Source organism: Polypterus senegalus, chromosome 17 (assembly GCF_016835505.1).
Source record: "Polypterus senegalus isolate Bchr_013 chromosome 17, ASM1683550v1, whole genome shotgun sequence".
NCBI lineage: Eukaryota > Metazoa > Chordata > Cladistia > Polypteriformes > Polypteridae > Polypterus > Polypterus senegalus.
The window spans coordinates 82,847,675-82,967,151 of NC_053170.1; the positions used below are offsets into that span (position 1 = coordinate 82,847,675).

Genomic DNA, 119,477 nt, shown 5'->3' on the forward strand with positions numbered 1-119,477 from the left:
TTCATACAGCCCACACATATATTTTCAGTTGGGCATTGTGGGGCACCATCTTGGGTGCAGTGGGCTTAGAAAAATTTGATAAAGAATTGAACATGTGCCTTACTGATACAAGGCCCAAACCCTCCCTGGGTGGGGTGCCTATCCATCACAGGGCACCCATACTGGGCCACACTATCACGTCTTTGAATGACTGGCCATGGGGGGAAAAAAAAAAAAAAAGAATAAAAACACAAAAAACAGGAAGAACGTGCGAACTCCACACAGGATTCCAACCCACCCATGCAAACTTAAATCAACACTGGCCTACTCACACAACCCCTCCCCTTCCACCCCCAAAAGCAACCAAATTCATTAAGAGTGAAGAAATGAATTTCCTCAATTTTTATTTTGAAATGGCAGCAGGCGAATTTCAGTTCCCCACAGAGAAAGAGTTCATCGCAGTGTTTTAGTGTGGCTCGCCGCGCCGCACCAGGATAAAGCGCACATGCACATCATTGGTGTGGTGGAGTCTTGCAGCGAGAAAAGGGAACCCGCAAGGTCTCAATATATTACATTTCCTTTTTAACAAAATAAAGAATAATTTATGGTACAAACAAGACTCTTGCACACTTTTGCACAGAAACTTCCTTTTTAATCTCTTCTTGCGTTTGCAGAAAACAGCAGGTCGCAAGTGACGAAGGGGGGCTGACACTTGCTGGTCAGTTACCTGGTGTGTTCCAGCTGGCAGCAAAGTGTTCTAAACAGCAGCAGGATGGGCCACAAACCCTCAACCCTTGGCCACCTACATTTATAAACCAGCACTAGAACCCACCTGCCTGGGGTTCAGACATCCTGGTGCAAATCAGTAGAATCTAGAAGTCCAGGAGGTTCTCTAGAGATCTACTGTACTCTTTTTCTGCCCAGGCCACATGATTACAGGCTCCCAAAGGATCAGTATGAATGTCTGGGTATCATAAGGGTCCACAGAAGACTAAATCCGGAAAAAAGCAGCTCTAAATTAGAAGTACTGGCCAGCTTTGCAGGCCGGGTCTGGAGAGGGTGAGGGTTTAGCATTCATTAAAACTGGCAACTTAAATTTGGCACAGTAATTCTTTAAGTCAAGCAATAATCTTGGTCCCTGGTCAAAGACATCAGAACACAAACAGATGTGAGCGGCTAACGCAGAAACAAAAAACACAAAATCAGAGAGGGACCATCCAATCAGACAAGCAGGCAGGCCTCCAAAGTGGTGCGCACAAAGCCCGTCATGGGGAGCACGTGAGCAGACTTGAAGTACGCAGAGATCCTAACGGTTCACTGGTCGGTGTAATGGGTGCTTCTGCAGCATGCGGCCACAGTTTTAGTAAGGGATTTTCAAACACCACACAGCACTTGGAAATGAAAAGCTAAAAGACGGAAGGTGAGAGCTTGGCAAATGAAAAGCGAACACTGGCGGTAGTCTGCCCATGGAGTGCAAACAAGCCAACATGGTGAACATGTCCACAACATGAAGAAATGACACCACAGTACACAAAAGACACCCCATTTCACTTCACCAAGGCCTGACTTCTGATTTCACGAAGCAGGTCAGCAGGTTTTGGGCACTCCCATGTAAGTGGCAGACCAGAATATTTCCATTTCAAGTCCCCATTGGATTCTAAACAAAGCTGCTCTGTCTAAAACTAAGAGTTCAAGGGGACAAGCTACTCATTATTATGTCCAATAGCATGGGCACTGCAACCCGCAAGGGGTGTGTGTACCAGAGTCTAAAATGGCTTCCTTGTTGATTCTGGACATAAGGAAAACAGTGAGGCCATGGATGGCAGATAGCAGCGGGAACATTTTCTTTCCCCCTAAATTCCAGCAGGCCTCCCCAGGAATGGTCATCCTGTGACACTGAGATCCTGTGTGTGGTCAGGCATGTGGGAAAAAATGTCCTGCCTGCAAGGAACGTGGCACATGTGGTTCAAGGACTCTTCCACAAAACGAGGACGATGCCCTCTGGAATACTGACAAGCAGCAGTCTTCACAGTTTACCGGGGTCCAGCAGCATCCAACCCAACATCTTTTGCACAGTCCTGCAGTGCTGCTGACCGTGGGTCCATAGCCGAGTGCATTATTGGAATGTACACATCATCCATGTTCGGCATCACAAATATTTTCTGTTGAGAGACAGGGGGTGGAGGGGAGGCAACAAGGGGTTAATATGCAGCAGCCACGGAGATGAACATAAAACCCTAAGAAATGTGACAACGAGAGGAAACCATTCAGTCCATCTGACTCTTTTGTTTAGCTAATACAACGGAGTTCAGAAAATTCCATACACTTAAGGTGAATTCTTTAAATCTCACCTTATAACCCCACCACCCATTTTATACTAACAAACAATAAATTTAGTATATCTTTTAAGACCTCTACTTTGTGCAGGACTAAACCCATTTTTTTGGATAGCCTATCACAAGATTCTTACAGCAAGTTGCTGAAATTGTGGCCCATTCCTCCAGATAGAACTGGTGTAACTGGGACAGGTTTGTAGGCCTCCTCGCTCACACATGCTTTATGATTGCCCCTCCCATACCTTGACCTTGCTGTACTTAAGCCAGCTTTGTAGGTCTGCTTGGAGTCATTGCCCATTAGGAAGATCAATTTGTGACTGAGATTCAACTTCCTTCCTGAGCTCTTGAGATGTTGCTGCAGTGTATCTCCATTATGTTCCTTCCCCAGGATGCCATCTATTTTGTGACGTGCACCAGTCTCCCTCCTGCAACCCACAACATGATGCTCCCACCCCCATGCTTGACAGTTGGGCTGGTGTTCCTTGGCTTTCAAGCCTCACCATTTTTCCTCCAAACATAACAATGGTTATTATGGACAAACAATTTGATCTTGGATTCATCAGGCCAGAGGACATTTCTCCAGAAGGGAAGATCTTTGTCCCCATGTGCCAATGCAAACTGTAGTCTGTCTTTATGGCGGCTTTGGAGCAGTGGCTTCTTCATTGCTGACCAGCCTTTCAGGTTATGTTGATACAGGACTTGTTTTACTGTGGATAGCGATACTTGTCTACCTGTTTCATCCAGCATCTTCACAAGGTCCTTTACTGTTGTTCCGGGATTGATTGCACTTTTCATGCCAAAGTCCATTCTTCTACAGGAGACACAATGAGTGTCCTTTTTGAGCAGTATGATGCATGTGTGGTCCCATGGTGTTTATACTTGCGTATTATTGTTTGTACAGATGAATGTGGAACTTTCAGGCGTTTGGAAATTGTTCCCAAGGATGAACCAGAGTTATGGAGGTCCACAATTTCTTCTTGGTTCTTAGGAGATTTTCTTTTGATTTTCCACATTATGTCAAGCCAAGAGGCAGCGAGTTTGATGGTAGGCCTTAATATACATCCACATGTTGACTCGTCGTCTTCTTTTAGATGCTCCCATTAGGGCTTGCCACAGCGGATCACCTTTTTCCATCTCTTCCTATCCTCTACATCTTGTTCTGTTTCACCCATCACCTGCATGTCCTCTCTCACCACATCCATAAATCTCCTATTTGGCCTTCCTGTTTCTCTTGCCTGGCGGCTCCATCCTTAACATCCTTCTCCCAATATACCCAGCATCTCTCCTCTGCACATGTCCAAACCAACGCAATCTCGCCTCTCTGACTTTGTTCTCCCAACTGTCCAACTTTAGCAGATCCTCTAATGTCCTCATTTCTAATCCTGTCCATCCTTGTCACACCCGTTGCAAATCTTAGCATCTTTAACTCTGCCACCTCCAGCTGTGTCTCCTGCTTTCTGGTCAGTGCCACCATCTCCAACCCATATAACATAGCTGGTCTCACTACCGTCCTGTAGACCTTCCCTTTCACTCTTGCTGATACCTGTCTGTCACAAATCACTCCTGACACTCTTCTCCACCCATTCCACTCTGCATGCACTCTCTTTTTCACCTCTCTTCCACAATCCCCGTTACTCTGTACTGTTGATCCCAAGTATTTAAACTCATCCAACTTCACCAACTCTACTCCTTACATCCTCACCATTCAACTGACCACCCTCTCATTTACACACATGTATTCTGTCTTGTTCCTACTGACCTTCATTCCTCTCCTTTCTAGAGCATATCTCCACCTCTCCAGGGTCTCCTCAACCTGCTCCCTACGCTCACTACAGATCACAATGTCATCAGCAAACATCATAGTCCACGGGGACTCTTGTCTAATCTCATCTGTCAGCCTGTCCATCACCATTGCAAATAAGAAAGGGCTCAGAGCCGATCCCTGATGACTCCAATTAGCCTAATTGGCTACAAGAAGCTAATTGTCTAATTGCCTAAATGCTCAACATCATTTTCTGGAATTTTCCAAGCTGTTTAAAAGGCACAGTAAACAAAGTGTATGTAAACTTGTGACCCACTGCAAATGTGATATAGTCAAGAAAGTGAATTACTTTTGCCCTGCACAAAGTAGATGCCTTAAATGATATGCAAAATTTATAGTTTATTACCATAAAATCTGTGGGGGGCTTACAAAATAAGTTTTAAAGAATTCACCCTAAGTGTATCGAAACTTCTGACCGCAACTGTAGCTAAGATGTCTCAACATCTTATCCAGATTCTTCTTAAAGGTAGTCAAGGTTTCTGCTTCATCTCCAGGTCTGGGTAGTTTGTTCTAGATTCCCTAGATTTCTCTTTGCATAAACAAGTGCTTCTTGGCTTCATTTCTAAACACACTCCCTTAATTTTGATTAGTGTCCTTGAGTACAAAATTCACATCAAGTATGTGATGGACAGCAGGTCAAGATATTGAAGCAAAAATGAAAGTAATGGCCCGCACACGCACCTGGAACTCCTGCTCCAGTTTCTTCTCAATCCAGTCGGTCACATGTGCCAGAGTTACTTCTCTCTCACCCAATTTGGGGCGCGCCTTCAGTTCTAAATGTGGCGGACTGCGAAAACCGTACCTGAAAGCCAATGCAAGGGTGGATCATTGCTCCTGAAACGTAGCCAGGAAAGCCTACATAATGTGTAAATTGTAAATCCACACATACTTACCAGATACGGTCAGTTGGCGGCGGAGGGATGTTAACCGCCAACGTGCCCTGACACTCCTGCACTTCGACAGTTAGCAGCAACGGCGTGTTTGACACTTCCTCCATTTTCTTTTTGATAAATTCAGTCTCAGTTGCCTTTTGAAAGTATTTTGATTTTGTAATTTTATCGACAAACCTCATAATTTTGCTGGCACGGTGACCCCCAATGTAGCTGAAACAAAAGAAAAAATTGAGATAAAACAATGCAGGTTGCCATAGAGTAGTTCATTCATGAGAAATAATCGAAAAGGCCAAGGCACTCACTCACCTTTCCGCTCCGAGGGCTAATGGCTTATCTCCTGCAGTTGCTTCTGGGGGATCCTCCTCATCTGAAGATCCAGCACTTGATGACTCTTCATCGCTGTCTGCAAGGCAGTAAGTCCTTGGACGGCCTCTGGAAAGATGTGCAACAGCTGGTTAGATTAAACCTGGATACGTAAATTTCCAATCGTTGGTGTGAAATTAAAGTGTCACAAATACAGTAGTGCATTCAATTAAAGGTTTCGGACCCTTTCACAGTTTTCACATTTTTTTGTTGCAGCCTTGTGCTATTATTTTCTCCATTTTTTTCGCTCATCAGCAACCCTGAATGACAAAGCAAGAACTGGATTTTTGAAATTTCTGAAAATGTATTAAAAATAAAAGAATGAAATATCACATTGACAAGTACTCAGACCCTTTACTCGGTACTTCATTGAAACCCCTTTGGCCTTTATTACAGCCACGAGTCTTCTTAAGCATGGCATGTTAAGCTTTTCAACATGATATTCTGCCATCTTTCTCTGTCGGGCTGGATGAAGACCAACAGTGGACAGCTATTTTCAGTTCTCTCTGGAGATGTTCAAGTCTGGGCTTGGGTTAGGCCACTTAAGGAAATCAGAGAGTTGTCCATAAGCCACTCCTGTGTTATCTTTGCTTTCTGTCCTATTGGAAGCTGAATGTCATGCCCAGTCTGAGGTCCACAGTGATCTGGATCAGATTTTTGATAAGGGGATCGATGTATTTAGCTCTGTTCAGTGTTAACTAGTCTCCCAGACCCCAACCCAAAAGCACGATGTTGCCACCACCATGCTTCAGCTTTGAAATGGCATTGCACAGGTGACAAGCAGTGCCTGGTTTCCTCCAGATATAACGCTTGCAATGGAGACCAAACAGTAACATCTTAGTTTCAGTAAACCAGAGAATCTTGCTCCTCATAGTCTGCCAGTCCTTTAGGCATCTTTCTGCATACATCAAGCGGGCTTTCGTGTGCCTTTTATGGAGACAAGTTTTCCGTCTGGCCACTCTACCATAAAGGCCCAGACCAGTGAGGTACTGCAGTGGTGATTGGCCCTCTGCATGTTACTCCCATCTCCACACAGGTTGTTTTTTCTTTCAACCAGAGTGACCGTCAGGTTCTTGGGGACGTCTCTTACCATGGCCCTTGCCCCAAGACTGCTCAGTTTGGCGAGGTAGCCAGCTCTAGGAAAAGTTGTGGTTGTTCCAAACACCTTCCATTTAAAAATTATGGAAGCCACTGTACTCTTCAATGCTGCAAAAACTGTTTCCTTACCAAGATCTGAGCCTCGATCCAATCCTGTCTCTAAGCTCTTCCGGAAATTCCTTTGACCTCATGGCTGGGTTTTTACTCAACTGTGAGACCTTCTATATACAGATTTGTGCCTTTGCTCATCAGTCCACTCAATTGTGACCACAAGCAACCATCTCAGTGATGAGTAACAGAATGGGATGCAATTGACCCAAATTTTAATTGTGATAGTGAAGGGTCGGAATACTTGTGACAATGAGATATACAATTTTTTTATTTTCAATTAATTTGAACAAATTGCTAAAATCCTATTTAGAGTATTGAGTGCTGCTTGATGAGGGAAAAATTAAACAATTTTAGCATAGGGCTGCAACATAATAAAATATGAAAAATGAGTGAAGGGGTCTGAATACTCTTTGAATTCACTGTACACAGATATGGCAAATGCCAGATTAAGCAAATTCAGAAGATATTGATTACTTCAGCATGGGGAAAAAATACAATCAATTACCTTTTGTTAATTTTGTAAAACAATATTGCAGCAGCTGGAGAAGTGACAGTATGTTGTAAATATCAGCAATCCCTGAGCTGACGGACTCTTGGCCTATCTCTGGACAAATGTGTGTGATGGGTTTTCTGATAAAGTGACTCTTGAATGAATAGCTGTGTGACAAGGTAGCTGCAGGTTACAATTATTAGTAAGTTGTGTATGTCTGGTTATTACAAAATGGCTTCCTCATGGGTGTACTTTAAAGAGATGTTCAGACTTGAACTGCATGTCTTTGGTAGATCATTTCAAGTATGCAAGGTGCTAAACATGTAGTCTTATTAAGCAAGGAGTAATTAAAAATGTGTTCAGCTGGGTCTCCAACTCCAGTCCTGAAGTGCTACATTCGCTGTAGGTTTTTATTTTAACCCTTTTCTTAATTAGTGACCAGCTTTTGTTGCTAATTACTTTCTTTTCCCTTCATTTTAAATTGGCTTGTTTAAACTCAGACCTCTGAATTGCTTCATTTTTTCCTGAAACAGCACATAAGAGGTAAAGTGAGCAAACAGATGATCAGCGAAGATGGGTTCTTGCACTTGTTTCTTAATTAGAAGCCAATTCTTAATTGTTCATTAAAACCTGTTATTTAATTCCATGACTTGTTGCTGCTCTCACTGTACCACAGCAGACATTTGCAAAATTGTTTTTTTTTTTTTTTTGGAAGAGCACCATCAGAATGCTTTGGCGACCTTAAAAGATCACCATTTTTGAGACCTTCATTCTTTCTTTGTTGTCAGATATCGTATGATGCACACAAGTTAGCTGGTCAGGTGTATGCTCTTTTTGTATCTCATTATTTAGCTGCTAATTGGGGAAAATATAAATAATTAAGGGGTCAGACTCTTAAATAGCAACTCAATTAAAAGGAATGCATAGGATGTTAATTAGCAGCACAAACTCATCCTGAACTAAAATAAGGTTGAAAATGAGAACCTCCAACCACTGTAGCACTCTAGGACCAGCGCGGGAGACCCCCGGCATACAGTATATACATTTAACCATGTTCTAAGATCGTTTAGGTCAGGAAGACAGACATTTCAAGGTATGGTAGTCATACTTGCTAATCATGCTGCAAGCTGATTAATGAAAATTTTATTGTACTCTATTCTATGAGTGATAATAATCGATATAAGTAAAATCTTAATACTCTCCTTTCTCATTTTTTGACACCAATATTATTTATCTATATATTTTTTACACTATAATCTCATTTCAATTCTCAGACTGCATCATGTCTGGCAATCCCACAAAAATGTTTGAACAAATTTTCATGCAGCTTGGTATGTAAGTTGCCGTAGGTCCAACATAAAATACTGGCTACACGGCATTTTAAATCTTTCATCTAGAAGGGGGGCAACCCAAAGACATTACTCGTTTTCGTAATGAAATTTTGTATGTATAAATTAAGCTGATCCAACTCAAAGCCCTGGGCTACATGGCACCTCAAAAATGTCACCGGGGAGGGTGGCGGTCATGAGGAGTGGAAAAAAAAAAATTACAGTTGAAGTTCACAAACATTTGCATACAAATTACTGTTAAAAGACTTTTAAGCCTTTTTATAAAGGGGATTAAAATTTGAAAATTCTTAGTCATTAAAATTTGAGTTGCAATATTTCAATTAAGTGTATTTAGATAAGAGGTTGCTTTGTGAATAAAATGTGTGACCACGACTATCGCTACGTTGTAGAAAATGACTGATTTAACGAAGAGTTTAGCTCATACCATTTAGCTGACAGACAGGCAATGACCTCATACAGTCAGAAGACAATGATGGCAGGGAGCAGAAGCTGAATGAAGACAAATATTTGTATGGCTAGCGAGGAAGGTAAACGTTTTAGAGGACACATTGTGGACCAAGTTTGAGACCACCTTTCCAAAGGGGTCCATTAGATCTGTTCTTCTTTCAAACCATTGGCTAAGCAAACTGAAGGAAATGCATGATGTATTTTAACAAAGTGTTGAATTATGGGATCCAAATAAAACATAATGCATAGAATTATGTGAAATATGTAAATGTTAACCAAAAGTTAAGAAGTATGTATGTTTTAGCTCAGGTAAACTAACCAGTGTGTATGTGATCATAAGATGATATAAAATAGGGACTTTTCAGGACTCTTATTTACCAAGGTTAAATTCACATTCATAACATTTTTTGACAAATGTCACTTATTAAAAGTAGGCATCAAGCCACAGCATAGAAGATATTACAGCTATTTAGAGATAGCAGACGTCATACAGGATTGAAGAGAGGTAGACGGGATGGCAATGCAGTGTTACTATGAAAGAAAGAAAGAGAGGGTGTAGGCAGTTCTGAATTCACACCAAACCATCAGGCTACGAAAGTGCAGTGTCACTGAAAATGTGCCCCACCGAATTAGAGGACAAAGTCAAGGCAGTGCATACTTTAAAACAAATGTCTCAGTTGGATTAAGAGGAATGAACTCCTTAAGTTGTTACATGGACATCCCTCTCCTGGTTATACTAAACCCAAGCTCGCTTTCACAGACACTGATTTGAATTATTCAGGTTGCATTTTTTCCATCTGCTTTTGACTTCCAGCATTTAAATGCCTGGTGTCTCTGCCAATAAACATAAGTAATGATTAATATTTCCACACTGAAACTAGCCTTGTGCATTGATGTCTTTTGCCCCAGTCTGCTTGTTTGAGTTTATTTGTTTAGCTTTTTTAAAAAGTAGTAGTCTGGCATGTTTGGAGTACATCTTTTTCATGTTTGTTAAGTGTGAACCATGTCCGCTCTGTAAGAACTGTGCAGCCCTTTTAGGGGTAATGGTGATGTGCCAAGTGGCCTGTTGCTCTGACGTCACATCTGATTAAGACCATGGAGCGGCTGCTGCTTCACCACCTGAGGCCACAGGTCCGCCACGCCCTCGACCCTCTGCAGTTCGGATACCAGGAGAAGGTGGGAGCGGAGGATGCCATCATCTATATGCTACACTGATCCCTCTCCCACTTGGACAGAGGCAGTGGTGCTGTAAGAATTATGTTTTTGGACTTCTCTAGCACCTTCAACATCATCCAACCTCTGCTCCTCAGGGACAAGCTGACAGAGATGGGAGCAGATTCATACCTGGTGGCATGGATCGTGGACTATCTTACAGACAGACCTCAATATGTGCGTCTTGGGAACTGCAGGTCTGACATTGTGGTCAGCAACTCAGGGGCGCCGCAGGGGACTGCACTTTCTCCGGTCCTGTTCAGCCTATATACATCAGACTTCCAATACAACTCGGAGTCCTGCCACGTGCAAAAGTTCGCTGATGACACCGCTATTGTGGGCTGCATCAGGAGTAGGCAGGAGGAGGAGTACAGGAAGCTAAACAAAGACTTTGTTAAATGGTGCGACTCAAACCACTTACATCTTAACACCAGCAAAACCAAGGAGCTGGTGGTGGATTTTAGGCAGACCAGGCCCCTCATGGACCCTGTGATCAGAGGTGACTGTGTGCAAAGGGTGCAGACCTATAAATATCTGGGAGTGCAGCTAGATGACAAATTGGACTGGACTGCCAATACTGATGCTCTATGTAAGAAAGGTCAGAGCAGACTATACTTTCTGAGAAGGTTGGCGTCCTTCAACATCTGATGCTGCAGATGTTCTACCAGACGGTTGTTGCAAGTGCCCTCTTCTATGCGGTGGTGTGCTGGGGAGGCAGCATAAAGATGAAAGACACCTCACGCCTGGACAAACTTATTAAGAAGGCAGGCTCAATTGTAGGAGTAAAAAGTTGGACAGTTTAACATCTGTAGTAGAGCGACGGGCATTAAGCAAACTCCTGTCAATCATGAAGAATCCACTGCATCCACTGAACAGGATCATCTCCAGGCAGAGGAGCAGCTTCAGTGACAGACTTTTGTCACTGTCCTGCTCCACTGACAGACTGAGCAGATCGTTCCTCTCCCACACTATGCGACTCTTCAATTCCATCCGGGGGAGTAAATGCTAACATTACTCAAAGTTATTGTCTGTTTTGACATGCATTTTTATTACTATTTAATTTAATATTGTTTTTTGTATCAGTATACTGCTGCTGGATTATGTGAATTTCCCCTTGGGATTAATAAACTATCTATCTTCTGGCCCCTGCTAAGGTTTGAAGCGGAGGTCGCCAGCCTTGTCCATGTTGCTGTTTGAGTTGTGCAGCACTTTCAGATGTAGTTTAAGTCCCAACAGGTGCGCAGCTCAAGAAGCAACACTGGCCATTACTTAGGTACTCTGAAGGGTAGCCCCGTCAGAAGGAATGCCCAGGGGCTGCTGCAGAAGTATTCTGAAGTTGTTTTGTATTTAATGTGTAAGCCGACAGGGATATTGGCCACTATTGTGTTTGATATATGTTTAGATGATGACTGAAAGTAACATATGTAAGCAACGTGTCAAGGTTAATAATTTAGGCATTTCTAGTATTAGTTTGCTGCGGTGGGCTGGCGCCGTCTTGGGTTTGTTTCCTGCCATTTGCCCTGTGTTGGCTGGGATTGGCTCCAGCAGACCCCCCGTGACCCTGTGTTAGGATAAAATGGGTTGGATAATGGATGGATGGATAGTATTAGTTTGTCCTGCAATATAAAAGGAACCTTAGAGATTAGAGTTTTTTGAAACACTTTTGCACCACAAGACACCTTTCAAAATGTTCCATTGAGAAATGTCAAAACCAAAAAATATGTTGTCACTGCAAAAATGGTTTGGCCAATACAAATGAATATGACATGTTTTTAGGTTTTGACCTACTTACTGAGAGGGCTTCATTCCACGGCAAGGATTCAACAGAAACAACGGCACATCACTCAAAGACAGTTATGTCTACTTCTACAAATATTATTCATGACTAGCAGTTTTGCCCAGCTTACATGCCATATCAATGATTCACTTATTCCTCCATTACAGTAACCATGAGATTAATGAATAGATCTTCTGAAGCAGCTTATCCACCTCAAGGAGCCGCAGCTGACCACAGGAGGAACTGACAAGATGCCAGTATATCAGGGGCCATACCCACGCCCACTCCTGAAGGCATTTTAGAGACAGTACCCTGGATGTCTGTTAAGATGTGGGGGAAGGCCAGGGCAGCCCAGGCAGACGCCACCAGACCGACATTCTATGAATAAGGTGGCATGAATTTTAGTGGATTAGACATGTATTAATAGAAAGACAGAAAACCAGGAAATACAAAAACATACTCTTCATGGTTGGAGCCCAGCAAGGAGTTTCCAAAATTATGAAATTCAATACATACACAAAAAGAACAAATTCTCATCACATGAGAGTAGACAAATTGATAGGTAGTGTCGGCAATGGCAGACCTACAGTTTTTGGACCAGTGATGAGGTCTGTGTAACCACTGTTATCTTTTTCTATGAGTTTATTCCACAACAGGTTGCCACAATTAAAAAAAAAATAAAATAAATAATAACTACATGTAGGGAGGTTTAAAAAACCCAAAATTTTAAGCAATGTGGACGAAAGTTGTTTCTGGGGCCACTCCTGGATTCAAGGGCCTGAAGCATAAGCTGCATTAGATTCATAGTAGATCCACTCTTGAGTGTAGATGACAGATGGGACAGCCATCAAAGAAAAAATGGTCAACATTTAAAAAAAAAACACATAATGTGCTTTCTTATCTGAACGCTTTATACATGTATACTCAGGCAATGTCAAGTACTTCATCTGGAAAGCCTATTCATATTAAAACGGCAAAGGGCTAACCCATTGTGTTGACTGAGCAGAGATAGTTGGTCTATCCTGCTAGTCAGATGTGAATGGGAAAGACTATATACCCAGCTGTGGTGCCCAATCCCCCAGCTAACAACAAATAGAGTCTAGCAGCACAACAAAATGCATAGGAGAAAACAAGGAAAATATAGGCAACATAAAACATCAAGTACACCACCGCATAAAACAAAAGTGCGCTTAACTATGATGTCAACAGGCCCCAAAAAATAGAACTTTCATTGCTGAAAGTGAAGTGGGCCAACTCTGAGTAGATTCTAAGGATGCTCCATTATTTCAAGAGGTAGTTTCAAAAGAATTAAGATTATCAAGCACATCTGTCTCATTTAAAATTGTCCAAAATGTTTCCAGGGGCAAGATCCAACCCGTGAATGTTGCAGTCAAGCTCCAGCCTCACTGGGTTAAATGTTTTGGGCCTGCACCAAATTATCATTCAGGACCAAAACCTTTAAATTCCTTTCAGACAGCCTTGGTGTCACAATCCCTCCTAACCCATTAACAGCCGTGTTTGGTGGGCTCACAGAGGGGCTTAAAGTGGAGAAGGACAGACAACCTGTAATTGCCTTTACTTCCCTTCCCTATTGGCACGTAAACTTATCTTGCTCAACTGGAAGCATCCTAACCCACCTCTTTAAAGTCTGTGGGCAACTGATAATCTATACCAGGGGTCTCCAACTTCCCCCCACCCTCTGGACACATTGGCTGTTTGCTTAGAAGATACGGACGCTCCTGTAAAAAATGCTGAAAGACTACCTTGATCCCTTCATTGCGGCCGCTTTATCGCGGTGCTTCGCATACATAAAAGCCCAACAGCCCTATTGATTTTTGATTGTTTGCTTTTCTCTCTCTTGTCTGACATTCTCTGCTCCTGACGCACACTTCTTTGAAGAGGAAGATATGTTTGCATTCTTTTAATTGTGGGATGGAACTGTCATCTGTCTTGTCATGGAGCACAGATTAAACTTTTGACTAAAGGGTGTTATTTCATGTGTAGAGGGCTCTAATAATGTTAAAAAAACGTATTTAGAAGGTCGTAAACAGGTTTTCAATGCTCTAACTTTTTAAATAAAGAATCCTACTTTGTGGAAATTCATTTATCTGTCTGGAGCAGATTAACCATGATAAACAAGGGTTTATTGCATAACTGTGCGGAGAATATTTATAAACAGTTTGGGAGAGTTTCTAAGGGTTTAAAATATATAAAAATAACCATACAAACATATGGTTTCTACTTCGCGGATTATCACCTATCGCGGGGGGTTCTGGAACGCAACCCCCGTGATCGAGGAGGGATTACTGTATATATAAAATCCAATGTCTGTCTGTCTGCTTTTCACAAGAGAACTACTTAATGGATTTAGATCTGTTTTTTTTTATAGAATTTGTTTGAACATTCCAGTTGATTTTGTGACTTCTCTCATTTCGATATGTATCATAGTTCGCTTGCTGTACCGATTTATTTGTGTGAATACGAGAAACACGCAGCTTGGATCTCCTCACTCACCCACCAACTTCAGGGCGTGTTCCTTAACTCCACTTAGCTATCGAATGAGAGAACAATTGAATTCAACTTTGTTTGATATTTAAAATAAAGTGTTACTTAGGTCTTGATGAGTCCGAGTCCGGATATTCTCTTAAGTGTATGACACATTGAAAAGATCGATTGCAATTCAGATTGTGGATCGTGATTTTGTGTTAAAAGGATCATGATGATTTTTTGGAAAGATCACCCACCTTTAATTTTACTAATCAGGTTTTCAAATTTATGTAGGATTCATTAACCCTTTGGCGAGCTACTTGGAAAGGGGTTGTGAGCTACCGGTAGCTCGTGAGCGACGTGTTGGAGACCCCTGTTCTATACTATTTGAAATTGGGGGAAAAAAATTAAATTCTCACTTAGAGGATTCTGTTCAAAACTTTTAAAACCTAGCAGGGCAGGATCTAATCAATAACTATTTAGAACAAGTATTTATTTACATTGGAGAAAAGGATTTTCTCCCACTCTTTTTTTCCTACTCTTAAAGTTATACTCTGGCTGTTGGCCTAGTTCTTTTTTCATGGTTGGGGGTTGATTTGAACTTAGTTTTGTCAAGTTTGACTTGCTTGTATGGAATGTTACTTGCTTTTAATAAATTCAATAAAATGTTGAAAAAAAATGGATTAAAAAAATGGAAGATCAACAGTTGTCAAGAGAAAAAAGCTCAGGAGATCTGCATTGAGAGGCAAGAAGTAATTTATCTGTTGCAGTGCTAAGATAGAGAAGTTCACACTGGTGAGAGGAAGCAATGGTCCAGCAGAAGTAGAGTTTGAGGAATACATCTATTGTTTACAGACAGAAACAAGGAGATGAACGGTTTTATCTGTAACCAGAAAGAGAAGACTGAAGGGCAGTGCCAAAATATATGGGGATGCCCCGCAGTTTCCATCTTCAGCCACACTTTGCATACCTACCCTTCCCTTCCGGAGTCACCAGGCCGTGGTCCCTCTCCGGGGAGGTCCTTCCCCAGACGAGTCAGGTTCATTTTGGTTTCCAGAGTCATCAAGAAGGAGCCAGTATAGGACACTTCCAGATCACACCAGAGGCCTGAAAACACAAGGACAATAGTCAGCACTCACCGAGTAACACTAAGGTACGGTACAAAATGGCACATAAATTCCACGCCATTCCTGGAGGTCCACAGTGGCAGCAAGTTTTTGCTTTAACCAATTTTTAAATTATAAATCATTTATTTATTCCTAAAGCAATAGGCGTTTTTTTGGGGGGGGTTATTAGGAACACTTGGTTAACTCTCTGGTTACAATTCAGAATCCTTAATTGTCAATGTCAATTTTAGTTTTAAGCTGCTTTATTTAGGTTTTAATTGTTGCCTGTTGTCTTATCTAATGATCAGTTAATAATGAAGTGCAAGGAACTGCCAGCTAATCATCTCTCCAGATAACATGCTTCCATTTAAAACTGTGTCCATGCATCATGAAGTATCTGGGTTAATGCAATGTTTTGAAATAAACGCGAGAGAAGGAAAAGACCAAGACCAAATCTGTTCCGGACCACAAAACATATGAAGAATGTTCTCAGAAACCAAAAAAAAAAACCTGTACAGTGGGATAAAGATTTGCATGGAGGAATGAAGACACCAACAAGCCATATAAATAAATATCAAGTTTCAATATCTGCCAGGCCTGGCTTCTAATTACAAAACTACAGGGTGGTCCAGATCTAATCATTCAACTTTTTTTTTTTTTTTTTATTAATTTTATTACAATCCATACATAGCAATCAAGTTTTTACAAAAAAAAAAAAAAAGAATCATGCTAAGAACAGATCGATCCCCACCCCTGAGAGAGAGAGCAAGCCAAACGGCGTAAAATTTAAGGCTTGTAAACATACCTACATTAATAAATTCTCTGTGCTTTATAAACTTATTTTAAAATATTACTGATCAGATCCTGCCATGTTTTGAAAAAAGTCTGTACGGATCCTCTGAGTATTTGATTTTTTCCAATTTCAAATAGTATAACACATCGGTTTCCCACTGACTTAAAAGAGGAGAGTTTGGGTTCTTCCAGTTTATCAGAATAAGTCTGCGTGCCAACAGTGTAGTGAATGCAATCACAATTTGTTTGTCTTTCTCCACTTTAAGCCCCTCTGGAAGAACCCCAAACACAGCTGTTAATGGGTTAGGAGGGATTGCGAGTCCAAGGCTGTCTGAGAGGTAATTAAAAATTTTTGTCCAGAATAATGCTAATTTGGTGCAGGCCCAGAACATGTGACCCAGTGAGGCTGGGGCTTGGTTGCAACGTTCGCAGGTTGGATCATGCCCTGGAAACATTTGAGAGTTTTAGTTGAGACAGATGTGCTCGATATATAATTCTGAGTTGTATAATTGTATGCTTTGCGCATATGGAGCTCGGCTGAATTCTCTGCATTGCTACTTTCCACTCCTTTTCTGATATATTAATTGAGAGATCTTTTTCCCAGTGTCCTCTTGGATCTTTGAAAGGAAGGGATTGTAAAATGATTTTATATATTGTAGAGATGGAGTCTAAATCCTTGAGATTGAGCAATATTTCTTCCAGCGTGGATGAGGGTGTAAGAGGAGGAAAATCTGGAAGGTTCTGTTTAACAAAGTTCCTGATTTGAAGATAGTGAAAGAAATGTGTAGCTGGAATGTTAAATTTGGAATGTAATTGTTCATAGGATGCAAATGCGTTGTCTATATAAAGATCTCTAAGCAAGTTAATTCCAATTTTTTTCCAGATATTAAAAACTGCATATGTTTGTGAAGGGTGAAAGAGGTGGTTCTCTTGCAGGGGTGCCACAGATAGAAGCTTCTCCGTCTTAAAATGCTTTCTACATTGGTTCCAGATTCTAAATGAGTGGAGCACAATTGGATTATTAGTGTATTGCCGATTCAATGCAGGAAAACAATACAATTTTCGGGTGATTGGCGCTACCAGTCCGGTCAAACATTTTGTTGATTTGGGAGATTGTGTTCCTATGCACTGCAGGCGGTCCAAATTCCTCCAACATCCTGCGTTGCACGTTGTTATAGCATAATTAGATCTGGACCACCCTATACTTAGAATGAAAATCTGTACCCATTGTGGACTTCCAAGAGTGGGATAGAGTTCCCCTGAACTTGAAACTCATGGCTAATAGTGTTTAGGTTCTTGAGGTATGCCCTAAATCAGACCTTTCAGTATCTAGGAGAGTTCCAAAGCTTGGCCTTGCAGGTAGTGGCAAGTGAGATACAACTTCATGACTAGAATTCAGGGTCAGACAGGGGCCCCAGAGTAGTGGTAACTTTTGGTAGAAATATAAAAAAACAATATTGGTATCCTGCCACCCTTGCTTAGATAAGCAGACATAAAAAGGAGACAGATCATTACTGGAGCTTTTAGCAAGCCATACTCTTAATACTCTTTGCAACACTGCCTACAGTAAATTACACACTTCATTTACCTAAACCAAGCGAATATGGACAAGGCAAGTCAAGTCAAGTCAGATTCACTACAAATGAAATCTCCTCATATCCATGTGGGCATGTTGTGGAATCGACAAGTTATGAAAGCAGAAACCCTGTAACTGGCACAAAGACTGACCTTCTGAATGTCATTCAAGAACAGGATTGGCATGGTTATGCCACTATCCTGATTTCGCACAGTGCCTTGGGGAAAGGTATTTAAAAAAAAATTTCTGAACCACTCTCAACAGTGAAGAAAGCATCGACGGTGACAATAGGTAGCACCATAGCTGCTCAGTGTTATTACAAAAAAGTCTGGTATTGTTTTCTAGAGCTTTAGTTTTTATTGCCTTTCAGTTTTGGGTTTCCTTTGTTTATTTTCTGCTTAGTGCTTTGACACTAGTTTATATAGCGCGCTACTGATCAAGATTTTTCTGTGCTTCTCTTCCTATTGTACCTTGTGGAATCTCTGTAAAGCATCTGAATCCTGACCCCAATCCCCTCATTCAAAATTTGTGAAGGAGTAAAGTACTTTTATCCATCCATTATCCAACCTGCTATATCCTAACACAGGGTCACGGGGGTCTGCTGGAGCCAATCCCAGCCAACAAAGGGCACAAGGCAGGAACAAACCCCGGGGCAGGGCGCCAGCCCACCGCAGAGTTGAGTACTTAAATCTGCAAATTAAAAATATTTTTGTTATGATACAATGTGTAAGTTCCATGAAGGACAGACAGATGTACTGGCTGGACAGGAAAATTACTTCTTGCCTGGCCAGAGGTATATAAAGGATGGACCAGCAGAAATCAGAGACCAAGCAAGAACTCATTTTCCCATCCTGTCGCAGTGTGCCATAGTGAGTCCTCTTGGAAGAATTTCCAGGTCATGTGGAAACCAGGGAGGTCCTCCTCCAACACGGCCTGCTAACGTCACTCAAGGACTCCAACAGGGCTGCACTTCACCACTCCAACTCCTATGTACCCTTGTAGGTGTCCAAACTGGGACGGTCCGAGAGGACCACTGCCACTTATTGTATGTGGGATGGAACTGCTTCTGGCATATAGCTTCTACTGGTCCATCCTTATACCTCCAGCCAGGCAAGAAGTATTTTCCCCATCCAGCTGGAATACCAGTCTGCCCTTTATGGCACAAATGTAATACAGTCTGTTAAAGCTCAGAAAACTGCAACTGAAACAGTAAGGTCTGCATTCTATAGACAAATGCAAGTTAACAAAAGTGGGAATCAAATTTGATGGGCTTTCTGAGGCGGACATTCTTCTATAATGTTATACATGAAATCTCCAAGGTTCACCTTGCAGTACAAGGCGGATGGGTATATTCTTTAAAATGAGGTCATGTAGACACCACCAGGCAATTGGTAATCTAATTTCTTCACCACACAATATTATAAATCTGAAGAATTCATACTCAAGTTATACACTCACCTAAAGGATTATTAGGAACACTATACTAATATGGTGTTTGACCCCCTTTTGCCTTCAGAACTGCCTTAATTCTACGTGGCATTGATTCAACAAGGTGCTGAAAGCATTCTTTAGAAATGTTGGCCCATATTGATAGGATAGCATCTTGCAGTTGATGGAGATTTGTGGGATGCACATCCAGGGCACGAAGCTCCCGTTCCACCACATCCCAAAGATGCTCTATTGGGTTGAGATCTGGTGACTGTGGGGGCCATTTTAGTACAGTGAACTCATTGTCATGTTCAAGAAACCAATTTGAAATGATTCGAGCTTTGTGACATGGTGCATTATCCTGCTGGAAGTAGCCATCAGAGGATGGGTACATGGTGGTCATGAAGGGATGGACATGGTCAGAAACAATGCTCAGGTAGCCCGTGGCATTTAAACGATGCCCAATTGGCACTAAGGGGCCTAAAGTGTGCCAAGAAAACATCCCCCACACCATTACACCACCACCACCAGCCTGCACAGTGGTAACAAGGCATGATGGATCCATGTTCTCATTCTGTTTACGCCAAATTCTGACTCTACCATTTGAATGTCTCAACAGAAATCGAGACTCATCAGGCAACATTTTTCCAGTCTTCAACTGTCCAATTCTGGTGAGCTCGTGCAAATTGTATCCTTTTTTTCCTATTTGTAGTGGAGATGAGTGGTACCCGGTGGGGTCTTCTGCTGTTGTAGCCCATCTGCCTCAAGGTTGTGCGTGTTGTGGCTTCACAAATGCTGTGCTGCATACCTCGGTTGTAACGAGTGGTTATTTCAGTCAAAGCTGCTCTTCTATCAGCTTAAATCAGTCGGCCCATTCTCCTCTGACCTCTAGCATCAACAAGGCGTTTTTGCCCACAGGACTGCCGCATACTGGATGTTTTTCCCTTTTCACACCATTCTTTGTAAACCCTAGAAATGGTTGTGCGTGAAAATCCCAGTAACTGAGCAGATTGTGAAATACTCAGACCGGCCCGTCTGGCACCAACAACCATGCCACGCTCACAATTGCTTAAATCACCTTTCTTTCCCATTCTGACATTCAGTTTGGAGTTCAGGAGATTGTCTTGACTAGGACCACACCCCTAAATGCATTGAAGCAACTGCCATGTGATTGTTTGATTAGATAATTGCATTAATGAGAAATTGAACAGGTGTTCCAAATAATCCTTTGAGTGAGTGTATGCTGGACCAACAAAATATCATGTATGGTCAATGTTCTAAAAGAAAACAACAAAATTCAGGTCCAAATGAAGCCTATCTCCAGTTCGCTGAGAAAATGAAATCTATTTAGCTTTTTGCAGTGAAGATTACACTGGATCTTACTAAATTTGTAAACAATTTGAAAGAATCTACTACAGTATATAGTAAAATGCTACTCTGTGTGTGTGGCCTCTCCAAGCAATCTGATTGGCCAGTGTGGTTTTGATGATGTATCAGCAGAGGAAATGCCAGGCAAGAGAGATTCAAGCACTCGAGGAGCAGTCAAGGCATAGGAGAGTCGCCTTCAAAAATGAGAAGTAGCTGCAAGAATACAAATTATGGATGGCACAGTGGGTAAAATGTGCCATTCTACCATTGGTGGTACTCAACAACAAAAAAAAAAAAAATACGATGCAAGCAAGGCACCTGGAAATTACATGATTTTGTGAGACAGGCTTTATGAGAATACACTCAAGAGAGGGAGTGCCAGGCAAGATAGGTGCAGACACCAGAGGAATATGGAGGAAAGGGGTTTGAGGAATGCTGAAGGTACATGTAGAGTGGGTATAGAAAAGAATCCCCCCTTTGAAATATTCCCATTTTTTTGCTTCACAGCCTTAAATGAAAACACACAAACTAATATTTTTCCTAGTTTTACTTACTCAATGCAATCTTTAACATCCAAGTTAAAGATATCACAGCTACAGTTCAGAAGAATTTTAAAAAATAAAATACAAGAAATCCTGAAATGAATAAAGGATCACCCCCCTCCTAAACAATATTTGTAAACTCAATCAGGTGTAAGTGCCCACCATTTCCATTGCAGACCATGGTTACTGGCTTCCTTCCACCTGTGATCAGTTGTAATCCATGTGATTAGTGAAGCTGTTCCTGGAGCATTCACTCCCTTGCTTGGTAGTGCAACTGACAGCAAACAACTGGCTCTGGGTGGCAAGCCACTTTCAAAAGATCTCAGGGATAGAGTTGGACAGGCATAAGGCAGGAGACGATGCAAAAAAATCTCAAAGGCTTTATCAATGCCACGGAGCCCAGTAAAGGCCATAATAAAGAAGTGGCAAGTGTCTGGTACTACTAGGACCCTCCCTGGATCCTCCAAACTGGATGGAACAGCGAGGAGGAAACTGGTAAGAGAGGCTATCAAGAGGCCAATGGCCACTTTGAAGAAATTAAGGATTTAATGACAAAGAGTGGTCATTGTGTGCATGTGACAACAATTTCACAGGTGCTCCACAATTGTGGCTTGTTCAGGAGGGTCGCAAGGAAAAAGCCACTTCTCAAGAAAGGCCACATTAAGGCTCGTTTGAGCTTTGCCAGAATGCACCTTCAAGATTCTGATGCCAAGTGGAAAAAGGTCTTCTGGTCAGATGAGACCAAAATCAAACTATTTGTCTTCAACACCAAATGGTACACCTGGCAGAAATCCAATGCAGCTCACCATCCACAACACACCATATTGACAGTAAAGCATGGAGGTGGCAGCATCCTGTTGTGGAGGGCCTGGGGCTCTTGTTAGGGTAGAAGGAAAAATGGATGGGGCAAAATACCGTCACGTTCTTGAGGAAAACCTGCTACCCTCTTCCAGAAAGTTGAAGATGGGCAGAATGTTCGCCTTTCAACAGGACAACGACCCAAAGAACCCAGCAAAACCCACAGTGGCTGAAGGAGAAAAAAGTGAATGTCCTCGTATGGCACAGTCCGTACCCAGACCTAAATCCAATTGAAAATAGCAGCCCACCAACGCTCACCATCCAATTTGACCGAACTCGAACAATTCTGTAAAGAAGAGTGGGGGGCAAATATTGAGTGGGCTCAATCTAGATGTGCAAAGTTGATAGAGAAGAATCCCAAAAGACTCGAGGCTGTCCTTTAGGCAAAATATTAACATGGGGGGCTGATCCTTTATTAATCTCAGCATGTCTTGTTTTTGATTTTTTATAAGTTTTCTGAACTGTATCTGTGATATTTAACTTGGATGTTATTGGTTGCATTGAGTAAGTAAAGCTGGGAAGAAATATTTGTGGGTGTGTCTTCATTTAAGGCTGTAAAGCAAAAAAAAAGGGAATATTTCGAAGGGGGTGATTTTTTTTCTATACCCACTGTAAGGCAAGACATAAATATTTTAAAATATATTCTGTTACCTGTCATGTGGCTTGTTTTACAATAATACTCACATTGTCCCAGATCGGTGAAGTGTTGTAAAAATGTAAGTCTAAAGAGGTTTTTGGTCGCCCAAGCACTCTATCCCACTAAGCAATCTGGTCATATGAGAGTTGACAGAGACAGATGTTTTCAAGCTAAGCTTGTCATTCTGCTTTGAACTGAAGGCCTTTTCCTTTTTAAAGTACCCTCCTTCACACTCTCTTTTTGCAGCATTTAGAAAACTTCTCAAAAGACATACAGCTAAATAGTTTTGACATTATCTTCAAAGGAAGGGTTGCATCTTTTCTCACCTCCCAATCTTAATACATGTATATGTTCTATTTGCTTGATTCTGCATTTCCACACTTTACACAAAATCCAACTGCCACTCAGATGAAGAAACAGCATTCACTGCCACCATAAAAAAAAAAATAAACTGTTCAACTACTGGGTACAATACGTCAAGGACTGAAGAAACAGACAGGAGCACATGACAGGGCCATGTCCTTGACACGCCCACAGCACACATGCTCAAAGTTTTCAACCTGACCTCCTATTCCCACATCCAGACATTGTTTAAATAACTAACCTTGCAAAACAAACTTTAAATACCATTCATTTTTTCATAAATCTCCAGCTTGCCACAACCTTCCATCACCCAAGCCTCACATGACAACTTGAGCTTAATGTTTTCAGAGCCTGACAATGTAACTTTATCGGTTTCGTCACAGAAAAGCTGAGGACACTGGACAAATTTGTTGGTAGCCTTACCGTTAATTGAAAAAGTGCTGTATGCCTCCTGAAAAGTGATTCAATGAAAAACAGTTACCCCCTCTGTACTTGAATGCCTTCGATATGTCATCAAGTAAAGCAAAGCGAGTGTGAAAAGAGATCAAGTATTACCTATTTTACAAAGATCTTCTAAAATAGCCTGGGCACATTTATGGGTACCCCTTGAAAAGATCATAAATAATTGGATTTGAGTGATTTTTCACAGTAGCGATTTTCTTTAATCAGTATCACACATATCCAATTATGTAATCAGTCATTCAGTCCGTTTAAATCAGTGAAAGGCAACCTTTTTCGAGTTGCGGCGCACTAAGTCCAAAAATTTTCTTTCGCGGCGCACCTGAGGGACTGCCCATAAATAAAGTCGTGACGACACAATCTATGGACAATCGCCTATAAAAACAGTTAATTTTACAAGTTTGAAAGACATTTTATTAATAAAGGAATCATAGGATAAATCTTAATTTTAATTAATGTGAACGTTGAGATTGTTTTTCAGCACATATGAGATTGATGCGTGGATCAATTTTCGAAAGTCAGACGCGCATTTCCTTGACGATCATTTGAAGTCTCTTGCGCTTCTTAGACTTCATTTCCATAAGTGTTCTGCTATCTGTTTTCCCAACATAAAATATACATTTTTAAACATTATCTTTTTAACCAAACAAAAGTTCAAAAACACTAGCAATTTTAAATATTTTACAAAAGTTTTTGCAAAAAAACGGCGCCCCTAGAAAATTACCGGTTGCCCGACAATGGTTTAATTGGAGACCAGTAATCACTCTGCTGTTTGGTATCATTATGTGTCCCACACTGAATATGGACCAGAGAAAGCAAAGGAGGGACAGGTTTGAGGAGATCAGAAAGAACATTATATAGATAGCATGTGAAAGGCAAGACCATCTCCAAGCATCTTGATGTTCCTGTGACAACAGTTGCAAATATTATGAAGAGGTTTAAGGTTCAATAGGATTGTATGCAACTTCCCTGGATGCAATTGACCTCAGAATAGGCAGAAAGATAGTGTGAAGGGAGACAAACAACTTCCAAAGAGATACAAGCTGAACTCCAAGCTCGAGGTCCATTAGTGTCTGATTGCACCATCTGTCACGTTTTGAATGACAGTGAGCTCAATGGAAGAAGGCCCAGGAGGACTCCACATAAAAAGCCAGACTGGAATTTACTAAAATATACACGGACAAGCCACAATGTTTTGGCAAGAATGTCCGTTTAGTAGATGAGACAAAACTGGAGCTTTTTGGCAAGTCATATCATCTCCATGTCCACAGACGAAAAAAAATGAAGCTCTCAAAGAAAAGAATGCCATACCTACTATGAAACATGGCTTGGTTATATTTTGGGCCTGCTTTGCTACAACTGGCACAGTATAACTTGAGTCTGTGCAGGGAACAATGAAATCTCAAGACTATCAAGGCATTCTGGGCTGAAATTTAGTGAGCAGTGTAAGAATCATGTGAAAGGTCATGGATACTCCCAACAGGAGAATGAACCATGTGCTAAAAGCACCCAAGAATGGCTAAGAACAAAACATTAGACTTTTCTGAGGTGGCCTTCTAGGAGCCTTGATTTGAATCATACTGAACATCTATGGGAAGAACTTAAGCATTCAGTCTGGAGAAGGAAGGCCACCACCTTCAAAGCTGACAAAGGTGGAGCAGTTGGCTCAGGAAGAGTGGGCCAAACTACCAGTGGACAAGTGCCTCATGAGAGAAGTCCAGGAATGAGTTGTTTGCATCGATTGCCTCCAAAAGGTGTGCAACAAAATATTAGGTAAAGGATCCCATGATATTTGTCCATGCCGTTTTCACTTGTGTCATTAGAAATGTTTCCTAGAATCAAAACTCTAAAGCAAAGTCTGATTTTTGTTAAATATAGAACACACAATGATGGGTTTCCTACTATTTTTGTAAGTTTCAAGTTATATCAGAGACAATTGGGGGTTCTTTATCCATGGAAACATACCAACAAATTGTCCATGTCTGGTGACAAAGGTTAGGACAATCAGTAGGTCAAGGTTCAAGATGTTGCGGGCATGTGCTCAGTTGTGACCTTGGGAATTTACTTGGGACATCCCAGGGAAAGGCGACATATTTTGAATGGACAAAAAATGCAAACAACGTAGCTAGAGTTAGAGAGGAGGCTTGTTTTCAGTAATGACAGCTTAAACAGCAAGGATGAGGTTTAATTTACTAGTAATATCACATGCTTTATATGCTACTCAATCGCCATACTTGAGTAAAAGTAGAGATTTCCGAAAACTTACTCAAGTAAAAGCAAAATTTGCCTGTTTCCAAACTACTCCTCGAGTAGAATTTAAACATATCTAATATTAATGATAATTAAGTACAAGTAAAAGTAAGAACTCTGTTTTATATCCGTCTGTCCATTTTTGAGTCCCACTCATTTAGAGCACTGCCACATAGAAGCTGGAGATCTCAGCAAGCATCAAGTGCAAGAAAGAAACAGCCCTGGACAGGGTGGCAGCTCATCACAAGATGAAAACACACACACCCCAGGGGCCAATTTAGCATTACCAATCTACCTATCCTGCATGTCTTTGGACTGTGGGAGCACCTGGTGGAATTCCATAGATTACTGTACATGCCACACAGGGAGCATCTGGGTGAAGATCTGCCCCCTATTTTATACACTGTACAGTCAAAAAAAATAGTCCTTACAAATTTAAAATACTTCAGGTATCCTTCATTTTGTGTGTGATTTGTATTAAATTTAAAGTACAAGCCAAGTAACTGCAAACTGTAGCTTTGGCGTTCATCTCAAGCAGACATCTTCATTACTGCATACTAATTCAGTGGGGTAGGCTTCATCTGCTTTATGAATTCACATTGCTTAGGCTTCCTAACTGGACAGACTGATGTCAATGACTTGGTGTTAGACTGTGATGATGAAGTGTTCCATTAATTTTTTTTGAGCAGTGTTTGTCAGAGTTAAAGTAGTACCATGGGCTGGAGAATGTAGTAGTAGTAGACAGAAAACTGTATACTTGGGTAGAAATATTAGAACATTAGAACCATCTAGACGAGAACAGGCCATTCAGCCCAACAAAGCTCGCCAGTCCTATCCACTTATTTCTTCCAAGAAAACATCAAGTTGAGTTTTGAAAGTCCCTAACGTCTTACTGTCTAACACACTACTTGGTAGCTTATTACAAGTGTCAATCATTCTTTCTGTAAAGAAAAACTTCCTAATGTTTGTGCGAAATTTACTCTTAACAAGTTTCCAACTGTGTCCCCGTGTTCTTGATGAACTCATTTTAAAAATCACAGTCTCGATCCACTGTACTAATTCCCTTCATAATTTTAAACACCTCAATCATGTCACCTCTTAATCTTCTTTTGCTTAGACTGTAAAGGCTCAGCTCTTTTAATCTTTCCTCATAATTCAACCCCTGTAGCCCTGAAGTCAGCCTAGTCGCTCTTCTCCGGACCTTTTCTAGCGCTACAATGTCCTTTTTGTAAGCCTAAACTGCACACAGGACTCCAGATGAGGCCTCGCCAGTGCATTATAAAGGTTGAGCAGAACCTCCTGTGACTTGTACTCCACACATCAAGGTGCTATATAACCGGACATTCTGTTAGCCTTCTTAATGGCTTCTGAACACGGTCTAGAAGTCGATAGCTTAGAGTTCACTATGACTCCTAATCCTACTCATAAGGTGTACTCTCGATTTTCCAACTGCTCATTGTGTATTCAAACCTAACATTTTTACTTCCTATGTGCAATACTCTACATTTACTGACATTAAATTTCATCTGCCACAAATCTGCCCAATTCTGTATGGTATCCAAGTCCTTCTGTAATGATATAACGGATTCCAAATTATCTGCTAATCCACCTATCTTGGTATCATCTGCAAACTTAACCAGCTTGTTACTTATATTCCTATCTAAATCATTTATATATATTAAAAATAGCAGCAGCCCTAGCACTGACCCCTGCTGGTCACCACTCTTAACATCGGCCAGTTCTGATGAGGTTCCTCGCACCGTCACCCTCTGCTTCCTGTGTCTGAGCCAATTCTGCACCCATCTAAAAACATCATCCTGAACTGCCACTTCTTTTAACTTGATGCCCAACCTCTCATGTGGCACCTTATCAAATGATTTCTGAAAGTCCAGCCCAGTTCTCAAAGAATACTCAAGTACAATAGTGAAGTATTTCTACTTTATTACTATACAACCCTGGCAATGTCACATGCAAGTAAGAATTTTACTGTACAAGTCTGGCTAACATGCAACATGTCACCACTTTCCACCGGCATGACAAACAAGAATGTATTAAAACAAAGAGCTCCATTTTATGTTTATCAGGTTGCTGGGAAACTGTGACATGTTGCATGTTAGGTGGACGTGCAAGTATGAATTTCACTGTACTTTGGACATGACAATACTACCACTACATATTAAAGTACTTTACTACCACATTGTTATTAAATATCACAAGCAATGAGAAATCAAGAAAACTTTCTAAGATGACATAGTTTTCTGAATGCCTGCCAGTTTGTTACATTCCTTTTGGTTAAACCAAAACTGAAATCTAAAGAAACACTGTAAGCATAATTAACACTTAACTGTCATAGTGGAGTTCAAATGTTTTAATATGATGTTGGCACACTGTTTCTAAAAGAAATAGGAGTAGAAAGTGGCACCTCTACCAGTCTTCCTTTTGAAAGACCCTAACTTGGTGAGCTAACTTTTCCAAGAAGTATAATCTCCTTACATTTCAGCATTTTTTGCTTTTCTGCAAAGACAAGTGGCAGATATGAACCAAAATTACCTTGATGATTGATAGATGGCTTGTAGGCCTTGCAGATCTTTGGAACGGCCACTCCCATGTCCAGCTCAGTCAGGGTCAGCTCATTCATGAAGTAGGGTAACTGTAGGATAATAAACACCAGGTCATGTGGTACAGGGACTTCTCTCAGTGACCACTTATCTATTAAAATGTACAGTAGGACCAGTCAGATATACCTCTTTCTCCTTCCCCATGTTGCTTCTATGACAGCAACTTAGCTGGCTATAGTTTGTGATGTGAACGAAGAACAGTGAGAACAGCCACCGAAATCCACCACTTTTCCTACACTTACCCTTATTTTGCTGAGCTTCATCTGGATCTTCTTGGACACCACATCAGACCAATACTTCTCACAAAGAAAGTCCCAGAATATTCGTCCAACCAAAGCATTGACCCATGCCTCCGAGTCATCCTTGCCTGTCTGACTTGCTGGCAGCTGGGATGCACAAACACACAGGAAACCCACCCATTACTCTTATGACAGGTGCAAACTTTTCCTTCTGCCACCACACTAGCTAGGGTCAGGGTGACCAAACACTTTCCTGCAGGGCCATATTGGATGCAGATTTTATTAAAGACAATCTGATCATCTAAACTTAAATTGCACTTTTGGTTTTTGATATGGTTTTTAATCAAATGTCCAGTTTCTTTGTCTAAGCAGTTCACTATGAATCGTGTCACTTATTTGAAAAAGGGAACCTTATAAATCATTAAACTCCTGAGCAGCACCAATTAGTAGGAGTAATCTAATCTTAATAAGATCCTCCCATTCACCCAGTACCCAGTGTCCATTCCCTTAGAGTCATCAGTCTTCCTCCAAGAAAATAAGTGATATGGTTGGAAGTGGACAGAATAAATGTGGTTGTTTAATCTCCAAGGTGACAGAAAAATGCTTTTATATAATGAAAACCAAAATGCAACAACCTAAATGGTATTAATAAGCAATCAAGAAGCAGCTGAAAATGCTGCCGCCACTGCTGTCCTCCAGGGTCAGTCTGTCTATCAACAGTTTGGGGGAAGTCTTACTCTTTTAGATCTGGTGGTGCTGGGTAATCAGAAGTGAAATCTTCTGGACCTTACCTTACTAGGGGAAGCAGGACTGCTATCAGAGCTGTGCACGGGGCTGAGGACTGCGGGGCTAAGGCCAGACGGGCTGCCGGACACAGGAGTGTACTTGGCCATGTAGACGCTGTAGTCAAGCAACGTCTTTTGCCGGACGCCAGACACCAGTTCCTTCTGTTTGGGTTGTGACATCACCTCATCCAGACTACCCTTGCTGCTGTTACGGCTGTGAGTCAGAACACCAGAATGGCTGTTGCTCCTGCTGTGGGTTGGCACCAGACCTGCACAAGAGAGAATAGCACACTATACTACCTTGTCCATCTGTGTACAATGCTATAAAAATGTATTTGTCCCTTTCCTGATACCCTCTACTTTTGAATATGTGTCACAACGGCTGGCTTCAGATTTTTAGACAAAATGTAATACAAGATAAAACACATTTTTAAATTGTTGCTTAATATACAGTATTTAAGTAATACAGCTATCCAACACCTGTACTGACCGCGTAAAGAGGTAATTAATCACTCACTCAAACAGCTGACCAAAGTTAACTGATAATCCGAATTTTATCTTTTATCCAAATTGTGTTTTACACCAGCCATCCAGTTTTTTAGATCTTCTGGTCAGTTGTCTCTTGTTGTCCCTCGTACTAAGTGTAAAACCAAGGGGGACAGACAGGGCTTTTGCAGCTGCTGCTGCTCCTCGCCTGTGGAGCTCTTTACCTCATTTATTTATAAAGCACTTTAAAAACAACATCAAGGCTGACCAAAGTGCTGTACAATAAAAACCCAAACTCATCATATAAAAGGAGTCGTCTACAATTGAACTGTTCAAAACGAGATTAAAGTCTCATTTCTATTCACTTGCATTTCATGACCTTCAGTAATACTGATGGTTTTCTCTTTGTGATAATACAACACTAGCCGAAGCCCGCCGTAGCATACAGCAGTGTAAGAATAGGAATGGAAAACGGTGAGAAAGGAATTCAGTATAACGAAGGCTTAGGAAACCACTGTTGCAATAGAACGAAAATAGCAAGGTGCAAAACCAATGCCAATGGTCAAGAGACTACGTTCCTGTAGCATGCTACGGAAAACAGACATATATAGATAGACGCCGCATTCACTGTGTTGCCAAGTCGACACGATACGTCAGCGCATCCGCCCTGTTGTGAGTGGTAAAAGTGCCATTTAAAACTAATACAGGTAGACGTGGAAACCAGGTTTTCTGATGAAAAAATAATAACGTTTAAAACTATCGTTTACATACAACAGATTTTGGCGATTCGTTTACATGCAATTATTTATATCCATTTATACACAAATTGCAATTATTATATATTAATAATACATTATTATTATTAAATAATTCCTCCCGTATAAGTTACATTTCTCAGACTGCTTTCTTCCATCTCCGAAACATTTCTGGACTCCGTCCTGTTCTTACGCAACACAGTACTGAAGTATTGCTTAATGCCCGAGTCACCTCACGTATAGATTACTGTAATGCTATTCTGTCATCCAACAAAAATGTATCCATCACTTACAATTTATTCAAAATTCTACTGCCAGGATAATAACCTGCTGTTCTAAATCCACTGAACATTATCACACCTATTCTCTCTCAGTTTCACTGGCTCACTGTTAACTACAGAATACAATACTAAATACCGCTCTTAACATTTAAAGCTCTCCACAACCTCACTGATCTCCTACAGACTTGCACTCCTCTCGCTCACTCAGATCCTCATCTGCAGCTCTACTTTCTGTACCGCACATCAGACTCTGTGCTATGGGAGCTCGAGCGTCTCTCATAGTGTTCCTCAACTCGGGAAATCTCTTCCCTCTCATATACGTCAGCTCGATTTAATAATACATTTTAAAATAACCCTCAAAACTTATCTTTTCAAACTGGCATGACAACTGTGAATTTTGCATGGTTACTGCCAGTTATCTTTGTTTGCTAATTATTGCTGTTTGATCGAGAGCGACAGTGGACGCGGAAGTAGGATTAGAGATGGCGGGCGGGGCTTTGTCATGCGTATCCCATGGTCTTAGAGTTGGTGGGTGGGGCTCTGTGAGTTGGTGGGCGTGGCTCTCTGTCTTGCTTGTCCTTAGTTAGAGTTGGCGGGCATGGCTCTCTGTTTTGCTTGCCCTTAGTTAGTGTTGGTGGGTGGGGCTCTGTCGAGTGTATCTCTTGGTCTGTGAGTTGGCGGGCGGGGCTCTGTGAGTTGGTGGGCAGGGCTCGGAGTTGCTTGCGCTCACTGTCTTGCGTGCCCTTAGTGAATTATATATATATATAGATTACTTCTATGTATTATTTATTTATGTTCATATATTTTATTTCTTTGTTATTTGTTTTTCTTTTATTCTATTATTGTAAAGCACTTTGGCCTCAGCATTCCTATATGTTTTAAATGTGCTATATAAATATACATTTGATAAATCAGACTGAGCTAAATGAACACTGCCAGACTTGATTGCAGTCAGCCCTGTTAAACCTAAGCTTCATCACCCTTAGTAGGAGACTGAATTGTCACTACAAGGTTTCTAAAAGAACACCACGACTCAGTCCAACGACATTACATTAGATAAATTTTATTAATCCCAAGGGGGAAAAATTCAAATGCGTACCTCCGCAGAAAACATAAAAAAAAAGAAGACAGACTCACAGGATGGATTATACATCCATATATGGATGTAACAAGTACATTGAATTGCCTGATAGCAGCAGACAGAAAAGTCCCCTAGAGGTGCATCTTAGCCCACCAGAGATGAGGAAAACGTTTTTGAAACTTACCAATCAGGAAAGGGTTACAAAAACCATCAGTAAGCACCTGGGACTCCACTACAACATGAAGAAAGTCATTATCTCCAAACGGAGAAAGTTTGGAATAGTGATTAATCTTCTAATAAATGGCACAGTAACGACTCATTCAAGTTGTCCCAGGAGATCTCAGAAGAATATCAAAAGAACTGCTAGCCTTTCTAGCCTCATCTAGGGAGAGTGTTCACAATGACAGGTAGTCGCCGATTTACGACCACGTTCAGTTCCGACGGACCAGTTGGAAGTCAATCTGGACTCGAGACGAGTCGGAATATGTATCCAAGACTGACCATATATATAGTACTGTATAAGAAGTCTCAAGTCATATTGATTTATATCCTTTTTATCATCATTCTTAGTACACTGTGTAGATTTTCTTTTTTTTTTTGATTATTTTATTTTGTTAATACTGTTGCTCACATGGGCTGAGCGAGCCTTGAACAGCTTCACGAATCCTTTCTTTGTCTGTTATGTCATCAGCATCTTGCGGTGCTCATTGTGTTTTCTGTTTCAACGTTTCAGCCTGTTAATAAGAAACGTTAACGGGTAAAGGAGTTCAGTATGATTTCTTCATCCCTTTGTGGTGTGAGTCACAATGCAGAAGCCTCTGAGGTTAAACGGGATTCAAATGAATTGTGCAGAAGTACAGCATGTGCCTTGAACTCTGGTTACAATGGGATAATTTAAAAGTCACGTGTGATCACATTTTGTTTCTTTCTTTCCTCCTATTGTTTGATCACCTTCATTTTTGCATGGAGATCAATTGCTTTCTTTCTTGTAAGAAACTTATGTGAACATAGTCAAAACTGCTGCATGTAATAAACTGAGACTGAGATGAATGAGTCACGGCATACAGAACTGGGGTGGCGAAAATGGTGAGACGAGGTAGTGGTCTTAAGTCGAATGAACATAAGATGCATAGGTCATAAGTTGACGACTACCAGTATAAGAAAGGGACCCAGTAAAAATTGGATTAATGTGACAGCAAGGCAGAATCTACTGCTATCCAAGATGAACATCAGCGCACCAAACTCATTTGTAAAGAAACACCTGGAAGATTTTCCATTATTAACCCCTAATGGGAAGCGCACTTTAGACACGCTCCGAAGACCGCACTGAATCAGCGAATGAGTCTATGGACACGCTTAATAAAAAGATTGTTTCCTCCTCCCGCCTTTGGATCTGTGCTCTGCATGCTTCTGCCGTCTAGTGCGATATTTTTAACTTGGTGATCATAGTGGCAGAGGTACAGACGTCCTTTACTTGGATGAAAGTTTTATGGTAGTTTCGAGACCAAAGAACCCCTAACAGTACATTTTCTTTCACTTGCCCTCAGTCACAGTTCTAAGGGAAAAGGATTTAATTTTGGCATTTACTTTTAGTGGCCAAATGTCTGTCTGTCTTTCATTCAGCAGCGTACCTTCACAGTTTATCATGCGCAAAGTTACTAGTGTGTTTTGAACATTTGAAATTTCTTTGATTACCACTCTGAATTTTGCGAGTGGTAATTCAGTTAGTAGTTTTGCCTGTGTTTTGGAGCTTTACAAGTTTCTTTTTTGAGATGTGTTCCTTCTGTGTTACCCATTATTTGATAATGAAGCTTATAGTGATGCCGGACAAATTTCTCCAAAGATGTATATAAAATCAAGCCTTTCTTTGACCACTGCATTCGAAAATTTTCTGGAAGTTACATTCCAGCAGGAGATCTTTCGATAGATGAAAGTTTACTACTATGGAAAGGCCATCTATGGTGGAAGGTATACATTCCAGAAAAAAAGATCACATTTTGCACTGGAATCCTCTATAAGCTTTGTGAGGCAAAAAAGTGGATGTGTGTGGAATATGATGATGTACACGGGAAAAGATACATGATGTAGGAGGGGTTGATGTGCATAATTTTACAAAAACGTCGCAGAGTGTGCTAATACTTGCAGAGAAGGTACTGAATCAGGGTTATCTGATAGGATTAGACAATTACTACAGAAGTCCCGAGCTGTACAATTTTTTGAATTTCATGGAAACTGAGGTAGTAGGAACACTAACATCAAACAGGAAGGACCTGCCAAAAATCAGATGACAAACAAATTGCAATAGGGGTAAGTTGCCACTGCATTCAGATATAAGTTGATGGCTTTGAAGTGGGATGATGAGAGATGTTCGAATGCTGAGCAGACATCTCATAAGAGATGTGTCATGTGTTTGTCATACAGGCAGAGGAGGGAAACAATATACTGCTCCAGAGACTGCAATGCTTCCGCATGTACCACACGCAATTGGAGTACTAAGTACAAAATTTTCCATTTTTCAAATATTGTAAATAAATCTACAAAAAAAAATAAGCATGAAATTAGCTCATTGTTGCTAACAAAAACTGTTTAAATTTTGTTTCTAGTTTAAAAAATTTTTCTTCCAACAATTTAACTTGCATGTCAATTAGATAATATCCATTCATCTGTTATCCAACCCACTATATCTTAACTACAGGGTCACGGGGGTCTGCTGGAGCCAATCCCAGCCAACACACGGCACGAAACAAACCCTGGGCAGGGCGCCAGCCCACCGCAGGGCACGCACACCCACCAAACACAAAGCACACACTTACGGACAATTTAGAATCGCCAATGCACCTAACCTGCACGTCTGTGGACTGTGGGAGGAAACACGCGCAGACATGGGGAGAACATGCAAACTCCACGCAGGTAGGACCCGGGAAGTGAACCCGGGTCTCCTAACTGAGGCAGCAGCGCTACCCCCTGCGCCACCCAGTTTGATAATATTCTAGCAAAATTCAACCATTTCTATCGAATGATAAAAAAACGCCACCATTGAAGTGACTACTGAAAAAAGAGCCCCCATTCAAGGGGTTGAAGGAACCATGAATTCTATATTTTCATGAATATTCTTAAGAGATAATGTTGAGCCTGTCCGGGATTTGAAGTTGAGGTGTAATTAGGTTATGCAGCAGGACTGAGCCAAACACAAAAGAAAGCCTGTATCTCAGGGGCTCAGAGGAAATAAAATTGAAGTTTTGTAGTGAGCTAGTCAAGGTTCTGACTTGAACCAACAGAGATGTTGTGGCAGGACCTGAAACAAGCAGTTAATACTCAAAAACTTACCAATCTGTCTAAATTAAAGCAGGGCTGTAAAGAAGACTGATGTGAAAGAGTGACATCAAATTACTGGAATTTTTACTTGCAATCATTGGTGCTAAAAGTTGCTCCAAACAAGCATTAAAATGTTTTTTTTCCCCCCATGGCAGATAGAAGTATTAAAAAATTGTTCCTTACGATTTAAAAAGTAATGTTTTCACTCATGTTCACATATCCAACACTGCATTTTCTCTAAAGGTTTGAGGCCATTCACTGTGTATAATATGGAAGAATAGAAGGTAGGCTACTAGGAAGGGGGCAAACACTTTTTCACAACACTGAGGGCGGAGATGACAGGTAGGTTCTATTAAAGAGATGGGTCAAGCAATGGAGATTTCCAGGACTGAAAGACGACAGAGGTAAGGTGACAGCAGCACACTAACAGTGACCCCAGTAAAGGTAAACAGAGGCACCTCTATGGTGGCAGGTAATCTGTTCTCACCTGACTTGGCTCCTGGCAAGCTAGAGGGTTTCTTAGACTTGGGTTTGAGTGTTGATGCCAGCAGAATCCTGCGGAACCACTCCTCCTTCTCACGTCCAGTCCTTCCGAACAGATAGAGTGTTTGGTCCTTATGGCTAGAAGGGCGGCTCTTGTCGTGTGCCAACAAGGACTTCTTCTCCTCATCTGCGCTCACCTCATTCTTCCCTTCTTCTGCCCCATCTCTGTCTGCCTGTGCCTTTGACATGAAGTCGTCCTGTTTGCCCAGCTCAATGCAGATTGGGTACTTCTTGTTCCATACCCGCTTTCTAGCAAGGTTTTGAGGCAACAGGTAAATCTGAAATAAAAAATGGTATGTGCAAATCTGGTAAAAAGTGGCTGAAACTTCAGAAGGTGGCTGATGTCAACTCTGCTGCCCATTATGTCCTGTACTTAAAAACAGGAAATGGGCAAGGCCAAAATTAAGACAAACCTGCATGGAAAAAACATGGCACAGGCAACTCACCTTGCTATCGGTCACATCATATATTTTCTGGCTCACATAGGTGACATCTGGCCTGGATTCGTTGAAGGATGCCCTTCTTGAGATGTTTTTGTTGGGTTTGGAAAGCCTGAGGGTGTTTCCTTCTAGCCTCACAAACACAGAGTGCGTCAGAGTTGCGTGGTATGTCTCCGGGTTGTAGCTGTGGATCTCGTTCATCCATCCCTATGGGAGAAGCAGCTGCTTAGAATGTGAAGTCATTGAGGTGCTACACAGAAACCACTGGGTGGCATGGCCAACAGCAGCCTCCAGCCCCCCCAACTATCAAGTCAACTTGCAGTGGCCTTTGTTTTCTACCATCTTTATAACAGTGATCGACCTTACATACCATCAGGGGGTTGGGAGAGAAAGGTAAACAAAAGAATAAAACAAAAACATGATGGGCCTGTATGACAACTCTTGGTAATGTGCAAAAGGGTAAAAAATGGACAGTCTTTCAAACAGTACCCATTGTCCAACCTGCCTTGCTAGAGTGTCACCTTGGTATGTTCTCAATTAATACTGCATACAGCTAAACACATGCTTGGACTGACACAACCAAAAACATTAGAGAACAATAGAAGAATCACCTTAGGGACTTGCTCCACTCCTGTAGTTCAAACAGTTCCTTCTCAAACCCTGCTGTTGACGCATAAGGTGGCAGCAGCAGAGTCCTAATATAAACCTGGAGATTGGTCTTCATCTGCCTCCTAATAAAGCCTGTGGCTTAAGAGTCCATGTAGAATTGTCCCACTCTAGTATGCACCCTGCAATCACACCATTCCATGGTGAAACACAAGTACTGTGGGCAGCAGCACCTTTAGCTAGAGGAACGATGGATGCCCCCCACTTCACAAATGAAGATGAGGGCTCATTATTGCAGACCATATGTAATACCTTATTGTTTATTAGATACTCCATAGGTCTAATTCATTTATCATTATCTTCAGTGCTTGTAAAAAGTGTTAACCCCCTTGGACATTTTCACATTTTATTATTGTACAATATTAAATCAGAGTGGATTTAATTTGGCCCTTTTGATGCTGATCAGCAGAACAAGACTTGACTGGTAGAGTAAAAACAGATCTCTGCAAAAGGATCTAAAATTAATTATAAATATAAAATACAAAACAATTGATTGCTCGAGTATTCACGTCCTTGAGGTCAGCGTTAGTAAATGCACCTTTCACAGACAGGGCTGTCCGAGTCTGTGTGCACAGGTCTCTATCAGCTTTGCACATATGAATACTGCCATTGTTCCTCATTCTTCATTACAAAACTGCTCAATCGCTGTCAGGTTGCATGGGATGGGGAGATTTTGAGTCCATTTGCAACTTCTTAATTGGATTTAGATCTGGACTCGGACACAAGCTCTCCAGGACATTAACGTTGTTGAGTTTAAAGCCAGTGCCACTTTACAGGACTTCTGATCAATGGATATGACTTACCAAGTGGGGTTGCCGATCTCCTTGCGAAGCCATGTCAATTTACAAAATAAAAAAAATCACTGGGCATGTCAAATTTAGCAACTGCATAACATCTTACAAGCATAGTTCAGGTCTCCCCTTTTCCTAATATTGTGCTGCCTGACAGAGCCTAACGGGTATGGGAAGTGCAGCCGCAATCTCGGTCATTTGGTTTCCATACTGTCGGGGTTCGTAAAACACAAGACATCACACTGAGGATTTTCTTTTCTGTTTGTGAGGTCCAAAACACCTGCATTCCTAATTTCTTGTACTTTCTGATGAGCTTTCATTGGTTGTCAACTCAAAGAACCCGCCCGCTCCAACTAAAGACAAACCAAGTATGATTTTGTCAGAGCGAATCACGTACTTGTTTGGCAGCGAGTCACTAGGCTTATCAGATTAGGCAAGTGACCTTCACGGGAGTGTGCCGCCAGCTACCTCTAACTCAAAGATTATGTAAATGAAGGCCACGACTTAAAAAATCACTAAAATAAAATCATCTAATGTGATGTGGACTTAAGAAATCCCAGTGAGGCTTTAGCTTAATTTTTGGGGTCGTTGTCTTGCTGAAAAAAATAATTCCTGCACACTACATCAGGTTTTCCTTACAGGACTTCCTTGTACAGTGGAACCTCGGGCCACAAATGTCTCGGACCACATACAAATCGGGTTACGACCAAAAAGTTCGCCAAACTTTTGCATCTGTTCACGACCACACACTCGGGCAATGAACAAGCCAGTTTCCCTTCCGGTTCGTACGCGCTGATGATTTCCGCACGTGTTCAGTCGCTCCCTGTACATTGTTGTCGGTCAGACGTACGTGCATGCAAGATTAGTTTTCTTGGTTGTTTATGGTTAGTTTTTGTATAAATTAAGGATTTTTCACAATTTCAATTTTTCCCGTGCTTAAAACTCATTAAAAAAAAAAAAAAGTGTTTACAGGGAGCGGTTCGTAAGGCTACAATGTGAACTCTTGCAATGTTAGTTTTCTCTGTTCAAGGTTTTCTCAGTGTTATTCAATGTTTTTACATTTAGTTTACTATTACGCTGTGCATTCTATGGTTTCACTAACTATTGTTGTGCTTAAAAATCTTTAAAAAAATATATATTTACATACAGTTTGTACAATCCAGAACAGATTAATTGTATTTACATACAATACTATGGGGGAAATGACTTCGGGTCATGACCAAATCGGGTTGCGACCAGAGGTTCCACTCTATGGGCCCAACTCCAAAAAAGGCAAATTAGGCTGCAGTTAATGAGCTTGTGGACTTGACTAATTGAAAGGAAACAAGGGGGCTGGCAAATCGAAACAGTGGAATTCCTTCAACAAGGAAATCCAATACCGAGTAAGCTAACTAAGCATGTTCAGGCCCAGCCAGTACTTGAAAAGGAGACCATCTAAGAAAAGCTTGGGTTGTTGCTGAAAGAGATGTTGGTGAGGCCAGCAGGGACCGCTTAAACCCAGTGCGGTGACGGGGACACGGTGCTGGAAAAATGTCGCTGTCCTTTAGATGAGATGCAAAACCAAAGTTCCTGACTCTTTGTGGTCATAAAGGATCCTTGGATATCCTTCAAAAAGAGCAGGATATATTCTGATGTCCTGGATACATTGTCCACCTAACACGGCCTAGTCATTCTGACCCCCCTAATCATTCCCTGTCCCTTATTGGTTAGGTAATCTGTCTCACCACCTAACAGGTAATGTGTGCTGAGCATATTAGCACAAAAATGGATACTGTTGCTTCATCCAGGTGGATGCTACACATTTTTGTGCTTAAAAATCTTTAAAAAAAATATATTTACATACAGTTCATACAGTCTGGAATGAATTAATTGTATTTACATACAATCCTATGGGGGAAATTAGTTCGGGTCCCACTGTAATTTTACTGGATTCATTTTACCCTTACAAACCTTTCAGGCCCTGTTGCAGGGGAGCATTCCCCACAACATGATGTTGCCACCTTGGCGGGAATGTTGTGTTTCTGATAATGCACAGAGTAACATGGCATTCAGTCTGATGGCTAAAAGACCCAAGTGTGGTCTCATTAGACCACAGAAACATCTTTCAGTTGACTTCACAGTCACCCATGTGCCTTCTGGCGAACACTAGCAGAGAAGAGAAACAAAAAAGCTGCAACTAGTGAAACACCCAGATAACGGTTGCTATCTGCACAACCACTCCAAGCTTTTCCACTGTAGCCTGTCACTCCTTTAAATGGTCTCTTGGTGCCCTCCTTTCCTTACTAGTCTGTATCTGTTTTGTGGATGTTTAGGCAAATTTACAGCTCTGCCATACTCTTTCTATTTCTTAATGAGCAATTTAAAAGGCCTCCAACAGATATTCATTGATTCTGATAGTTTACTGTCTCCATCCCCTGACTTTTCAATCCTCTTTTAACAGGGTGCTTTTTTGTCTTCATTGTGTAGGTTAGACATATTCAGGTGCATTTGGAAGTGAAACCCCAGACAGGTGGTCTCCATTGAACTAATTCTCCGACTTTTAAAACTAATTGGGTGCACCACTGATGATTTAGGGGTGTTATATTACTGGGGGTGAACTCTTATGTAATCAAGTACATGGTGAGTCAAAATTATGTTAACAATTTAATGGCAGGAACAATTTATTCACAAAACATACTTCATATGTGCAAGATGGTTTTACAGGAATGTCTCAACCGGTTTGCCATCATGTTCAACACATGTACCATATGGGACATAAATTGTCCAAAAAAGTTGTATACAAGTATATACATAGTGTGGCGGATGCCTGGCCAGAACGCCCAAAGTGTGGAAGGACTGGGGGAAAGCGGATTGTCGGGACAGTTTCTTCCCCGGGCCGATAGAGGGCATCCCCCTTGGTTTCCAGTGGGGCTACGGGTTATGGCCACTGCCAGGGGGCGCGTGGACCTTTCCAGGGCCTTATTTGGTCACGCTTCCGCCACACCCGGAAGTGTGGCCAGATGAAGCTCATTAGGCATGGACTCCAGGTGCCCTATAAAACGGAGCCGCCTCACTCCATAAGTGGCCAAAGTCGGGAGGAGAGGACAAAGTCTGAAGAGGAGTGGAGGGATTGGCGGCAAGAAGGGACTGAATGGTGTTGGTGTGTTGAGCTGCGTTTACTGGTATTGTGGACTGGCGAAACTGCAAATAAACGTGTGGAGTGTGGCAAAACCTGTGTCTGGGTTAGGGTGGTGCTACGCCCCCTAGTGGCTCACAATAGCAGTGCCATTAGTGATAACATAATTTTGACTCACCCTGTACTTTGTGTTTTATATTTGCAATTAATTTAGACCACTTTGCAGAAATCTGTTTTCACTTTGACATTGAAAGAGTCTCTGTTGAACAGTGTCAAAAGCCAAATGAAACCCCCTGGGATTCAGTGTTGTAGGATAATAAAATGTACAAAACTTCCAAAGGGTGAGCACTTTTTTTATATACAGGCAGTCCCTGGGTTACATACGAGATAGGGACTGTAGGTTTGTACTTAAGTTGAATTAATTCAGGTTTAAACAACAGCAGGCAGCACGACAGATAAACGTAACACACAACGCATCAAAACAAAACAAACTTTTCTCTACTTGCCCCCTGCCCTCCTTTTAACCTCCTTTGACCCCAGCAGCCCGTGCAAGTACTGCTGGGAGATAAATTTCTTACTTAGTAGCACTGCTACACATTATTTTAATAAATGCTATTGTTGACCGACTGTAAGCAAGTGCTCTGCCAATGAATGATGGAGTTTCACCTCTCTCTGACCTTTTTATTATTTCTACTTTATTTTCAATGGTGATGGTTTTTCTCTTCTTTACTTTGTCACCAGCACTTGCATCAGATTTGTGTTTCAGGGACATTCTTGAAGGGTGAAAACAAAAGGTTAAGATGAGCTCTTCTGCACAGCACTGTACACGCTATCACAGCAGGAAGGCACCCGTCGTCAACACGTCTGATGTACTGACAGGAGACAACTTCCTGCTATGTACAGTACATAACAGTACAAGCAGGCTTGCTATTGAGAATGAATGGGGGTGGCGAGGGGGGGTTCATCACCAGCCCACCTCACAGTCACCACCACTACAGTACACTGCCTGCAGCGTCCATCCACCGAGAACGAACATGGTGCGGCCAAAGGTGGGTAGTGAATCGCCCAACCCCAATTCAACAGGCAGCCATCTGATGCACACTACAATGCTACCCCCCACCGCCCCGTTCACCCTCAGTGGCCTCCATTCAGCCACAACCGGGTCACCGCTTGCAGCATTACCAGCCGTGTGTGCTGGGCAGGCAGTGAAAAGCCCCCCTCCGCTCCATCCAGCCTGCGTTCAGTCAGGAGCAGTAGCTGCAGCGGCGTAGTGGGCGGGCAACGAACCATCGTCCTGCACACGAGCGATAGCTGTGGCCCCAGTGACTATGGACCACGGGTCACCGTTTACCGTCGGGAGCCGCCCGAGGGACACTACACTGCGCGAGCAGCGAAATCACCCCTCTCCAGCCACCGCTTGCAACATCCCCAGGCCGAAGATGACGGAGCGGCAGTTACTGAGGCGCATGCATCGCAGCTGCGTCCTCATTTGGATGTCCGTAACCTGGAGACTACCTATATGTGTGTGTTATATTATATATATATCTTGGAGTTTGCTAAAAGACACCTAAGGGACTCTGAGATGGTGAGAAATAAGATTCTCTGGTCTGATTCTCTGGTCTGTGGCAGCATCATGCTGTGGGGGTGTTTTTCAGCTGCAGGGTCAGGACGACTGGTTGCAATCAAGGGAAAGATGAATGCGGCCAAGTACAGGGATATCCTGGACAAAAACCTTCTCCAGAGTGCTAAGGACCTCAAACTGGGCCGAAGGTTTACCTTCCAACAAGACAATGACCCTAAGCACACAGCTAAAATAACGAAGGAGTGGCTTCACAACAACTCTGTGACTGTTCTTGAATGGCCCAGCCAGAGCCCTGACTTAAACACAATTGAGCATCTCTGGAGAGACCTAAAAATGGCTGTCCACCAATGTTTACCATCCAACCTGACAGAACTGGAGAGGATCTGCAAGGAGGAATGGCAGAGGATCCCCAAATCCAGGTGTGAAAAACTTGTTGCATCTTTCCCAAGAAGACTCATGGCTGTATGAGCTCAAAAGGGTGCTTCTACTAAATACTGAGCAAAGGGTCTGAATACTTAGGACCATGTGATATTTCAGTTTTTCTTTTTTAATAAATCTGCAACAATTTCAAAATTTATTTTTTTTGTCTGTCAATATGGGGTTCTATGGGTACATTAATGAGGAAAAAAATTTATTTAAATGATTTTAGCAAATGGCTGCAATATAACAAAGAGTGAAAAATTGAAGGGGGTCTGAATACTTTCCGTACCCACTGTATAACAATAATGTGTATTGGGTCTAACTGTTTTAAGTTTAGTCTGATGGGCACTGCAATCCCAAGACCAAGTAGATTATTTGGATTCCATAGATGGACCAGCTATGTCACATCAAGTCAGCACCACCTTTCTCTTCCCTTGCCTAGACTGATCTTAATCTATTTGTTAAGAGGTCATCTGGCGCAGACCTAACAGACATTTTAGTGTAGATCACCAGGAGTTGTTTTCTTTCAGTTCTGTGTTCAGCCTTTGCATAGCATTACATAAATCACGTATGATTTCTGAAGTTCCCTTAACTCAATGCAGGTTCATGTGAGCCGAAGTCCGTCCCAGTATGTACTGGATGGACGCTGGAGGGGAAACCACCTAAACAGAGCACCAGTTGATCGCAGGTCCCACTCACGCACACACTCACATACTGCCAATTCAGAATCTTCAATTAATCTCTGGGATGTGAGAGGAAAAAATCAACGCAGACACTGGAAGAATGTGCAAACCCTGATAGACCAGGAAAGCGGCCCTGGAAGTGGAATCCATGAGACTAGACACTTTTTCTTTTTTGGATGACAGTTGTCATTTGCTATGCACTGAGCTAATCGTCAGCACCATATAAAGACAGACTGTTGTGGTTTTACTCCACAAGAATGGGCGATGCTGCAGAGAGCATAGCAAGAAACACAACCACCGAGCTTGTTGCAATAACTGAACACTTAGGCTGCTCAGTTCGCAGAGAACACAACTTGGTGACATGATGCTGGCCATTCATTACATTAGACACCATAACGGTGGGGGGACGGGAGGCAAAAAAAAAAAGTCCTGCAGCCTGTCAACTGTGATAGAGTGCCATGCCATGAATCAAAAAATGTCCTGAGATTCTGAATCTGGGTCAGTGCACCCTTGTCATGAACTAAAAAATGTCCAGCAGCCCATCAACTGGGACACAGCACTGTGACGAGCATTAAAGATGTCCTTCATCTGAGGCAGAACGCCCTGTCATGAACTAAAAATGTCTTGCAGCCTTGTCATCAACTGGGACAGAGCACCAGGTCAAGAACTATGAAATGTCCTACAACCCATCAACAGGGAAAAAGTGCCATGCCATGCATTAAAGATGTCCAGCGCACCATCAACTATGACAGAGCAGCATGTCATGAATGAAAGTCGTCCAACACACCGTCAACTGGGACATAGCAGCATGCCATGAAATAAAGATGACCTTTACCTCTTCATCTGGGAAGAAAGCATTCGGTCATGAACTAAAAATGTCCAGCAACCCATCAATGCCATGAATAAAAGATGTCCACTGCACCATCAACTGGGGCAGAGCACCATGCCATAAATTAAAGATGCCCTTCACGTCTTTATCTGGGATGCAGGGCCCTGCACTGTCAACAGGGACAGAGCACTGTGCCAAGCATTAAAGATGACCTTCACCTCTTCATCCGAGACAGAGTGCATTGTCATGAACTAAGAATGTCCAGCAACTTGTCAACTGGGATAGAACCCTACCCTGTGAACTAAAAATGCCTCACACACCGTCAACTGGGACAGAGTCCCATGCCATGAATTAAAGTGGTCCGTCACAACATCAACTGCGACAGAGCACCCTGTCACAGACTAAAAAATATCTTGCTGCTTGCCAACTGGGAAATAGCATCTTACTAGGAGTTAAAGATGTCCTACATCCAGTCAACTAGGATAGAGCACCATCCCATGATTTTAAGATGTCCTCTACACCATTAACTGGGAAATGGCTAGCATTGCTGCCTCTTTTCAGTTAAATGACCAAACTTAAGGTTTCAAGTATAATGTAACCCACCCAGCTTGATGATGAGGAAAGTATTTTGCTTATGCCCAATGAGATTCCATCAAAAATAAATAAACCAAAAAAGGTCAGTCCCAGAGAGGAGAAATGGTCAACCAGATCCAGTGTCCACATGTACAAGTACTGTGACAGAATTCAAAAAGTACTGGGGTAACTAGTGGAATAAATGGCCACCTGCCAAGATAGCAAATGGGAGATGTCCACTCAAACATTAACTCCTGTGACTGTATTAAGTGGGTTTTGAGATAACTGGACTGGATAACTGGAGATAACTGGACTGGACTAAGAGCTCACCGACAGTGAGGTTCAGAGATGGGACACAGGATTACAGGAAGCCATTGTTTTTATTGTGGGGGGAAAGGGGCATGGAGATTATTAAAGGAATGTGCAATACCCCATAATAAGGCACAGACAGACAAAGATTAAAAAAAAAAACGTAAACATTCTGACCTTAAATATCCCAGGCTCCTTGATGTCCAGTTGGGCAGTATTCCAGGGATGCTTCCTGCGCTTGGCCAATCTCTGATGACCTGTGCCCTTCAGTGTTGCTACCCACACAACCCCGACGGCCGTCATGAAGCCCAGTGCGACTCCCAGAAAAAGACCGCGCAGGTAGGTGGGCAGAGGCAGCACGAGGTAGGCGTACACCAGCATGATGAGGAAAAACAAGGTCCTGCATGGCACATTGGGCTGAATTGGGGCCTCGTCTTCCTCGTCCTCGCTGCCCACATCTAGACTCTCCCTGGGTGACACAGTCTTTCCCTCTGGCAGCTCCTCAAGCCTATCGGCCTCAGGCTCCAGTTCAAAGTCCTCACTATACAACTCGCAGAACTCTTCGTCCTCTTTGCTCGCCAGGGCTGACAGCGAGCACTTTTCCAGCACTGAGGAGGCATTATTCCGGTCATCTTTTGTGGCACTTGCTGCCAGGATTTTACTTTCTCCTAGTGGCTCCTCCTGAAGCAGGTCTGGAGGGATTTCTCTTGCTGCTGGCTCCATGTCAACCTGCAGACACTCCCCTTCAGAATCACATTCTTCCTCCTTGATACTGTAGTTGTTATTGCTCTCCAGGTGCCCGTTCAGACTGGCCAGGCTGGTCAGCTCACTCGCACTGGATGACAAAGCTTTGGGCTTGTGGCTGGCACTGCTACCCTCGTCCCCCATGATTTTGCTGAGCAGCTGCAGGGGCTCGTAGATGACCTCTGAGAGACGACGCTTGGTGTCCTCAATGCGCGCTTCCACCTCTGGCACTTTGAAGAAGGAGCGGCTATCTGATGGGGAGGTCAGGGGTGAGGATGGTGCGGTCTTCGAGTCACTGCTGGTCACCCGTGGTTGGGTGAACTGCTTGAAGAGGTGCAGGTTGAGCCGCGAGTCTGGCTGCCGATAAGAGACAGATTCCGTCTCCTGCTTCGAGGTGTCTGTGGACAGGGACTTGACAAGAGTCTTCATCAAATGACGGTGCCTTGGTGATGGAGATGCCTCTTTTGGCTCAACTTCAGTGGACAAGGATTTCACAAGGCTCACCAGCGGCTTGCTGCCCTGGGCAACGGATGCTGAAAGGCCAGAGGAGAGTACTACTGGCCTTGTATGTCCCGAGGAAGAGAGTAGTGCGACTGCCTTATGTTCTGAAGGCCAGGAAGTGCTAGCTAACTTGGTTGTGGCTACGGGCATGCCCGAAATGGCTGAGCTGGACACTTGGGGTTCACTGGCTTCCAAGGACTGGCTTGAAGTTGAGGAGAAGGAGCTTGCCGGCAGAGCTGCCACGCTGTGTGAGGTAGAGGAATCCACAGGAAACTGCCCGCTGGTTTCAAAGAGGAGGTCCTCCTTGGCTTCCAGTGCAGTCACAATTCTTTGGTCTTCCAGCTCCTCTGGCGAAGAGGAGGAGCCACCATACAGCTCCTCTTCTTCCTCCTCTTCCTCCTTCCCGAAGGCAGAAAAATGGATGGTGATAGTCTCTCTTGACAGAGATCGCTGTACCTGCAGCTTGGGCATGGCAGGCGGCTTCGAAGACATTGCACCCGGGTTTTCTGCATGACTGCTGCTCGGACTTGTCATTGCAGCCCCACAGATGTGCTACAGCCTGGCAGAGAAAGACCGAGAGAGAGAGAGAAAAAAATAAATAAATATGGCAACAGGACCCACAGACATTAGATTTGCCCAACACAGAAGCAAAACTAGAGACATCCTGTGATCTGCCTGCAAGCTCTCTCTTTGATCCAAGATCTGGGGCTGTCAATTTGTGTCCTACGCTGCACGGTGGCACAGTTGTTAGCACTGCTACCTCACAATCCTAAGATTCTAAATCAAGTGTGTGGGGAGATTGGATGTTGTTCTCATGTTCCTCCCATATCCCAATTTGTGTTAGGTCAAGTGGTAACTTTAAACCGATGACCTCTGGGCCCTCACCACCTCCATTTCACAGTTGCACATGGAGGCTGGCTGTGAACACTGGGCCTCTAGGTCACAGCTGAACTGAAGGAGAACTCCTTCAGCCCAAATGGGTAATCGAACTTTAGACTTCTAAACTATACTTGTGAGGCTCGCATATTACACAGCAGCCGGCAGTCAACCCGGAGACGCTGGTTCAGAAAGCAGCCGCTTATCCAACTAAAGAAGAATTCCTATTGCATAAATGAGAAATCAGGCTTCAGACTTTTAAGCAAAACTCTCTCCTTCAGCTTCTCCGACACACTCGCCCCTTCGATGTGCAATCCTGGACGAGCATACAAATACATTAATACAGTGGTACCTTGAGCTACGAGTGCCCCAACATATGAGTTTTTTGAGAAACGAGCCGTCACTAGGTCGATTTTTTGCCTTGAGTTATGAGCCAAAATTTGAGATATGAGCCATCAAAGAGCTTGTCGCCGCACATTCCGAGGAACGGACGACGGAGGAGTTGACGGAACTACAGACGCAGCAACATACAGAGGTTCTGCAGGTGATTGGTATCACAGAGGAGCCAGAGGTGGAGGAGGTGTTGGCAATGTGGGAAAAAGTTTCGGACTTTATTGAAAAGAAACACCCTGAAAAAGTTGCAACTGGTTGTGCAGCGGCGCTATTTAATGACACTCGCCGAACTCATTTCAGAAACATTCAAGAAACAAAAGCTCCTTGGACAGGTTTCTATTGAAACGCCCTGTGAATGAAAGTGACTAAAGTGTGGCAAAAAAGAAAAAAAAAAACTAGTGAAGAAGAAAATGAAGTTAAGCAAAAATGAAGTGAAAGTAAAAATACATACGCTAATCGGCTCTACCAACATCTATTTCTTTAGATTCTCTTTTATGCATTAGGTTTTATTTTGTTTGTATACAGTATTTGTTCATTATAAATACATTTTTCTTATGTTGAAAACATTTAACAAAAAATTGGGGTGGTTTTTTGGGAGCTGGCACGAATTAATCTCATTTCAATTAATTTCAATGGGGAAAATTGATTTGAGATACAAACATTTTGATTTACGAGCTCGGTCACGGAGTGAATTAAACTTGTATCTCAAGGTACCACTGTATATGAACGGTTAGAAATCTCTCCTGAATTATGGCCTGTTAGTTTGACGTGTTTGTCAAACTGCCTGCAAACTTGGGGTCTCTGGGTCACTTAGCAGCTCAGCCAGCTGAACTGAAGGAGAACTTCCTTCTGGTTATATTAATGCATTGCTGTATTCATATCAGGGCGGCACAGTGGAACAGTGGTAGCGCTGCTGCCTTGCAGTTAGGAGACCTGGGTTCACTTCCATGGTCCTCCCTGCATAGAGCTGGCATGTTCTCCCCGTGTCTGTGTGGGTTTCCTCCGGGCGCTCCGGTTTCCTCACACAGTCCAAAGACATGCAGGTTAGGTGAATTGGCAATTCTAAATTGTCCCTAGTGTGTGCTTGGGGTGTGTGTGTGTGCGCGCCCGGCAGTGGGCTGGTGCCCTGCCCGGGGTTTGTTTCCTGCTTTGCACCCTGTGTTGGCTGGGATTGGCTCCAGCAGACCCCCCGTGACCCTGTAGTTAGGATATGGATGGATGGACATTATATAATACGCTACCGTGGCTGTCCGTTTGTCTGTCCAGGATTTTAAATCACCTGTAGCCAGCAAACCGTTTGACCTATTGACCTGAAATTTGGTACACACCTACTACGTGACGTCTACTATCCGCTTTCGTGGTGATGATTGACCTCCAAGGTTATTCCTCTTTTTATTTTATTTTAGAATCAACTCTCGGCAGCAGCCAGCAGTGCGGCGCATGTGTACGGACGCCGTTCTCATTCTCTACTTCCATCGCCATCACTTCCCCTACACCTCTTCACATCTTAAGTGTTCAATCTGCCTCAAGAATGATTTAAGTGCCAGCTTAAGTGAAAAATTAAGGAAAATGTACAAAGTAATTGCAATGCAAACACTGAAGCAGTTTTTAACGCAAAAAGATGCCGACGGAAGAAGAGAAGCAGCGGGCCACTAGAGTGGAGAAAAAGAAGAGCTGCTCAGGAAACAGCAAGCATGTCAACCTCTGAGCAAACGAATGCTAAACGTACAGAGAAAGAGTCAAGTGTATTCACGGCACGTTATTGTGCAGTGCGCAGTTACTGGTTTTTGTATATTTTATTTTTTCACCCAAGGATTTAATTTTTGTGGTTTATTTTTTAACAGCTTATTTTATGCTCACATCTTGTTGTTTTCTTATTCATGCAGTACCTTGTGGAAGCACCATGGAACCACAACCATTGATGATGTCACATGACTGTCACACTATACATTATCCTTCAATGAAGGAACAAAGAACCCATATTTCTCTTTACTCATAATTCAGTTTCAATTTCACGTAGGCCCTAGTGCTAGGCTTGTGCTTCTGGTTACGGCTCGTCTTGCCCCCCACACGACTTCTGACTCGCATCTTACCCCTTGGTTTCCATTTCAAGTTTTTGATTGCACATTTTTGATCCCTTTCATTGTTTCAACTATGTCTCAATGTTTCCGAACACCTCCTGGTCATGTTTTCATCCCCAGCTACCTCTTGTGTTCTGCCACTACAATCCAATGAGTAATCAGGCTTCTGACTTCTAAACTGCAATTGCAAGGCGCGCTCTCTCACTCAGATTCGCTAAGATTCATGCCCTTACACAAAGATGACCGTGAATCGGGGATCTCCAGGTCAATAAGCAACAGTTTATCCAGTCAGGCTCCTTTGGCCAAATGTCTGACTTTTAAACGATAATTGTGAGGCTCTCTGTTTGTCAGCCTCGCTGCTCTCTACTATATTCCTCCAGGCATTGAGTGTTCCCAGATAAGCTGACAAAAGTTACTGGCGAGAGCTCTGTCACTTTCAGGGTTACCTATTTGAATATTTTTTTACATCTCTCCTGAGGGTTCTTTGCATGAACTTTTTTTCCCCTCAAAAGCTTCATTTATTTTTTGCCATTACTTCTCTTTCTGGCTTTCGATTTGGGCAGTTGTATTGCTGCCATTTTGTCCTTTCCGACAGCACCATTTTGATTCCTGTTGCCAGGACCGTCCCCGAGAGGTCATCATTCACGATGCAACAGGATAAAAGATCATTGAAGAGAATAATTTCTCCTCTGACTACACAGATTCTCAAAAATCTTCTTTCACCATTTTTGTTTCTCTGGTTTTGAACTCTTAGCAATTCTTTGTGTATTTGAATCTACCTTTTGGCTTTGGTTACCATTAGGGAATCCATTCCCGGACATTTTTCATTCCCGCATTCCTGGGAATGAAACTGCTCTAATTTCTGGGAAACTGTGAACGGCCAAGCTTGCATATATAGCGTATAAATATCGATCAAGAAATAACAGAGTTATAGTTGAAAATAATTAAGTGGCATGGTTTTTTGGCCCACGGTGTAGCATTTTGCAGATTAATTCAGTCAACCAGCTGCAGTCGTCAGTCTCCCGGCTCTGACTAAGACGGAGTATAGTGGACTGGGAGGAGTCTGCACTCTGCAGCTCACGAATGCCGGGACAGGGCAGACTTCATTGACGTCTCAGACGATAGCTTTGAACTGCAACTTGAAATTGCAATGCGTCAGTCTATTGCATCCGCATTATCTGTGCCAAGAAACTTGCCATCACAGAATCATGACAAGAAACTGGATGCATCAGTAAAAGCTGAAATGGCGGGGTTTCAGAGCAACGGCAAGCGTGGGCATTGTTTAGAACAAGTGTATCAGTAACTGATCAGGTAGATCGCGTTGAATTAAAAAAAAAAAAAAAATTTTAAACGTTAGTCTATTATATATCCTCCCTATCACATTTGCCACTTGATTGACATACAGGGTGGCCATTCCGAGATCTCTTTTCTTCTCGGCCAGTCTGAAATCTCTTTTCTTCTAACACACTGGTCGTCCCACATGCACCCATACAATCAGGATTGTGATTCAGACTACGAATGTCACGAATGTAATTACACCGATCTACATGCTGTCAAATAAACGAACCACACGCCATGGCTTCGCCTCTGACGTCCGAGGTTCGATTCTCGAGAGGGCGTGCAGTGAATGTGTACGCCTGATGAGCCCAGAATCAGAGTGAAACATGTGTCATGTACTCTTTGCATTATTTGACAGTAAAACTTTGCAACATTCTATGATCTGCTTCTCGCAACTGAAGAGGGCACTGTGGCAGATGTTTGCCAACACAAGCGTTACCTGGTAGGTAACCACCCATGCAATCAGATTATGATTCAAACTACGAATACCATGAATGTAATTACCCCGATCTACATGCTGTCAAATAAACGAACCACACGCTGTGGCGCAACGTAAAGTGCAAAACACGTGTCGCATACGCTTTGCATTATTTGACAGTAAAACTATGCTATATCTATCTCTCTCTCTCTCTATATTATATATATATATATATATATATATATATATATATATATATATATATATATATATATTATTAATGTAGGTAGATCATTTCAACCTGGTCATTTTAAAAAAAAAGTGTGGGCACCCCTGAACTAGATACATGTACTTATATGACAGCATGTAGATAAGGTTAGTTTTTTATTGGTGTCAACATATTGCAGTAGTTTTATTAAAAATAAGTGTTGGTCGTTCTAAAACCATTCACATGAGATGCCCATGCACTTTGTCATCCCCAGGAGCCCGGGAATAACATGTGGGATTCCCAAATTCCTGGGAATGGATAAACTCATCCAGGAATGGATTCCCTAGTTACCATACTGTTCTCCTGATTTTGACCCTTACTTCATTTTGACTACATCCTTTATTTTGAGGCACCGTTTGAAATCGCCCGTTCTTAGAGTAGAACACACACTCTCCGTTTTGCAATCAAAGAGGGAGCGGCCGGCTATGAACCTGGGGTTTCCAGGTAGGTAAATAGAAGCTTATCCAGTTGATCTAAGCAAGAAGTCTTTTGGTCCAAATGAGTAATCTGGCTTCTGTAATTGTAAGGTTCTCATATCCCACAACCCAAGGCTCGCCCTTCCAGGCTCACTGCACTTCGCTACGCTCTTCATCACGTGATCCAAGTAGAGTTCATAAAATGCTACTGGTGAGAAATCACTCAAGCCCACATCCTTCTCCATTTTAGAATCATACGCAGAAAGCCTGATTGCAAGCTTGTGGCCTCTGGGTCAGTAAGCAGGAGTTCATCCAGGTGAACTAAAGGTGAGCTCCTTCAGCTCAAATGAGTAGCCAATCCTCGGACTTCTAACCGGTGATTGCGAAGCTTTGTTAACCTCACTGCTCATCGCTACAATCTCCCCACTTCAACAAGTGATCCTGGATGGGCCTACTTTTGCTATTGATGAGGAATCACTCAGGGTTCCATCTCCTTCATTTGCTGGTCCCACAAGCAGAGGCTGGCTACGAACCTGGAGCCTCTGGGTGAGTAAACAGCAGTTTATCCAGCTGAGAAACTCTCTCAGCTCAAATGAATAATCAGGCTTGTGCAAGTAGAATCTTTTTGCATTACACAGAAGCAGCAGGCTCACTCTTTCAACTTCACTGCTATCTGCTACACTTTCCTCTTCAATTAGTGATCACTGATGAGCCTAAAAATGCAACTGGCAATGCTTCTAGACTAATTGCAAACCTGGTGCCTGTGAGTTAGAACTCCTTTAGTACAACAGCAGGGAGGATTGTTCAATAATCTGAAGAACCTGGAGTTTGTCTCACTCCGCTGATGCTGTCTCTGGAAGGATGAACAGCTGAGCAGGCAGAAGTCATCCAGAACAAATTCCTGGACAAGAGATAAAAGGTGCCATGACCTAGCTTCGCTCTAGGAAAGGGGCAAGTGCAGGGACCCTGAAACAGAGAGCTTCCATAGTTAGGGACCCAATTAGCCGAAAGGGGATTCTCCTTTAGTGCAAGTGGATCAGCTGCTGCTGCTTAGACAACCTGAAAGCCTTAGATTTGTGGCTAGTCACTCTGTGCGAGAACAAACGTGAAATGAAGAGGGTGGGCCCCTGAACCATTTCACTCTGGTGACAGTCTCTCTGCTCCCATAATCCTAAATGTAATTACAGTAGAACCTCGGTTCAAGACCATAATCCGTTCCAAAACTCTGGTCGTAAACCGATTTGGTCGTGAACCCAAGCAATTTCCCCCATAGGAATGTATGTAAATACAATTAATCTGTTCCAGACCATACGAACTGTATGTAAATATATATTTTTTTAAGCTTTTAAGCACAAATATAGTTAATTAAACCACAGAATGCACAGCGTAATAGTAAACTAAATGAATAACACTGAGAAAACCTTGAACAACAGAGAAAACTAACACTACAATAGTTTGCGCTATAGCGCTACCAAACGCTGGCTAAAAGCACTTTTTTTAATGAGTTTTAAGCACAGGGAAAAAACGAACATTTGAAAAATCCGTAATTTAATAAACTACCAAGAAAAATAATAGTGCAACAATGCACGCTATGAACCAATCGCTGGAAACAGCAAGCCCAGTGCATTCTTTAACTACCTTCCTACCTTAATGCGTCCAGCTCTCTCTCGCACTGCCGGTGTGTCTGGCGCTCTCTCCTGCGCGGCCTGTGTGTGTGTGTGTGTGTGCGCGCACGCACCTCTCTCACGCTGCCTGTGTGTGTGCGCGTGTTTGTGCGCTCTCTCTCTCTCTGCAAAGGAAATGCACAGGGAGAGACTGAACATGTACAAACCGAAAGGGAAACTGGCTTGTTCGTATACAGAGTGTGCGGTCGTGAACCGAGGCAAAAGTTTGGCAAACTTCTTGGTCGTAAACCGAGTTGTACGTGTACCGAGGTTCCACTGTATATTGATTACCATAATTGATGAACTGTGTGCTTTCCCAAGCTGATTGGATGGATGTCATCTTTAAGGTGTTGGCTAAAGTTTTTCAGCTGGATGCCCTTCCTGACACTAACCCGATCTACTTCTCAGGGCTTGTGAATAGCACCAAGTTGGGCTGGTTTGCATTTGGAAGAAGGGCAAAGTGTTTTGGATGTTAGAGAATTGATGATCAGGATTCTGATGTGATCCTGCTACTTGAGAACTACTCAAAAGAGGAATATCTTGGAAAAGTAGTAGCCAAAGACGGAGAACTCAAAGGGTGCAGTGTGGATTTAAGAAGTGGACGAAGGTATCAGGAGTATTGTGTGGTCAAAGAGTTAAGGTGAAGGATAAAGGTAAAGCTTTTAGGATAATGGTAAGACCGTCAATGATGTGTGGAGCAGAGATATGGACAGTAAAGAGAAGGCAGGAAAAAAACAAAAAAGTTGGATGTGGCAGAAATGAGAATGTTGAGATAAAAAGTATAGATTTATAAAAAATAAAAAAAAATAATGACAGAATAAGAAATGAGACAATCAGGGGTACAACAAAAGTGGGAGAGAAATTTAAGTACAGGAATGTTGATTGAAGTGGTATGGACATGTGATGGGGACAGACAAGGAACATGTCAGTGCATGAGAGATGGAAATGGAAGTACAAAGGAAGAGATAGTGAATGAAGCCAAAGGGGAGGTGAGGGGGACTGATAAAGGAAAAGGGTCTGACTGGAGAGGAGGTGCAGGACCAAGCTATATGGAGAACGTTCATCTCGTACATCGACCCCACATAGAAATGGGAAAAGACAAAAAGAGGAAGAAGGAATGCACATCTACCTTAATTTCCAGGACGTAGATTTATTACTCTCATTTCTTTAAAGGATCATTATTTTCACATGTACAGTCTAAAGTAAAATGACATGCTTGTACTAACCAATATATGTGTTGCCACCCTCCAGCACCACCATTAGTGAGTAATACTACCTTACCTCAATGTAGATGTAAATAAACTTGCACCCATTCATCAGTCAATTTGTTTTCTAACTTGCTTATCCACTTCAGGGTCACACAGATGCAATGTCTACCCTGGCAACATAAGCTGGAAGGCTAGAACCAGGCTGGAGCTGGGCACTGTTCCATGAGAGGGCATAATCACGCACACACTCTTATACCAGACCAGATTCTGAGTTGACAATTATTCCAGCTTTAAGGACGGGCAGTTCCTGTTAGCAATCTGAGAATTAGTGAGCCTGATTTTATTTTTTTTTTTAAAAACACCCTTGTTTCAGTCATATGGTATTAGCAAGCAAATATGACCTAACATGATAGCCCTTGATATGCCTTCAAGACCCTGCTATTACTTTTGGATATTCATTTCTCCATGGCACAAAGAGACAGAAATAGGTTAACAATGGACCATATAGCTCTCCACTAGGGACAAGCCAAGTCCTACCTGTAAGCTGCCCATTTGCTTAGAGGTCCAGTGCTTCTCCACTGGGTTTCTTGTTGCTGTCCCTTTGCTCAAACAACCCAGTAGTTACATCAGGATCTCCATATCTATCTGGGAAAATGAGACACCAGCCAAAACCGCTCACAACTCTGCTGCCCCATCACACAGACCCGTGTCTTTATTCTGCCTTCTGTATGCCATTCCCTCCTTTTCTTTTTAATTTGACATCTTTCCTTCTGCTCCTCTGCTTACACTGACAAATGTCAATTACGGCCTTATTTTAATCCCAAAACTCTTACTGCTGCCCACCATCCTTAATTTGCACGTTGCCGCCATGCTCAACAGGCGTGGGTTTGTATTCCAGACCTGCCTTTTTAATGTAGGCCCCTGACGTCCCATGCCAACATGCCATTCTCCACACCCACACCCCTCCTACTGCCACATTACCTTGGGATTTTCCTCCCTGGATTTCTGACCCTTTGCTTTGCTCCCGTCTGATCTGACTTCTTTGCTTGTGCTGCTATAAACATCAGCTGGGAGACTTTGCCAGCCTGCTGGCAGGTGGGTGGAAGCTGGCAAGATTCCAGAGCATGAAGCTCATTTGCTAATTACCATCAAATGGTCTCCAGTCTAAATGGAGCCTTTTGTGTGTGCAGGGTTTTTTTTTATGGCATCTCAGAAACTCCCAGTTTTACAGCAGGTTAGAAAACTGGTCATCTGGGTTGGACTTCACATTGTCACAGGCATATTAGCTGCTATTAAGGCCAATGCACTATCAGGCTGGGCAGATTGACCTTTAGACATTAGCTTCCAGGAAGAGAAAAACTCTTACAGGTGCTCCCCACAGGAGTCAGAACAATCTGAACAGAATGTCATGGCCACTTGGCTTATCCGTCCATATCCTGGTAACGTGCCTGATGGGGAAGGCAGGGGTGGTTTAGCTCACAAAATACTTTACAAGTGTGCTGGGTGACCCCATTTAACTGACCTAACTACCCGAGAGGTTTATTAAAATAAAAAACACACACACACACGAACACCTCTTCCCCTCCCCACCCCGCCAAGCACAAATACGTCAGAGACTGCCAGTCTTTGGCCGACTCCAGGGCAAGGGGAATAAGTGTTGTCATGACAACCTCTTGGCCGTACTTTGAACCAAAACAGAGTGGCCTTTGTCTAGCCCCCCTACTGTTGCCCATGGCACTGTTCTGTTCAATGTTTTCATTTGGGGGCATTTCTGTTGCATACCTCATGGATACAGAGGGTGCAGATATGGGCGACTCCGCTTTGCAGCTGGACCAAGAGCCTTCTGGTTTCAAGTTTTTTTTTTCTTTTAAACACCACCAGGCTCCATCAACACCTGGCTGTTCCAAGCTTCATGCAGTTAATCATTAAACTTTATTGGTGCCTCCCACAGACTAGGAGATCATGGTGGCACATGTGTAAGCTTATGACGCACCCTGGCATTTGTGTCAATTATGCTTTGTTTCTCAACTAAATGATTCCAGAGTGTCAGAGAGCTGCCGTGCAGTTGTGGCACCCTGCCCTGTACCAGTCAGCACTGCCCACCTTCCGATGGCCCAGACAGATGCATGCAGCTCTTATAAAACTTGCTGGCAACAATTAGGAGAAGAGGAAAAAAAAACAAACAAGGGGAAACAACAAAGCCATAGACAGAACAGGACAATAGTGGTGAAGACCACCATGTTGGTCGAGAGCCTGGACAGACAACTGCTGTTTATTTCTTAGGTAGAAAAGTGTAAAGTGGCTTTAGGTTGGCAAATTAGAGTAACAGTAGATGGATCAGACAATACTATTTAAGCCTATCAGAAAAAAAGGATACCATGATTCCTTGCATGGCCTGCAACTATCCATCCATTTTATTATCCAGTGGACAGTCACAGGTAGTCGTCTCCTGTCCTGGCAGCACGGAGTTCCAACATACAAACCAACTCTAGGTAGGGTGCAAAGTCTTCAGCCGGGCACAATGACTTATTCAATTAAGGTCTTTGGGATGTGGAAAAAAAAATCCAAGCAGACAAGTTAAAATTGAGAAAGATCCCAACAGACAGCAAACATGCATTTTTTTTTAAGTTATAGCTGACCACGGAGCCAACCTGCTGCCCTAACCTGTGCACACGGTCAAAAATAAATAGCGCACTAGGAGATAAACTGGTCTACTAAATTGACATTCCCCAATACCAAGCCACACAATGAGACAGGTCTTTACTCAACTCCACAGTGAAAAGATGCATACAAGGGTACTAGACAGGCACAGAGCAGCTGTCCAATCCAAGATCCTCCCATGAACACCCTCACTAGACGGGCAGGACTGGTTCTTATCCTCCATGCTTTTTGTTTTGAGAATAACTTTTTTTTGCAATGGGCACTAGAGTGGGACCCTAGCTATGCCAGTATCTTCCTTGGCTGGGTGGTTAGTGTTTTTCTTCCTACTAGGCTTTCTATAAGACCTGTACAAAAGACAGATCAACGATTGTTTTCCAGAAACCATCATTAATGATTTTACACATTTCAACCCATCTCTCATGTTTACAGTCAACATTTCCACCACACCTCTACCATTTTAAGGTAGCAGTCTTTCTATTAGATTTCCAGGACTTAAAACCTCTTGTCTGTAACAAAACAAATGACTCACAGTTACCTTCTGTAAGGCTCCTTGCATTCTTGGCATAGTAAAAATTCTACGACTTTTACAGTTCCTTAGACTCCATTGTCAGACATCTGTAATGAAGCAGCTCCTCATTCAGAGTGCTTCAATGATAAGAGGATACCCCCTCGCCTGTTGTGAACAGAGCCCTCAATTAAGCCAGGAGCAGGCCTTGAAAGAAATGAAAGATGTCACCTATAAACCCTTATTAGGCTTATTTCAGCAGTCACTTCAGAAGGGAGAAGTACACAAGGACTGGAAAGTTGCAAACGCTACTCCAATCTTAGACGGGAGATAAAATGGATTCTAGTAATTATAGACCAATTCATCTTACTTATATGCCATTCAAAATTATGGAGACTATTATAAGAAATAAATTAGCAAATTATCCATTCATCCATTTTCCAACCCGCTGAATCCGAACACAGGGTCAAGGGGGTCTGCTGAAGCCAATCCCAGCCAACACAGGGCGCAAGGCAGGAAGCAATCCCGGGCAGGGTGCCAACCCACCGCAGGACACACACACACACACACACACACACACACACACTAGGGCCAATTTAGAATCATCAATCCACCTAACCTGCATTTCTTTGGACTCTGGGAGTAAACTGGAGCCCCCAGAGGAAACCCACACAGACACGGGGAGAACATGCAAACTTTACGCAGGGAGGACCCAGGAAATGAACCCGGGTCTCCTAACTGCAAAAATAAAAAATATTCTAAATAGCAGCCAGTATGGGCTTATGGGAGAAAGGTCCTGCCAAACCAGTTTTTCAGATCTTTATGAAGAAGCAACATAATTTAGCTTGACTTTCAAAAAGCATTTGATATAGTCGTCCCACAACAAAGATTAATTCTGAAACCAGATACTGTAGGCATCAGAGATAAACTACAAAATTGGATATCTATCTGATTTACCGGAAGGAGACAAAGAGTATAGATAAGAGGAGAATGAAGCACATGGAGTGAAGTCGTCAATGGAGTCCCTCAGGGGTCTGTCCTAGGACTGTAACTTTTTCTGATTCATATTAATGACACTGACTCTAGTATAGTTAGAAAACTTGTCAAATTTGCAGATGATATTAAAATTAGTAGGATGGCACACACTGAGGAGGCAGCCAAAAAATTTAAATTAAAAATGACCTGGACAACCTTCAGAACTGGGCGAACATTTGGAAAATGCAGTTTAAATAGGAAATTGCCAAGTGTTACACTTGGGCAAATGGAACATCAGTTCTAAATACAAAATGGGAGACACCGTCATTCAGGAAGCAACCTCTGAAAAGGAATTGGGGGTTTATGTAGACTCAACATTTTCATTGACTAAGCAATGCACAAAAGCAATTAAAAAGGCAAATAAAATATTACATTAGATCATAAAAACTCTTGAATTTAAGTCAGCAGACATTATGCTCAAACTATATAATAATGCACTGATATGACCACTTCTGCAGTACTGTGTGCAGTTCTGGTCACCAATGTACAAGAAAGACATAGCAGCACTTGGTTGCTCTCCTCTGTACAGCTTCAAGTGCATCCCAAAACATAAGGACGTGTCCAACTGTGACAAACTCAGACAATTAAACTAGGAAAGTGCATGGGGACCTAATTAAGGTATTTAAATGCTTCAAAGGCATTGATAAAGTAGATCCATCAAACTTCTTTCGGCTTAAGGGTGAATAATGTACTTGAGAACACCAGTGGAAATTTAGGGGAAGTGCATTTAAAACAGAAGCCAGGAAGCACTTCTTAACACAAAGAGTTGTGAAAATCTGAAACAAACTACCAAGACATGGATTTAAATCAGAAACCTTGATAATCTTTAAGAAAAATATGGATGAGATATTGAGAAAGTTAGCTAAACAAACGGGTAGGATGGACTGAATGGACTCCTCACATTTGTCATATTGATGTTGTAACATCTTATCTAAGTGAAACCCCAATAATGAAAGCCACATACCGCTGGTCCTCCCATTCTACCCTTTCACTCTCCTTACCGAAGTTCAAACTAAAATTTCTTCATTGTGTAGGCTTTTCCTTTCACAGGAGCCTTTTCTTCCCAAACCCTCCCTTGACCTCCTTCCATCGACCTAACTTATGCAAAACTACTTGTCCCACAGCTCACTTCACAGAAGAGAGCAACATTCCTCATCAGGCACTGTAAGTTGTAACAAGAGCTGCTGGATCTCTTGCGAATATGTCACCAACAATACACTTCTATCTGGTCCTCCTGGTAAATTCAATAAATAAAACAGACCTCTCGCCAATCTAAAAATTGTATTTACTGCATTTCTTGTAGAAGTGTCCAGGCATCTACATAGATGAAACAAAAAAGACAGCTAGTAGGCCATTTCAGGGAGCACTTTGAGTTGTTAAAATCAAAGAACACCCGACATACTTTATTATAGCCACACCGATCTCAAGTTATATGTTCTTTCACTGGGCTATAAAGACGAACTGAACAAGCTAAGCTCATCACACATTTCCCCAGGTCTCAATGAGCAACTAATGTGTCATTCTCTCCTTTCACCTCTAATGGTAGCTTGTTCTCATCTACTCTGACCTTTTCTCCATCTACCATGACTTTGTTCTTTCCATCCCCTCCTGTATATGTTACCTGTTCTTTCCTTTACAGTTGCACAACTGACAAAGGCTGTATAGCCAAAACATTGCAACTTCTTGTGGTATAGTGGGTCCATGGCTAAACAGCCACTCTGTTTTTAAATAAATAGCTGGCTCGACATCCGTGGGTGTGTGTGCTCATGTGGCTGTGGGAGGTTGGTGTGGCGATTGCGACGGAGCATGCCTGCAAGTGAGGGTGTGTTCGGTTTTAATTGCTTCATTGGCTTTCTGCACCTTGCGATTGATATGCTGTGGCCATGGAGGCATAAGGGGGAGCCGGCATGAGAAATGAGGAAGATAAGGCTGAAAGAAAACGAAGGAACAGACAGCATCGGGAGGAGAACTAGGATGATTGTGTGTGATAAACAGCATGGTTGACGGCCCCACAAAGGAGATAAGGATCAATGTTCTAGCGGCGGATCATCCCTACAGGTTATTTCTCGAGGAGTGGGTGTGATCAAGAGCGAGTCCTACCCCAGGGGAGCAAGAAGAAAGATGGGAGAAGAACTGACCCGGAGCAGTCTGGCCAGCGCCGCTTAGAGGGAGCTAAGACGGATGTCGGGTGGTAAGGACCACAGCTGTTAGTGTCTCCACTGGCTGAGCGAGCAATGGGAGAGCCAGGAAGATAAGATGGAGGACCCAATGGCTGTTGGTTTTTACTCTTGTTTTTAATTCTGATTTTCCAACTCAGTCACCTTTTTTTAGGCTTATTTATTTATTGAGGACTGCACTGCACTTTGGACATTGTTCCGTTTATGTTTGTAATAAAAAAAAAAAATCGAAATCTATTTCCCCTATGCACCTACCCCTTGCTTTGTGAGTGTCCTTGTTTGCTCAGCTCGTCCCTTGATTATTTTACAGAGTGTGGTGGGTTCAAGAGGCTCCCAGGATGCAACTGGCAGTGTGGCGCCAACCTGCACTGTCACACCTCCTTTCCTTTTAAGTGTGGAATCCACCTTTAACTTTTTTCCCCTCTGGAGCATCGCTAGCCTGACCAACCAAGCCTATAACCACCGTAGAGACAGTTCTGCACGCCATACGAAAATGATGCCAACTGCCTGAATCTGAAGTACCAGTCACATGACATATAGTTTATAGCATGCCAGCAGCTATAACAAACTGGATTGTGACACTTTGTTGGCTACTGTATCCCAACTGCCTTTTGTGCCAAATAACATTGCCGGACTTGAAAGCTGTGCCACATTACTCTATTGGGGTGTCTCTAGGTGTTGAATGGTTGGTGCTTGTTCTAGATTTCCCCCAGAGATTGGCTGCTGGTTGACAAATGGGGTTTGAAATTCAAATACTGCACACTTGTAACTCACAGAAATCACACACCATTGAGGCAAAGAGGAGCAATTGGTGACATGCATTTGTTAATCGAACAAGGAACATACATGTGATAAATAAAGTGCACCTCCTTATGGAAATTGCGGACTTTTCGAAAATATCTGAACAGGCAAACAGTAGATATTTATGTCAGCATTGGTTAAGGATAAAACGGACAATGAAAAAATTGCTGTTTTAATCATTTATTCAACAAAAATGTATACAGATGTAATGTTCTACTGGGTAAAAAGTAACTCCACCCTTGGCCACAGAAGCTGGTATTACCCCCTTTAGCAGAAATGACTGCACACCAGTCTCTAACATCGATTCAGTGAATTTTTTTGACTATTCCTTCAGTTTCAAGATGTTTGTGGGGTTTCTTGCATGTACTGCACATTTCACATCCCAACACAGCATTTCAATGGGATTCAAATTAGGGCTTTGACCAGGCCAGTCCATAACCTTCCATTGCTTCTTTATGAGCTACTCCTTGGTCGATTCCTAGTGTGCTTCAGATCATCATTGTGTTGAAAGGTCCATTTCTGGTTCAACCTTCAACTTTTGGACAGATGGCCTCACATTATCCTCTAGCACACAGATATAAAGCAGAATTCATAAATGGCTCGATAACTGCAAGCTGCCCAGACCCTCAGGGAGCAGAATAAGCCCAAAGTAGAACATTTCCAACATCTTCACACTTAGTGTGAGGTTGCTCTCCTGAAATGCGGTCTTTGAATTGTGAAAAAACATACTATTACTGTGGCCAAACAACTCTTATTTGATTCTTCTGTCCAGACCACATTGATCCAGAAGGCCTCGTCTTTGTCTTAACGAAGCAAATTGCAGGTTTGTTCTAACATTCTTTTTGGACAGCAAAGCACCTCGATGCAGGTCAAATCTGTGTGACCTCTTTCTAATTGTGCAGATGCATTCACTTTGACAACAACTGTTGCAAGAGTTACCTGCAGATCCCATAGTGAAATCTGGGGGTTCTTGGAGTTTTTTAGTATCAAACAGTCAGCACTTGACCTGAATTTGCTGGACCAGCCTGCCCTGTGCAAATTAACAGGCTTTTGATGATTTTCCATACAGTGGAATGATTGATTTCTAAGTAATTTGGTGATATTTTTTAAATCTCTTGCCAGACTCACAGGCATCCACACACAGCCTTTTTTCTGAGGGCCCTAGAGAGCTCTGTTAATCTTAGCATGATGACAACACACATGTCATTTACAAAGTGAACACCAGCCCCCCTATATCTGTGGTATAAGACAGACAGGGGGTATCCGCATACTCCCAAAGGATGTTCTAAACGCTGGCACATAATCTGGAAACATCTGATTCTACTATTATGGATTAGAAGTGGTTATAAATGTAGGGGGCGACACAGTGGCGTTGCTGCCTCGCAGTTAGGAGACCCGGGTGCGCTTCCCGGGTCCTCCCTGCGTGGAGTTTGCATGTTCTCCCAGTGTCTGCGTGGGTTTCCTCCGGGCGCTCCAGTTTCCTCCCACTGTCCAAAAACATACAGGTTAGGTGGACTGGTGCTTCTAAATTGGCCCTAGTGTGTGTGTGTCCTGCGGTGGTTTGGCACCCTGCCCGGGATTGGTTCCTGCCTTGTGCCCTGTGTTGGCTGGGATTGGCTCCAGCAGACCCCCGTGACCCTGTGTTCGGATTCAGAGGGTTGGAAAATGGATGGATGGATGGATATAAATGTAGGAGTGGATTTACTATTTCCACACAACAAATCAGCATTTTTGTTAAATTAGATTATGAGAATGAATACACCATGTCAATTTTGCGTGTCACTTGTTCAAGCATATCACTTTGTAGACAGTTTGCATGAAGATCTAATGTTTGCCTGTTCAAATGTGATGAAAAAGTCAACCATTTCCATGGGGTGCACTTATTTTCCACATGATTGTACTTTGCCAATTTCAGTTTTACAGATGTTGGTTTATATAATAAAATGGCCCACATCTCCAGCTGGGAAAGGCATTAAAGTGAGGTAAAGGAACATGGCACTACAATAAAGTGCCTCAGCCTTGTTGTATTGACAGCCATCATAAGACACCATTAGGCCACACAAGTCACTAGAAAATAATCAGATTCCAGTGACTACATATAACAAATGTTTATGGGGTCATTATTGTCAGGATACAGTGAAATTCTTCCTTCCATGATCTAAACAACATGAAAGACATCACCACCCTCTGGTGTCATGATAGACAAGTATAATCACCTTACTTCAAAACATATCTGAACATTTTTTGTCGATAACAGACAAACAGAATAAGGAAATTAGTAAATATTACAGAGTATAGTACCCCTATTGTAATTTAAGGAACAACAAGTTTGTCTTGGAATTGGAACCAAAGAAATCCACATAAATTACATCTTCAGTGATTGGTGCCAAGCAACCTCAAATGAAGCAGGAGGCTTTCATCAAAGTGTTCAGTAGAGTTAAAACTGCATGGCAAAGATCTGAGTGGGATAAAGGAGATAAAGCACAAAGGATGAAACCTGACATGACCAAACAGTGGTCAGGACACCAAAACCTGGCACAATCAGGCACCAAGGGGTAAATCTATCTGATGCCATCGAAGGTCTGCCAGAGCCAGGCATCAGAACACAAATATGGCAGGATCAAGTACCAAGAAGGGAGGAAAAAAAAGATGCAAACACACAGCTGGGTAGGGTCAGGCGGAAGAACAAAAAGCTGCCAGGATGAGGTGCCAAGGGAAGTAATCTGCAGGATAATGAAATCTATAAGGATCATGTGACAGGGGAATTAAGCAGAACGCCACAGACCTGGCTGAATAAGGAGTAAAGGAAGCAGATCATGAATGACAACAAGAACAGACCAGGCAGGATCAAAGAAGAAGGGTTAACTAAATGTGCAGGACACACAGTTCTTTCCAAATCAGGCCACTAGGATCCAAACCCATTTGGCACAAAAAGAGGATATAAAATTATCAGGAATAAGGTTGTAGACCACAAGAACAAGTATGATCAGGGCCCAAACAGAAAAAAACTTTAAAATGAATGTGAAGAAGATAAAACTGAAGGAAAAGAATATCTGACTTGATTAGCTTCCAAGGAGTAATGCTGAGACAACAGATCAACAAAGTTTCAGAATCAGGTACTAATCTAGCAGGATCAAGCGATGGTGAATAAAGTCAGAGAACAAACAGATCAGTCTGAAAACAAGCAGGGCATTGTACTGCAAAATGTAAAGCTGTTGGGATTAGCAGGCTCAGGGGCCTGTGTGGTAAATTTCTGGGAGAATCGGGGCCAAAAAGGAGGCCTTCATGGGTCAGGCAATAAGAAGTAACCAAGCAGAATCAAGACCACAGGGAAAAGTACCAGGACAAAGAAATATAAAATGCATGATATACACTCATATGAGAAAGTTTGGGAATCCCCCTCAGCCTGCATAATAATTCACTCTACTTTCAACAAAAAAAGATAACAGTGGTATGTGTTTCTTTTCCTAGGATCATCTGAGTACTGGGGTGTTTTCCAAACAAAGATCTTTACTGAAGCAGTATCTAGTTGTATGAAATTAAATCAAATGTGAAATGCATGTCACTGCTCAATACTGATTACTTGCAACACCAAATTGGTTGGATTAGCTCGTTAAGACTTGAACTTCATAGACAGGGGTGTCCAATCATGAGAAAATGTGTTTAAGGTGGTCAATTGCAAGTTGTGCATCTCTTTGACTCTCCTCTGATGAGTGACAGACAGCATGGGATCTTCAAAGCAACTCTCAAAAGATCTGAAAACAAAGATTGTTCAGTATCATGGTTTAGGAGGCTACAAAAAGCTATCTCGGAGGTTTAAACTGTCAGTTTCAACTGCAAGGAATATAATCAGGAAATGGAAGGCCACAGGCACATTTGATGTTAAATCCAGCAGGTCTGGCAGGCCAAGAAAAATACAGGAACGGCTTATGCGCAGGATTGTGAGAATGGTTACAGACAACCCACAGATCACCTCCAAAGACCTGCAAGAACATCTCACTGCAGATGGTGTACCTGTACATCGCTCTACAATTCAGCGCAATTTGCACAAACAACATCTGTATGGCAGGGTGATGAGAAAGAAGCCCTTTCTGCACTCGCGTCACAAACAGAGTCGCTTGTTGTATGCAAATGCTCGTTTAGACAAGAAAGATTCATTTTGGAACTGATGAGACAAAAATTGAGTTATTTGGTCATAACAAAAAGCACTTTGCATGGCGGAAGAAGAATACCTGCTACCTACTGTCAAATTTAGTGGAGGTTCCATCATGCTGTGGGGCTCTGTGGCCAGTTCAGGGACTGGGGTCCTTGTTAAAGTCGAGGGTCAGATGAATTCAACCCAATATCAACAAATTCTTCAGGATAATGTTCAAGCATCAGTCACAAAGTTGAAGTTACGCAGGGGTTGGATATTCCAACAAGACAATGACCCAAAACACAGTTCAAAAATCTACAAAGGCATTCATGCAGAGGAAGAGGTACAGTGTTCTGGAATGGCCGTCACAGTCCCCTGACTTGAATATCATTGAAAATCTATGGGATGATTTGAAGCAGGCTGTCCATGCTTGGCAGCCATCAAGTTTGACTGAACTGGAGAGATTTTTGTATGGAAGAATGGCCAAAAATACCTCCATCCAGAATCCAGACACTCAAAGGCTATAGGAGGCGTCTAGAAGCTGTTATATTTGCAAAAGGAGACTCAACTAAGTATTGATGTAATATTTCTGTTGGGGTGCCCAAATTAATGCACCGGTCTAATTTTGTTATGATGCATATTTTCTGCTAATCCAATAAACCTAATATCACTGCTGAAATCCTACAGTTTCCATAAGGCATGTCATATATTAAAAGGAAGTTGAAAAGCTCAGCCAATGATAAACAAAAATCCAAAAAGAATTAAGAGGGGTTCCCAGACTTTTTCATGTGACTGTAGATGTAACATTCAGTAAAAAAAAAAAAAATGTGGTTTGAGTGCCAAATCTGGAAGGAAGGATCAAGCATTAACTAAAAATGCAAGACACAGATCTTTCTGAATCAGGTGTCTTGTTAGAAACAGAAATCTACTATATAATAAAACACTACTGTCTGGGTGTGCGTTTGGGTGTGTCCAGTCCCTTTGAACAATTTGATTGGCCAATCAGATGCTCAGTCAAACACAATCGAGAAAGGAAGTGCTGGGCAAAAGAGGATGAGACACACACAAGGATAAGGAGGAAAGGCATAGGAGGAATGCTGAGAGTGTTGCCAGGAAGTTTTCACAAGAATATGAATGATGTTCCAACCCCCACCCCCAGAGGATAATGGGGGCCTGTCTACCATTAGCGATAGTCAAAAAGCAGATAACAGAAATGACAGCATCTGAGAAGCAGACTTTAAGGTAACACTAGATAGATACTTTATTAATCCCAAGGGGATATTCACATACTCCAGCAGCATACTGATAAGAAAAATATAAGAGTGATAAAAATTCAGGTATAACAGACAATAACTTTGTATAATATTAACGTTTACGGGTGGAATTGAAGAGTCGCATACTGTGGAGAGGAACGATCTCCTCAGCCTGTCAGTGGAGCAGGACAGTAACAGCAGTCTGTCACTGAAGCTGCTCCTCTGCCTGGAGATGATCCGGTTCAGTGGATGCAGTGGATTCTCCATGTAGGAGAATGAAAGCGCTGGGCAAAACAGGTAGAGACACATGAAGATACCAAAGAAAGGTGTAGGAAGGATGACAAGAGAAGATAGATCGACACTTTATTGATCCCAAGGGAAATTCAAGTACACATAAGGCAAGAGATATCAAATAATTTTAAATGTATTCAATTACCTGTCTTAAAATGTCTAGTTAATTAATAAAACCGTTGGCCGACAAGAACTTGAATGATCCAAGTTCAAAAGAGCAAAACTGTCTGGATCAGATACAAAGAACATAAAACAGAGAGTGAGGTACTATACATCTGACAAGATCAAGTTTCAAGGGGTAAAAGTTAAAAGGAACAAATTAGTAAAAGTAAACCAGCAGGGTACTGAAATCTGGCAGGATCAGGCAAAAAGTGTAAAAACCAAAATGACATACAGATCCTGAAGAGACCTACCATGATTAAACCATAAAGATATTAACTAAGAGGACACACTTCGAGACAAGATGGGTATTTGACTTCAACGGGTAAAGGTTAACAAGACGAAGGAAGAAAAGACTTAAAGCTGCAGGACACTGCTATCTGATAAAGTGAAAGACAAAGAAACAAAACTGTTAAAAATTATGCATCACTCCACATGACACAAGGTGACCTAACAGGATAAACCATTAATGAATAATAAGGGCAGCAACTGGACACTTAGAAAGCAAACCGAGAATTACATTTCAAAAGTAAAAATTGAAGATTTAAAGATGCAGATATTGAAATCTGGTAGAATTAGACACAGAAGAAACAGTATTAAAAAAAAAAAAAAAAAACAGATCTGCAGGACATGAAAGATCCAACAAGATAGGACAACAATGACTTAAGAGAACAGGCAGACGGTTTAGAAACATGCTGGGCATTTGGCTCCAAGGGATATGAATTTAACAAGGCCAAGCAACCACATTTAAAGCTGAAATCTGGTAGGATCAAGCACCAAGTGTTACAACTGGCATCAATCTATAGGGCAGGAGAAGCAACAATGAGAAAAAGTAGGTATTAGACTCTGAGGGATAAAGCTTTTACAATCAGATGCTAAATGGGTAAATAAAACTGCAGGGTGCTGAGATCCAGTAGGATCAGCTGTCAACGGGGTGTAGCAGCAGCAGAATCAAGCCTATAGAGAAGTAAGCTGCAACATATTGAAATATGATATGATGAAGCTCTAGCAGGAATATGCTGAAGGTAACCAGTAATTCTGGTGGGACATGCAAGTAAGCATTTTATACTGTTACATACAACATGACAATTAACATGAAATTGAACAAGCCAGACAAGGAGGTTTTTCTAGGAGACCGAGATCAAACATCAAAAGATTACAGCTGACAAGATCAGGCAACCAGAAGCAGCGGAAAAAAGATGCAAATATATATAGAAACTGCCAACTTGGCTGTCCAAGTGAAAAAAATCATCATCATTAATCTGAAGCTGCATACAAGCCTATCTCTGAGGCCTGGCTGCTAATGAAAAATCACCTTCTTTCCGTGCCATTTGTTTGGTTGCAAGTAGCTCACCAGCCTACCTCCAATAAGACAGGTTAATACAAAAAAAAAATATATATATGTTTGTTGCACAGGATCAGCTGCTTGCAAACATATGTTGACTTGTGAGATTGTTGTGCTTTACTGCTCCTCCCTGAGCTCCACTCACACAAGAAAAAAAAAAAAAAGAGCTTGGAGCCCAGAAATGTATTTTACTGGAACACTCATGAAGCAAATAAATGAAACTACAGACTGGTTCATCCAGTTGCAGATGTAAGATGGCCAGTGTTTAGCTACAAACTGGTCAGTTTTGGCATCAAGCATGTCTGGCCTACCCACTTTAGATTCAGTAAAGCACGACGCTTCCTGGACAGAAGACTGTTAGGAGGACACACGTTCAGTAGGCTGGTTTCTCTCATGTGCCACACAGATTCTACATTTGAAGTGTCATGTTGCTGTCTAGCTGGTAATTAAGAGCGGCTGTCTGATGTACTTGGGTTTCCTCTCTTAATGTTACACTGCGCAGGTAGAGTGAACTCTTTCAATTTGACAGGCAGACTGTCCCTCTTTGGCACCTTCTGCTTTCTGCTTCTACCATCCATCTGGATAAGCCTGCGTCAAGATGTATTCATTTATTGGACATCCCTCTCTGGCTCAGTAGATGTACTGGGATCAACACGGAGTTGTCTGGACTCCAAAACTTTCTGCCCAAAAGCCAACTCCAAAGCAAAAAGGTGGCCAATGCCCAATGGAAACGGGAACCATTTTAAGATCACTCTGTACTTTTAAAAAATAAAACTCTGGTGTAACCAGTATGCAAAACAGAATCTACTAAAGCAGTTAGGTCATTGCCACTCCTTTTTGGGTGCTCCAATTTCTGCACACTGCAGCAGATGTTCTATAGCCCCAACAGGAGCTGATCTGATTTAGGAGAAAAAGGTGCTAACCTGCTCAGACACAGGGGTGCAGAGTCATCTCTCATTGAGTTCACAATGCAGACTGCCATAGCTGGCCTACTGCCCAATATGCCCTGATCAACATACCAACTGCTCTTCACCCTTGGATTCTAGAAACACCTGTAATGTATCCAAAAACTGTAAACTGCTCTCCAATTCTACACCAAATGGGACTAGTCCTCCACAGATAATGATGGTGCCAAATGGTACCTTGCAATCAACTTACCTGGATAACTGCGGGCCATTCAGTGCTGCAGGATTACAGTGCCAGGAGGCTTCATTGTTCATCCTAGAAAGGAGACCAGAGGGGCGCAGTTAACATTGGCAAAAGTAGTCCTTAATCCTGCCACCAAACTCCGGGACCCCGACTGGTAATTTAATGAGTCGCGGACTCACTGGAGGCTTTAAAGGTGACTTGAAAAGGATGAGGATAACGAAGCAGCGGGAGCCTTCAGCGCTCAATTAGTGAGGCAGCGGGGCAGCGGCTTTTATAGGGACGCGTCCTAACAGGAAGCTTACCAACAGGTCTGGTAGTTATCAAAAAAAAAAAAAAAATGGGGGCGTACCCTGACAGGTGTTGTTAAAGGAACAGCTCCTACATGATATTACCGAAGGGCCCACCCGGCAGGTGCATTGAAAAGTGGTCCATCTTTCAGGGGCTCAGGCAATTTTTAAAAGGACAGGTTTCACTCGACAGGGGCTTCAGGTGGGTCTTAACAAGGAACGGGCTGAAAACAGATCTCTTTCCCAGATGCAACGATGACGCCCACATGTCAGGAGTTTTCAAAAACACAGGCCACCCTTACGGATACTTTTGTGGTGCGATGTCCGTTAAGGCGGATGCAGTGGCTCAAAAGATTGCGCGATCAGCGGCTCCCGTCGCCTTTTTTTTCTCTCCCTTTCCTTCTTCTTTCAGCAGGAGCCACCCCGCCGCATCTCAGCCTCGAGCCCGCCGACTAAGCTGCATAGCCTGCCGACGGCGCCAGCTTACAGCGTTCGAAGGAGAGGCCTCCTCTACAAGGAGGTAACGTTTCTTCTCTTACCATCTCCTGTCAGCCACCCTCGTGTCCTAGTCGGGCTGCTGCTCCGTAGGTCTTATGATCGTCTCTGGATCCGTGGTCGACTACAGCGACGCTCCCTGTTCCCTGCCAGGCCGCCCAATCGAGTCGAGCAGAGCCAATCACAGTCATTCAACCGGAGAGAGCCGATCTAAACCGAGAAGAGCCGAAGAGAACCGACGATACGAAGAGCGAGAAACGATCGGGTGCGAGGTTGTTTGGGGACACACTAGCAAGCAGATGATTGTCAAGAATGGTGCTGCATGCACCGAAGGCGAAATAATAAAAGTCGATAAGAGTCGAGGTAGCCGGATGTCGTGTCTCAAAAGGGTAGTTTTTCCGAGGGCCAGCCCTTATGGCGTGGGACACGTCATGGTTCTGCTTGGCTTTATAAACGATACGTTTGCAGCAATTAGTGTCACAACTTGTTAATTAAACTGTTACAAACCTTTCGTGGCGACATGTTCCTTTTATCCTGCACATTTTAGTTTTAGACCTTTTTGTTATGACTGTCTCTGTATCCCTTAGGAAACATCTCAGGAGGTCAAATTCAGCAAACTATGTGGAAAAATAAAACCTAGCGGAGCTGTTCAACAGTCCTGAGCGACTAAACAGAAACGCCGTTCCAAAATGTGGGCGGTAAGGTGGCGCTGCTGACTCACAGTCCGCTCCGTAGTTCCGCCGTGACAGTTTGTGTGGCGTTTGTGTTTTTCGAACATTCTCCTCATTTTTCCACTTTCTTCCCACCCATAACCTCCGCCCACAACCCATGTACAATGACTTTCCTTTTACATTCTCGAGTCCTAGACACCGGGTTAGTTTAACTGGATTCTTTAAATTGTCTCCGTATTCTGGAAAGGATTCTTTGCATAAGAAGTTGGTTGATTGTGCTTTAAAAAACGCCCTAATATGTAGAAGAAACCTAAAATCTTGAATGTATAGGATGAATAAGGCCTGGGTGTGTATTCTGTTATTGTATATATACATTGAGAGTGCTTTTAAAATTATAACCAATTCTTATTTCACAAATGTTACCATCTATAGTTCTTCACTGTATGGAGCCACATAACTAAATAAATAAATGTTCTTTCTGTGACCTTCATGTGAACGGGTCTTTTGGGAACCAAAAATTGTTCCCCTATGACATCGCTCTGAAGAACCACTCTGGCACCTTTGTTTTTAAAAGTGTATAGCTGCAATTAACAGAATTGGTTCCTGCCTTGGATCCATCGCTGCTTTGATCGACTCCAAACATGTTAATTGCAATAGGTGTTTATAGAAACGGGATACATGAATGCAGCTGCCTCAGTGGTCAAGAATATTAGATTCAAGCCCTGGCCCAGTTGTTTTATGTGTGTGTGACTCATGTTATTCTCTCCATATCTGTGTGGACTTTCATCCCACTGCTCTGGTTTTCACTCCATACTAGAGATCAGTGTCAATTCTAAATTTGCCCTGGATGTGTGAGTGCATTATGTGATGGACAGACACCATGCCCAGAGTTGGCTACTACATGTTGCAAATGATGCTTCTTCAGGAACGGTTGCCAAGTCCGTTGGTCCCTTTAGCCTGACAAGACATTGAATCCCGAAAGGCGCATCCAACCTACAGAAATGTCACAGAAAAATATATTATTCATCCTCTTGCAGATGCTGATTTGGAATTACTGTATAGGGCATCCATCAGAATTTAATACCTTCATTATATTAGCTGAGTAGCTAGAACACAACTAGTTAATTTACACAACATTCATTTGAGTTGGGGTTTGCATGCTTTACATAAAAAGCAGTCAATTGGTGGAAAGCATAGGCTTTAAACACTGCATTCAGTAATAAAGCATAAATATAGTAAAACACCACAATAACAAGCTCAGCAATAACATCAGTTAGCAAATAACACAATCATTGTTTGTGTTTCCTTCCACACAAGCAGTCAAAAAAATCATATATAGCCACTAGTTTGCTCAAACTGAGAATCTCCCTAGCCAAACAAGCAGTGTGGTGACCTGAGCGATTCTAAGAGTTACAAATGATAGATGTTATAGCAATCAACATTATCTGGTTTAATAACTCAACCAGATCAGATCAAAATAAAATAGAAAACACAATACAGAAGGGGGCACAAAATCCTTAACACCAACCACACTTGTGGCCTGCTCCAGGGACTCTGTTTAATTTTCATGAAGGCACCTGACCCCCTGGGCACCATAGCCCCGTTCAAGAACCATCAATGCGCTTTCTAGATGGGTTTCTCCTGTCAGCGACGCCGGATTCAGCAGGTTTTATAATATTATGTTTATCATTTAAACGCATTAATTGCTTTAAATATATACGTTTAAGATGAAAAATTGTGCATGTGAAAGTATTTCCTAAACGTGGCGCAGCGGCCAAGACTTTGGACTACAAACCCTGAGGTTGTGGGTTTAAACCTTGGTGACCTGCCTGTGCTCCAATTGAAAGAATAAAAGAAATGTAACCGGTTGTATCAAGTTTCTTTGAATGAAGGCGTTAGCCAAAAAATAAGCATTATACTACTACTACTACTAATATAATAACAATTGTAAAATAACGAGACATTAGGAGGCGCCTTAATAATCAAGTCTTTCAAAAACTCAGCTGAAGCTATTAGATACATGTAATAATCCTCTATACAAGGCATTATACAAATAATAATTAAAAAGATCTTCTTGTTACACTTGATGTTGCAGCGGCATCTGTCGGGCTTATTATTACCACCTTTTACTTAGAAATGCGTACAACGCCAACACGTCACCGTTAACTGAGCACGTAAACGGTTCCAAATGAACACTTCTAAGCTTACTTTAACACTACAAGAGTTCATTTAACACTGTGTTCGTGTCTACTAGCCAGACTTTGTACCCATGTCCCGGGGGTCTTGGGCTCAATTTGTTCAGTTTACACGTACAGTACGTCTCATGTTTGAGTGAATTTCCTTAAAAAGGAAAGGACTCTTACACCCTCTCAAGGACGAGTATGTCACTAGAAACTGATGCTTCACAAATCTAAAACTTAGTATTTTTATGACTATAGTGAGAATGAACACGAGCATTATTGATTTCATTATACGTTCACAATCCCCTAATCCATAATTTAAGGAAACCATATTTCACAATAGGCTGTATTTTGTATTTCGAAACAATAACGTAATCATAAGCATATGGTCACTGTCACAAGAGTGTTACATAATGCATACCACCATGTGTACAGCTGTCTTTGTTCGTTCATTCATTCCTTTTCCAAGCCTATTTAATCGAATACAGAATCGCTGGAAGCCAAAACTAATCTGCAGTAATAGGTACAAAACCCGGATGGGACGTCAAGTTTAATTTCGATCTGTTCAGTGACTCCCCCTGCACAAGGCACCTAAGGCACAGCAACGCACACTGTGGAAATGAGCTAGATATTCACCGTGGGGGCAGACACAATATAATACATCTGTAGAGCTGAATCTGTAATGTGGGAGTTAGTGACTTTGAGCGTGCAGTAAAAACTGCTCTGAAAATAAAAAATAATAACTGATGATGATGATGATGATAATAATATATTGCAATTATTATATATTGTCAACACTCACTCTCCTTTCGAGCTATGATTAGACATTAATATTATTAGAGAGGCAAGGCAGCGCACTGATACCCATTGCTGTTTTGTGGATCAAGGTCCGAGGTTCGAATTCCTAGCCCGGATATTGTTTGTATTGAGTTTTGAACGTTCTCTAATTGTGAACGCAGAATTTCCTTCCATGGCCCATAAGTCGATAACCAATTCCAAGTTCTGTGTTAATGGGCGCTGCGATTTGCCGACTTCTTCACGCCTTGCGCCCTGTGCTGGCGGGATTGGCTCTGTCCGCACTCAATGATCAATACCTAAACCCCCAAGTTTACCCAGTACATCATTCATATTTGCCCATATATGGGAAAGTCTATCCAGATATATACTTTACCTTATCATTGTAATATTTACCAGGTCAATTAGACATCTTTTCTGTGTAAATTGGATTAATTAGGGTAGCGACATTCAACTGTTTATTCACTCACTCTTCGAACGCGTTTTTCAAAGAGAAGTGCTTAGATGTAGGACGGAAACCACTTCAGGATGGGATGCCACCTTTGTATAAGGTATGTTCTTATACAAACACGGAACTGGTCCAATGTGGTGTGCAAGGCAAACGTTGCGCCAAAGCGCATTCTCGCTTTTGCTAGATTTGTTCAGCATTAAGTGAAAAAAATCAATGACTGATTGCAAAGAGTTGGTGAAGTCTATAAGGACCAAATGTCGTGTTTTTGTTTTTCTTTTCAATTGTTTTCGACTCTGGTAATTTTTTTTCTTAGAACATACTGTTTCCTTATTCGAGAACGAGTGGATTGAGATGTGGCGATCGTATTACATTGCTGCCTCAATGGTCCCGAGTCCTGCGTCGCCACCAGACTGGAGTTTCCACGTTCTTCCTGTGATTCCGTTTTGTCTCAAATCATTAAAATTAAGCGACTTTAACTGGCGACACCAATGTTTCTCTGTCTTTGTCACTGTGGAACTGACGTTCCATCAATGACTGCATCTTGCTTTGCAACAGCTGGTGATCCTAAAATGGACTAAAATGGACGGATTTTGTGTTAAGTTGGCTTGGGAATTACTGAATTTGTGATCATGTCAAATATATATATATATATATATATATATATATATATATATATATATATATATAGATATATATATATATATATATAGATATAGATATATACTGTATATATATATGACTATATATAGTAAATAAAAAATATAGAAAAATAAAAAAAATACTATATAAAAATCAAAAAAAAATTATAAAAAAAATCTTGGAAGGGAGACTAAAGAGACCAGACGTGATCTTCTCGGAAGACAATTTGACTTCCCGCGAGAGACACTTTAACGTCACGCGAGACAAGGCAGTGAGGCAACATTTAAAAACAAGTTCACGGACATCTAACCTAGCAGTTATTGGAATGCTTTTGGCAGACACGCTTCATATGCTCCCAGCTATTAAAACAACGACAAGTGACAAGCAGAACCCGCAGCTCGCCAGCAGTAGCATCCTTAGCGTGCTTTCAGCCATGTCTGGCCATGGACTAGATAGACCGAGTCCTGAGTTGGTTCTTGTGGTCATAAAATTAATGAATCACTCATCAGTGGCGCTCGAAGACATCTGTAGCCTCCACAATGGTAGGAATGCACCAGCACGTTGGTGCCAGTGTAAGAAGCATTTTGCTGCTCAAATAAGTTATACTGAGAAAAACTTTAGTATAATAGAGTCTATGTTGGGCCTGAAACCAAAGCCAACCAAAACTCAGACATGAGGCAGGCAGGACCGTACTAGAACGACTTAAACTGTCAATTTTCTTAAACCCAGAAAAGGCTCAAACTCTGTGTGTGTGTGTGCGCGCATTCACACTGCAATGGACAGGAGCCCCGCCCAAGGGTTGTTCCTGCCTTGCGCCTGATGCATGCCGGGATAGGCTCCAGCTTTCCCACGGTACTGTCCTAGATTGTTTAGGAAATGGTTGAATTAAAGGATGGTTCGTTTGTAGGCGTTATCACTTACCGGTTTTCTTTGAAATCACTTAATGACGCGCTCGAATGACCCACCATAAGGAGTTCTTACTCATTTTGTGCCTGGTGGTAGTTCCTGTTTTTCGCTTCGGATACTCTTATAAATCAGCCGTGCAGTAGCGCTTTACCAGAAGAAGAATGAAACACAGTAAGAGTGTCCCTCCTCGGCAAATTGTAAATATGGGCACAGTAACTAAAGTCGGAAGTGTCTGTCACGCGATTTTTCGTTACATTAAACTGTATTCGTTACATTAAACTGTAAACTGTAGATTTAAAATATTGAAAAATACATTTTTTAGCTTTTTTGTCCCAAATCAATACATTTATTGCATTTTGCAATGCTAATTCCAGCCAAGTTTCATTCGGCTTAAGTGACTAATTTTTGAGTTATCGCGTCCTAAGGCTTGCATCCTAACGAGTTACTCCGAAAGCAATCTAAACAGTATCGGGACCGGTACTGTATTTGTACGATAATTGTAAATCGGATGATTTTTTTTTTTACCTCTTTGCAACATCCCTTAGGGAAGATAAAATAAAACTAGAAGCTCTAAAATAAAGGTGGAACTTTGTGATGATGTGTGCTGTATGGGAGTGCCTAATACAGGATCATCCTCCCTTCTGAGCTCATCTTCAGCAACAAAATAGGAGGATCAGAAAAAGAGATGATCTCGCACTAAGGATTAGGATTAAGTAATAGTGTTGTTTTTACAAAGTAGTAAGTGAAGAACGGGGGGTTCAGTTAATCCAATCCAATTTCAAAACTCTTAAGAACTGGTGGTGTGATTCCAAGAGGAAAGTAAAGGAAATTTTAATCAAGAAATCAATCCATTTAAACAGTCGCAGGGAGCCGGAGCCTTGGGACAGACAAATATCTCGTACAATATTTGAAGTACATGTGTTCCTCATGTAGGTGCCGCGCTTATAGTTAGTTGCTGTTTCATCACCGCTTTTGTACACTTCACCCTCTTCTTTTTTCCCTCATAAAGTCAGTAGTAGTGAGCACAACCCTTCTTCCATCAGAAGATGTCTGCAGTGACATTCACCCTCTTCTTTTTTCCCTCATAAAGTCAGTAGTAGTGAGCACAACCCTTCTTCCATCAGAAGATGTCTGCAGTGACATTATGATGTATGTACATCCATCCATTATCCAACCCGATATTTCCTAACCACAGTCACGGGAGTTCGCTGGAGCCAATCCCAGCTAACACAGGTCGCAAGGCAGGAAACAAACCCCGGGCAGGGCAAACACACTCACACACCAATCACGACAATTTAGGATCGCCAATGCACCTAACCTGCATGTATTTGGACTATGGGAGGAAACCGGAGGAAACCCAAGCAGACACGGGAAGAACATGCAAACTCCATGCAGGGAGGACCCGGGATGCGAACTCGTGTCTCCTAACTGCGAGGCAGCGCTACCCACTACGCCACCGTGCCGCCCTGTGATGTATGTTATTTTGAGAAAATTGTCGCCTACTTACTATTTTTTTGTTTATGATTTGCAGTATTCATCACGTTTTAAAGCCTGTAAGATGTTCCATGTATTTTGTGGATGCCACCTGCCAATCACCGCTAGGAACTGCCCCTCACTCCACACATTTGGAGAGTTTTCCATAGTTCCTGATGGTTCATTTAGAATGCATGATGAAGCCTGTGAGTTTACCTGTGTTTGTTCTTCTGTAATTTATTGGATTTCTGAATTTTTGACTTTCTGCTCAATGTTTTGACCTTGCTGTTGGAATCTGTATTGGGACTTGTTCAGTTTGAATGGCCTTCTTGTTACAGGCATTTCCATTTGTGGTCTACAAAGCTTCATCATGATTAGAAAAAAAAAAATGTTGCGAATATTAAATTTTTTATTTCATAAAGATTCTACAAGGCCATTTTTTTGTCTAGTCTGGGTTTTTGAGGGGATCTCCCCTTCTTATGGACATTTTTACATAATTCTCTTTGAGTAGGACTCCTAGCTCATGACAGTAATAGGCAGGGTGTTGACCCTCTGCTTCCACTGTATATGCACCAGTCACAGAAATTATTTCTAGAGTATATTGTCATTATATAGATACCTGAAGTTGACTTTACTCAAATATGGTTTTTAAGCTTTAAAAAATATTTATCATACAACTACTTTAAGTTGATTCAAAATTGATTCAAACAAAAATGAGCATGTTTACAGGCTTTATCTGTCTGCTTCTAGTACAAGTGATATAATTTGTTTGGATCTTATAACAACTCGGTTAATTTATTTATAACATGTAAACTTCATTGCTTCCAATCATATTAGGATGCCATACTGCAATATTGCCAAGTCTCGGGATTATTATTATTATTTTTACATTTTCCTATTAGAATAAAGATGATTGAAAAGAGTGCTATTTTTTTTTTTTTGCTATTTTTCAGAATGTCTGAGCATTTTGGGGTTTTTTTGGTGGTAAAAATTCCTTATTAGCATAATTTTAGTTAATTTGCATTAATGGACCACCATTTTGTTTCTTTAAAGATAATGCAATCTTCACTATTTTAACTACTTTCCTTTCCTGGTTGGCTTTAAACAAATCTGTGTTATGTTTTTTTTTTGAAGTTTTATTAATTTTATTGCAATCATTCCATACAAATCAATCAATTTTTACAAAAAGTAAAATTGAATTAAAAACAAATTGAGCCCCACCTCTGAGAGAGATCGCAAGGCAAAAGGCACAAAATTTAAGGCTTGTAAACATCACTAAATTAATAAGTTTGATAAGCCAATAGAGATGAATGCGGAAGACAAAGTAATACAGAAATAATTGCTTCCTCTGTGCTTTAAGAGCTTATTTTAAAATATTACTGATTAGATCCTGCCATGTTTTGAAAAAAGTCTGCACAGATCCTCTGAGTATTTGATTTTTTCCAATTTCAAATAGTATAACACATCAGTTTCCCACTGACTTAAAAGAGGAAAGTTTGGGTTCTTCCAGTTTAGCAGAATAAGTCTGCGTGCCAGTAGTGCAGTAAAGGAAATTACAGTGTTTGTCCTTCTTCACTTTAAACCCATCTGGAAGAACCCCAAACACAGCTGTTAATGGGTTAGGAGGGATTGTGACACCAAGGCTGTCTGAAAAGTAATTAAAAATTTTTGTCCAGAATGACGTTAATTTGGTGCAGACCCAAAACATGTGACCTAGTGAGGCTGGGACTTGATTGCAGTGTTCGCAGGTTGGATCATGCCCTGGAAACATTTTGGAGAGTTTTAGATGAGACAGATGTGCTCGATATATAATTTTGAGTTGTATAATTGTATGCTTTGCGCATATGGAGTTCGAGTGAATTCTCTGCATTGCTACTTTCCACTCCTTTTCTGATATATTAATTGAGAGATCATTTTCCCAGTGTCCTCTTGGATCTTTGAAAGGGAGGGATTGTAAGATGATTTTATATATTGCAGAGATGGTGTCTGAGTCCTTGAGATTGAGCAATATTTTTTGAGGGTGCAAGATGAGGAAAATCGGGAAGGTTCTGTTTAACAAAGTTCCTAAATTGAAGATAGTGAAAGAAATGTGTAGCTGGAATGTTAAATTTGGAATGTAATTGTTCAGAGGATGCAAAGACATTGTCTATATAAAGATCTCTAAGCAAGTTAATACCAAATTTTTTCCAGATATTAAAAACTGCATATGTTCGCGAGGGTCGAAAGAGGTGGTTCTCTTACTGAGGTGCCACAGATAAAAGCTTCTCCGTCTTAAAATGCTTTCTACATTGGTTCCATATTCTAAGTGAGTGAAGCACAATTGGGTTATTAGTATATTGCAGATAACTTGCATTTATTGGGGTACAGAGCAGGGAATATAAAAGTACTGCAGGATTTTACTTCTATTGTGGACCAAGCCTGTGTATATTCATCTATTTGTGTCCAGGTTTTTATAGCTTGTATGTTTGCTGCCCAGTAATAAAACTGGAAGTTAGGTAGAGCCATGCCAGCTTCTGCCTTTTGTCTTTGTAGGGTCGCTCTTTGGACGGGTGGATGTTTTGAGTTCCAAATAAATGAGGTTATTGTTGAGTCTAATTGCTTAAAAAATGATTTATTGATGTATATTGGAATGTTTTGAAATAAAAAAGGAGCTTAGGAAAAATATTCGTCTTAACAGTGTTAATTCTTCCAGCTAGTGTGAGATGAAGGGTTGACCATCTATGCAAGTCTTGCTTAATTTTTTCCATGCAGACAGAGAAATTTTGTTGATAAAGAGCTTTATGTTTACTTGTGATGTTTACCCCAAGGTATTTAAACTGTTATCTATACTAATAAAAGGCAAAGCCCTCACTGACTCACTCACTCACTGACTCATCACTAATTCTCCAACTTCCCGTGTAGGTAGAAGGCTGAAATTTGGCAGGTTTATTCCTTACAGCTTACTTACAAAAGTTAGGCAGGTTTTATTTTGAAATTCTACACGTAACGGTCATAACGGTCGATAACGGTCGACAACGTCAGCCATGTTGAACTTTCTTATTTATGGCCCCATCTTCACGAAATTTGGTAGGCGGCTTCCCTGTGCTAACCGAAGCCGATGTACGTACTTATTTCGATGGTATGACGCCACTGTCGGCCGCCATATTGAACTTTCCAACGTCACTAATTTTCCAACTTCCCGTGTAGGTAGAAGGCTGACCCCATCTTCACGAAATTTGGTAGGTGGCTTCCCTGTGCTAACCAAAACCGATGTACGTACTTATTTCGGTGGTATGATGCCACTGTCGGCCGCCATATTGAATTTTCCAAATGTCACTAATTCTCCAACTTCCCGTGTAGGTAGAAGGCTGAAATTTGGCAGGCTCATTCCTTACAGCTTACTTACAAAAGTTTAGCAGGTTTCATTTCGAAATTCTACGCGTAACGGTCATAGCGGTCAACAATGTCCGCCATGTTGAACTTTCTTATTCATGGCCCCATCTTCACGAAATTTGGTAGGTGGCTTCCCTGCGCTAACCAAAATCGATATACGTACTTATTTCGGTGGTATGACGCCACTGTCGGCCGCCATATTGAAGTTTCCAATGTCACTAATTCTCCAACTTCCCGTGTAGGTAGAAGGCTGAAGTTTGGCAGGCTCATTCCTTACAGCTTACTTACACAAGGTAAGCAGGTTTCATTTCGAAATTCTATGCGTAACGGTCATAACGGTCAACAACGTCCTCCATGTTGAACTTTCTTATTTATGGCCCCATCTTCACGAAATTTGGCAGGCGGCTTCCCTGTGCTAACCAAAACCAATGCACACACTTATTTTGGTGGTATGACGCCACTTTTAGCCATCATATTGAACTTTCCAACGTCACTAATTCTCCAACTTCCCGTGTAGGTAGAAGGCTGAAATTTGGTACTTATTTCGGTGGTATGATGCCACTGTCGGCCGCCATATTGAACTTTTCAACAGTCTTTTGTTACTTATGGGCCGTTCTTCAAGAAATTAGATACACGGGTTCCCAACGCTAACTGAATTATACTTACGTACATATATATGTCCATAGCCTGCAGCTTGGTCACTGTGTCAGGTGTCGTTGGGTCCCCAATCCCAACGCCTCCCATGTTGTTGGCTGCCTGCCTATATAAATCCGTCCGTCGCTCCAGTCTCTTCATTCCCTTCCTTGCTTCGCCACAGGATTCATGTCTCCCTGCTGATAACTGCAGCCTTTTTATTTAATTCACGGTTTCTACGCTGTTTTATTGTTCGTTTATTACGATTATAGTTATTGTGTAGGTATTTTAGACTTACTTTACATTGTTCAGGTACCCATTTCCTTTATCATTCCAACCTTACCCCCATTAACATGTTTATCGAGGTGATCACCATCGATCAAAGAACTGTCACTTACCGAGTGGTTTCCATGCCCGGAGATGGCACCTACCTTTTCCATTCTCTGTTACATATTGCACGGCCATATCAGGCTCACTCTTGATATCCGGAAGAACATTGTGTCTTATGTATTAAATGACTGGGACAGGTTCAAGGTGTGGACTGATGACGTTACAGGAGATAATTATTCTACACAGGAGCACTAGAAGAGTGAAATGCTTAAGCCCTTCACCTATGCATCTGCATGTGAGTTGATGGCTGCCGGTGAAGTTTTGAATGTTATTTTAAAGTAATAACTGGGATCCACTCTATTAACTCCTTTCAGAATTTCAAACACTTCAACTCTGTCGCTTTTTTATCTCCGTTTGCTTAAACTGAAAAGGTACAGCTCCTTCACTGTCTCCTCATAGCTCATTGTCGTATATAACCTAACATCCTATTAGCCTTCTTGTTTGCTTTTGTAAACTAAATGCTACACCATATACTTTACATGCTATACTATAAAATATTGCATTACTCTGAAATACAGACTTATTAAGGAGAGAAATTCACCCCGGGGTACTTCTAACCATTTTAATATTTGCAGGATGGACAATTTGAGCTCCGTCACATAGGCAGCCAGTAGATTTCCAGACCAAAACATTGCCTGATAATAATATACCCACTTCTTGAAACAAATGGTGGCACATGAGTAAATTTTATTAATCCATTTCAAATTGCTTAATCCAGCTAAGGGTAAAACAAGTCCATTGTTCAAAGCATTGGGATGGGGTACCAGTCTGTCACAGGACATGTTGCCAGAAAAAGAGTTGCAAGTAACTAACATACATATGTTTAGAGATATGGTTGGAAAACTGGTGTAGCCAAAGAAAACCCCACACAGACAAAGGGGGAATGTGCAGTCTCCACAAAGGGGGTTGCATTTATTTATTTTAATGGCTTAGGCATCAAAAATCAACATTCTTCTGTCTTGTAGCTTTTGTTGTCTGTCCCATGAGGCAACAGGTGCAAGCATTATAATAATACTAGCGAAGCCCGCCGTAGCATACGGCGGTGTAAGAATAGGAACGGAAAATGGTGAGAAAGGAATTCAGTATAACAAAGGCTTAGGAAACCACCGTCGCAGTATAACGAAAATAGCAAGGAGTGAAACCAATGCCAATGGTCGAGAGAGTACCTTCCTGTAGCAGGCTACGGAAAACATAGACATATACAGATAGACGCCGCATTCACTGTGTTGCCCAGTCGACACGATAAGTCAGCGCGTCTGCCCTATTGCGAGTGGTAATAGTGCCATTTAAACTAATACAGGTAGACGTGCAAACCGAGTTTTCTGATGAAAAAAACAATAACGTTTTAAACAGTATCATTTACATACAACAGATTTTGGCGAATCCTTTACATGCAATTATTTATATCCATTTATACACTAAATGCGTGCGTATCCCATGGTCTTAGAGTTGGTGGGTGGGGCTCCGTGAGTTGGCAGGCGTGGCTGTCTGTCTTGCGTGTGCTCTCTGTCTTGCTTGCCCTTAGTTAGAGTTGGCAGGTGGGGCTCTGTGACTTGGCGATTGTGGCTCTGTCTTGCGTGTGGTGTAAAGTCAGTGTGGCTCAGAGGTGCATGTGGAGTTTTGCACAGACGAAAGCGACTGAGGCTGTGTTTGGTGAGTTGTTGCGCGCCTTGAGAGCGACGCTGGACTTGGGAGGAAGGTTACAGTTGGCGTGCGTTGCTCTGTCGTGCGTATCCCATGACGCGGTAGGAGGGTTAGAGTTGGAGGGCGGGGCTCTGCCGAGCATATCCCGTGGTCTTAGAGTTGGTGGGTGGGGCTCTGTCTTGCTTGTGCTCACTGTCTTGTGTGCCCTCAGTGTCTTGTTTGCGCTCAGTGTCTTGTGTGCCTTTAGTGAATTATATATATATAGATTGTCAACAGGACAGGTTACTTGTGGAGGTAACAATGGGTTAGGGCTGAGAGCATCCCCAGTTGAGATGTGTCCCCAATCCTGTGACAAGGATATAAAGGAAGACTATAGTTAAAGGTCATTCCCATAACTCTCCATCATTACTTTATGAAACATGCCTCTTTACCTGCCCCCAGATGAAAGAAGAGAATCCCATTAAACAGACAGATTAACCAGTCATATGAACTACAACATTCCCAATTTTGCTGATTTACATGAAGAAAGAAGCAGGCTGGTTGCATATATGGCTCATCCATCCATCCATTCTGTTATCTACCTTATCTAACTGTTTGGTCACAAGGAGTTGGAGCCTGTCCTCGCACCATTGGCATAATTCCGGAGTCAGCCCTTGTTTGTTTGCCAATGCATTTGAATAGTAATGCATCCAAATACTGTATGTGATTCAATTTAGATAGATAGATAGATAGATACTTTATTAATCCCACGGGGAAATTCACATAATCCAGCAGCAGTATTTATGATGAAATATTTCCAACCTTGAGCTCTGCAAGTTGCTGTCTGTGGACAGCTCCTAAAATACAAGTGGACCAGTGGTGTCTCTGCCGTCAGGGCAACTAAAGTGCTTGTCCATCTTCCAGCAGATGGTGCTGTTTTGCAACAATTAAATATGCAGTGATCTTGCCTAAATAATTTTGTATTTGTTTATAGCAAACTTAACTTCGTTAACATAAATCAAATTTTTTCAAGTTTTTTGTGATATGCTCAGTTCAACTTCTTGTTTAGAAAAATCCTGTGTTTGGCACCAGTAACCTCTTTTGAGAGTAGTTTGGCCAGCCCTTGGACCTTGCAATGTTCTTATATACCTTTTTAATTCCACCACAGGGTTTGTATGCCAGAGACCTTTTAAGCAGCCCTTATGTTAACTTGTATTTGGTGTAATTTAATGGGTGTGTGACCTTGTTCACCTCACCATTTTCTGAGTAGATGTCGTCATTATTAGAAAGGCATTGATAAATTACACTGGATTCAGAAAGCACTTGAACCTCTTTATTTTCTTCACATTTTTACTATGTTGTAAATTTATTTTAAATGGATGCATTTTCCATTTTTGTCCATGAAATATACACTCAATAATCCATAATGACAAAATTGAAATGTTCTCAGAATGCAAATTTATTAAAAAAAAAAAATCAAAACCTCCTTCCTATCCTTCATAGAAGTATACAGACCCTTAATTAACTTGTTTAGAAGACCCTTTGGCAGCAATTACAGCTTTATGTCTTCCTGGGTAAGTCTCTACAAGCTTTGTACACCTGCATTTGGGCACTCTTTCCATTTTTAGGTGCCTCTACAGAAGTTCTATGTGGACTTTGACTGGGTCACTGAAGAACAGTCAGAGGCTTGTCCTGAAGCAACTCCAGATTTGTCTTGACTCTATGTTTCAGGTCATTGTTGTGCTAAAAGGTGAACTGTCACCCCAGTCTGAGGTCACATGCATCCTGGAGCTGGTTTACTTTAAAGATCTCTCTGTACTTGGCGGCATTCATCCTTCTCATAATTCTGACCAGTCACCCTGTTCTTGGTACTGAGAAATACCCCTATAAGCATGATGCTGCTGCCTCCATCACGCTTCAGCAGGCAATGAGCAGTTCCTGCTCTTCATCAAACACAGTCCTTGTAGTTCTGTCCAGTTGTATCATTTTTGACTCATCAGAACGGAGAATCATTTTCCTCATGTGCTCAAAGTCCTTTAAATGCTGTTTGGCAAAAGCCAAGTGAGGGTTAGCCACTCTGCTATACATACAGTGGTGTGAAAAACTGTTTGCCCCCTTCCTGATTTCTTATTCTTTTGCATGTTTGTCACACACAATGTTTCTGATCATCAAACACATTTAACCATTAGTCAAATATAACACAAGTAAACACAAAATGCAGTTTTTAAATGATGGTTTTTATTATTTAGGGAGAAAAAATCCAAACCTACATGGCCCTGTGTGAAAAAGTAATTGCCCCCTGAACCTAATAACTGGTTGGGCCACCCTTAACAGCAATAACTGCAATCAAGCATTTGCAATAACTTGCAATGAGTCTTTTACAGCACTCTGGAGGAATTTTGGCCCACTCATCTTTGCAGAATTGTTGTAATTCAGCTTTATTTGAGGGTTTTCTAGCATGAACCGCCTTTTTAAGGTCATGCCATAGCATCTCAATTGGATTCAGGTCAGGACTTTGACTAGGCCACTCCAAAGTCTTCATTTTGTTTTTCTTCAGCCATTCAGAGGTGGATTGGCTGGTGTGTTTTGGGTCATTGTCCTGTTGCAGCACCCAAGATCGCTTCAGCTTGAGTTGACGAACAGATGGCCGGACATTCTCCTTCAGGATTTTTTGGTAGACAGTAGAATTCATGGATTTCATCTATCACAGCAAGCCTTCCAGGCCCTGAAGCAGCAAAACAACCCCAGACCATCACACTACCACCACCATATTTTACTGTTGGTATGATGTTCTTTTTCTGAAATGCTGTGTTCCTTTTACGCCAGATGTAACGGGACATTTGCCTTCCAAAAGTTCAACTTTTGTCTCATCAGTCCACAAGGTATTTTCCCAAAAGTCTTGGCAATCATTGAGATGTTTCTTAGCAAAATTGAGACGAGCCCTAATGTTCTTTTGCTTAACAGTGGTTTGCGTCTTGGAAATCTGCCATGCAGGCCGTTTTTGCCCAGTCTCTTTCTTATGGTGGAGTCGTGAACACTGACCTTAATTGAGGAAAGTGAGGCCTGCAGTTCTTTAGACGTTGTCCTGGGGTCTTTTGTGACCTCTCGGATGAGTTGTCTCTGTGCTCTTGGGGTAATTTTGGTCGGCCGGCCACTCCTGGGAAGGTTCACCACTGTTCCATGTTTTTGCCATTTGTGGATAATGGCTCTCACTGTGGTTCGCTGGAGTCCCAAAGCTTTAGAAATGGCTTTATAACCTTTACCAGACTGATAGATCTCAATTACTTCTGTTCTCATTTGTTCCTGAATTTCTTTGGATCTTGGCATGATGTCTAGCTTTTGAGGTGCTTTTGGTCTACTTCTCTGTGTCAGGCAGCTATTTAAGTGATTTCTTGATTGAAACAGGTGTGGCAGTAATCAGGCCTGGGGGTGGCTACGGAAATTGAACTCAGGTGTGATACACCACAGTTAGGTTATTTTTTAACAACGGGGAAATTACTTTTTCACACAGGGCCATGTAGGCTTGGATTTTTTCTCCTACATAATAAAAACCATCATTTAAAAACTGCATTTTGTGTTTACTTGTGTTCTATTTGACTAATGGTTAAATGTGTTTGATGATCAGAAACATTTTGTGTGACAAACATGCAAAAGAATAAGAAATCAGGAAGGGGGCAAGTAGTTTTTCACACCACTGTATACTGCTGCTGGATTATGTGAATTTCCCCTTGGGATTAATAAAGTATCTATCTATCTATCTATCTATCTATCTATCTATCTATCTATCTATCTATCTATCTATCTATCTAACTATCTATCTATCTATCTATCTATCTATCTATCTATCTATCTATCTATCTATCTATCTATCTATCTATCTATCTATCTATCTATCTATCTATCTATCTATCTATCTATCTGTCTGTCTGTCTGTCTGTCTGTCTATGTCTGACTGATGGAGTGCAGCTGAGATGCTCATCCTTATAACAGGTTCTTTCATCTCATCAGAGAATTTCTGAAGCCATGCTAAAGTGGCCTTTGGGTTCTTAGTCACCTCCCTGACCAAGGCCCTTCTTGACCAGTTACTCAGTCTGGCCTGGTGGCTAACTGGAGACGCCAAATGTCTTCTATTTCACAAATATTGAGGATATTGTGCTTATTGAAACACTCAAAAGCTTTAGAAATTGTTTTATACCTCTTATCTAGGCCACACCACAATCTGATTATCTGAGTCTATAGGGTGTTCCTGGAACTTCATGGCTTTAATTTTGCAATGGGAATTGTTGGACCTTTGGAATTCTCTAAATGATTTCCAATCAATTCAATTTGCCACAAGTGGACTCCAATCAAGTTCTAGATACATTTCAAGGAGAATTAAAGCATACGGGATGTACCTGACCATAGTCTGGAGTGCCACAGAAAAGTATATGAATCCTTCTATCAATGTGAGATTTCAGTTTTTGATTTTTAATAAATTTGCAGACTTTACTGAAAACATGTTTTCACTTTGTTATTATGGCTTATTAAGTGTAGACTCAAGGGGCAAAAATGGCAAATTTAGCCTTTAAAAATTAAATATTCAACTCAATAAAGTGTGCAGAAAGTGAAGGGGTCTGAATACTTTCTGAATCCACTGTATACATGCAGCAATATAACCATTTTCCCATTGAGCAAAATTGGAAGTTTATGAATATTCAATTGTTACTCTGCTTTCGTTGTTGAAATATCCTTTAATACTGTTTTGGTGGTTGAATTGTATGACAATATGCTGGTAGCCCAGCACATTGCGTACTGAACTGTCTCTCTTTTGCTCCTGAACGAGAACAATGTTCTCTTCACATGCCCTGAAAATGACTGACAGAAAGTGATGTTTAGCATGCCATCCCTGCACAAGTCCATGTTTCACCACTGCTAGAAGTGGGAGTCTGCATTGTACCCTGTCTGCAATATTCTTTTTAAAATGTTTTCCATCTGTAAAGCTATACAGTCATGCTTAAAAGTTAGGTAACCCTTCAGAATGTTCCACATTCCTGCATAAATATAACTTAAAACAGATAAGTAGATAAAAAGAACCCAACTAAACAAAGGAGGCAAAAATTTCATACTTGAGTCTTTTATTTATTGAGGAAAATCATCCAGTATTACATATCTGTGACAGACAAATGTATGTGAACCTTTGCTTTTAGTATTTGGTGTGACACCCTTTTGCTTCAATAGCTGCAACTAAATATTTGTCAGGACTTGATTAGTCCTGCGCTATTGGCTTGGAAGAATTTTAGCCCATTCTTCCATACAGAAATACCTCAACTCAGGGATGTTGTTGGGTTTTCTTAAATTGAACCGCGTGGTTAAGGTCAGGACTTTGACTTGGCCATTCCAAAACCTTTATTTGATGGCTCTTTCCCCCCCACTCTTTGGCAGAACAACTTGTGCGCTTAGGGTCATTGTTTTGCTGCATGACTCAGTTTCTCTTGACATGTAGTCCACAAACAGATGTCCTGACATTTTCCATTAGAATTCACTTAATTAATTTTCCCGTTCACAATGGCAAGCTGTCCTGGCTCAGACGCAGCAAATAGGCCCAAAGCATGATACTACTGCCACCATGTTTCACAGATGGGATGAGGTTCTCATGCTAGAAGGCAGTGATTTTCTTTCTCGCTTCTCATTTGAGCCAAAAAGTTGTATTTTGGTCTCATCTGTCCATAAAGCATTACTCCAGTAGCTTGTAGGCTTGTCCACATTTTCTGCAGCAAGCTGTAGACAGGGAGTAATGTTTTTTTTGGAATGCAGTGGCTTTCTGTTTGCAACCCTGCCATGCACACCACTGCTGTTCAGTGTTCTACTGATGGTGGACTCATGAACATTAACATAAACCAATGTGAGATACGCTTTTAGTTGCTTAGAGGTTACCTTGGTTCTTTTGTGACTTAGCAGATAATAACACGCCTTGCACTTGGAGTGATCTTTGGTGGTCAGCCACTCTTGGGAGAGTAACAATAGTCAAACTTCTTCCATTTGTACACAATCTGCCTGACTGTGGATTGGTGCAGTCCAAACTCTTTAGGGATGGTTTTGTAGCCTTTCCCAATACAATGAGCATCTATGATTCAGTTTCTGAGGTCCTCTGAAATGTCCTTTGTCCGTGACATGATACACAGATACTGCAGAAACATGTTTGAAGATGAAGCCCTCGACAGAACCCTGTTCTTGTAAAACAAGAACATCAAGTGACACATTGACTGGCAACACCTGATTCTGGTCTCACCTTCAAATTACCTGCTAGGTTCACATACTTTTGCCACTCACAGATGTGTAATACTGGGTGATTTTCCTCAATAAATAAATGACCAAGTATAATATTTTTGTCTCATTTGTTTAGCTCCATATCTACTTTTAGGACTTGTGAAAATCTGATGATGTTTTAAGTCATATTTATACAGAAATATGGAATATTCTGAAGAGTTCACTAACGTTCAAGAATCACTGTATATTGGTAAGTATTCATGTAATAAGCTGTTAGCTCGTACAACACATTTTCTGTTTTGTTAGTATTTCTATATGTAGCCAACTATATACAGTATATGCTGATGTGGTCCTCTTTTAGTCACATTCAAATAGTCTCCAATGACCTCTAGGGGGCAGCAAGTACTCATTTCATTCACATAATCATTACTTTCTTCCCCACTGTCTTTTGCTTTTACCTCTGTTAGGATTAGTGTTAGTAATATACCCTCTATAATATATATTAGTATTAGGAATAGCTTTATGAAGTGTACAGAGAACAGTTAAATCCTTAGTTGAATCATTACTCTCCTGTGCCACAATATATTAAATTAGTAATATATATTAGTATTTATAATATACATTAGTATTAGGAATAGCTTTGTCAAGTGTACAGAGAACAGTGAAATTCTTAGGTGAATCACTACTCTCTGTGCTATGATACAGTGCATCCGGAAAGTATTCACAGCGCATCACTTTTTCCACATTTTGTTATGTTACAGCCTTATTCGAAAATGGATTAAATTCATTTTTTTCTTACAGAATTCTACACAAAACACCCCATAATGATAACATGAAGAAAGTTTACTTTAGATTTTTGCAAATTTATTAAAAATAAAAAAACTGAGAAAGCACATGTACATAAGTATTCACAGCCTTTGCCATGAAGCTCAAAATTGAGCTCAGGTGCATCCTGTTTCCCCTGATCATCCTTGAGATGTTCCTGCAGCTTAATTGGAGTCCACCTGTGGTAAATTCAGTTGATTGGACCTGATTTGGAAAGGCACACACCTGTCTATATAAGGTCCCACAGTTGACAGTTCATGTCAGAGCACAAACCAAGCATGAAATCAAAGGAATTGTCTGTAGACCTCTAAACTGAGCGATCAGGGGAGCAGGGCCTTAGTCAGGGAGGTGACCAAGAACCCAATGGTTACTCTGTCAGAGCTCCAGAGGTCCTCTGTGGAGAGGGGAGAACCTTCCAGAAGGACAGCCATCTCTGCAGCAATCCACCAATCAGGCCGGTATGGTAGAGTGGCCAGACGGAAGCCACTCCTTAGTAAAAGGCACATGGCAGCCCACCTGGAGTTTGCCAAAAGGTACCTGAAGGACTCTCAGACCATGAGGAACAAAATTTTCTGGTCTGATGAGACAAAGATTGAACTCTTTGGTGTGAATGAATGCCAGGCGTCATGTTTGGAGGAAACCAGGCACCGCTCATCACCAGGCCAATACCATCCCTACAGTGAAGCATGGTGGTGGCAGCATCATGCTGTGGGGATGTTTTTCAGCGGCAGGAACTGGGAGACTAGTCAGGATAAAGGGAAAGATGACTGCAGCAATGTACAGAGACATCCTGGATGAAAACCTGCTCCAGAGCGCTCTTGACCTCAGACTGGGGCAACGGTTCAACCTTTAACAGGATGACCCTAAGCACACAGCCATGATATCAAAGGAGTGGCTTCAGGACAACTCTGTGAATGTCCTTGAGTGGCCCAGCCAGAGCCCAGACTTGAATCTGATTGAACATCTCTGGAGTGATCTTAAAATGGCTGTGCACCGATGCTTCCCATCCAACCTGATGGAGCTTGAGAGGTGCTGCAAAGAGGAATGGGCGAAACTGGCCTAGGATAGGTGTGCCAAGCTTGTGGCATCATATTCAAAAAGACTTGAGGCTGTAATTGCTGCCAAAGGTGCATCGACAGCAAAGACTGTGAATACTTATGTACATGTGATTTCTCAGTTTTTTTTATTTTTATTAAGTTTGCAAAAATCTCAAGTAAACTTTCTTCACGTTGTCATTATGGGGTGTTGTGTGTAGAATTCTGAGGAAAAAATGAATTTAATACATTTTGGAATAAGGCTGTAACATAACAAAATGTGGAAAAAGTGATGCTCTGTGAATACTTTCCGGATGCACTGTATATATTAAATTAGTAATATACCTGTATATTAGAATTTATAATATATATTAGTATTAGGAATAGCATTGTTAAGTATACAGAGTATAGTGAAATCTTTAGTTGATTGTCTTCCATTGCTATTCTTAGGTGCCATGAGACAGATATCTATCTATCTATCTATCTATCTATCTATCTATCTATCTATCTATCTATCTATCTATCTATCATTAAAATAGTGCAACAAAATGACTATTATTAGTAAGCAATGATTATAATTCATTCAAGAGATCTTTCAAGTGAATAACATTCAAGGCCTGGGGAAGTGAGAGTGCAAAGTGTGCAGTTGCTCAAAGGATGCCAGAACTTTGCTTAATTTGAGGAGGCATGGGGCCTAAATTTGGATGACCATATCTAATATAAATTTAGCTTTCTAGTCGCTGCAGAATGTGTGCCGAGTTTTGATTTAAAATATATATATTTTTCTCCAGTCCTCTCCATGACTCTGAGATAGATAAGCAGGTTAGACAATAGATACATGAATATTATTGATGGATATCACATTTATATCCATTTTATTACCCATTTATCCAGTTCGTAGGCATAGAGAGAACTGTAGCCAACCCCATAAGGGGCTGTATGCCATTGCAGAGTACACACCCACACCCACACATACTCTACACTCACTTATATGAGGTTACCAACTAACTGAACACACACACACACACATCTTTGAGACTTGAGGGGAAAACCTAGAAGATCTGGACAGGGAATCCACATGGAAATAGGGAGAATATGTAAACTGCACACTGAAACTGATTGGCCTGAGATGTACATCTTGGAGTGTGGAGCTGTGAGGCAGCTAACTAAAAGGCCACTGTGCTACCCATATGATACGCTCTTTTCCCCAATTTTTATTCACCGTAACCAAATGTGACAAGATGTGTGTTGCTTAGCACACACAAGTAACAATTTCACTTTACGTGTACAGTATATGAGACATTAATGACACTTTAAATCTGTAAACACACTCACAGAGCAAACAAAATTCCCAGATCAATGCACCAGCTTTGCAAAACTGTAGACACATGCTACTCGTTTCAACTCCATTTGCAATGCAGGCTGACTCATGCTGCAGAACACTTCACACAGTCCTCAGTGTATAATGTAATAGTCATTGTAAGAACACTTGGGCCATTACTACTAATACGTGAATCACCAGTTAACACTGAAAGTGACAATGCAGAGTTCATCTGAACAAACACAATCATGCAAGCAGCGCCACTCGGCACTCTAATATAAAAAGGTCACAGAGTTGGTCTGTACAGAAGAATACATGCAGGACAAAATGTGGGGAAGAAATAGAAGATGCCGGATTTCAAGCAAAGAGCCAATTTAATTCATAATGTAATTAGCCATGGAATGAATCATGTGGGTACTCAGCAGCACAGATGTCATTCTGTTCAATTCCATTCACTTCAATTCAGTATACAGCCTATAAAAAGTATTCACCTGTATGCAACATTGAATCACAGTGGATTTACTTTGCCTTTTTTTAACATAGATCAACTGAAAAAAGACTGAAATTGAAAACTGATCTCTGCAACTGGCCATATAAGTATTCACCCCCATCACTTCAGAATAGATGCCATAGATGGCAGCTGTGACAGCCTTGAGTCCATGCATAGATCCCTTTCAATCAACCTTGCACTCTAGAACACTGCCATTTTTTCCCCATTCTTCTTTTAAAAACTACCCCATCTCTGTCAGGCTGCATGGAGATTGTGACTAAACATTATCTTTCCAAGTCTGGCCACAAATTCTCATTTGAATTGTGATCTGTACTCTGACTCAGTCACTGCAGGATATTAACATTGTTGTTTTTAGGCCATTCTAGTGCAGTTTGGTTTTATACTTGGGGTTGTTGTCTTGCTGGAAAGCAGATCTTCTGCCAAGGCCAGGTTTCTTTCCTCCAGGATTTCCTTGTATTTTTTCTGCATTCATTTTACCGCCACAGGCCTTACAAGGGCCCGCTGCAGAGAAGCATCCCTATAGTATGACACAGCCACCACCATGTTCCACGTTGGGGATGTTGTGTTTTTGGTAATGTATGATGTTCAAACATGCTGTTTAATCTGATGGCCAAAAAGCTCAAATTTGGTCTCATCATACCACAGATCCCTTGTTCCAGCTGACTTCAGAGTCTCCCATGTGCCTTCTGGCAAACTCCAACTGCGATGTCCTGTGTGTTCTACCTCTTTGTGGCTTTGCCATAAAGTCGCAACTGGTGAAACACCCCGGCACAGTTGTTGTCTACATGGTCTCTCCATTCACTGTAGCTTACAACTCCTTCAGTTCTTTTAGGTCTCTTGGTGACCCTCACTCACTCGCTGTCTTCTTGCACAATCGCTCAGTTTTTGTGGATTGCCTCCTCCTGGCAGATTTACAGTTGTACTGTACTCTTTCCATTTCCTAATGGCTGACTTCACTGGACTCCAAGGCATTTTCAGTGACTTGGATGTTTTCTTGTCTCCATTCCCTGATTTGTGCTTTTTAATCCACTTTTCACAGAGTTGCTCAGGGTGTTCTTTTGTCTTCATTGTGTAGGTTGGGCCACTATACTGACTCACCACAAGATGGCCCCCCTTTCACATAAGGTGCATTTGTACGATGTGCATTGAACTAATTCTGTAACTTCTAAAACGATTTGGTTTGTTTAACAATACAATGTGAAAGTTTCCATGGGGTTAATACTTTTTATTGACATTATGCTCACTGATCATGATGCCACAGAGTGGCGATGTGTTGCATGTTGATTAACATGGGTAAACAAGATTTTCAGTTTAACAAGTCTGCATGTGACAATAATGACCCTAAATAAACCTATGGTAAGAAGAATATGACAAAGGGATTATTTCAGTTTTATGAGATCAAGCCATAAACCTGAAAAACCACAAAAATTATACTGTTAAGGACGCTAACACTACAGACAGTACATGCAGATACCTCCACAAGTGACAAAGAGTAATCCAACAAATCACGTCAGGCTGTAAACTACTGACACAGATGGAGGACATTACAGACACAATCAGATGACAAACATTAGACATCAAGAACTGGCACTGAACTCAAACTAGCAGATACATACAAAGCATATAATACAGTCATATGAAAAAGTTACCAGCCTGCATAATAATTGACTCTACTTTCAACAAAAAAGATAACAGTGGTATGTCTTTCATTTCCTAGGAGTACCCCCTTGTAATTTTGCTGACTTGAACGCCTGTCACTGCTCAATGCCGATTACTTGCAACACCAAATTGGTTGGATTATCTCGTTAAGCCTTGAACTTCATAGACAGGTGTGTCCAATCATGGGAAAACGTATTTAAGGTGGTCGATTACAAGTTGTGCTTCCCTTTGACTCTCCTCTGAAGAGTGACAGACAGCATGGGATCCTCAAAGCAACTCTCAAAAGATCTGAAAACAAAGATTGTTCAGTATCATGGTTTAGGGGAAGGCTACAAAAAGCTATCTCAGAGGTTTAAACTGACAGTTTCAAATGTGAAGAATGTGATAAGGAAATGGAAGGCCACAGGCGCAGTTGCTGTTAAACCCAGCAGGTCTGGCAGGCCAAGAAAAATACAGGAACGGCTTATGCACAGGACTGTGAGAATGGTTACAGACAACCCACAGATCACCTCCAAAGATCTGCAAGAACATCTCACTGCAGATGGTGTATCTGTACATTGTTGTACAATTCAGCGTAATTTGAACAGGGAACATCTGTATGGCAGGGTGATGAGAAAGAAGCCCTTTCTGCACTCACGCCACAAACAGAGTCACTTGTTGTATGCAAATGCTCATTTAGACAAGCCAGATTCATTTTGGAACAAAGTGCTTTAGACTGGTGAGAAAAAAAATTGAGTAATTTGGTGATAACAAAAAGCGATTTGCATGGCGGAGGAAGATCACCGCATTCCAAGAAAAACACCTGCTACCTACTGTCAAATTTGGTGGAGGTTCTATCATGTTGTGGGGCTGTGTGGCTAGTTCAGGGACTGGGGTCCTTGTTAAAGTCGAGGGTCGGATGAATTCAACCCAATATCAACAAATTCTTCAGGATAATGTTCAAGCATCAGTCACAAAGTTGAAGTTACGCAGGGGTTGGATATTCCAACAAGACAATGACCCAAAACACAGTTCAAAATCTACAAAGGCATTCATGCAGAGGGAGAAGTACAATGTTCTGGAATGGCCGTCACAGTCCCCTGACTTGAATATCGTTGAAAATCTATGGGATGATTTGAAGCAGGCTGTCCATGCTTGGCAGCCATCAAATTTAACTGAACTAGATAGATTTTGTATGAAGAATGGCCAAAAATACCTCCATCCAGAATCCAGACACTCATCAAAGGCTATAGGAGGTGTCTAGAGGCTCAAAGGAGCAAAAGGAGGCTCAACTAAGTATTGATGTCATATCTCTGTCGGGGTGCCCAGATTTATGCACCTGTCTAATTTTGTTATGATGCATATTGCATATTTTCTGTTAATCCAATAAACTTAATGTCACTGCTGAAATACTACTGTTTCCATAAGGCATGTTATTTATTAAAAGGAAGTTGCTACTTTGAAAGCTCAGCCAATGAGAAACAAAAATCCAAAGAATTAAGAGGGGTTCCCCAACTTTTTCATATGACTGTAAGTACAGCCGACCCCTGCACAGTACTAGTGGATGCCACACATAAACTTGACAGAGACAGAACTATACTGTACAGGCACAACTATCCTCCATAACACACCAGGTATATGGTATACAAACCAATTAAGACTTCATATATTACTGACATTGCTGTATCAAACACGCACAGCTTACAAAATACATTCACATGTACTAACAGACAAAATATGCTGCTTGTGGGGAGTAGACAAGGTGATCATGGTGTCCATTGTTGTCTCCACCACTAGTTTCATCCAACATACACCACAAAAGCCCACAGACATTACATATAAACCAAAACACATAACATAAATCTACAGAAAGCAATCATTTTAAATGCTTGCCGCGCAGTAAAGAAATTCCTTAACACAGACACAATCTCATAAATCAGACACAGCTCATAAAACTGCCCTGTGTCTTGGCATAGGCCTAATATAGGCAGTAGCAACAGGATTATCCCAGACAATACTTTGGAGAATAATAGTAATATGTGTTATCTATAAATGTCATTCATGACAGCCAAGGGCATAGGTTCATAGGTTCAATATTGTCACATGTATAGAATATAATGAAATTGTTACTTGCATGTGCTAATCAACACTACAGTATACATACATAAGCTAAAACAAAGGAATACAAAATTAAAACATAAGATGATAATCAAAATTACAATAAAGTGCTATCCGCATGTAATGTCGATTTAAAAAATACAAGTTTTTAATTTAGTTATGAAAGCAGCAGTTCAAAGACTGTCAAGTGAAAAAGAAATATGAACTGAGTGTTCTAATGAATAAAGTCCCAAAAACACTTCCAAAAATGCCCACTAGATGGGGATTTACCTTCAGAGATTTATTTTTTCGAAAAGCTCTGAAGCAAAAAAAAGGCTCCATGAAGCACAAATGACAAGGCTTGTAGCAAAGGCAGTCCAATAGTAAACAAAGTTCAATGCAGTAATCCAATGGTGAAGTCAAAAACAAAAATCACCGCAAAAGACACAAGAACTCGCCAACTCCGCAGCACATTCACAATGAACTGCCAGGAACTGTGGGAAATTCTCACCTTTATAGGGTTGAAGGCAGTCCATGGCAGTGATGGGCAGGTGGGGAACCACCCACAGAAGACAAGGCATATAACATGGACATAGAAAACAAATCAGATAATTAAAAAAAGTAACATTAACATAAAGAAATACCACAAAAATGAACAAAAAGGACAAGAGGAGGACCTCTGGCTGAAATATAACAGGGATAAGGCGTTCCATGTTGTAGGAGATGCAGGCCTAGGTAACCCAGTGTCTCGTGTCTAGAGTGGAGGACAATAGTAATTTTTTTACTAGATGACCACAGACTGTAGTATTGTGTGTGTGTGTGATATCATAACATCCTGAATGATAGGACAATTGTCAAAAACACTTTATATGAAAGCAAAACAAACTCATAAGATAACAAAATTTACCAGACAACCAGTGTGAGTACAGAAGTGAGGCAGTTATATATTTTCATGATTTACTGCAAGTTAAAATCATAGCTACTGGAGTTCTGAACTTGCTGTAATTTGTTTTGCACCAAAGAGTAGAGCATTACAATAACCAAGATGAGAAGTGACTAAAGCAAGTCTTTAGGCATCTTGTACAGTAAGGGAAGTTCTGAGTTGCAAAATATTATTCAGCTGAAAGTAAGCAAATCTAATAACATTCATAAGATGTGCGCATGTGAGTAAAATGACACACACGTTCTTGACATTCAAGAAGCAAAGATGGTGTAACCATTCATATAAATGCTAAAGCTGCCAACAGGAATAAGAAGTGGAATAAGAAGTGTCTTTGAACCCATTTGCAAAACCTCTGGTCTTACCACCATTGAACTTTAATTAAATGTGATTCAACCAAGAATAAATGTGGTCAATACACCTGTTTGGTCATGGTAGGGTTCCTAGGGTGACCAGATTTTCCCATTAAACTCCTTATTACATAATCCTGAACAAAATGCCCCAAATCCCTTGTAAGTTAAATGACAATTATCTGTGAACTCAGGCAACAAAATACAGTGCTGAAGCAGGTAGAAGGGAAGGTTATACTTTTATTAATGTAAAAATTAACTAAGATTTGAAATGATGCCCAAAATGTAAATATAATTAGTGTTGGTTAAAATAATTCAGCCTGCTAATAGGACACCAGTTGGCTTTCTGTCTCATGTTCATTAGTCATTGATCCAGCTCGGTCTTTGCTGCTGCATGGCCTTTGAATACAGTGGCAGAAACAGGTAGCAAGGTCAGTCTGAATATGTTTGCCATGAGAGATGGTCTCCTCAAAAAATGGAATATGCAACAACAGAGAGAGGGGAAGCCTTTACAGGCCTCATTTATCTAATTTGAACGGTCCTTGCCACACCTCTTGTAAGCAATGGTGTAGTATATAGTTCCCAACAGCATAGCTCAGGCAGATTCAGCCCCATTTCAACCCATGCTCTCCTTCCAAAAGGGGAAAAAATGCCACAAACTCCACCTATCCCTTCCATTCCAGGCTATACTGACCTGCTAATGGCCTTCATCTCCTCCCACCTGTATTCCCCCAGGCTAGCTAACCAGTTTCTAAGATTTTATCTATACTAGTTCTAACCTGTAATAAGTACAACAATTGGTTTCTAAGCATTATTTTTTCCCCAAGTACATATTTTTATCATAGTACTATTTATTAGAACATTCTCATGACATACCCAACCAATGAATGTGAAGAGAGGTCAGAGGTAGCATGAATATAAATCTGAGTGCCATCTGAAAAGAAATGAAATCCCTGTCCATGCTGGAGAAGGTAAATAATAAAAGACAATGATTCAAGTAATTGAGCCCTGTGGAACACCTTTTGTCACAGGTATAAGGCACAAACTGCTGCCTGCAACATAGATAGGACTGAAACCATATGGATGCTACATCCGTAAATAAGGTGTTGAATAAAGGCAGAATGGTACACTGTGTCAAAAGGCGCCAAAGGATCTAAGGGTACTCTAGTCCCAAAATACAGCATGTTTCCATCCTGTAACAATAAAACACAGAACAATCTAACCAGGGTGAATATATTCATCCTGATCGACATACAGTATCTTATATATAAATGCCTGTGCGTGGAAGTGTGTATGTTTGTCCGGCCCAAGTGGAGTCGGGGTAAGGGCTCGGTCCCTCGCTTAGCCGCTAATAACACAAGCGAGGCCAGCACATCAGCGAAACGAAACCTCAGAAAAAAGACAAAGTCGCTTAGCTGCTAACATTGGCAAAATGGTATCCCTTTTACTTTCCTCCCACTGCTAATACACAAGCGAGGCGAGCACGTCAGCAAAACGAGTCCTCCTAGGAGAGAGACGCCCAGAGTAGATCCTTTCAATTACCTGACAACTCTACATTTCAATTTTTTTCTGATGATTTCAATAGTTTCTAGGACCCCGGGCTTTTTACAGCACAGGCTTACACAGCTGGTTCTGGTATAATTCTAACTTTGTGGGAAGGTTGTTATTTCAGATTAGGAAGACAGAAGTCTTGCAATAATCTTGTTGTACTCATTAATAATGGCATAGGTGAGTAATGACATTGCAGGTTGATTAGCACATGCAGGTAAAAATTTCACTGTGCTCTGTACACATGACAAAGATCACTCTATGAACCCATGAGTACTAGGACAAAGCAGATACCATTATGGACAGCTATAAGGAGATCATTCACAACCTTTACCCAAGCAGTCTCAGTAATATGATTACCCCTAAAACCAGACTGGTATGGTTCAAGCAGCTGGTATTTTTTGATGTTAAGATGTTAACTACAAGGCAACAACAGTACACTCCAGCACCTTAGTCACAAATAGAAGGTCTGTAATTAGCACAACTGTTTTTGCTGAAGAACTTGCTTTTTTCAGACTGGCATTGTGTGGGAGGCAGGATGGAGAGTGCACCTCAATATGAACCTGTTCACTGTAGCTAAAACCACGGGAACCTTTGGGACTGAGAACACGTATGTAGGTATAAATTCAAAGTAACTTGCAGGATTATAGGTCTCTCATAGCACCAATATGGCAGCATGTTTGAGCATGACATCCTGTATGTAGAATTAGGGGAACATCAGGGGCTGGTGGGAGAAACAAGACACACTGATATAATGAATATGGTGCTGACAAATATTCCTGCATACTTAAAGAAAACAAATGGCATATACTTACATAGAGTGGAATGTTTCACAGTGTAGACTATATGTCCATATCCACCACTGATTGCATGCTGAGAAAGCCCAGGATGTCTATGAAGCAAATGTATATTGTGAAATTTGAGAGAAACAGCGACTATAAGAAAAAGATACAGTACTTACATGTACAACTAAGCTATGAATCATCATATACTAAGCTGAGCATTCTACAGTATTTTAGTTTTTATTATTAGCAGCTTACCTCAGTTAGTTTTTATTTTGAGACAATCTTTTCAGGTTTACTTTTATTTTATCTCTTGTAATAAATCATTTTACTGTAATCCATATTACAATATTAATGTTATGTTTTTCTTGCTTCTAATAAGGGTTTTTTCATTTAAAAATGAGTTCACTTTTTTTTTTGCCAACATTTTGTTTATTTTGTTTGTTTAACATCACCAGGGAATTGACCCAGGAAGTAAGTGTTGTCACTGCCATAACCCCTATAAACGTTACATGCAATTTCTTTTGGTTCTTTCTAAGTAACAGATTTTCTGGCTGAAACTTTTGTTCAATTTAGTGTTTTTTGTTTTTGTTTTCGATGACTGCCTCTTGATTTCCTAGATTTTGAGTTTCAACTCAGGCACACAGTTGATGTTGTGTAAACTCAGCCTCATTTCTGTACATTTTCTGCTACTTTGATTTAACTGGCTATAACATCATCATCCTTCACTCAGTATTCATTTTCCACCCCTCAAAATAAAGGACTGGCATTTATCTCAGAATTTTTTTAAACTGGAGAATTATTTATGTTATGGCAGAATAAGTTGCAAATATCAGTAATGTTTGTGCCAGAAAATGGACTTTGAATGTTATTCTTGCTTCAATGGGTGTTTAGAATAAGCATTCAAACACTATAGAAGAGTAAGTGAATGTGCCAGTAACACTCAGTAAAAAATGTTATGAAATATCTACAAGTAATATGTCTAGATTTACAGGTTAGGGGGATAAAGATAGAAACATACTCACAAGCGAGGAGGGTGTGTTGAGAAGATGGTAAGAGTACTTTGAGAGGATGCTGAATGAAGAGAATGACAGAGAGAAGAGAAGAGGTTGGATGATGTGGAGATAGTGAATCAGGAAGTACAACGGATTAGCAAGGAGGAAGTAAGGACAGCTATGAAGAGGATGAAGAATAGAAAAGCTGTTGGTCCAGATTGTATACCTGTGGAAGCATGGAGGTGAGATTACATCAGGGATCAGCTCTGAGCCCTTTCTTATTTGCAATGGTGATGGACAGATGAGATTACACAAGAGTCCCCTTGGATTATGATGTCTGTGATGACGTTGTGATCTGTAGTGAGAGTAGGGAGTAAGTTGAGGAGACCCTGGAGAGGTGGAGATATGCTGTAGAGAGGAGAGGAATGAAGGTCAGTAGGAACAAGACAGAATACATGTGTGTAAATGAGAGGGAGGTCTGAGGAATGGCAAAGATGCAGGGAGTAGAGTTGGCAAAGGTGGAGGAGTTTAAATATTTGGCATCAACAGTACAAGTAACAGGAATTGTGGAAGAGAGGTGAAAAAGAGAGTGCAGGCTGAGTGGAATGGGTGGAGGAGAGTGTCAGGAGTGATTTGTGACAGACAGTATCAGCAAGAATGAAAGGGAAGGTCTACAGGATGGTAGTGAGACCAGCTATGTTATATGGGTTGGAGACGGTGGCACTGACCAGAAAGCAGGAGACAGAGCTGGAGGTAGCAGAGTTAAAGATGTTAAGATTTGCATTGGGTGTGACAAGAATGGATAGGATTAGAAATGTGGACATTAGAGGGTCAGCTCAGGTTGGATGGTTGGGAGACAAAGTCAGAGAGGCGAGATTATGTTGGTTTGGACATGTGCAGAGGAGAGATGCTGGGTATATTGGGAGAAGGATGCTAAGGATAGAGCCGCCAGGCAAGAGAAAAAGAGGAAGGCCAAATAGGAGATTTATGGATGTGGTGAGAGAGGACATGCTGGTGATGGGTGTAACAGAACAAGATGTAGAGGCCAGTGTCGCGACCCCTAATGGGAGAACCCGAAAGAAGAAGAAGAAGAATATGTCTAGATTTACTGTTTTGAAGCAGTAAAAAACAGGATTCTTTTTCTCCAATTTTACTGTTTTCAAACAAGTATCCATAGCATACTGTACATATCCATTATTGAAAAACCTAACACCTATCATTTTGAGGGGCAGATCTTACTCTGTGTCATTGTACCAGGACAATGAAATTATAAAATCTATACCTGTAAACGGTGCAAGTACAACAAATATTAAAAGTACTATTAATATAGAAAGCGCCATCTTATAACACAAATAGTGTACATATAAATAAACAAGGGGCAGAAATTATTAGCCACTAAAGTAATCATCGTACATACTGGGGAAAAAAACCAATTACATTGTGTGTGTGTGTGTGTGTAATATAATCTCAATAGTTGCAAGATTTAAAAACATCTTTACAAAACAAAAAATCTGAAAAACAGAAAGTGGAAAACATAGAGGGCAGCACGGTGGCGCAGTGGTGGGTGGATGGAAAACATAGAAAATGGAATGTAGAGTTATTTGAAAGTTGAAACACACCTCTCTCATTTAGTAGATAATTGTCTGTCAAAGAGAAAACAATTGAATCAGGATGTTCAAGAAAGCCGTAAGTGTAGGTGTTTCCGTGAAGAAAGAAAACAATTGCAACACAGTATTGGGGTATGCAATACCTCATTTTAACGGCAAAACACTACTTTAATTAAGGCAATGAGGAAAGCAGTGCAATTTTTTAAAAATATTTTGCAATACTGTTTGGTCCCACTGGTGGGTTCAAAATGCTAACATTAATTTTATTTTAATTTTTTTCATTTTTATTACTATTTAATTTAATTTTGTCTCTTTGTATCAGTATACTGCTGCTGGATTATGTGAATTTCCCCTTGGGATTAATAAAGTATCTATCTATCTATCTATCTATCTATCTATCTATCTATCTATCTATCTATCTATCTATCTATCTATCTATCTATCTATCTATCTATCTATCTATCTATCTATCTAAAACAGTGGGGCTGAGTTAACAGGGTTAAACTGCAAGGCATGTATGTGTCTACACACAAAAGTTGATAACTGATGAATTTGTACCCCAAAAGTACAATACATATTGGGCTCCTGTGGAAAGGAGGCATGAGGGCGCTTTGGACCATGTAAACAGTTCATCTGTCTGATGTCTTGTGTTTGCTGTATCTTGACAGAATTGAAAAAGGAAAACACAAGGGCTGAGATTGCTGTTGAACTTGCCATGTCTGTAAAACCTTCATACAAGCACCTGTCCTGTCAGACAGCACGTTTTCGGCTGTCGGAATGCAGCGAGCTCGTTATACTTTGGGAAGTGTGAAACCATGCTGGAAAGTTGTCATGGAGTCATCTTAAGTTATCATCCTCTGTGATTCCTAGTCATGTAATCTGATATTCTCAAGGCGGTGAAATGAGCAACTGCAGTCGTTAACGTCTGACATTGTTTCCAACAAGAAGTTGTGTAATGTGCTGTAAGCTTTAAAGTTACATTCTTTTTTAATGCATTAAGGCACAAACTATTTATTCATTGATGAAGCTGAATAGGTATGCTGCTCACGACTGAAAGTCAAAAACAATTGTGCAGGCAGCTTAACCACAAACCCTTTTTAATAGCCATTACCTACTTCTAGATTATTACAAAATCATTCAAAATTGATTTTAAATTGCTACAAAAGAGAACTCTGTATTGTCATTAGAATGTAAAACAGGAGCTGCCTACTCCATCACCGTCTGGACTACCAGCCAGAAATGCATTTCATTTTTTAACAGATTAACCTTTCTATCCATCCATTCATTTATTTGAATCCACATAATCAAGATAAGCTTAACCTGGCAGCATCAGGAACAAGGCAGAAGACAAAAAATAGAGGAAAAAAATAAAACTCACTGGAGTCACTGGTCAAGAGCTACTGGCCCCATTTAAAAGAGATAAAAACAGAGTGCAAGGATATGAAGATGTTTAGGCTCTCTGATCAGGGGCTTCACACTGAAGACTGTGTTGACCTCCATATTACAGTCCATCAGGCCCTACAGCTCACATCATTTAACATGCTTTGCACATCGGTGTGTATTTGTGTTTGCACATTTTACTGTTTACACTTCACACAAAATTTGCAAATAAAACCAGTGTGTGTGTATTTTTTTTCTATCTCCTCTTATCTCATTTTTGATGAGGGTCAAGACTTCCCTGTCCTCTACTACAGATTCCAGGTATTCCTGGGGAACTCCCTGAATTCTCAAGGCAGCTGAGACATATTAATTCTCCAGTGTGTCCCCAAGTCTATCGAAGGGTCGCCTCCTGTTGAGAAATGCTGGGGGTAGCTATAAGTAATCTCCTTATGGCATGCCCAAACCAACCTTAACTGGCTCCTTTTGACCAAGAAGAGCAATGATCTTACTCTAAGAATCTCCCAAATTGCTGGGCTTCTCGCCCTATCATGGAGTGGCAGTCCAGCAGCTCTTCAAAGAAACCTTTCATTGAGTTTTGAGTGTGGAGATAGACCGGGTGGGGTTTCAGATGGTGAGATGCCGGTACCATCGCAGGTACTCAGCTGCTTATCCAGAATACTGTCAAGCCCTGAACATGGGCAAATATGCATTTCAGTTTATAGGTCCGATTTCTAAAGAGCTGGGTGAAGTTAACAAATATAGGAAAACAATGTAGGAAAAATGATACTTATGGCAGACCCAGGCTGATCATTTTCTGTGTGTTGTTTGCATGTTCTCTCTGTATCTATGGCATTGTTCACTAACTGCTCTTCAAGCCATACAAGTAATGTTGATTGGAGACTCTGTGGTGTCCCAAGCTGAGCTTTTGTCACTGCATGTATCCTGCAATAGGCAGGTTGGTTCCTGCCTTGCATCTGATACTACTAGGATAGACTCCAACCTCCAACTACTCAATGAATGGATATAATCAGCATACCATATATATCCAATGTACAAAGAGCCCATTGTAAATGATGCTCCTTCAGTGTAGTGCAGTGGGATGGTAGTGAACTTTAAACCAGAAAATTTCCCACCCCTGACCCAGTGTGTGACTCCAAGGCAAATCTGTACAAAATTCAAAAACAATCTATGCAAACAATGGAAATAAAAGTGATCATGTTAAATAGCACTGGACAAGGGTGTCAGCCAGGCACACAGTACATACATACATATGTTGATCATACTGGCAGCACTGGGCACAAGGCACATCACACAGACTTCATTATATAAACATTATATCTTGCCTAAAGCAGGGGCATGAGTTGCCTCGAAAGCTTGCATATTCTAATCTTTTTAGTTAGCCAATAAAAGGTGTAATTTTGCTTGACTTTCACTATAAACAGTTCACACATACATTCTCAAAAACTCGAACTCTGGGTCCCAGGTGGGCAGAGACAATAAGGACAGCAATGGAAGCAAGAAAACAAGGCAGGACTTGTCTCTGGGGACGAGGGGAAAAAAAACAGAATGCCATTCTGGAGGAAAACAAATGTAAACTGCTTATAGACAATGCTACCCAGACATTGAATTCAAACCTGGCATGCTTGTTCCATAAGATGATGGCACTACACATTGCATAACCATTCCAGAGTTAATAAAATTCTCACATAATAATTAGCTAGATTATAAACAACTCTATTGTCATATACTAGATACATTACTTAATAATATATCAGGCAATAGCGATTCTGTGTACCACACAACAGTTTGTTGCATTATTCATAAAAGTTGGTTGGTGCTCCACTCCAGCCACTCCTTTTGCATCCATGCTGCCCCAGCCCACCTTTTCACTGTCTAATCAAGCTGCAGTCACATGATAAGTGGGACACTGGAAATATAAAGAGGTGAGCCTAACCAGGGGTCTAGGCTGTAGCAGTGTGCACTCTCTGCCCTTGTTAAGGCCTTTCGTCCTTCGTGATTTCAAGAATTTAATTTTGGCCAGCATGGTGGCACAGCAGTGATGTTGCTGTCTCGCAAAAAGGAGACCAAAGCCCAAGGTTTCCGTTGGTTGCCTCGGCTCCCTCCACAGTCCAAACACATGTGGACTGTCAATGCTAAATTGACCCCTGATGTGTGTGTACATTGTGTATGTGATCTTTGAGATTGTTCCTACCTTGCATCCAGTGCTTACTGGGCCAAGCTTCAGCTTCCCTGTGACCCTGCTCTGGATAAGTGAGTTTAGAGAATAGATGGATAGAATTGTGTTTATTTATTTTTTCCCTTGGCTTGCCTGTCTTCATTCATATTTTGTCTGGTACTTTTGGATATTTTGGCCCGTGACTGTTTGTCTTATGTTCTAAACTCCTGCATGCCTTTTGGATTATGGACTTCTTTGTCATGTCTGTTTCACCGACCACACAACCATCTGGTGTGGGTAGTGATGAGTGCTCTGCAGAGTTGGGGACCTTATGAGAGTGCATCTGGTCATGACACTCCTGACAGGCATGTTATACTGTATTATGCACATTTACCAGTTACATTACACAAGTATTCTCGCTAAACATGTTGGAATATGACTGACTGTAACCGTTACATTTTACTTAATTATATTACACACTATTACACATATGTATAGCATTACACAATAATCACATTACACATAATAAAATCTTGGGTGATGCCATGTTGCTGCTGCCCCCAAATATTGTTTGTGTGGACTCTGCACATTCTCCCTGTGTCTAGGTGGGTTCTCCCATGAACATTCTGGTTTTACTTTCACATCTCGAAGACTTGTTGTTTAATTGTAAATCAGCCCTCATGTAATTGCATAGGCAGGTGTGTGAATGGGCCCTGAAATGCAGTGGCATCCCAGTGCTACTGGGAGAGCCTCTGGCAACCTCTGAAATGGATTAAATGGGTCCAGGAAAATTGCATTAATAGCTGCACATATTTAAATTTGCCATTTACCAGTTAATCACATGTAATTATGTTGCCATACAGTATTTATCCATCCATCCATCCATTATCCAACTCACTATATCCTAACTACAGGGTCACGGGGGTCTGCTGGAGCCAATCCCAGCCAACACAGGGCACAAGGCAGGAAACAATCCCCGGGCAGGGCACCAGCCAACCACAGCACAGTATTTATATCATACAAAATTATATTTCAGTTAAACTGCACATATTTAAAAAGTCACATTTTTGTCGTATAATGTGTATTTATATTTGTCACAATGCATGCATTTTCTATAATTATGCTTTCATACAATAAATATTTTATATTTATATTGCCATGTATCATGACTTCCTTTTGTCTTATCATAGTTATATTATACATAATTACACTGTAGTGTGATCATTACATTACATGCCTTGCCATGGTTCATTAAACTGCACATAATTATATTATCATGTTACATCGCCTGTATTTAAAATTGTCGCATAATACACAATGGACTCATAATTATATAATCACTTAATAAGCACATGGTGGCTCACTACGTAATACTGCTACTTCACAAAGCCAGGGCCCTGGGTTCCACCCTGGGTTCCCTGTGCTAGTGTGGAGTTTCCTTTCACATCCCCAAAGACGTGCAGATTAATCTGTGATTCCAAATGGGCCCAGTGTGGGAGTGTATGCAAGCCTGTTTACTGCCGTGCAGCCAGTGCTGCTGGGTCAGGCTCCTGCAGCTTTAAATAGGATTACATGGATTGGAGAATTCTATGTTAATAATTACAATATACAGATTACAGTAAACTGTCATGTGAATGTTAGTAACATTACACAATTATACTGTCATGTTAAATTACATGTAATTATATTGTCATGCAATTGTTGTGTACCACATATTTATTTTATCATATAAGGGCTTCCTGTAATTATATTGTCACATAAATCTTACTATACAGTGCATATTCCTGGAAATGTGAAAAGGAAGTAAACATTGTGCTTGGCCTGCCCTCATGATACATGCAGAAGATTAATTCCAACTAAAAACCTGCATGCATCAGGTCACCAGAAGCCAGAAATAACTAAATGCATAGTTGAAAAAACTCACCGGCAGCAAATCAAGACACAAGCTGCTCATCCGTGTACAACCTGGGTATGTGTGAAAGAGGCTTTAATCAGAACCACAGTGGGCGAAATTCTATGAAGCAGGTAGCCAGCATTCAGCATATTGTCATTCATCGATGGCCAAAGATGGAGCTGGCAGAGAAAGCAAAGGTTCAAAGAAATATCAGACTAGAGGAATGAGAAACAAGAAAAACATGGCCATGCATGCACGTCAGAGGGTCACCATCTGGGTTCCTCTTAAGTACAGTATGTAATACCACCACGGGCCAAGAGGGGGTGCTGCCACCAACTGTGTCATTTTCCTTTTCTTCCACAGCACCGAGAAACCGCCCAGTGAAGGCAACTGACTCCACCCCTTCCAGTCCCAGGACCTTAAAAGCCCAGCCAACCAGAAGTAGGAGTCAATTGTTGACTGGAGAGCAGAGGAGATGGACCTCCTACAAACCCAGAAAAACGACCAAAAGAAGCCATGATAGTTAGTGATATTATTTGTTAGAACACCAGAGGATAACATTTTTTGTTTGTACTTGCACCATCAGGCACTAATTTTACAAGTAAACACAGTAAACCGGGTTGGCCACCCAACATTTATCTTGCTTTTCTGAGCCCATTATTCCCTTGGACAACCATAACACATATGTGATCTTTCAGCCATGTAAGCAGAATACATCCATTAACTCATTTATTTGTCCCTCTGTTTCCTGAAGCAACTCCCTACTGAAATTTAATCGGGGGCATGGATAGAAAGAATGTGGCAGCTGGTTATCCTGTTTTGTTGAACTCCTACACTGGAACAGTTTTACCAACTTATTTTCAGTTATGTGTGGTAGGTGAGGAGACAACAGTTTTTTTGGCGAGCGTACTTTCAGTTGTGTGTGGTAGGTGACTCGTTATGTCACTCCAATAAAATGTCACTTCTTTAATACGGTATTTATGCCATTCCTTTGTTATGTCACTCCTATTAAGTGTCACTTCTTCGAAACAGACCCATTCTCCTTTGTTGGGAAGAAAGTGTAGCTTGCCATAAAAGTTCTGGAATCTAACTACGTGTCTTTATGTGCAGAGTACAGTGAAATTGTTACTTACACATGCAGCCACCTGTCACCATTTCACCACTCTCTGACACCATGATAAACAAGAATCTATTAATCAAAATAACTTAATTTGTAGCAGGCTTCCAACTTCATATGTTTGCAGGATATAATCATCAGGAAAAACACAAATGGTGTAAAGGTCATTTGACAACAGGTGCTGGTTACCTGACACCGTCAGGATAGTATCACAGTCATGTGACAGTACACACATAATGTAACGTTCATGCACCCACAAGGCATACTGGTCATCTGGCAAGTACAAATGGGACACAATGGCTAAAATGTTCATGCACCCACAAGACATACTTGTCCTCTGGCAAGTACAAATGGGACACAATGGCTAACTTGACAGCGCTCAAAAGGCATGAAAACATGGGACAGCACCCACAGTGTTCTGACGATAATCGCACTGTCTAATGGTCATTTAACAGTGTCTACACCTGACAGTGACATGATGGAATGGTTATTGGTGAGAGCTTTACATGGTGTAATGGTTGTCTGAACATGGTGGTTATGTTATGTAACAGCATCTGGTCATCTTACAGTTTTAACCTGACATTCTTTTCATCTCACAGGTGCCATGCTGCATAACGGTAATCCGTAAATGCCCATAATCCACAATGGCCATTTGGCACTACACATGTGATGGCTATCTAACAGCACCTGCATGGTGTAATGTCAAGCCAATATACTGCAGTGTTCATGTCAGAGTAGGCTGACAACACATCACAGATTAGGGGCGCTTGTGGAAAATCTGATTGGGGTCAAAGGGGAGAAAACCAATTTGTTTAATTCAATTTAAGAAAACATTTCATTTCTGAGGACTGTATCATGGTAGTGATTAGGACTCTTACCCAGTGGACGCACTGCACTATTTTGTAAATTTTGTACACAGGGCAGTCCAGACCTGGGCAACTTTTCACCTTTTATTAATGATGAGCCAGTGATCTAAATGAAATTTAATTTGCAGTGCGTTTTACTCCACAAAAAGAATCAGGAAACATTAATTCACAACAAGTGAAATTAGTGCTGGGCAGTCTGGTGTTAAGTACACTACTAGTCAAAAGTATTAGATCACCTCAGTTGCAGTTTTTCTTCAGATTTAATCAGCTGAAATGCAGTGAATGACCTAAAATGGTGAAATGGTAAGCAGTAAACTATAAGAGGTTTAAATTTAATATTTAGGTTAGCAAAGACTAAAAAAAGGAAATATCACAATATTAGGAAACAACCAATAGGTTACAACCTACAAATGTTCTGCAGCAATTAAAGTAAAGTAAGCCTTGCAAGTTGAAGCAAAAAAATTTGCATAGGTGTCCCAACTTCTGTTGATTACTTAAAAACCCTGTGTCTGTCTTAAAGCAGAGATTTTGCTACCTTAAACTTTAAATGTAAACATCTGGCAGTTTACTGCTTGCCTTTTCACCATTTTAGGTCATTCATTGCATTTCACCTTTTTTCAATTTAAAATTGAAGAAAAACTGGAAAAACTGAGGTGTTCTAAAGCTTTTGACCGGTTTGTATAGTGTGTATATATATATATATACATAAAATGTTTCACATCTGCAACCTACTACTTAGGAAAAGGAAGGTGCTGGGAGAAATCCTTCGTCAGGGCGCACAAAGTTTAAATAGGTGCACAGGCAAAAGCAGGATCTCATCTATGAGCACATGTGCAATGTTTGTTTTTTTTTCGTTTCTCAGCCAATTCATGTAACAATTTCACTGCCTCACTGGATTACTTTTTTTCTAAGAGTACATCTTTTATTCTTATCATGGATTTTACTTAGCTATTTTCAAAAAACAGTGTTTCCCCATTTATTTTCATCTAGACCCTTTTCCGAGACATTTATGGTTTCAAAAAGGGGATATGATGTTGCCAAAACTTTGAGACAAGTATGTTCCTTTCTTTTCACTGCCCCCCCAAAGAAAACAAACTTTAAAAACTCCAAAACCTCTTTTCAGTGAGTTCAAGCACATGTTAGACTTACCCACAATGCACTGCATTCTCAACCACAGGGAAGATGGTTGCCAACAAACAGATCCCAGCGATGTCTCTTTGCTGCTGAAGACCATAAGCAAAATGTGAAGTAAAATCAAAGTGAACTCTTTTCTTTGTTGTGTCTTCGCTGCCCCTGACTGTTTTCATTTAAAGGTTGCCTACCCCAGGTACACCAGGCTTATGAGAGTACCCAAACTTGGGACAGGATGACAAATGACACACTCATACTGGGCCAGTTTAGCCAATGCAGTGTACAGCATTTGGAATGATGAAGCAAACCAACAACACTTAGTTAGACACAGTAACCGGGATGAGGATGAGTCACTGTGTTCTAAACCAACCCCCATATCTACTGTACCACCATGACACCCTCATAGTTGTTTTTCATTTTAATCTATTAATCATTTAAGATGCTTAGGTCCACTGCCTTGCCAGTCTAAGATATAAACTACTCAGCACCAACCTGTTTAAATGACAGAGATATAAAAGCAGCAGCAAAGACATAATGAAAGTTATAAAAATAAGCACACACAGCCATAACAATGGCTAATATTCTGAGAGATGCCAGAAGTAACGTTCATCCATTCATCCATCCATCTTCTAAACTTGCTTATTCAGAACAGAGAAGCTGGCGCCTATCCCAACAAGCATTGGGCACAATACAAATATAAATTAAGTGATGTGAATAGACACCGAGCCATAAGGATGGCAGGTTCGATTGCACCGCTTGTTGACTACGGACAATAAAAACTCAATGTACAGCAAACTGACTTCTACAGTAAAGACTTGTGTGACACACCAGACAAAAATGTAAGGATACTTGAACAACTTACCACACCACAAAGTATGTCGTCCTTAAAGGTCGCTAACAAACCACTCCTCTTGTAAAGCTTTTAAGCATATCAAAGATTACTTGCAAGAAATGCTTAACTGGTATTTTCTAACAATCTAGATGAACATGGTAGCCTAGGAGATGCCAGCTAAAAAACACATAGAGTGGATATGTATAAAGCAGAAAAGACAGTTATCGGGTGATTGTTAATTAGACCACTTTTCCAAATACTAGACTGCTTACTAAATATGTCTGAATAATTGAGTTCCCACAATGCACCACCCCAAATGCAAAATACTTTACACTTGTGCCTATTAAACATGTTTACCAGATGTTTTGACAGCAGAAATGTTTCAGGATACACGGATTTAAAGCATCAGGGAAAAGTACAGGACAGTCAGCTTACAGGTTGTGGAGAATCAGCCCTGCCCCAAACAGACACAGGATGCACAGATCCAAATCACACATGTTTATTGCTTTTCTTCTTCACAATGCACAAACCTCAACAATAAGCTCAGTCCTTATTTTTCCTTTCTTTTCGCTCTTTGCCACCTCTACTCCTCTTCTGCAAGCTCTGTCCTCCACCCCCTGACTCCGGCTCCTTGACTGGAGTGAGGCGGCCCTTTTTATGTTGCTCCAGGTGCACCCTGCTGATTTTCCTGCAGTCCATGGCTCCAGAATCATCTGGGCACCCACTAGCAGTGGCCACAGGCCCCAACAGGGTTGAGCTTCTAACCTCCAATCCCGTGGCCCTGATGCAAACCAGGGGGGCTACTCTCTCGTGTCCCGGGGGAGGTACTATCTCTCTCCCAGACCTTCCACCCTCCAGGCGTTCCGGCTGGGCAAGAGCCCCAGCCATCTGCCACAAGGTTTATATTGGGTTACATTGGCAATTTAAAGGGCATGTGTTAATCAACATGCAACACATTGACACTCACTGCCATAATCAGTGAGAAGAACTTATCTTACCCCCAAATTCTGTGTGTGCCATCAAGAATGGAATAAGACAATCCAAGGGCAAACATGGGTAGGTCAGAAGATGGAACAAGAGTAAATACTAGTGAGAATCAAAACTAGAAAATAAATCCTACCTTTCATCAAAACCAAAATATGAAGTCAGAAAAACACAGTAACAATATCCACCACCAAAAACCTGAAACACTGAATGGTTAGTGATTCAAAATGTTGAACGAAAATGGTTGCCTGCTGCCAGCTTAAATATTGTTGTATTAATGACATAATCAGATGCGACCTCCATGACCATGCCCATGCCCATGCCCCCAGGAACTGTGCAATGTGTCATGGAAACTCAAATTGGCAGCTCTTGAAATGAAAACAAAATGGCTTTGCTGTGATTTCCAAAACAAATAACAATTTCATTGTCTCCCTTGACAATCTGAAAGAATCAACCCAAGATATGGAATATGGAGATTTGAAAGAATCTCATTGGATGAAGTTAAAGGGCATCTGGCAAAATCAGAGTGCATGGTTAAACTTGCAAGATGTGAAAATGCCCAATATGGTCATGCGTTAAGGTAATGCATTAGTCAAGTATTGGATACCCGACATACTAGGCAGCTCAAAACTGTGCATCAGTAATGTTTCAGAGGACGGGTGTTTTGATTGAAGGTGCAGGAAACTGCCGGCTGATGAGATCAGACTACACCAGAGTTTACAGAGTCATTCTTGTCACATTTGTGGAGTGCAGTAAAGTTTATAAGCTTACCTGCATGTTGTAATCAAAATATCACCACTCTCGAACAAACTTACCTTAAAACTTTTGTCTCCTTTCTAATCTGAAAGAAGCAGACTAAAATATGGGATTCTGGAAAGTTTGTGATAAAAAGAATTGGAAGGAAAAAAAATTGAAGCTTTAAACTAATATTCTGGCTCTGATTGTTAAGGCAGACAGATATATTAACAACTTGGAAGACGTCTTTCCATCACCTAAGTGAGAACATACATCTTATCATAAATATCAGTATGTTTTTGGTTGACAAGCCTCATGAGATTTTTAGGTGACAGGAACAACTTCACTCTGAGTGTATAGGTGTGAGGTGTTTAGGCATGCGTCGGTTTGCAAGGATCACTGTCTGCAATACAAAATGGTCAAACAAATGGAAGTGAAAGGAGAAAGGGAGAGACTGGGGCAAGCAGGAGGTAAGAACTAGAATTCAGTGCAAAGAATTGGATAATAAAGCAAAAGATTTGAATTGGTTCATGGTATGGAGGAGGGTATCCACAAGAGACAGATTGTACAACATTTCACAGCATTACACTATTGGATAGAGTTAACCAGTCACTGAAGGCTCGTGGTTAAATTTGCATGATGTGAAAAATCCCCAAATTTTTGTGCATAAGGTAATTTATCAGTCAAGTATTGGATAACAACATACTCAAAACTCTGCATCACTGAGGTTTCAGAAGACAAGAGTTTATTGATAAAGGTGCAGGATGCTGATGACTGATGATAACAGACTACACCAGAGTTTATAGTGTCATTATTATCACAAGTGTAGGCCCAGGATGCTGAGATCGAGCAGGAGAAGAGTCCAGTAGAGTTGGGCCACATGAAACTAAGATCTAACAAGAAGAGTAATAAGATACTAAAATCTGACAGGATCAGGCCACAGCAGAGTAAACCTGCAGATTACTAAGAGCAAACAATCTCATATTCCAGTACTGTATAGTAAAGCTGTGGGATACTGTGATCTGACAGGATCAGAACAGAGCAGAGTAAAGCAGCATGAAGTTAAGATTGAAAAGAATCATATTAACATAAAGTGAGGCAGCAGGATAATTAAAGCCTGATGGGATCAGATAACAGTAGCCCAAAGTGAAAGGATATCAAGACCAGCCTGAAGTAACAAAAAGGTTCATGAAACTGAGGTTGAGCAGTATCAGACTACAGTAAGGCTGATGAACATACAGTATATCAGTGTATAGGATTTTAAGGTCTGATAGGACTGGGTCACTGTGCAGTAAAGTAGTAGTGTGTAATATAGTTGTAGTATTGCTGCAGGATAATAAAATCTAAAAGGGGTAGACTACAATGGAGTAAATGTGGATGAAGCTAAGACCAAACAGGCTTCTGTGACAACATAGTGCCACCTAATTCTAAACTATATGTTAATGAGTATTTTTATGTGTGTTTTTGTGTGTTGATATGCTTTTCTCCTATATTTATTCCTATTCATGCACTACTTTCCCACCTGTCTGCCTATTGTTGTTTAAATAAAGTTCTCTAAGGTAAACAAATCTGGAGACATTTTCTAAAACGTGCTGATGTTTTGTTAAGTAATGAGACATGCAGTGTAGTTGTTCTGGTAGTAAAATGCTGCATTTGCCATGTATAATATAATCTTATACCTGCATCATACCACTGTAGAAATAATGCAAACAATACCAAAGAAAGGTTGTATGAAGTTAAAATATAACAAGTTAAGATTACAGCTGAGTAAAGCTGCAGGATAGTTAAGATCTAACAGGATCAAACTACAGTATGTAAACCTGAAGTGTAGTAAAACTTAACAGGATCAGGCAAAAGTAAAGGAGAGGTTCATGAAACTAAGATTGTCCAGGATCAAGCTACAGTATAGTAAAGCTGAATTATATTAAGATCTAACATGATTAGTATACAGTAGAGTAAAGCTGTAGAGTACTAACATCTAATGGTATTAGTCAGTCAGTCATTGTCTAACCCGCTTAGTCCAGAAGGGTCATGGGGGTGCTCTTATAGGATTAGACAGGCAATAAAGTAAGCCTGCATAAAAGATAATATAGCATTAACTAAATCAGAGTAAAGCAACCAGGCAAGAGTAGAATAAAACCTGAATGACGTTAAGATCTAATAGGATCAGACTAAAGTGAAGTAAAGGTACATGAAAGATTTTTTGAACAGGATCGAACTTTACAGTAGTAGAGTAGGATACTACTGGATCATAAAATAGAATAAACCTGCAGATCTAACACATTTAAAATATATTACAGTAAACCTGAAGTGAATTACAGTCTGACAGGATCAGAATAAAGTAAAGGCAAGGTTAATGAAACTAAGTTTACACAGGACCAGTCTATCAAAGTATGTTAAGATCAGGCAGGATCAAAATTACAGTAGAGTAAAATAGCAGGATAATTAAATCTAATTGTTTTAGAGCAGTGGTTTTTAAATTAAGGGCCGTTCTTCCAGCGTTGACATTCTTATAAAAGTCGATTCTAGTTTTAAAGACTGGCTTTAAATGACCTCACATAGTTTCCAAGTACAGTAAATGTTAAATTAACGTTCTTAATTTACAAAAGACAAAAACACACACACACAGATTGGTATCCCCCTGTTTTAGACGAAATTCGAGTTAAGTTACTTAAAACTAACATATGACAGGGTCAGACTTCTTCTTCTTCTTCTTCTTTCGGCTGCTCCCGTTAGAGGCTGCCACAGCGGATCATCCAAAATTGTTGTCCACATATTGATTTGGCAAAATTTTACACCGGATGCCCTTCCTGACGTAACCTTCCCCATTTATCCGGGTTTGGGTCCGGCACGAAGAAACACACTAGTTTGTGCATCCCCTGTGGCTGGGTTATATGACAGGATCAGACTACAGTAGGATAAAACTGTAGAATAACTTAAGATCTACCTGCACTATACTGTTATCTGACAGCATGCTGCGTACACTAAAGGCCGGTGTTGTGTTAACGTAATTAACTCCTGGAGCTGCGTATGGACACCTTCGAGGTGGTACGGGACAGGGAACAGAAATAAAGAAAAACAAAAAAAAGTACCGTTGGTTATGCAGCCTTCGAACCCGCACCTGTTTGTAAGGCTGCGCGTCGGTGTCACTGCTGTGTCTCGCGTGGCTTCTGCTGCGGTACTCCAATCCCGCCCGCGCCAATTCAAAGCTATCTGCCACGCGACTCCAATCCCGCCCGCGCCAATTTGAAGTCACCTATTACGGGACTATACTCTCGGAAACGCCAGTCGCTCACGTAAGGTTCACGGGCACAGCTCCTCGCTCCCCAACTCCTTGAGCCGAGCCGTATCAGAACTCCCCAGGGACGACTCGCAAAGATGGATGGATTTTTGAGAAGAGTGTTCAATTTACCAGGTAAGTACATCGCGTGTCTCTCTGGTCCCGGTCACTGTTTTAGGTTTTTCATGAACTTGTGTGGTCTACCATTACTTTCAGAGCAGTTTTAGAAATTATCAGATCTAATGCAATATATACCAGTGAAAGGCAACCTTTTTCGAGTTGCGGCGCACTAAGTCCAAAAATTTTCTTTCGCGGCGCACCTGAGGGACTGTCCATACATAAAGTCCTGACGACACAATCTTTGGACAATCGCCAATAAAAACAGTTAATTTTACAAGTTTGAAAGACATTTTATTAATAAAGGAATCAAAGAATAAATCTTAAATTTAATTAATGTGAACGCTGAGATTGTTTTTCAGCACATATGAGATTGATGCGAGGATCAATTTTCGAAAGACAGACGCGCATTTCCTTGTCGATCATTTGAAGTCTCTCGCGTTTCTTAGACTTCATTTCCGTAAGTGTTCCGTTATCTGTTTTT

At 41.3% G+C, this 119,477-nt stretch overlaps 1 protein-coding gene across 3 annotated transcripts; it reads right to left on the minus strand.

The window, feature by feature from the left end:
• Positions 1-351: 351 nt before the first annotated feature.
• On the minus strand, positions 352-72,122 carry tex2 (testis expressed 2). 3 transcript variants are annotated; one of them, XM_039740736.1, is made up of 13 exons: positions 71,962-72,122; positions 70,682-70,744; positions 45,432-47,058; positions 36,293-36,493; positions 35,791-36,124; positions 29,392-29,654; positions 28,604-28,747; positions 28,294-28,393; positions 15,339-15,471; positions 5,337-5,462; positions 5,031-5,240; positions 4,819-4,939; positions 352-2,141 (listed from the first exon to the last, which is right to left on the minus strand). In XM_039740736.1, the coding sequence occupies exons 3-13, from the start codon at positions 47,031-47,033 to the stop codon at positions 2,013-2,015; spliced, it is 3,363 nt and encodes a 1,120-aa protein (XP_039596670.1). In that variant the 5' UTR covers positions 47,034-47,058; positions 70,682-70,744; positions 71,962-72,122; the 3' UTR covers positions 352-2,012. The 3 variants fall into 3 exon arrangements, with proteins under 3 accessions (XP_039596670.1, XP_039596669.1, XP_039596671.1); XM_039740735.1 differs by lacking the exon at positions 71,962-72,122 and adding an exon at positions 71,499-71,670; XM_039740737.1 differs by lacking the exon at positions 71,962-72,122 and adding an exon at positions 70,852-71,488.
• Positions 72,123-119,477: the final 47,355 nt, after the last annotated feature.

Coding starts and splice junctions, on each gene's coding strand:
- tex2 (XM_039740736.1), bottom strand. CDS start 47,033: ATGACAAGTCCGAGCAGCAGTCATGCAGAAAACCCGGGTGCAATGTCT. Junction 4,940..5,030: donor CCGCCAACTGACCGTATCTG/GTAAGTATGTGT, acceptor ATTGGCTTTCAG/GTACGGTTTTCGCAGTCCGC. Junction 2,142..4,818: donor AACTGGAGCAGGAGTTCCAG/GTGCGTGTGCGG, acceptor GTCTCTCAACAG/AAAATATTTGTGATGCCGAA.